This window comes from Scyliorhinus torazame, chromosome 26 (genome assembly GCF_047496885.1).
Source record: "Scyliorhinus torazame isolate Kashiwa2021f chromosome 26, sScyTor2.1, whole genome shotgun sequence".
NCBI classification, from domain to species: domain Eukaryota; kingdom Metazoa; phylum Chordata; class Chondrichthyes; order Carcharhiniformes; family Scyliorhinidae; genus Scyliorhinus; species Scyliorhinus torazame.
In genome coordinates, this window is record NC_092732.1 from 13,484,830 (window position 1) to 13,629,008 (window position 144,179).

Sequence of the window (144,179 nt, forward strand, 5' to 3'; positions counted from 1 at the left end):
ACAGACACACACACACACACACACCTATACAAATCTATCCCCTAGTGGAAAATCTCAGAATAACATACGCACACATAGAACATAGAACAATCCAGCGCAGTACAGGCCTTCGGCCCACGATGTTGCACCGAAACAAAAGCCATCTAACCTACACTATACCATTATCATCCATATGTTTATCCAATAAACTTTTAAATGCCCTCAATGTTGGCGGGTTCACTACTGCAGCAGGTAGGGCATTCCACGGCCTCACTACTCTTTGCGTAAAGAACCTACCCCTGACCTCTGTCCTATATCTATTACCCCTCAGTTTAAGGCTATGTCCCCTAGTGCTAGCCATTTCCATCCGCGGGAGAAGGCTCTCACTGTCCACCCTATCTAACCCTCTGATCATTTTGTATGCCTCTATTAAGTCTCCTCTTAACCTTCTTCTCTCTAACGAAAACAACCTCAAGTCCATCAGCCTTTCCTCATAAGATTTTCCCTCCATACCAGGCAACATCCTGGTAAATCTCCTCTGCACCCGTTCCAAAGCCTCCACGTCCTTCCTATCATGCCGTGACCAGAACTGTACGCAATACTCCAAATGCGGCCGTACCAGAGTTCTGTACAGCTGCAACATGACCTCCTGACTCCGGAACTCAATCCCTCTACCAATAAAGGCCAACACACCATTGGCCTTCTTCACCACCCTATCTACCTGGGTGGCAACTTTCAGGGATCTATGTACATGGACACCTAGATCCCTCTGCTCATCCACACTTCCAAGAACTTTTCCATTAGCCAAATATTCCACATTCCTGTTTTTCCTTCAAAAGTGAATCACCTCACACTTCTCTACATTAAACTCCATTTGCCACCTCTCAGCCCAGCACTGCAGCTTATCTATATCCCTCTGTAACCTGCTACTTCCTTCCACACTATCGACAACACCACCGACTTTAGTATCGTCTGCAAATTTACTCACCCACCCTTCTGCGCCTTCCTCTAGGTCATTGATAAAAATGACAAACAGCAACGGCCCAAGGACAGATCCTTGTGGTACTCCACTTGTGACAGAACTCCATTCTGAACATTTCCCATCAACCACCACCCTCTGTCTTCTTTCAGCTAGCCAATTTCTGATCCACATCTCTAAATCACCCTCAATCCCCAGCCTCCGTATTTTCTGCAATAGCCTATCGTGGGGAACCTTATCAAACGCATTGCTGAAATCCATATACACCACATCAACTGCTCTACCCTCGTCTACCTGTTCAGTCACCTTCTCAAAGAACTCGATAAGGTTTGTGAGGCATGACCTACCCTTCACAAAGCCATGCTGACTATCCCTGATCATATTATTCCTATCTAGATGATTATAAATCTTGTCTCTTATAATCCCCTCCAAGACTTTACCCACTACAGACGTGAGGCTCACCGGTCTATAGTTGCCGTGGTTGTCTCTGCTCCCCTTTTTGAACAAAGGGACCACATTTGCTATCCTCCAGTCCTCTGGCACTATTCCTGTATCCAATGCTGACATAAAAATCTAAGCTAATGGTCCAGCAATCTCTTCCCTGGCCTCCCAGAGAATCCTAGGATAAATCCCATCAGGTCCCGGCGACTTATCTATTTTCAGCCTGTCCAGAATTGCCAACACCTCTTCCCTACGTACCTCAATGCCATCTAATCTATTTACCTGGAGCTCAGCATTCTCCTCCACAACATTATCTTTTTCCTGAGTGAATACTGACGAAAAATATTCATTTAGTATCTCGCCTATCCCTTCAGACTCTACACACAACTTCCCATCCCTGTCCTTGACTGGTCCTACTCTTTCCCTAGTCATTCGCTTATTCCTGACATACCTATAGAAAGCTTTTGGGTTTTCCTTGATCCTTCCTGCCAAATACTTCGCATGTCCCCTCCTTGCTCGTCTTAGCTCTCTCTTTAGATCCTTCCTCGCTACCTTGTAACTATCCATTGCCCCAACTGAAACTTCACACCTCATCTTCACATAGGCCTCCTTCTTACTCTTAACAAGAGAATCCACTTCTTTGGTAAACCACGGTTCCCTCGCTCGGCACCTTCCTCCCTGCCTAACCGGTACATACTTATCAAGAACACGCAGTAGCTGATCCTTGAACAAGCTCCACTTATCCAGTGTGTCCAACACTTGCAGCCTACTTCTCCACCTTATCCCCCCCAAGTCACGTCTAATGGCATCATAATTTCCCTTCCCCCAGCTATAACTCTTGCCCTGCGGTGTATACTTATCCCTTTCCATCCTTAACGTAAACGTCACCGAATTGTGGTCACTGTCCCCAAAGTGCTCACCTACCTCCAAATCCAACACCTGGCCTGGGTCATTACCCAAAACCAAATCCAATGTGGCCTCGCCTCTTGTTGGCCTGTCAACAAATTGTGTCAGGAAACCCTCCTGCACACACTGTACAAAAAACGACCTATCTAATGTACTTGAACTATATCTTTTCCAGTCAATATTTGGAAAGTTAAAGTCTCCCATAATAACTACCCTGTAACTTTCGCTCTTATCCAGGATCATCCTCGCCATCCTTTCCTCTACATCCCTAGAACTATTTGGAGGCGTATAGAAGACTCCCAACAGTGTGACCTCTCCTTTCATGTTTCTAACCTCAGCCCATACTACCTCGGAAGATGAGTCCCCATCTAGCATCCTCTCCGCCACCGTAATACTGCTCTTGACTAGCAGCGCCACACCTCCCCCTCTTTTGCCTCCTTCTCTGAGCTTACTAAAACACCTAAACCCCGGAACCTGCAACATCCATTCCTGTCCCTGCTCTATCCATGTCTCCGAAATGGCCACAACATCGAAGTCCCAGGTACCAACCCATGCTGACAGTTCCCCTACCTTATTTCGTATACTCCTGGCATTGAAGTAGACACACTTCAAACCACCTACCTGAACACTGGCCCCCTCCTGCGACGTCAAATCTGAGCTCCTGACCTCTGTACTCTCATTCTCCCTTACCCTAAAACTACAATCCGTGTTCCCATGCCCCTGCTGCATTAGTTTAACCCCCCCCCCCCTCCAAAGAGCACTAACAAATCCCCCCCCCCCCAGGATATTTGTGCCCCGCAGGTTCAGATGTAGACCATCCTGTCTGTAGAGGTCCCACCTTCCCCAGAAAGAGCCCCAGTTATCCAGAAATCTGAATCCCTCCCGCCTGCACCATCCCTGTAGCCACGTGTTTAATTGCTCTCTCTCCCTATTCCTCATCTCACTATCACGTGGCACGGGCAACAACCCAGAGATAACAACTCTGTTTGTTCTAGTTCTGAGCTTCCAACCTAGCTCCCTGAAAGCCTGCCTGACATCCTTATCCCCTTTCCTACCTATGTCGTTAGTGCCAATGTGGACCACGACTTGGGGCTGCTCCCCCTCGCCCTTAAGGACCCGGAAAACACGATCCGAGACATCACGTACCCTTGCACCTGGGAGGCAACATACCAAACGTGAGTCTCTCACGCCCCCACAAAATCTCCTATCTGTGCCCCTGACTATAGAGTCTCCAATTACTAATGATCTGCTCCTCTCCCTTCTGAGCAACAGGGACAGACTCTGTGCCAGACGCCTGTACCCCATGGCTTACCCCTGGTAAGTCGTCCCCCCCACAAGTATCCAAAGCGGTGTACTTGTTTCTCAGGGGAACGACCGCAGGGGATCCCTGCACTGACAGTTTTTTCCCAGTCCCTCTTACAGTTACCCATCTATCTCCAATCTTTGGTGTAACTAATTCCCTGAAGCTGCTATCTATGACCCCCTCTGCCTCCCGAATGATCCGAAGTTCTTCCAACTCCAGCTCCAGTTCCCTAACTCGGTCTTGGAGGAGCTGGAGATGGCAGCACTTCCTGCAGGTAAAATCAGCAGGGACACTAACGGCATCCCTCACCTCAAACATCCTGCAGGAGGAACATTGCACTCCCATCCCTGCCATTCCTCTAACTTTCTACCAAGATCTGGCTAACAACTAAATTAAATTTTTTATATAAAAAAACAAAAAATTATTAATAACAATAATAAAATATGGTACTTACCTCACACCAAAGGGTTTTATTATTAGGTTAGAGGAGGAGCGCGGGTGGGAGACACTACACGTGTAGTGTCTCGGGTTTCCTCTCCACCAGAATTTATTGGTGAGGGTCTTCCCAGAAGTCCGCGGGTCGACTTCCTGTTCCCACCTTAAACACTAAAATTAAAAAAAAAAAAAAAATTTAAAGGAGAAACTTACCTCCCAGAAATCACTTCCGCACTGCCCCCGCTGAAATGGACTAGCCTGCTCCGCTCCTGCTGAAATCGACTTGGCCTGCAAGGTAAGTAAGTTGTTAATCTGTACTCACCTCACCACAGACAGCGACCTTTTAAATGGTCCCCTCTGCCTCGCAGCCCCCGCGCTTTTTCAAAATTCCCGCGCTGATTCCAAGGTCCCAGCTCTCACTCCCGAATTCAACAGCTGACCTGCAAGGTAAGCACGTTAATCTGTACTCACCTCACCACAGACAGCGACCTTTTAAATTTTATTATTCAAACTCCCAGTGGCGAATTAGTGGAAAATGTCAGAATCACACACACACACCTTTACGAATCTCCCCCAGAGAGGAGAATGTCAGAATCGCACACACCTTTACCAATCGAACCTCCAGTAGAGAATGTCAGAATAACACACAACCTCTCATACACACAGACATACATACACACAACTTTACAAATCTAACTCATAGTGAAGAATGGCAGAATCACACAGACAAAAACCTTTAACAATCTACACCAGAGTGGAGAATGTCATCGTCACACGCACACCTTTACCAATCTACCCCCTTGTGGAGAATGTCAGAATCACAAACACACATACACGCACAGCTTTGCCAATCTACCCCCTAGTGGAGATTGCCAGAGTCACTGAGACACCTTTACCAATCTATCGCAGTGTGGAGAATGTCAGAATCACACACAAAAACACACACAGACACATGCACACACACACACGGACACACACACATACCTATGCAAACCTACCCCCTAGTGGAACATGTCAGAATAACACACGCTCGCGTTTAACAATCAAACACCCAGACGAGAATTATTGGAGAATGTCAGAATCACAAACACACACACCTTTACCAATCTACCACAGAGTGGAGAATGTCAGAGTCACGCACACACCTTGTCCAATCTGCCCCCGAGTGGAGAGTTTCAGAGTCACACACACACACACACACACACATAGAACATAGAACATTACAGCACAGTACAGGCCCTTCGTCCCTCGATGTTGCGCCGACCTGTGAAACCACTCTAAAGCCCATCTACACTATTCCCTTATCGTCCATATGTCTATCCAATGACCATTGGAATTACCTTCGTGTCCACGACTGTTGCACCACGCCCTTACTACTCTCTGAGTAAAGAATCTACCTCTGACATCTGTCTTATATATATCTCCCTTCAGTTTAAAGCCATGTCCCCTCGCGCTAGACATTACCATCCGAGGGAAAAGGCTCGCACTGTCCACACTATCCAATCCTCTGATGATCTTGTATGCCTCAATTAAGTCACTTTTTTACCTTCTTCTCTCTAACGAAAACAGCCTCAAGTTCGTCAGACTTTCCTCATAAGATCTTCAGTCCACACCAGGCAACAATCTGGTAATTCTCCTCTGCACCCTTTTCATCTGCTTCCACATCCTTCGTATAATGCGGCGACCAGAATTGCACGCAATACTCCAAATGCGGCCGCACCAGAGTTTTGTACTGCTGCAACATGAGCTCATGGCTCCGAAACTCAATCCCTCTACCAATAAAAGCTAACACACCGTACGCCTTCTTACCAACCCTCTCAACCAGGGTGGCAACTTTCAGGGATCTATGTGCATGGACACCGAGATCTCTCTGCTCATCCACACTGCCAAGAATCTTACCATTAGCCCAGCACTCTGCCTTCCTGTTATTCCTTCCAAAATGCATCACGTCACACTTTTCTGCATTAAACTCCATTTGCCACCTCTTAGCCCAGCGCTGCAGCTTATCTATGTCCCTCTGTAACTTGTAACATCCTTCCGCACTGTCCACAACTCCACCGACTTTAGTGTCATCTGCAAATGTACTCACCAATCCTTCTACGCCCTCCACCAGGTCATTTATAAAAATTACAAACAGCAGTGGCCCCAAAACAGATCCTTGTGGTACACCACTAGTAATTGGACTCAAGTCTGAACATTCCCCATCAACCACCACTCTTTGTCTTCTTCCAGCTAGCCAATTTCTGATCCAAATTGCTAAATCGCCCTGGATCCCATGCCCCTCAGCATTTTCTGCAGTAGCCTACCGTGGGGAACCTTATCAAACGCTTTACTGAAATACATATACACCCCATCAACTGCTTTTCCCGCATCCACCTGTTTGGTCACCTTCTCAAAGAACTCAATAAGGTTTGTGAGGCCCTTCACAAAACCAGATAATTATACACCTATCTCTTATAAACCGTTCCAAGATTTTGCCCACAACAGATGTAAGGCTCACTGGTCTATAGTTACCGGGGTTGTCTCTACTCCCCTCCTTGAATAAGGGCACAACATTTGCTATCCTCCTGTATCTGGTACTATTCCTGTAGACAAAGAAGACTTAAAGATCAAAGCCAAAGGCTCAGCAATTTCCTCCCTAGCTTCTCAGAGAATCCTAGGATAAATCCCATCCAGCCCAGGGGACTTATCTATTTTCACACTTTCCAGAATGGCTAACACCTCCTCCTCGTGAACCTCAAGCCCTGCTAGTCTAGTAGCCCGAATCTCAGTATTCTACTCCACAACATTGTCTTTTTCCTGAGTGGACACTAATGAAAAATATTCATTTAGCACCTCCCTATCTCCTCGGATTCCAAGCACAACTTCCCACTACTATACTTGACTGGCCCTACCCTAGTCAATCGTTTATTCCTGAGTTATCTAGAGAACGCTTTAGGGTAATCCTTGATCATACCTGCCAAAGACTTCTCATGTCCCCTCCTGGCTCTTCCTAGCTCTCTCTTAAGTTCCTCCTCGCTAACCTGTAACTCCCGAGCGCCCTAACTGAACCTCCACGTCTCAGCTTTACAGAAGCCTCCTTCTTCCTCTTGACAAGTGGTTCGACTGCTTTAGTAAACCACGGTTCCCTTGCTCGACCACTTCCTCCCTGCCTGACAGGTACATACTATATCAAGGACACGCAGCAGCTGTTCCTTGAACAAGCTCCACATTTCCATTTTGCCCATCCCCTGCAGTTTTCCTCTCCATCCGATGCATCCTAGTTTATGCCTCGTCGCGTCACAATTGCCTTTTCCCCAGATATAACTCTTGCCTTGCCGTATATACCTACCCCTTTGCATCACTAAAGTAAACGCAATCGAATTGTGGTGACTATCACCAAAGTGCTCACCTACCTCCAAATCTAACACCTGTCTTGGTTCATTACCCAATTCCAAATCCAATATGGCCTCACCTCTCCTTGTCCTATCTACATAGTGTGTCAGGAAACCCTCCTGCACACATTGTACAAAAACGGACCCATCCAAAGTACTCGAACTACAGCGTTTGCAGTCAATATTTGGAAAGTTAAAGTCCCCCGTATCAACTACCCTGTTGCTTTCGCTCCTATTCAGAATCATCTTTGCAATCCTTTCCTCTACATCTCCGGAACTTTTCGGAGGCCTATAGAAAACCCCTAACAGGGTGACCTCTCCTTTCCTGTTTCAACCTCAGCCCATACTACATCAGTAGACGAGTACTCATCAACCGTCCTTTCTGCCACGTCCTTACTGTCCTTGACTAACAATGCCACCCCTCCCCCTCTTTTCCCACAATCCCTGAGCTGACTGAAATATCTAAATCCCGGCACCTGCAGCAACCATTCCTGTCCCTGCACTATCCATGTCTCCGAAATGGCCACAACATCAAAGTCCCAGGTACCAAACCATGCCGCAAGTTCACCCACCTTCTTCCGGATGCTCCTGGCATTGAAGAAGACACACTTTAAACCACCTTCCTGCCAGCCGGTACTCTCCTGCAACTTTGAAACCCTACTTTTGACCTCACTACTCTCAACCTCCTGTATACTGGAGCTACAATTCAGGTTCCAAGCCCCAGCTGAACTAGTTTCAACCCTCGCAAAGAGCATTAGCAAATTCCCCCCCCCCCCCCCCCCAGGATCTTGGTACCCCGCTGGTCCAGTTGTAGACCATCCGTTTGCAGGGGTGCCACCGACCCCAGAATGAGCCCCAATTATCCAGAAATCTGAAAGCCTCCGATCTGCACCATCCCTGTAGCCACGTGTTCAACTCCTCTCTCTCCCTCTTCCTCGCCTCGCTATCACATGGCACGGATAACAACCCAAAGATAATAACTCTGTTTGTCCTAGATCTAAGTTTCCACACTAGCTCCCTGAATTCCTGCCTTACATCCCTATCCCTTTTCCAACCAACGTCGTTGATACCTATGTGGACCACGACTTGAGGCTGCTCCCCCTCCCCCTTAAGCATCCCAAAAGTACGATCCGAGACATCACGCACCCTGGCACCTGGGAGGCAACACATCAACCGCGAGTCGCTCTCGTTCCCACAGAATCTCCTATCTATCCCCCTAAATATAGAGTCTCCAATCATGAATGCTCTACTCCTCACCCCACTTCCCTTCTGAGCAACAGGGACAGACTCAGTGCCAGAGACCTGTTTCTCATGGCTTACCCCTGGTAAGCCCCCCACCCCCACCCCCAACGGTATCCAAAGCGGTATACTTGTTACTAAGGGGAGCGACCACAGGGGATCCTGATGGATCAAAATGGAGAAAGTAGACTAGCGGTGTTCCACAAGGATCCGTGCTCGGACCACTGTTGTTTGTGATATACATAAATGATCTGGACGAAGGTATACGTGGTTTGATTTGCAAGTTTGCAGATGATACTAAGATTGATGGAGTTGCAGATAGCGAGGAGGACTGTCAGAGAATACAACAAAATAGAAATAGACTGGTGAGTTGGGCAGGGAAATGGCAGATGGAGTTCAATCCAGGCAAATGCGAGGTGTTGCATTTTGGAAGGTCCAATTCAAGAGCAGACTAAACGGTCAATGGAAAAGTCCTGGGGAAAATTGATGTACAGAGAGATCTGGGAGTTCAGGTCAATTGTACCCTGAAGGTGGCAACGCAGGTCGATAGAGTGGTCAAGAAGGCAGACAGCATGCTTGCCTTCATCGGACGGGGTATTGAGTACAAGAGTCGGCAGGTCATGTCACAGTTGTATAGGACTTTGGTTAGGCCACATTTGGAATACTGCGTGCAGTTGGTCGCCACATTACCAGAAGGATGTGGATGCTTTAGAGATGGTGCAGAGGAGGTTCACCAGGACGTTGCCTGGTATAGAGGGTGCCAGCTATGAAGAAAGGTTGAGTAGATTAGTATTGTTTTCGTTGGAAAGACGGAGGTTGAGGGGGGACCTGATTGAGGTCTACAAAATTATGAGAGGTATGGACAGGGTGGATAGCAACAAGCTTTTTCCAAGAGTGGGGGTGTCAATCCCAAGGGGTCACGATTTCAAGGTGAGAGGTGGGAGGTTTAAGGGAGATGTGCGTGGAATGTTTTTTACGCAGAGGGTGGTGGGTGCCTGGAATGCTTTGCCAGCAGAGGTGGTAGAGGCGGGCACAATAGCATCATTTAAGATGCATCTGGACAGATATATGAACGGGCGGGGAACAGAGGCAAGTAGATCCTTGGAAATAGGTGAGAGGTTTAGATAAAGGATCTGGATCGGTGCAGGCTGGGAGAGCCGAAGTCCTTTTCCTGTGCTGTAATTTTCTTCAAAAACTTTAAATCGTTGTTCTTTGTTCTACATTTGTGGGAGAGTGCGAGAATGTGTCTGAAAGCCTGAGTGTGAGATCATGAGTGAGAGCGTGCCTGAGAGGTGGTGCATGAGAGACACCTGTGAGAGCCAGTGTGTGAGATTGTGATGTGATAGCATGTGTGAGAGCGTGTGTGAGAGCTGGAGGGAGACAGCGTGTGTGAGACGTATGGGTGAGCATGGGTGAGATGGATGTGAGAGTGCATGCGAGAGCCGCAGTGCTGGAGCTTGAGTGTTTCTGGAGCCATTGTGTGAGAGAATGTGTTAGAGCGCGAGTGTCAATAACAGACGGTAAGGTCATGAATAAGAGGTTGTGCGAGAGCCTCCACGAATGCATGTGTGAGAGCCGGAGTGTGAGAACTGGATGTGGGAGATGGAGTGTGAGAGCTGGAGAATTAGAGCGGGTCAGTGAGCATGTGTGAAAGCAGGAATGTAAGAAACACAGTGCGAGAGCCGGAGTCTGAGAGCTAGTGTGTGGGAGAGTGTGTCAGAGCCTGAGGGAAAGCGTGTCTGAGAGCATGTGTGAGAGCCGTGTGTGAGAGTGTGCGCGAGAGCACGTGTGAGAGACTGATTGTGAGAGCGCTTGTGAGAGCATGAGTGTGCAACAGACTGTGAGGTAATGCGCAAGAGGTTGTCTGAGATCCTGTGCAAATGCAAGTGTGACAGCTAGTTTGTGAGAGCCGCAGTGTGAGAACAGTTGTGTAGAAGTGTGTGTTAGAACCGAGTGTAAATGCATGTGTGACAGCTGGAGTTTGATACCGAGTGTGAGAGCCGCAGTGTGAGAGCATTTGTGAGAGACTGTGTAAGAGCGTGAATAAGCGTGTGTGAGGGCATGTGTGAGAGACTGTCTATGAGAGCGTGTGTGAGAACATGTGTGAAAGCCGATTGTTCTGTTTCTCACAAACAGTCAGCACAGGCTGCTGGGATTGTACACAGCTATCAGGATGAGGATCAGTCATGGGGTGCTTGCTATTCGATTGGGTGAAGTGTGAACATTGCTTGATATTCGATTGGATAAGTTTAAGCATATTAGCTTCAGGGTTTGGATCGTGTCCAACTGGGAAAAGCTATTGATTTTTGAAAGTTGTATATAAAGTTGAGCCACAGGGGAAACGCCCACGTGGAAGCCGTCACAACACACCTGCCTTGACACCGCTCCTACACTACGAGCATTATCGCCCACAGGATTCTGAACAGAATGATATGCCTCCCAGGTGAGTACATTTTAATTTGCCACCTAATAGATTGAGGTTGCGTATCAGACGGTCGGGCCCATACGTTTTGCGAGTCGAACAAGGGGTGAAAGTTGCGAGTAGGTAGCGGCAGACACAAGCAACACTGAGAGCGCTCTAAAATTGGATGGACAAAGACGGACGTTTGTAGCACGCCAAGGAGCAGGACAGGATAAACTGCATCGCATTTTAGAAAAGAAGACTGGAATCGTGACGATTCGATGGAACCCAAAACAGGGAGTCGCCAGTGGGGACCTGATGGCAGTATAATACAAACCATTGTTTCTGAGCATAGGAAGTTGAAAAGGTCTATGATTAGGGGCAGCACGGTGGCGCAGTGGTTATCACTGCTGCCTCACGGCGTTGAGGTCCCAGGTTCGATCCGGGTCTTGGCCAATATCCGTGTGGAGTTTGCACATTCTCTCCGTGTTTGTGTGGGTATCATCCCCATAACCCAAAGATGTGCAGGGTAGGTCGATTGGCCATGCTAAATTGCCCCTTAATTCGAAAAATATAATTAGGTACTCTAAATTTATATTTACAAAATGAAAAAGTATATGATTCAGAAGCGCCCGAAGCTGAGCAAAAGGGTTCGTGGCTGGGGCAGACTAAAAATAAGTCAGAGATGGCAGCTGTAATACTTGCTGCTCTGATGAAAAATCGCCTGCAGACTGAGGCAGAGCAGAAACAAGCAGCCTCTATAAGAAAAGCGCAGGAGGAGGGACTTAACAACCCACAGGGAAGGATGCTGGCTGAGCTACTATATCCCTCCCTCCATTAGGAGGAAGGAGAACAGGGTATAATAGACGGGGGAAGATTAGCATGACGATGCAGCACAGTTTAATGACTATCCACCCCCGTACACTGCAAAATGTCCATCCGCTCCCATGGCACCAATTCGAACTACATTAAAATACGGCGCGGCTGGGAGAGGGGCCACAACGGCACTCAAGTAATGCCGCTGGCTGCAGCAGAGAAACACGTGTTCGTGGACAAATTCGGCCCGTTTCGCCGAAACAATACTAATTAGGCCTTTTGGGCCTTATGTATCATAGATTATCATAGAATTTACAGTGCAGAAGGAGGCTCATCGAGTCTGTACCGGCTCTTGGAAAGAGCACCCTTCCCAAGGTCAACACGTCCTCCCTATCCTCATAACGCAGTAACCCCACCCAACACTAAGGGCAATTTTGGACACTAAGGCCAATTTATCATGGCCAATCCACCTAACCTACGCATCTTTGGACTGTGGGAGGAAACCGGAGCACCCGGAAGAAACCCACGCACACACGGGTGCAGACTCCGCACAGACAGTGACCCAAGCCGGAATCGAACCTGAGACCCTGGAGCTGTGAAGCAATTGTGCTATCCACAATGCTACCGTGCTGCCCTAATGAATTCCCGTCGTTTGTCTGGGGAGGGACAAACGCCCCATCGGGGAATTGAACCACGGTCTCCCGCGTGACAGGCGGGGATACTAACCACAATACTAACGAGTAACTGCAAATCGCTTATTGTCATAAGTAGGCTTCAATGAAGTTACTGTGAAAAGCCCCTAGTCGCCACATTCCGGCGCCTGTTCGGGGAGGCTGTTACGGGAATTGACCGTGCTGCTGGCCTGCCTTGGTCTGCTTTCAAAGTCAACGATGTAGCCCTGTGCTAAACAGCCCCTGCTGTATGACGTCAGGGAAACCCACGATCTAACCCTGGATGACGTGAGACTGTTAACAAAGGTGAAATTATCTGGTCCTAAAGCTGAGGCGAGCCTCAGGACACGGTCGTGCTTATTGGGCAAAGGCCACACGTTAAACAACGTCCCAAAGAAACAGCAGACGAATATGGGGAACGGAAGTTCGGCAGTTACGTAGATGAGTTGGGTATAGTCAACCCCCAGAAAGATGATAATAGATTTTTAAATATGTTAAAGGATGGGCTCAGTCGAGCCCTAACTAAAATAGTGGAAATTGGTCTCCCTTTCGGAAATGTATATCAGAAAATTATGAATTTGGCCATGAAATCTCGGGCAAATTATCAGAAAAACTCCAAATTAGGAGCAATTCAAACTGTGGAATTCCAGCCGAAAGCTGAAGGGGAATTAAATGACAATTAGCAGCACTGGGAACCAGGGCAAGGACCCCCAAATATATGTGGATGCGGTGTTGGGGGGGTCAGCATTGTGCAATGCTGATTCACACTGGTGCAGCCAAGTCCGTTACAGATTTACCCTTGACAACAAATCATAGTATGCATAGACAGGGCGTGACTGGTCGAACACAAACGGCAATCTTAAGTGAACCGATAGATTGAGAAATGGGGGGGGGTCAAGCAGGTTCAAATTTGGACATTTTCGACTGGGGAAGGCAGCATTCTGGGGATAGATTCATTGGAACGGCTGGGAGCTGGAATTGACACAATGGCAGTCTCCATGACGAGGAACACACACTACAGACAGGACCAGTGGGGGCAACTTAAAGGATGCTCAATCACCCGGGTAGCGGCTATTCGGCCTAGTTGGTGGGAGGTAACGGTCTGGGGAAACCTCGCCTCCGAATAGTCTGTGCCACACACAAGCAGTATTGCGGTTACATGGCCGTCACCATCAAAGCAATCTCTGGAGGAGTACACCCTCCACACAAACATTATTGGGATCAAACCGGAAGCATTGGGAGCCAAAGGCATCATTGCTGATCTGGAACAGCAACGGATTGTAACCAAAACTTCTTCCTGTACTAATTCACCTAAACGGTCTGGTAAAGAAACCGGATGGCAGCTACCGAATGACCATCGACTATACTGCCCTGAATAGACATGCGACCAGTGAATACCCGATAGTAGCAAATCTGGCGAGCATTGTTAATACTATAGGGCGGAACTCTTGATATTTTCAAGTCTCGACATAGCTAATGGGTTTTGGCCAATCCCCGTGACTCAAGACCATCACTACACGTTTGTTTTTACAGTGTGGATCCAGCAGGACACCTGGACGCGCTTTCCACAAATGTACCATAATAGCCCCGCTATATTTCATTAGAATATGGCCCAGAAAATCGAACCCCTACATTGTATCTGGATCTCTATTTTACAATATGTGTATGATGTATTAAAAGCCTCAAACAGTTCAGCATCACACTGCCTGGCCCTCCACGAGGTGGTGCAGGCGATCTAAGACGCAGGACTTAAACTAACTCCGAACAAAGCACAGCTTGGAGAGAGTCCGGTGACATACTTAGGACATTTCATTGCTCAAGGAAAGAAAGAAATCCCGTAGATAGAAAGAAAGCCATGCTGGGTATGGAGATAGCCCTCACGGTGAAAGGGGTCAGACAAGTGCTGGGATTATTTAACTATTGCAGGAACATTGTGGAGGGATACGCAGCCATTGCGAAACCCCTACAGGATTTAACTAAGGGAGGACCAAGGGAGGGCTGGCAAAGACAAGATCGAGTGGGGGAGCAGGAGACACAGGCTTTTTCCAATCTAAAACAAGCGATGGTGAAGGCTCTGGCCCTGGGGTTGCCGGACCTCAGTAAGCCATTCCACTTCTTCTGCCAAGAGATCATAGAATCATAGAATCATAGAAGTTTACAGCATGGAAACAGGCCCTTCGGCCCAACCAGTCCATGCCGCCCAGTTTTTTACCATTAAGCTAGTCCCAGTTGCCCGCACTTGGCCCATAACCCTCTATACCCATCTTACCCATGTAACCATCTAAATGCTTTTTGAAAGACACAATTGTACCCGCTTCTACTACTACCTCTGGCAGCCCATTCCAGACACTCACTACCCTCTGAGTGAAGAAATTGCCCCTCTGGGCCCTTCTGAATCTCTCCCCTCTCACCTTAAACCTATGCCCTCTAGTTTTAGACTCCCCTACCTTTGGGAAAAGATGTTGACTATCTACCTGATCTATGCCCCTCATTATTTTATAGACCTCTATAAGATCACCCCTAAGCCTCCTATGCTCCAGGGAAAAAAGTCCCAGTCTATCCAGCCTCTCCTTATAACTCAAACCATCAAGTCCCGGCAACATCCTAGTAAATCTTTTCTGCACTCTTTCTAGTTTAATAATATCCTTTCTATAATAGGGTGACCAGAACTGCACACAGTATTCCAAGTGTGGCCGTACCAATGTCTTGTACAACTTCAACAAGACGTCCCAACTCCTATATTCAATGTTCTGACCAATGAAACCAAGCATGCCGAATGCCTTCTTCACCACCCTGTCCACCTGCGACTCCACCTTCAAGGAGCTATGAACCTGTACTCCTAGATCTCTTTGTTCTATAACTCTCCCCAACGCCATACCATTAACTGAGTAGGTCCTGGCCTGATTCGATCTGCCAAAATGCATCACCTCACATTTATCTAAATTAAACTCCATCTGCCATTCGTCGGCCCACTGGCCTAATTGATCAAGATCCCGTTGCAATCCTAGATAACCTTCTTCACTATCCACTATGCCACCAATCTTGGTGTCATCTGCAAACTTACTAACCATGCCTCCTAAATTCTCATCCAAATCATTAATATAAATCACAAATAACAGTGGACCCAGCACCGATCCCTGAGGCACACCACTGGTCACAGGCCTCCAGTTTGAAAAACAACCCTCTACAACCACCCTCTGCCTTCTGTCGTCCAGCCAATTTTGAATCCAATTGGCAACCTCACCCTGGATCCCGTGAGCTTTAACCTTCTGCAACAACCTACCATGCGGTACCTTGTCAAAGGCTTTGCTAAAGTCCATGTAGACAACGTCTACTGCACTACCCTCATCTACCTTCTTGGTCACTCCCTCAAAAAACTCAATCAAATTTGTGAGACATGATTTTCCACGCACAAAGCCATGCTGACTGCCCCGAATCAGTCCTTGCCTCTCTAAATGCTTGTAGATCCTGTCTCTCAGAATACCTTCTAGCAACTTACCTACTACAGACGTTAGGCTCACCGGTCTGTAGTTCCCAGGCTTTTCCCTGCTGCCCTTCTTAAACAAGGGCACAACATTCGCCACTCTCCAATCTTCAGGCACCTCACCTGTGGCTGCCGATGATTCAAATATCTCGGTTAGGGGGCCCGCAATTTCCTCCCTAGCCTCCCACAACATCCTGGGATACATTTCATCAGGTCCCGGGGATTTATCTACCTTGATGCGCTTTAAGACTTCCAGCACCTCCTCCTCTGTAATATGCACACTTCTCAAGACATCACTATTTATTTCCCTTAGTTTCCTAACATCCATGCCTTTCTCCACCGTGAATACCGATGAGAAATATTCATTCAGGATCTCACCCAACTCTTGTGGCTCTGCACATAGATGCCCTTGTTGATCCTTAAGAGGCCCTACTCTGTCCCTAGTTACTCTTTTCCCCTTTATGTATCTGTAGAATCTCTTTGGATTCTCCCTTGCATTATTTGCCAAAGCAATTTCATGTCCCCTTTTTGCCCTCCTGATTTCCCTCTTAACTCTATTTCGACAATCTCTATACTCTTCAAGGGATCTACTTGATCCCAGTTGCTTATGTACGTCATATGCCTCCTTCTTCTTTTTGACCAGAGTCTCAATATCTCGAGTCATCCAGGGTTCCCTACTTCTACCAGCCTTGCCCTTCACTCTAAAGGGAATGTGCTTACCCTGCACCCTGGTTAACACATTTTTAAAAGCCTCCCATTTACCAGCCGTCCCTTTGTCTGCCAATAGTCTCCCCCAATCTACCTCTGCAAGTTCCTGTCTGATACCATCAAAATTGGCCTTGCCCCAATTAAGAATTTTAACTCTTGGGCCAGACCTATCATTCTCCATAGCTATCTTAAAACTAATGGAATTATGGTCACTTGTCCCAAAGTGATCCCTCACTAGCACTTCTATCACTTGCCCTTCCTTATTTCCCAAGACGAGGTCAAGTTTTGCCCCCTCTCTAGTCGGTCCATCCACATAGTGTAATATAGGCTGCTGTCTTAGCCCATAGTCATGGGGAATAAATTAAGACTATCGGAGATAACTCCGCACAAATGGATGTGGTGGCCACACACATGTCCCAATGTGTGCGGACCTTGGCGTGTATTTCATCGTCAATACATGCATCAGAACTCATCATCCGGATGGGTAAGATAATCCTCAATAGCCCTCATACTAATTTCAACTCTTAGAGGCTGGACGACTGAAGGGTGTCTCGGAAAGTGAGAAGCTAATATTTTACCTGGGGACAGACATATGGAAATCTGTAAAGATATGAGGGAAAATTCCGCGATAGATTTAACGATACAAGGGGCATGAATGCGTTGTGGAAGTAGAGGAGGACACTAGTGGAGACTTGCAAGAAAGAATCACTGGTGGATGAGGGAGTGAGCGACTTATATGTGGATGGAGCAAGGAAGAATATCGGAGGAGAGCCCGTACAGCACGGGCTGTCGTGGATAGTGAAGGCGAGTTGATTGCAGGAGAACAGATCTCGTGGAACCATTCAGCACAATTAGCTAAATTAATAGCTTCAACAAGAGCCCCAGAATGGGGGAAGGGAAAGCGAATCAATGTGTACACGGACAGTAGGTACGCTTTTGGCGTAGTTCATGACTACATGACAGCTTGGAGTCGGCGAGAGTTTGTGACCTCCATCAGCATGAGAATATAATCAAGGACTTGATCCTGGCAGCCCGACAGCCCTGAGAAGCAGCCGTGATTAAGGTCCAAACCCATCGGATAATTGAGAATTCTGCACAGAAAGGTAACAGTTGGACCCATCAGGCTGCAAAATACCTATGACAGCACGAATGGATGGGGATGCAGACTCCAGGAATAGCAGCCGTGAAGGCCGCAGGAAATGCTGATATTGATGTAAGGCAGGTGCAAGAACGATAACTAGTGGAGTAAAAGGAGAGGTGGAGAAAGAACGGGAGGCGGGTCGGCCATCATGGAATATGCAGGAGAGAGGGAAAGATAATTCCCCTGAAGCCGTGCAGCAACCCCGTTAGACATATATCATGGACAAGCGCACACAGAGAGGGACAACATGACGATTCCCTTCCACCACCAAAGGAATGTTGGTGATGGAAGCGAATGGGCAGAGATGAGATCAACTTCTGCCAGCGACGCATACAGTGCTCGCTGAAGGAACCAGGACGTCCCTGCAAGATAAAAATGGGAAGTCAGCTCCGGCCCATGGGACCAGGGGAAAATTTGTAACTAGATTGCACTCGGCCTTTGCCTCGGGTATAGGGCAAAACATACTGTTTGGTAATTGTGGATCAATTCACCCAGTGGGTGGAAGCATTCCCGGGTGAGGACGCCACCGCCAGTACCGTGGCTTTGATATTGACGAATGAAATAATACCAAGGTGGGGGGTGCGACTTCATCTGGATTCTGACCAAGGGGCCCATTTCACGGTAAAATGCATGAAGGAGGCTTGTAAGGTTTGGGGTATCCGGCAAAGATTCCATATTCCATACCATGCTCGGGAATTGTAGAGTGGATATACCGGACATTAAAAAACGGCCTGGCCAAAGCTACATTGCAGGAAAGGAATAATTGGGTACGGGCCCTGCCTGCAATATTGCTGCGACAAAGAGCCACCCCCGCCTGGAGGACGGTCTAACCCCGTTTGAGTTAATGACAGGAAGAGCAATGCGCCTTCTGGAGGAGGTGATAACTGGAGGGGCGGAACTTGAGATCAGCAGAGAAACTGGACTCCAATGATTGGAAGGTCTGGTGGACAGCCTGCATGCCCTTAAGGCACAGCAACATCATAGAGATTGGACAGACTGAGTGCAAAGTATACCCCAAAACTGCCAACTCCAGGGGATAGGGTAATGAACAAACCCATGTAAGGTAAAAAGGGAACAGTGGTTCGATGGGAGGGACCCTATGCAGTCATTATTGCTGGACGAACATGTGCCTTAATAGACGAGAAACCCGGTCCGCGGTGGCGGCACTGCACGGAGTTGAAACCATATCCTCATGAGTAGTCCCACCGTCACAAGGGTTGAGTAAACCCTCCGGTGTGTCGGCGAAGTCAAGTAGCCATTACATTGCCAGCTGCGGCACTTGTAATCGGACTTACCTGGATTTGTAGATGAGCCACCAAAGTGACTCAGGATTTTGGACAAATACGGGGATAGACTGAAAATGATGCGAATGATATCATGCTAATCGAGCACCGGAAGGTGCTTGTTTATTCCACAGGATTCTATTGCTAGTCCACGTTGCTGTAAATGTTATGAGAGATGCAAAGGGGAGGAGTGGAACAGGTGTTAATTATGATGGGTCTCAGGATTAATTGGCAAACGGGACTCTTTACTTTCCTGAGGGGCAGCTCATACGAATTACTTGCATTCCGATATACCTCGGCACTTTATTAGTTGGGAACTCAGGATCAAGGGAATGGCAGGTGGTACGGAATGCTGGGACGTAGGATCTCTGCCCCCAAGCAAGATTACATTGTTTTTTACAATGACCGATCAGAGAACGTTAAATGCCATCGATGGCCCATATCGCCCCATTGTATAATATAAAGTAAAAGGGAACGGTCTGGAAATTCACTGCAGCCACCGAATCGCACTGAAAATCATGAGATGATATGTGACAGATTAACAGCTTTGTATCAGCGAAGTGCGGTAGTGCCCCAGTCCGCACAAGAGCCCGCGAATCGGGTGGGATATTGTAGGAAGCAAGGTCCCCACCTGATTCGAGCCTATCACCACCACTGTAACATCGTCGAGCTCCAGCTCGTCAACAACCACGAGTCCAAGGAGAGCCCCATAGCCAGAATGTGATGAGTACATCACTAGCCACTCTACTGGACATGGGTTCGCTCTGTCTCACCCTCTGACGCACTCGTGGCGATAGTACCTGGAAAAGAACGTGGGAACGTTGTGGCTAATCTCACCAGTCTACACTTCCCAACCTATTGCTATGGGCAAGGATTGTTTGTAGCCTTGGAGAGGGATATTTTAGATGGGGGTGGATTGGCAACACGTAAGCGACAACAGAGAGGCATAGTGGAATTGGCGGTTGGAGGTATGGGGCAGGTGTTTCGACTGTCAACACCCTTGACATTGCTGAGATAAGTGAAGAGATTGTGGTTATGAAAGGTCAAATAAGAGCTGTAGTCAAGGACATATACCAGGATTCCGAAACGTCAGTAGACCTATGCCAGCAAGTCAATCAGGGTGCGTGGAGAGAACTTAAACAGTTGCAAGAATATCGGACCACGATAAACGAGTTAATTGATAGACAGAGTGCTAGCTCGATGGAGGTGTACCTCGTGCAGGTATGCAATGCAACATACTTGTTACAAAACATTCAGGCCAATCTACTCCAGCTGGCTGGACATCGAGTAGCCCCTCATAATTTTGTAGACTTCTATCAGGTCGCCCCTTATCCTCCGTCGTTCCAGAGAGAACAAACCGAGTTTATTCAACCGCTCCTCATAGCTAATGCCTTCCATACCACGCAACATTCTGGTAAATCTCTTCTGAACCCTCTCTAAAGGCTCCGCATCCTTTTGGTAGTGTGGCGACCAGAATTGAACACGATACTCCAAGTGTGGCCTAACTAAGGGCCTATACAGCTGCAACATGACTTGCCATTTCTTATACTCAATGCCCCGGCCAATGAAGGCAAGCAAGCCGTATGCCTTCTTGACTACCTTCTCCACCTGTGTTGCCCCTTTCAGTGGCCTGTGGACCTGTACACCTAGATCTCACTGACTTTCAATACTCTTGAGGGTTCTACCATTCACTGTATATTCCCTACCTGCATTAGACCGTCCAAAATGCATTACCTCACATTTGTACAGATTAAACTCCATCTGCCATCTCTCCGCCCAAGTCTCCAAACAATCTAAATCGTGCTGTATCCTCTGACAGTCCTCATCGCTATCCGCAATTCCACCAACCTTTGTGTCGTCTGCAAACTTACTAACCAGACCAGTTACCTTTTCTTCCAAATCATTTATATATACTGCAAACAGCAAAGGTCCCATCACTGATCCCTGCGAAACGCCACAAGTCACAGGCCTCTAATTAGAAAAGCATCCTTCCATTGCTACTTTCTGCCTTCTATGACCTAGCCAGTTCTGTATCCACCTTGCCAGCTCACCCCTGATCCCGTGTGACTTCACCTTATGTACTAGTCTACCAGGAGGGACCTTGTCAAAGGCCTTACTCTCCATTTGATCGCAGATCAAGTGACAGTGAACACCATAAGTAGACATTTAAGTCTGCAAATCCCATCCCGATGTAAATATACTTCTTGTAGCTTGCGAGTATAACCATTGAAGCATCTTTCCATGAGCAAACTGCAATACTGGACCGTTAACTTACATTTCAGGTTCAGTAATTATACCAACACAATGTTGCAAGCACTTATTCCAGCAGGAACTCTGCTGCATTTGGTTCATATTTTTTGTAAAAAAGTGAATGGAACCTATTTGAACCAGAAAGGTTCTGCCTTGTGAAGACATTACTTATTGCTAGATTATCTTCTTTATTTGCTTTTGATGGATTTGCGAAGCCTTCTTTTCTTCACAGAAGTCGTAATCGCTACAATTATAGTGATGGTGAGTTGAATTGCAACAGTAGTTAATGCCATGAACAGTTACACACCAAACATTGTGAATTATGGAGGGAAAACCGTGCTCATTTATATGATATAAGTAGGAGGACTATTTGCCAATATTGTGATTGGTTGACATATGTAGGACAGTATGTGCGTCATTGGCTTAAATATTTAGCCATGAACTTTAACAACAGATAACGGTTATCTAGTTAATTGAATATTAACTATGCCACACTTGGAGTATAGTGTTCAATTCTGGTCGCCACACTACCAGAAGGATGTGGAGGCTTTAGAGAGGGTGCAGAAGAGATTTACCAGAATGTTGCCTGGGACGGAGGGCATTAGCTATGAGGAGCGGTTGAATAAACTCGGTTTGTTCTCACTGGAACCAAGGAGGTTGAGGCGAGACCTGATAGAGGTCTACAAAAGTATGAGGGGCATAGACAGAGTAGATAGTCAGAGGCTTTTCCCCAGGGTAGAGGGGTCAATTACTAGGGGGCATAGGTTTAAGGTGAGAGGTGGTGGAAGCAGGGACGATCGTGACATTTAAGGGGCATCTTGACAAATACATGAATAGGGTGGGAATAGAGGGACACGGACCCAGGAAGTGTAGAAGATTGTAGTTTAGTCGGGCAGCATGGTCGGCACGGGCTTGGAGGGCCGAAGGGCCTGTTCCTGTGCTGTACATTTCTTTGTTCTTTGTACTCAAACAATAAATTAGATAAGTGAGAGGTTTTATTTGACATGGCCCTGATTGGTCCACATATGTAGGTCATTGAAATTGTATGGTTGCCACCCCGCCATCTGATAAACATCTGCCAGCCCGCCATCTGATAAGCATCTGCCAGCCCACCATCAGATAAGGGGAAGACCAGGACCTATGTCTCACCACCACCCTGTCAATTATTGAAGAAGGCGTGACTCAGCTTCATATCCGGTGTTGCCTAGACATCGCCTCCAGTCCAATGTACAATTCCCACATTCCATCCCATCCGGTTCCCACTATCAGAAGAGGTAGGTGGGTCGTATGAGGAGGTGGAAAAATCCATCTTCGGTTCATATGAACTAGTGCCTGCAGACACAGGTTTGAAAATTTAAGGAAAGAACATGGACAAACATGCATGGAATTTGAACGGACCAAACAGAGTAATTTTGAGTAATTAAGGGCTTTAAAAATAGACCACACGTATAAAGTTCTCATTGTGATTATACTTTTTGAGGAGTTTGAAAATTCACTTCCTGATGTACTGAGAACTCATGTGCAAGAGCAAAATGTTAAAACTGCAAGATTAGTAGCAGAAATGGCAGATGATTATGAATTAGTTCATAAATCAAAGCTTGGTTTCCGATATCAGTTTCAGCCTGTGAGGGATAGAAACTGGTTAAAAGAGAAATACTCAAGTGATTAGATGTCAACATGATCTGATAAGAAGATGCCAGATTCTTTAAATAATTTACTTGTGTGGGTAAAGTTTACTCATGTGTACCAGAGGGAGCAGGTAAAGAAGTCACAATTTCAAGAGATACGGGAGATAGTCAATCTTTAATGGTAAGAGATGAGGTGTTCTGTAGTTTGGGAGGAATATTTCCAGAACAGGTGGTAATTTGTGGAATTCAGGGTGAGAAGAGTAGTGTTCCATTATAAAAGGTAAGGTTGGAAAGTCCAATGAAGAGCTGGGGACTGGTTGTAGGGGAAACAGAGAAACTATCTTGTCTAGGAATACAGTTTATCTTGGGTAATGATATAGCTGGATCGCAGATGGGCTGATGCCTACTGTGGTTGATAAGCCAGTGGAAAATCAGACAACTGAAGTGTTGCAGGACGAATATCCTGGGATTTTCCCGAATTTTGTAGTAACAAGTTCGCAAAGTCACAGGTGAAGACAAGAGGAGAAATGAAAGAGTGAAGGTGAAGTGGAAGTTCAATTATGAGAAAAGATTTTTGATCAGATAGTTGAAAAACAACAAGAACAGGTGGAGGATGAGGCGGATACTTTTAGTTCAGGTGAATTGGCGGAGTTACAACAGAAAGATGGAGAAAGAAACGGACGGATCAGAAAGCATACACGGAAGAGGAATCTGACTGTATACCGGAGTGTTATTACCGTAAAATGATGTCTTTATGAGAAAATGGAGACCTTAACATATGCAGGCGGATGAATAGTGGGCAGAAGTTCATCAAGTGGTATTGCCGGTCGGGTATAGAAAGGAGGTGATGCGAGTAGCACATGAGGTACCAGTGGCAGGTGATTTGGGAATAAGGAAAACTCAAGAAAAAAATCCCAAAACGTTTTTATTGGCGTGAACTACGTAAGGATGTCGTTAAATTTTGTCGATCATGTCACACATGTCAAGTGATAGGGAAACCTGAAGCCGTGATAAAACCAGCGCCCTTGGTACCCATTCCAGCATTTGAGGAAGGTTTTACAAGGGTCCTAATTGATTGCGTAGGAACGCTTCCTAAAACGAAAAGTGGGAATCAATATCTCCTGACTGTAATGGATGGGTCTACTGGGTTTCCAGAGGCCATTGCACAACGCAATATTACAGCTAGAAATGTTGTGGAGGAGTTTACTAGTTTACTGTGACTAACCACAGAACTACAATCGGATCAAGTATCACATTTTATCTGAAAGTTATTCAAAGAACTTATGGATAGCTTAGGAATAAAACAATTGAAATCAATCATCTAAAATCGCAGGGAGCGAGAGAAAGATGGCGCCAGACATTAGAGACAATGCTGAGGCCTTATTGGCATGATTATCCAGAGGATTGGGATAAAGAAATTGCATTTGTGCGTTTGCAATTTGGGATAAAGAAATTCCATTTGTGCGTTTGCAATTAGGGATGCACCTAATGTGTCAACTAAATTCAGTCCTTTTGAACTATGTTTTTGGTCATGAGGTAAGAGGACCATTTAAATTGATTGAGAAATAAATTGTGAATGTGTCGGAGCTTACATTATTGAATTACGTGTGAAATTTTAGGGAACAATTAAATAGAGCAGGTGAATTGGCTGGACAATATTTAAAAGATGCACAACATGTGTTGAAACGGACAAGAAATCAAAATTTCGTAGTTTTGCCAGTGGAGATAAAGTTTTAGTTGAGTTACCAGTGGTAGGTGATGCTTTAAAAGCAAGGTTTTGTAGTCCTTATCGGATTGAAGGCAAATTAAGTGAGGTAAATTATGTGGTAAGAACGCCAAATAGAAGGAAAACTCACCGAGTGTGTCATGTGAAAATGCTTAAAAGGTACTTTGAAAGGGAAGGAGAGTAAATGGAGGAGGTTTTAATGATTCTAATTCAAAGTGATGAACCCAATCCAGATGACTTTGTATTTGACATCCCTCAAATTATATTACAAAACGAGGATGTACTTAAGAATTGTGATACATTTTTTAGTTACCTTCCAGAGGGAAAATGAACTGACCTGAAAGAGTTATTGATAGCACATGGGGAAGTTTGTGGAGATAATTTGGGAAGTCCTAAAATGGCTATACATGTAGGTGTGGGAAATGCTGTTCCAATAAAACAACATTCACATAGACTTAACTCGTTAACATTGTCACAGGTTAACAAAGAAATTGAGAGTATGCATAAAACAAGCATAATTGTGGGTTGCAGCCAATGGAGCTCACCCATAATGATGGTACCAAAAACCAGAGGATACATAGAATTTACAGTGCAGAAGGAGGCCATTCGGCCCATCGAGTTTGAACCGGCTCTTGGAAAGAGCACCCCACCCAAGGTCAACAGCGCCACCCTATCCCCATAACCCAGTAACCCCACCCAACACCAAGGGCAATTTTGGACACAAAGGGAAATTTATCATGGCCAATCCACCGAACCTGCACATCTTTGGACTGTGGGAGGAAACCGGAGCACCCGGAGGAAACCCATGCACACACGGGGAGGATGTGCAGACTCCGCACAGACAGTGACCCAAGCTGGAATCGAACCTGGGATCCTGGAGCTATGAAGCAATTGTGCTATCCACAAGGCTACCATGCTGCCCCAAACGGTTGTGTGAGGAAAGGGTAATGTAGTCACAAGAATAGACTCTTATCCCACCCCACGCTTGTAGGATTGCATTGAGAAGGTGGGACAATCAGCTTTTATGTCCAAACTGGATTTACTTAAAGATTAGTGGCAGGCATAAATAGAGCCAAAGGAGATTTCTGCTTTTGTGACTCCAGATGGTATATACTAATTCAAAGTTATGCCATTTGGCATGAAAATTTTCCCAGCTACATTTCAACGGTTATCTAATAAAGCCGTTTCAGGATTACCCAATTGTGCGGTATACATCGACGATCTGGTAATTTTTAGTCAGATGTGGAAAGAACATTTAAAACACCTGATCCAGTTATTCGATCGCATCAGGAGACGTGTTTGCAGGTAAACCTAGCCAAAAGTGAATTTGTTGGCCATACAATCTGACAGGGTCGGATGGTCCCGCGGGATGTGAAATCAAAAGTCATTGGGGAGGTTCCAATACCCTCGACACGAAGGGAAATAATGCGTTTTGTTGTCATGAATGGATTTTACCGGAAGTTTGTGCTGAACTGTAGCAGTGCGGTTGCTCCACTAACGGGTTTGCGAAGGCAAGGTAGCAAATGTAAGTGGACAGCCCAGTGTCAATATGCATTTGACTGCCTAAAGGCTGTGTTAGCAAATGCTCCTGTGTTGGAGAATTACAACGGGCTCTGTGATCGGATTGAACGAAATTATCGGACTTTAAAGTGAAATGCCGAGGTGAAGAGAAATGGATGGATCTTCTTGTCCAAAGAGACTGTCAATCAAGAGGGATTACAGTTGGAGGAAGAACTAAAACGGACTCAGTTATTATACCTATTTGCGTGTTTTGTTTTGTGAAACGTAAAAACATTTTACTGTCAGTATTTCTCACAGGAAAGTGGAAAGGTAAAAAAGTAAACCGTCTTAAATGTGATGTGTGTTTTTTCTTGGGGGGTAGGTGTCAGGTGAGAGTACCTTTAAGAAATGGGTGTTTACCAAATCGCTGCAGTGATGTCAGAATGTGGGTGGCGCTTTGCTGTCTGTCTGCTTTTACTTTCCTTTCTGAGTGTGTTTAAGTTTCAGATTTGGAGCTGCATCCAGCCAGATAAGGTGTAATTTTTAGTTCACTCTGCATGTAATGAATGTCTTCAGATCACTTGCGAATTTAAAAGAAATAACTGGTCTCAGCAGAGAATTTAAACCGGCTGTCTTTGTTAAAGAGGTTATTTGTCTTATGGATGTTGTTAGGAAAGATTAAGGGTTACTTATAGAGTACCATATTCTATGGGGGGAGTAGTTGATAGTTGCTAAGATGTTTACTGTGTGTTTATAAAATGTTAACTGGATTCATAGAATACACATTGTTTTGGTTTAAAAGTACTTTAGATCCCTGCTGCATCACACCTGTAGAGTGGGCCCTTGTGCTCCCCATAACCAAAATCTATTAAAAGTTGTGTCAGCTGAACTCCACGATATACTTTGGTGTTCTGTAAACCCTGGCCCATAACAACACACACAGCTAATCAGCCTGGTGGGGAGGCACACACACACACACAGCTAATCAGCAATGGAGAGGCATACACACCCAGCTGATCGGCAATGAGGGAGACACACACACCTAGCTCATTGACCATGGGGGAGGCACACACCCAGCTGATCGGCCTTGGGAGAGGCACACACAGCCAGCTGATCGCCTGGCGGATAGGCATGCACACAAGCTGATCGGCTATGGCGGAGGCACACACCACCAGCCAATTATCCATGGGTGGAGGTTCACACACCCAAGATCGGCCATGGTAGGGATCACGCAAACCCAGATGATTGGCATGGAGGAATCATACCGACTCAGTTGATTGTCCATGGGGGGAGGCACACACACACCCGCACACACAGAGCTGACCGCCATGGGGGAAGCACACAGACCTCGCTGCTCGGCCATGGGGATAGGCAGAGATACCCAGCTGATCTGCCACGGAGGCACACACCCAGCTGATCAGCCATAGGGGAGGCACACACACTCAGTTGGTGAGCCATAGGGGAGGCACACCCACCCAGCTGATCAGGCAGTGGGGAGGGACACACACCCAACTGATCGAGCAAGGGGATGCACACACAGCCAGCTGATCTGCCACGGAGGCACACACACACAGCTGATCAGCCATAGGGGAGGCACACACCAAGCTGATCACCCAGAGGGGAGGCACACACAGCCAGCTGCTCGGCCGTGGGATAGGTACACATCTAGCTGATCGACCATGGGGAAGGCACACACAGCCAGATGATCGGCCATAGGGGAGTCACACTCACCCAGCTGATCGGAAGTGGGGGGGGCGGTTCTTGCACCAAGCTGATCACCATGGGGGAGCCACATACAACCAGCTTATCGGCCATGGGGGAGGCACATACACCTAACTGATCGACCATGGGGAGGCACACACTCCGAGATGATCGGCCATGGGGGGAGGGACATACAGCTGGCCGGCCATGGGAGAGACACACATACCTAGCTGATCGGCCATGGGGGAGGCACACACACCCAGCTGATCACAATGGGGAGTAATATAAAACCAGCTTATCGGCCATGGGGGAGGCACACACAACGAGTTGATCGGCCATGGGGGGTGGGGACGGGGGACGGGGGGGGCGCACACACAGCTGCCAGGCCATGGGAGAGACACACATACCTACTGATCGGCAATGGTGTGGCACACACACCCAGCTGATTGCCATCGGGGAGTCACAATACAACCAGCTTATCTGCCATGGGGGAGGCACACACACCTCGCTGATCGGCTATGCGTGAGGCCCAGACCAAAGAACAAAGAACAAATAAATGTACAGCACAGGAACAGGCCCTTCGGCCCTCCAAGCCCATGCCGACCATGCTGCCCGACTAACTACAATCTTCTACACAACTGCCCGACCATGGGCGAAGCACACTAGCCCAGCAGATCGGCCTTGTGGGTCGTCACACACACCGAGCTGATCAGCCATGGAGTATGCACACACAACCAACCAGCCGACACAGATAGAGACACAGGTTAAAACACCCACCCACCAACTGTGTGCCACTGTGCCCCCAACCACTTCTGCTGGGTCTGTCCTGCTAGTGAGACAGGACATACCCAGGAATGGTGACAGTGGTGTCTGGGGTATTGTCTGTGAGTATGGCTATGTCAGGTTTAACTAGACCGTTCTCTGAGCTGTGGCTCAAACCCCCAGATGTTAGTCAGGAGGATATTGGCTGTGTTTGCCGTTGCCATTTCCAGTGCTTGGTTCAATGCCGGGTGGTCTGTCTGGTTTCATTTTCTTTTGGGTTTTTTGCAGCGGTTAGTCCATTTCAGGCGGTATTTAATAATCAACCACATTTCTGTGACGCTGAAGTCACATGTAGGCCATACCAGGTAAGGGTGGCAGATTTCCTTCCCAAAAGGACATTTAAGACAATCGGCAAGAGTTTCATTTAATTCCAGATATTTTGTTGGGTTTTAAATTCCACCACCTGCCTTGGTGGGATTCGAACCCGGGTCCCGCGCTCATTGTTCTGGATTACGAGTCCAGTGACATCCCACTACGTCACTGCCTCGCCAATAGCCAATATCCATCTCTCCCTATCCAATACTCCATCTCTACTCCTCTCTCTCTTTCTTCCGCCTCACCCATGTCTGGCCATTATAAATAAGAGTGTTCTACAGTCCTTTTTGAGATTTTATCCAAAGGTTGACATTCAGGCATGAAAACATTTCGAAAGTCGATAACGTAGTGTTTACAGTGGGATTGCATAGCATGATCCCATAAACTGCGTCACGAGGGTCACGGCCTCACTGGAGAACACACCAGAACATTAGCCTCTCTACTACCAATAGTCCCCAACCATACTCCACTTCAATATTCCCCCAACCTCAAACAGTGAGATCCCCCCCCCCACACAGACACCCCCCACACACAGAAACACACACATATCCCCCCACCACACACAGATATAGACACAGACACACGCACATACCCCACCCACACACACATATAGTCACACAGACAAACACACAGACATATCCCCACCCACACACATATAGCCATACACAGACATATAACTCTAACCACATACACCGTATAGACACACACAGACGCGCACAGACACCCACACACCCACGCACACATATTGACACACATGGTACACATACAAACATAACCCCCCCCCCCCCCACTTATACACACAACACCAACACGCCCACAGATGTACACAAACAGACAGACTGACACACAGATGCACACACACAGACTCAAAGACGCACACACCGGGGGGACACAGGCGTGTACACACACACACATAGACACACAGACACACATACCCTCCCCCCCACACACTTCGACACAAATACACACCCACACCCACACAGAGGCAGACACAAACGCACGCCCAGACCCTCACAGGGCACACACACAGACACACAGACACACAGACGCACATACAGGCACACAGTCACACACACAGACATTTAAACACATACATATCCGCCACCCACCCACACACACGTATAGACACACACAGGCACACAAACATAAACACACACAAAGCCATACATACACACGATCACACAGACAGGCAGACACAAACACACACACACACACACAGAAACATATGCATGCACACACACTCACAAATACAGGCACGCACACAAACTCACCCACACACAGGCACGCGCACAACAGACATACATACACGCGCGCACACTCACACACACACAGGCACACGTACACACAGACACACATACAGAGACACAATGACACAGACACACACATGCGCACAAAGACACACTCACATACGACACAGATAGACACACAGGTGCGAACACCCACCCACAGACACACACACACACTCACGCAGCCCCCCCCATTCACAAACATATGGACACACACAGGGACAAGCACATACACAAACAGACCCACACAGTGGTACCCACACAGAGAAACATAGGTACACACAGATGCACACACACATGTACACACACACAGACACACACAGGACCACAGACACACAAACATACCCACTCAGAGACACACAGAAACGCACGCACACAGACCCACACAGGCACACACTGAGTTTTGCACTGAGTGCTGTATTTGGGTGTATTTGAGTGCTTTTGTGAGAGTTTGGTGACTGAAGGATATTGAGGGTTCATTTTTATCTAACGTCTAGTCTTTCTTTTATTTTGTTAATTAATTTAAATGTTGCTGCTTGGTTTAGAAGAAGGTGAATTTTCAATCAGCTTTAAATAGAGGTTCTACTTGTAGCGACCTGCAACTGGAGTTTGTTAATTCGTGAATTGGATTAGGCCAGTTTTCAGAGGTTAGAGTCACAGTATAAAGGTGAATCAGATTCAGTGCAGACTTTGTTTGCCCTGAGTGCTGAATTTGAGTGCATTTGAGTGCTATAGCGAGAGTTTGGTGACTCAGGGAGTTAGGTGAGGAGGGAGTAAGGTGCTCCTTTCATTTCATTTCCTACATTTCCTCAAAGAGTGTGAAGGCAGCCGGGAGTTTACAGAGAGTGTAGCTGACTGGCAGCAGTGTCTGAGGGTGGAGTTCCAATTGGTCCACAGGGCAGCTATATTATGTAAGGTAAGAGGGGATGGAGGCTAGGCCAGTTGCATGCTCCTCCTCTAGGATATCGGTGGTGAGGGATACCAGCGGTGTCCCGTTCACTATACCTGCGGGAAGTGCACCCAACTCTAGCTCCTCAGAGACCGTGTTAGGGAACTGGAGCTGGAGCTGGATGAACTTCGGATAAACCGGGAGGCAGAGGGGGTAATAGAGAAGTGTTACAGGGAGGTAGCCACACCTACGGTACAGGACAAGAGTAGCTGGGTTTCAGTCAGGGGAAAGAAAACTAACGGGCAGACAGTGCAGGGATCCCTCGTGGCCGTTCCCCTTCAAAACAAGCATACCCTTTTGGATGCTGTAGCGGGGGTAGATGACGTACCGGGGGAAGGCCCCAGCGGCCAGGTCTCTGGCACTGAGTCTGGCTCTGTGGCTCCGAAGGGGAGGGAAATAGAGAAGCAACAGTGATAGGAGACTCATTGGTGAGGGGAATAGGAGTGAGATTATGTGGTCGCGAGCCAGTCTCCCGGAAGATATGTGGCCTCCCGGGTTCCAGGGCCAGGGATGTCTCGGATCGAGTCTACAGTATTCTTAGGGGGAGGGGGAGCAACGAAAAGTCGTTGTGCACATAGGAACCAACGACATAGCTAACACAAGGGATGAGGATCTAAAAAGTGATTTTCGGGAGTTAGGTTGAAAGCAAAAGAGCAGGACAAGCAGAGTAGTGATCTCAGGATTGCGAACGGTGCCACGTGAAAGTGAGGCAAGGAACAGAGAGCGAGTGCAGCTGAACACGTGCTTATAGGGCTGGTGCAGGAGGGAAGGCATCAGATATGAGGATCATTGGGATATATTCTGGGGAAAGTCTCACCTATGCATGAAGGACGGATTGCACCTAAACTGGGGGTGCACCAATATCCTGGGTTTGAGGTTTGCTCGAGCTCTTCGGGACGGTTTAAACCAGTTTGGCAGGGGGATAGGAACCAGATCTATGGATCAGAGGATAGGGTAGCTGTTGAACAGGCAGAAATAGTATGCAGCAACTCTGTGAGGAAGGATAGACAGTTGATAGGACAAAGCTGCACTCAGTGGAATGGGTTAAAGTGTGTCTGTTAGAATACAAGGAGGGTCAGGAATAAGGGAGATTAACTTAGAGCATGGATCAGTACTTGGAACTGGCAGGCCGAAAGAAGGTAGTGATTGGCAGTGGATGGAAAGTATTCCGCTTGGAGGTCGGTGACCTGTCGTGTCCCACGGGGATCTGTTCTGGGACATTCATCTACCCCCAGTGCAGAATGTCAGAGTCACACGGACACCTTTACCAATCTAGCCCAGAAGGGAGATTGTCAGAATTACACACACATCTTTACCAATCTACCTCCTAGTCGAGAATGTAAGAATCACACACACACAGACATTCACACATACACAAAGACACAGACACACACACACACACACACCTATACAAATCTATCCCCTAGTGGAAAATCTCAGAATAACATACGCACACATAGAACATAGAACAATCCAGCGCAGTACAGGCCTTCGGCCCACGATGTTGCACCGAAACAAAAGCCATCTAACCTACACTATACCATTATCATCCATATGTTTATCCAATAAACTTTTAAATGCCCTCAATGTTGGCGGGTTCACTACTGCAGCAGGTAGGGCATTCCACGGCCTCACTACTCTTTGCGTAAAGAACCTACCCTGACCTCTGTCCTATATCTATTACCCCTCAGTTTAAGGCTATGTCCCCTAGTGCTAGCCATTTCCATCCGCGGGAGAAGGCTCTCACTGTCCACCCTATCTAACCCTCTGATCATTTTGTATGCCTCTATTAAGTCTCCTCTTAACCTTCTTCTCTCTAACGAAAACAACCTCAAGTCCATCAGCCTTTCCTCATAAGATTTTCCCTCCATACCAGGCAACATCCTGGTAAATCTCCTCTGCACCCGTTCCAAAGCCTCCACGTCCTTCCTATCATGCCGTGACCAGAACTGTACGCAATACTCCAAATGCGGCCGTACCAGAGTTCTGTACAGCTGCAACATGACCTCCTGACTCCGGAACTCAATCCCTCTACCAATAAAGGCCAACACACCATTGGCCTTCTTCACCACCCTATCTACCTGGGTGGCAACTTTCAGGGATCTATGTACATGGACACCTAGATCCCTCTGCTCATCCACACTTCCAAGAACTTTTCCATTAGCCAAATATTCCACATTCCTGTTTTTCCTTCAAAAGTGAATCACCTCACACTTCTCTACATTAAACTCCATTTGCCACCTCTCAGCCCAGCACTGCAGCTTATCTATATCCCTCTGTAACCTGCTACTTCCTTCCACACTATCGACAACACCACCGACTTTAGTATCGTCTGCAAATTTACTCACCCACCCTTCTGCGCCTTCCTCTAGGTCATTGATAAAAATGACAAACAGCAACGGCCCAAGGACAGATCCTTGTGGTACTCCACTTGTGACAGAACTCCATTCTGAACATTTCCCATCAACCACCACCCTCTGTCTTCTTTCAGCTAGCCAATTTCTGATCCACATCTCTAAATCACCCTCAATCCCCAGCCTCCGTATTTTCTGCAATAGCCTATCGTGGGGAACCTTATCAAACGCATTGCTGAAATCCATATACACCACATCAACTGCTCTACCCTCGTCTACCTGTTCAGTCACCTTCTCAAAGAACTCGATAAGGTTTGTGAGGCATGACCTACCCTTCACAAAGCCATGCTGACTATCCCTGATCATATTATTCCTATCTAGATGATTATAAATCTTGTCTCTTATAATCCCCTCCAAGACTTTACCCACTACAGACGTGAGGCTCACCGGTCTATAGTTGCCGTGGTTGTCTCTGCTCCCCTTTTTGAACAAAGGGACCACATTTGCTATCCTCCAGTCCTCTGGCACTATTCCTGTATCCAATGCTGACATAAAAATCTAAGCTAATGGTCCAGCAATCTCTTCCCTGGCCTCCCAGAGAATCCTAGGATAAATCCCATCAGGTCCCGGCGACTTATCTATTTTCAGCCTGTCCAGAATTGCCAACACCTCTTCCCTACGTACCTCAATGCCATCTAATCTATTTACCTGGAACTCAGCATTCTCCTCCACAACATTATCTTTTTCCTGAGTGAATACTGACGAAAAATATTCATTTAGTATCTCGCCTATCCCTTCAGACTCTACACACAACTTCCCATCCCTGTCCTTGACTGGTCCTACTCTTTCCCTAGTCATTCGCTTATTCCTGACATACCTATAGAAAGCTTTTGGGTTTTCCTTGATCCTTCCTGCCAAATACTTCGCATGTCCCCTCCTTGCTCGTCTTAGCTCTCTCTTTAGATCCTTCCTCGCTACCTTGTAACTATCCATTGCCCGAACTGAAACTTCACACCTCATCTTCACATAGGCCTCCTTCTTACTCTTAACAAGAGAATCCACTTCTTTGGTAAACCACGGTTCCCTCGCTCGGCACCTTCCTCCCTGCCTAACCGGTACATACTTATCAAGAACACGCAGTAGCTGATCCTTGAACAAGCTCCACTTATCCAGTGTGTCCAACACTTGCAGCCTACTTCTCCACCTTATCCCCCCCCAAGTCACGTCTAATGGCATCATAATTTCCCTTCCCCCAGCTATAACTCTTGCCCTGCGGTGTATACTTATCCCTTTCCATCCTTAACGTAAACGTCACCGAATTGTGGTCACTGTCCCCAAAGTGCTCACCTACCTCCAAATCCAACACCTGGCCTGGGTCATTACCCAAAACCAAATCCAATGTGGCCTCGCCTCTTGTTGGCCTGTCAACAAATTGTGTCAGGAAACCCTCCTGCACACACTGTACAAAAAACGACCTATCTAATGTACTTGAACTATATCTTTTCCAGTCAATATTTGGAAAGTTAAAGTCTCCCATAATAACTACCCTGTAACTTTCGCTCTTATCCAGGATCATCCTCGCCATCCTTTCCTCTACATCCCTAGAACTATTTGGAGGCGTATAGAAGACTCCCAACAGTGTGACCTCTCCTTTCATGTTTCTAACCTCAGCCCATACTACCTCGGAAGATGAGTCCCCATCTAGCATCCTCTCCGCCACCGTAATACTGCTCTTGACTAGCAGCGCCACACCTCCCCCTCTTTTGCCTCCTTCTCTGAGCTTACTAAAACACCTAAACCCCGGAACCTGCAACATCCATTCCTGTCCCTGCTCTATCCATGTCTCCGAAATGGCCACAACATCGAAGTCCCAGGTACCAACCCATGCTGACAGTTCCCCTACCTTATTTCGTATACTCCTGGCATTGAAGTAGACACACTTCAAACCACCTACCTGAACACTGGCCCCCTCCTGCGACGTCAAATCTGAGCTCCTGACCTCTGTACTCTCATTCTCCCTTACCCTAAAACTACAATCCGTGTTCCCATGCCCCTGCTGCATTAGTTTAACCCCCCCCCCCCTCCAAAGAGCACTAACAAATCCCCCCCCCCCCCCACCCCAGGATATTTGTGCCCCGCAGGTTCAGATGTAGACCATCCTGTCTGTAGAGGTCCCACCTTCCCCAGAAAGAGCCCCAGTTATCCAGAAATCTGAATCCCTCCCGCCTGCACCATCCCTGTAGCCACGTGTTTAATTGCTCTCTCTCCCTATTCCTCATCTCACTATCACGTGGCACGGGCAACAACCCAGAGATAACAACTCTGTTTGTTCTAGTTCTGAGCTTCCAACCTAGCTCCCTGAAAGCCTGCCTGACATCCTTATCCCCTTTCCTACCTATGTCGTTAGTGCCAATGTGGACCACGACTTGGGGCTGCTCCCCCTCGCCCTTAAGGACCCGGAAAACACGATCCGAGACATCACGTACCCTTGCACCTGGGAGGCAACATACCAAACGTGAGTCTCTCACGCCCCCACAAAATCTCCTATCTGTGCCCCTGACTATAGAGTCTCCAATTACTAATGATCTGCTCCTCTCCCTTCTGAGCAACAGGGACAGACTCTGTGCCAGACGCCTGTACCCCATGGCTTACCCCTGGTAAGTCGTCCCCCCCACAAGTATCCAAAGCGGTATACTTGTTTCTCAGGGGAACGACCGCAGGGGATCCCTGCACTGACAGTTTTTTCCCAGTCCCTCTTACAGTTACCCATCTATCTCCAATCTTTGGTGTAACTAATTCCCTGAAGCTGCTATCTATGACCCCCTCTGCCTCCCGAATGATCCGAAGTTCTTCCAACTCCAGCTCCAGTTCCCTAACTCGGTCTTGGAGGAGCTGGAGATGGCAGCACTTCCTGCAGGTAAAATCAGCAGGGACACTAACGGCATCCCTCACCTCAAACATCCTGCAGGAGGAACATTGCACTCCCATCCCTGCCATTCCTCTAACTTTCTACCAAGATCTGGCTAACAACTAAATTAAATTTTTTATATAAAAAAACAAAAAATTATTAATAACAATAATAAAATATGGTACTTACCTCACACCAAAGGGTTTTATTATTAGGTTAGAGGAGGAGCGCGGGTGGGAGACACTACACGTGTAGTGTCTCGGGTTTCCTCTCCACCAGAATTTATTGGTGAGGGTCTTCCCAGAAGTCCGCGGGTCGACTTCCTGTTCCCACCTTAAACACTAAAATTAAAAAAAAAAAAAAAATTTAAAGGAGAAACTTACCTCCCAGAAATCACTTCCGCACTGCCCCCGCTGAAATGGACTAGCCTGCTCCGCTCCTGCTGAAATCGACTTGGCCTGCAAGGTAAGTAAGTTGTTAATCTGTACTCACCTCACCACAGACAGCGACCTTTTAAATGGTCCCCTCTGCCTCGCAGCCCCCGCGCTTTTTCAAAATTCCCGCGCTGATTCCAAGGTCCCAGCTCTCACTCCCGAATTCAACAGCTGACCTGCAAGGTAAGCACGTTAATCTGTACTCACCTCACCACAGACAGCGACCTTTTAAATTTTATTATTCAAACTCCCAGTGGCGAATTAGTGGAAAATGTCAGAATCACACACACACACCTTTACGAATCTCCCCCAGAGAGGAGAATGTCAGAATCGCACACACCTTTACCAATCGAACCTCCAGTAGAGAATGTCAGAATAACACACAACCTCTCATACACACAGACATACATACACACAACTTTACAAATCTAACTCATAGTGAAGAATGGCAGAATCACACAGACAAAAACCTTTAACAATCTACACCAGAATGGAGAATGTCATAGTCACACGCACACCTTTACCAATCTACCCCCTTGTGGAGAATGTCAGAATCACAAACACACATACACGCACAGCTTTGCCAATCTACCCCCTAGTGGAGATTGCCAGAGTCACTGAGACACCTTTACCAATCTATCGCAGTGTGGAGAATGTCAGAATCACACACAAAAACACACACAGACACATGCACACACACACACGGACACACACACATACCTATGCAAACCTACCCCCTAGTGGAACATGTCAGAATAACACACGCTCGCGTTTAACAATCAAACACCCAGACGAGAATTATTGGAGAATGTCAGAATCACAAACACACACACCTTTACCAATCTACCACAGAGTGGAGAATGTCAGAGTCACGCACACACCTTGTCCAATCTGCCCCCGAGTGGAGAGTTTCAGAGTCACACACACACACACACACACATAGAACATAGAACATTACAGCACAGTACAGGCCCTTCGTCCCTCGATGTTGCGCCGACCTGTGAAACCACTCTAAAGCCCATCTACACTATTCCCTTATCGTCCATATGTCTATCCAATGACCATTGGAATTACCTTCGTGTCCACGACTGTTGCACCACGCCCTTACTACTCTCTGAGTAAAGAATCTACCTCTGACATCTGTCTTATATATATCTCCCTTCAGTTTAAAGCCATGTCCCCTCGCGCTAGACATTACCATCCGAGGGAAAAGGCTCGCACTGTCCACACTATCCAATCCTCTGATGATCTTGTATGCCTCAATTAAGTCACTTTTTTACCTTCTTCTCTCTAACGAAAACAGCCTCAAGTTCGTCAGACTTTCCTCATAAGATCTTCAGTCCACACCAGGCAACAATCTGGTAATTCTCCTCTGCACCCTTTTCATCTGCTTCCACATCCTTCGTATAATGCGGCGACCAGAATTGCACGCAATACTCCAAATGCGGCCGCACCAGAGTTTTGTACTGCTGCAACATGAGCTCATGGCTCCGAAACTCAATCCCTCTACCAATAAAAGCTAACACACCGTACGCCTTCTTACCAACCCTCTCAACCAGGGTGGCAACTTTCAGGGATCTATGTGCATGGACACCGAGATCTCTCTGCTCATCCACACTGCCAAGAATCTTACCATTAGCCCAGCACTCTGCCTTCCTGTTATTCCTTCCAAAATGCATCACGTCACACTTTTCTGCATTAAACTCCATTTGCCACCTCTTAGCCCAGCGCTGCAGCTTATCTATGTCCCTCTGTAACTTGTAACATCCTTCCGCACTGTCCACAACTCCACCGACTTTAGTGTCATCTGCAAATGTACTCACCAATCCTTCTACGCCCTCCACCAGGTCATTTATAAAAATTACAAACAGCAGTGGCCCCAAAACAGATCCTTGTGGTACACCACTAGTAATTGGACTCAAGTCTGAACATTCCCCATCAACCACCACTCTTTGTCTTCTTCCAGCTAGCCAATTTCTGATCCAAATTGCTAAATCGCCCTGGATCCCATGCCCCTCAGCATTTTCTGCAGTAGCCTACCGTGGGGAACCTTATCAAACGCTTTACTGAAATACATATACACCCCATCAACTGCTTTTCCCGCATCCACCTGTTTGGTCACCTTCTCAAAGAACTCAATAAGGTTTGTGAGGCCCTTCACAAAACCAGATAATTATACACCTATCTCTTATAAACCGTTCCAAGATTTTGCCCACAACAGATGTAAGGCTCACTGGTCTATAGTTACCGGGGTTGTCTCTACTCCCCTCCTTGAATAAGGGCACAACATTTGCTATCCTCCTGTATCTGGTACTATTCCTGTAGACAAAGAAGACTTAAAGATCAAAGCCAAAGGCTCAGCAATTTCCTCCCTAGCTTCTCAGAGAATCCTAGGATAAATCCCATCCAGCCCAGGGGACTTATCTATTTTCACACTTTCCAGAATGGCTAACACCTCCTCCTCGTGAACCTCAAGCCCTGCTAGTCTAGTAGCCCGAATCTCAGTATTCTACTCCACAACATTGTCTTTTTCCTGAGTGGACACTAATGAAAAATATTCATTTAGCACCTCCCTATCTCCTCGGATTCCAAGCACAACTTCCCACTACTATACTTGACTGGCCCTACCCTAGTCAATCGTTTATTCCTGAGTTATCTAGAGAACGCTTTAGGGTAATCCTTGATCATACCTGCCAAAGACTTCTCATGTCCCCTCCTGGCTCTTCCTAGCTCTCTCTTAAGTTCCTCCTCGCTAACCTGTAACTCCCGAGCGCCCTAACTGAACCTCCACGTCTCAGCTTTACAGAAGCCTCCTTCTTCCTCTTGACAAGTGGTTCGACTGCTTTAGTAAACCACGGTTCCCTTGCTCGACCACTTCCTCCCTGCCTGACAGGTACATACTATATCAAGGACACGCAGCAGCTGTTCCTTGAACAAGCTCCACATTTCCATTTTGCCCATCCCCTGCAGTTTTCCTCTCCATCCGATGCATCCTAGTTTATGCCTCGTCGCGTCACAATTGCCTTTTCCCCAGATATAACTCTTGCCTTGCCGTATATACCTACCCCTTTGCATCACTAAAGTAAACGCAATCGAATTGTGGTGACTATCACCAAAGTGCTCACCTACCTCCAAATCTAACACCTGTCTTGGTTCATTACCCAATTCCAAATCCAATATGGCCTCACCTCTCCTTGTCCTATCTACATAGTGTGTCAGGAAACCCTCCTGCACACATTGTACAAAAACGGACCCATCCAAAGTACTCGAACTACAGCGTTTGCAGTCAATATTTGGAAAGTTAAAGTCCCCCGTATCAACTACCCTGTTGCTTTCGCTCCTATTCAGAATCATCTTTGCAATCCTTTCCTCTACATCTCCGGAACTTTTCGGAGGCCTATAGAAAACCCCTAACAGGGTGACCTCTCCTTTCCTGTTTCAACCTCAGCCCATACTACATCAGTAGACGAGTACTCATCAACCGTCCTTTCTGCCACGTCCTTACTGTCCTTGACTAACAATGCCACCCCTCCCCCTCTTTTCCCACAATCCCTGAGCTGACTGAAATATCTAAATCCCGGCACCTGCAGCAACCATTCCTGTCCCTGCACTATCCATGTCTCCGAAATGGCCACAACATCAAAGTCCCAGGTACCAAACCATGCCGCAAGTTCACCCACCTTCTTCCGGATGCTCCTGGCATTGAAGAAGACACACTTTAAACCACCTTCCTGCCAGCCGGTACTCTCCTGCAACTTTGAAACCCTACTTTTGACCTCACTACTCTCAACCTCCTGTATACTGGAGCTACAATTCAGGTTCCAAGCCCCAGCTGAACTAGTTTCAACCCTCGCAAAGAGCATTAGCAAATTCCCCCCCCCCCCCCCCCCCCCAGGATCTTGGTACCCCGCTGGTCCAGTTGTAGACCATCCGTTTGCAGGGGTGCCACCGACCCCAGAATGAGCCCCAATTATCCAGAAATCTGAAAGCCTCCGATCTGCACCATCCCTGTAGCCACGTGTTCAACTCCTCTCTCTCCCTCTTCCTCGCCTCGCTATCACATGGCACGGATAACAACCCAAAGATAATAACTCTGTTTGTCCTAGATCTAAGTTTCCACACTAGCTCCCTGAATTCCTGCCTTACATCCCTATCCCTTTTCCAACCAACGTCGTTGATACCTATGTGGACCACGACTTGAGGCTGCTCCCCCTCCCCCTTAAGCATCCCAAAAGTACGATCCGAGACATCACGCACCCTGGCACCTGGGAGGCAACACATCAACCGCGAGTCGCTCTCGTTCCCACAGAATCTCCTATCTATCCCCCTAAATATAGAGTCTCCAATCATGAATGCTCTACTCCTCACCCCACTTCCCTTCTGAGCAACAGGGACAGACTCAGTGCCAGAGACCTGTTTCTCATGGCTTACCCCTGGTAAGCCCCCCACCCCCACCCCCAACGGTATCCAAAGCGGTATACTTGTTACTAAGGGGAGCGACCACAGGGGATCCTGATGGATCAAAATGGAGAAAGTAGACTAGCGGTGTTCCACAAGGATCCGTGCTCGGACCACTGTTGTTTGTGATATACATAAATGATCTGGACGAAGGTATACGTGGTTTGATTTGCAAGTTTGCAGATGATACTAAGATTGATGGAGTTGCAGATAGCGAGGAGGACTGTCAGAGAATACAACAAAATAGAAATAGACTGGTGAGTTGGGCAGGGAAATGGCAGATGGAGTTCAATCCAGGCAAATGCGAGGTGTTGCATTTTGGAAGGTCCAATTCAAGAGCAGACTAAACGGTCAATGGAAAAGTCCTGGGGAAAATTGATGGACAGAGAGATCTGGGAGTTCAGGTCAATTGTACCCTGAAGGTGGCAACGCAGGTCGATAGAGTGGTCAAGAAGGCAGACAGCATGCTTGCCTTCATCGGACGGGGTATTGAGTACAAGAGTCGGCAGGTCATGTCACAGTTGTATAGGACTTTGGTTAGGCCACATTTGGAATACTGCGTGCAGTTGGTCGCCACATTACCAGAAGGATGTGGATGCTTTAGAGATGGTGCAGAGGAGGTTCACCAGGACGTTGCCTGGTATAGAGGGTGCCAGCTATGAAGAAAGGTTGAGTAGATTAGTATTGTTTTCGTTGGAAAGACGGAGGTTGAGGGGGGACCTGATTGAGGTCTACAAAATTATGAGAGGTATGGACAGGGTGGATAGCAACAAGCTTTTTCCAAGAGTGGGGGTGTCAATCCCAAGGGGTCACGATTTCAAGGTGAGAGGTGGGAGGTTTAAGGGAGATGTGCGTGGAATGTTTTTTACGCAGAGGGTGGTGGGTGCCTGGAATGCTTTGCCAGCAGAGGTGGTAGAGGCGGGCACAATAGCATCATTTAAGATGCATCTGGACAGATATATGAACGGGCGGGGAACAGAGGCAAGTAGATCCTTGGAAATAGGTGAGAGGTTTAGATAAAGGATCTGGATCGGTGCAGGCTGGGAGAGCCGAAGTCCTTTTCCTGTGCTGTAATTTTCTTCAAAAACTTTAAATCGTTGTTCTTTGTTCTACATTTGTGGGAGAGTGCGAGAATGTGTCTGAAAGCCTGAGTGTGAGATCATGAGTGAGAGCGTGCCTGAGAGGTGGTGCATGAGAGACACCTGTGAGAGCCAGTGTGTGAGATTGTGATGTGATAGCATGTGTGAGAGCGTGTGTGAGAGCTGGAGGGAGACAGCGTGTGTGAGACGTATGGGTGAGCATGGGTGAGATGGATGTGAGAGTGCATGCGAGAGCCGCAGTGCTGGAGCTTGAGTGTTTCTGGAGCCATTGTGTGAGAGAATGTGTTAGAGCGCGAGTGTCAATAACAGACGGTAAGGTCATGAATAAGAGGTTGTGCGAGAGCCTCCACGAATGCATGTGTGAGAGCCGGAGTGTGAGAACTGGATGTGGGAGATGGAGTGTGAGAGCTGGAGAATTAGAGCGGGTCAGTGAGCATGTGTGAAAGCAGGAATGTAAGAAACACAGTGCGAGAGCCGGAGTCTGAGAGCTAGTGTGTGGGAGAGTGTGTCAGAGCCTGAGGGAAAGCGTGTCTGAGAGCATGTGTGAGAGCCGTGTGTGAGAGTGTGCGCGAGAGCACGTGTGAGAGACTGATTGTGAGAGCGCTTGTGAGAGCATGAGTGTGCAACAGACTGTGAGGTAATGCGCAAGAGGTTGTCTGAGATCCTGTGCAAATGCAAGTGTGACAGCTAGTTTGTGAGAGCCGCAGTGTGAGAACAGTTGTGTAGAAGTGTGTGTTAGAACCGAGTGTAAATGCATGTGTGACAGCTGGAGTTTGATACCGAGTGTGAGAGCCGCAGTGTGAGAGCATTTGTGAGAGACTGTGTAAGAGCGTGAATAAGCGTGTGTGAGGGCATGTGTGAGAGACTGTCTATGAGAGCGTGTGTGAGAACATGTGTGAAAGCCGATTGTTCTGTTTCTCACAAACAGTCAGCACAGGCTGCTGGGATTGTACACAGCTATCAGGATGAGGATCAGTCATGGGGTGCTTGCTATTCGATTGGGTGAAGTGTGAACATTGCTTGATATTCTATTGGATAAGTTTAAGCATATTAGCTTCAGGGTTTGGATCGTGTCCAACTGGGAAAAGCTATTGATTTTTGAAAGTTGTATATAAAGTTGAGCCACAGGGGAAACGCCCACGTGGAAGCCGTCACAACACACCTGCCTTGACACCGCTCCTACACTACGAGCATTATCGCCCACAGGATTCTGAACAGAATGATATGCCTCCCAGGTGAGTACATTTTAATTTGCCACCTAATAGATTGAGGTTGCGTATCAGACGGTCGGGCCCATACGTTTTGCGAGTCGAACAAGGGGTGAAAGTTGCGAGTAGGTAGCGGCAGACACAAGCAACACTGAGAGCGCTCTAAAATTGGATGGACAAAGACGGACGTTTGTAGCACGCCAAGGAGCAGGACAGGATAAACTGCATCGCATTTTAGAAAAGAAGACTGGAATCGTGACGATTCGATGGAACCCAAAACAGGGAGTCGCCAGTGGGGACCTGATGGCAGTATAATACAAACCATTGTTTCTGAGCATAGGAAGTTGAAAAGGTCTATGATTAGGGGCAGCACGGTGGCGCAGTGGTTATCACTGCTGCCTCACGGCGTTGAGGTCCCAGGTTCGATCCGGGTCTTGGCCAATATCCGTGTGGAGTTTGCACATTCTCTCCGTGTTTGTGTGGGTATCATCCCCATAACCCAAAGATGTGCAGGGTAGGTCGATTGGCCATGCTAAATTGCCCCTTAATTCGAAAAATATAATTAGGTACTCTAAATTTATATTTACAAAATGAAAAAGTATATGATTCAGAAGCGCCCGAAGCTGAGCAAAAGGGTTCGTGGCTGGGGCAGACTAAAAATAAGTCAGAGATGGCAGCTGTAATACTTGCTGCTCTGATGAAAAATCGCCTGCAGACTGAGGCAGAGCAGAAACAAGCAGCCTCTATAAGAAAAGCGCAGGAGGAGGGACTTAACAAACCACAGGGAAGGATGCTGGCTGAGCTACTATATCCCTCCCTCCATTAGGAGGAAGGAGAACAGGGTATAATAGACGGGGGAAGATTAGCATGACGATGCAGCACAGTTTAATGACTATCCACCCCCGTACACTGCAAAATGTCCATCCGCTCCCATGGCACCAATTCGAACTACATTAAAATACGGCGCGGCTGGGAGAGGGGCCACAACGGCACTCAAGTAATGCCGCTGGCTGCAGCAGAGAAACACGTGTTCGTGGACAAATTCGGCCCGTTTCGCCGAAACAATACTAATTAGGCCTTTTGGGCCTTATGTATCATAGATTATCATAGAATTTACAGTGCAGAAGGAGGCTCATCGAGTCTGTACCGGCTCTTGGAAAGAGCACCCTTCCCAAGGTCAACACGTCCTCCCTATCCTCATAACGCAGTAACCCCACCCAACACTAAGGGCAATTTTGGACACTAAGGCCAATTTATCATGGCCAATCCACCTAACCTACGCATCTTTGGACTGTGGGAGGAAACCGGAGCACCCGGAAGAAACCCACGCACACACGGGTGCAGACTCCGCACAGACAGTGACCCAAGCCGGAATCGAACCTGAGACCCTGGAGCTGTGAAGCAATTGTGCTATCCACAATGCTACCGTGCTGCCCTAATGAATTCCCGTCGTTTGTCTGGGGAGGGACAAACGCCCCATCGGGGAATTGAACCACGGTCTCCCGCGTGACAGGCGGGGATACTAACCACAATACTAACGAGTAACTGCAAATCGCTTATTGTCATAAGTAGGCTTCAATGAAGTTACTGTGAAAAGCCCCTAGTCGCCACATTCCGGCGCCTGTTCGGGGAGGCTGTTACGGGAATTGACCGTGCTGCTGGCCTGCCTTGGTCTGCTTTCAAAGTCAACGATGTAGCCCTGTGCTAAACAGCCCCTGCTGTATGACGTCAGGGAAACCCACGATCTAACCCTGGATGACGTGAGACTGTTAACAAAGGGGAAATTATCTGGTCCTAAAGCTGAGGCGAGCCTCAGGACACGGTCGTGCTTATTGGGCAAAGGCCACACGTTAAACAACGTCCCAAAGAAACAGCAGACGAATATGGGGAACGGAAGTTCGGCAGTTACGTAGATGAGTTGGGTATAGTCAACCCCCAGAAAGATGATGATAGATTTTTAAATATGTTAAAGGATGGGCTCAGTCGAGCCCTAACTAAAATAGTGGAAATTGGTCTCCCTTTCGGAAATGTATATCAGAAAATTATGAATTTGGCCATGAAATCTCGGGCAAATTATCAGAAAAACTCCAAATTAGGAGCAATTCAAACTGTGGAATTCCAGCCGAAAGCTGAAGGGGAATTAAATGACAATTAGCAGCACTGGGAACCAGGGCAAGGACCCCCAAATATATGTGGATGCGGTGTTGGGGGGGTCAGCATTGTGCAATGCTGATTCACACTGGTGCAGCCAAGTCCGTTACAGATTTACCCTTGACAACAAATCATAGTATGCATAGACAGGGCGTGACTGGTCGAACACAAACGGCAATCTTAAGTGAACCGATAGATTGAGAAATGGGGGGGGGGGTCAAGCAGGTTCAAATTTGGACATTTTCGACTGGGGAAGGCAGCATTCTGGGGATAGATTCATTGGAACGGCTGGGAGCTGGAATTGACACAATGGCAGTCTCCATGACGAGGAACACACACTACAGACAGGACCAGTGGGGGCAACTTAAAGGATGCTCAATCACCCGGGTAGCGGCTATTCGGCCTAGTTGGTGGGAGGTAACGGTCTGGGGAAACCTCGCCTCCGAATAGTCTGTGCCACACACAAGCAGTATTGCGGTTACATGGCCGTCACCATCAAAGCAATCTCTGGAGGAGTACACCCTCCACACAAACATTATTGGGATCAAACCGGAAGCATTGGGAGCCAAAGGCATCATTGCTGATCTGGAACAGCAACGGATTGTAACCAAAACTTCTTCCTGTACTAATTCACCTAAACGGTCTGGTAAAGAAACCGGATGGCAGCTACCGAATGACCATCGACTATACTGCCCTGAATAGACATGCGACCAGTGAATACCCGATAGTAGCAAATCTGGCGAGCATTGTTAATACTATAGGGCGGAACTCTTGATATTTTCAAGTCTCGACATAGCTAATGGGTTTTGGCCAATCCCCGTGACTCAAGACCATCACTACACGTTTGTTTTTACAGTGTGGATCCAGCAGGACACCTGGACGCGCTTTCCACAAATGTACCATAATAGCCCCGCTATATTTCATTAGAATATGGCCCAGAAAATCGAACCCCTACATTGTATCTGGATCTCTATTTTACAATATGTGTATGATGTATTAAAAGCCTCAAACAGTTCAGCATCACACTGCCTGGCCCTCCACGAGGTGGTGCAGGCGATCTAAGACGCAGGACTTAAACTAACTCCGAACAAAGCACAGCTTGGAGAGAGTCCGGTGACATACTTAGGACATTTCATTGCTCAAGGAAAGAAAGAAATCCCGTAGATAGAAAGAAAGCCATGCTGGGTATGGAGATAGCCCTCACGGTGAAAGGGGTCAGACAAGTGCTGGGATTATTTAACTATTGCAGGAACATTGTGGAGGGATACGCAGCCATTGCGAAACCCCTACAGGATTTAACTAAGGGAGGACCAAGGGAGGGCTGGCAAAGACAAGATCGAGTGGGGGAGCAGGAGACACAGGCTTTTTCCAATCTAAAACAAGCGATGGTGAAGGCTCTGGCCCTGGGGTTGCCGGACCTCAGTAAGCCATTCCACTTCTTCTGCCAAGAGATCATAGAATCATAGAATCATAGAAGTTTACAGCATGGAAACAGGCCCTTCGGCCCAACCAGTCCATGCCGCCCAGTTTTTTACCATTAAGCTAGTCCCAGTTGCCCGCACTTGGCCCATAACCCTCTATACCCATCTTACCCATGTAACCATCTAAATGCTTTTTGAAAGACACAATTGTACCCGCTTCTACTACTACCTCTGGCAGCCCATTCCAGACACTCACTACCCTCTGAGTGAAGAAATTGCCCCTCTGGGCCCTTCTGAATCTCTCCCCTCTCACCTTAAACCTATGCCCTCTAGTTTTAGACTCCCCTACCTTTGGGAAAAGATGTTGACTATCTACCTGATCTATGCCCCTCATTATTTTATAGACCTCTATAAGATCACCCCTAAGCCTCCTATGCTCCAGGGAAAAAAGTCCCAGTCTATCCAGCCTCTCCTTATAACTCAAACCATCAAGTCCCGGCAACATCCTAGTAAATCTTTTCTGCACTCTTTCTAGTTTAATAATATCCTTTCTATAATAGTGTGACCAGAACTGCACACAGTAATCCAAGTGTGGCCGTACCAATGTCTTGTACAACTTCAACAAGACGTCCCAACTCCTATATTCAATGTTCTGACCAATGAAACCAAGCATGCCGAATGCCTTCTTCACCACCCTGTCCACCTGCGACTCCACCTTCAAGGAGCTATGAACCTGTACTCCTAGATCTCTTTGTTCTATAACTCTCCCCAACGCCATACCATTAACTGAGTAGGTCCTGGCCTGATTCGATCTGCCAAAATGCATCACCTCACATTTATCTAAATTAAACTCCATCTGCCATTCGTCGGCCCACTGGCCTAATTGATCAAGATCCCGTTGCAATCCTAGATAACCTTCTTCACTATCCACTATGCCACCAATCTTGGTGTCATCTGCAAACTTACTAACCATGCCTCCTAAATTCTCATCCAAATCATTAATATAAATCACAAATAACAGTGGACCCAGCACCGATCCCTGAGGCACACCACTGGTCACAGGCCTCCAGTTTGAAAAACAACCCTCTACAACCACCCTCTGCCTTCTGTCGTCCAGCCAATTTTGAATCCAATTGGCAACCTCACCCTGGATCCCGTGAGCTTTAACCTTCTGCAACAACCTACCATGCGGTACCTTGTCAAAGGCTTTGCTAAAGTCCATGTAGACAACGTCTACTGCACTACCCTCATCTACCTTCTTGGTCACTCCCTCAAAAAACTCAATCAAATTTGTGAGACATGATTTTCCACGCACAAAGCCATGCTGACTGCCCCGAATCAGTCCTTGCCTCTCTAAATGCTTGTAGATCCTGTCTCTCAGAATACCTTCTAGCAACTTACCTACTACAGACGTTAGGCTCACCGGTCTGTAGTTCCCAGGCTTTTCCCTGCTGCCCTTCTTAAACAAGGGCACAACATTCGCCACTCTCCAATCTTCAGGCACCTCACCTGTGGCTGCCGATGATTCAAATATCTCGGTTAGGGGGCCCGCAATTTCCTCCCTAGCCTCCCACAACATCCTGGGATACATTTCATCAGGTCCCGGGGATTTATCTACCTTGATGCGCTTTAAGACTTCCAGCACCTCCTCCTCTGTAATATGCACACTTCTCAAGACATCACTATTTATTTCCCTTAGTTTCCTAACATCCATGCCTTTCTCCACCGTGAATACCGATGAGAAATATTCATTCAGGATCTCACCCAACTCTTGTGGCTCTGCAGATAGATGCCCTTGTTGATCCTTAAGAGGCCCTACTCTGTCCCTAGTTACTCTTTTCCCCTTTATGTATCTGTAGAATCTCTTTGGATTCTCCCTTGCATTATTTGCCAAAGCAATTTCATGTCCCCTTTTTGCCCTCCTGATTTCCCTCTTAACTCTATTTCGACAATCTCTATACTCTTCAAGGGATCTACTTGATCCCAGTTGCTTATGTACGTCATATGCCTCCTTCTTCTTTTTGACCAGAGTCTCAATATCTCGAGTCATCCAGGGTTCCCTACTTCTACCAGCCTTGCCCTTCACTCTAAAGGGAATGTGCTTACCCTGCACCCTGGTTAACACATTTTTAAAAGCCTCCCATTTACCAGCCGTCCCTTTGTCTGCCAATAGTCTCCCCCAATCTACCTCTGCAAGTTCCTGTCTGATACCATCAAAATTGGCCTTGCCCCAATTAAGAATTTTAACTCTTGGGCCAGACCTATCATTCTCCATAGCTATCTTAAAACTAATGGAATTATGGTCACTTGTCCCAAAGTGATCCCTCACTAGCACTTCTATCACTTGCCCTTCCTTATTTCCCAAGACGAGGTCAAGTTTTGCCCCCTCTCTAGTCGGTCCATCCACATAGTGTAATATAGGCTGCTGTCTTAGCCCATAGTCATGGGGAATAAATTAAGACTATCGGAGATAACTCCGCACAAATGGATGTGGTGGCCACACACATGTACCAATGTGTGCGGACCTTGGCGTGTATTTCATCGTCAATACATGCATCAGAACTCATCATCCGGATGGGTAAGATAATCCTCAATAGCCCTCATACTAATTTCAACTCTTAGAGGCTGGACGACTGAAGGGTGTCTCGGAAAGTGAGAAGCTAATATTTTACCTGGGGACAGACATATGGAAATCTGTAAAGATATGAGGGAAAATTCCGCGATAGATTTAACGATACAAGGGGCATGAATGCGTTGTGGAAGTAGAGGAGGACACTAGTGGAGACTTGCAAGAAAGAATCACTGGTGGATGAGGGAGTGAGCGACTTATATGTGGATGGAGCAAGGAAGAATATCGGAGGAGAGCCCGTACAGCACGGGCTGTCGTGGATAGTGAAGGCGAGTTGATTGCAGGAGAACAGATCTCGTGGAACCATTCAGCACAATTAGCTAAATTAATAGCTTCAACAAGAGCCCCAGAATGGGGGAAGGGAAAGCGAATCAATGTGTACACGGACAGTAGGTACGCTTTTGGCGTAGTTCATGACTACATGACAGCTTGGAGTCGGCGAGAGTTTGTGACCTCCATCAGCATGAGAATATAATCAAGGACTTGATCCTGGCAGCCCGACAGCCCTGAGAAGCAGCCGTGATTAAGGTCCAAACCCATCGGATAATTGAGAATTCTGCACAGAAAGGTAACAGTTGGACCCATCAGGCTGCAAAATACCTATGACAGCACGAATGGATGGGGATGCAGACTCCAGGAATAGCAGCCGTGAAGGCCGCAGGAAATGCTGATATTGATGTAAGGCAGGTGCAAGAACGATAACTAGTGGAGTAAAAGGAGAGGTGGAGAAAGAACGGGAGGCGGGTCGGCCATCATGGAATATGCAGGAGAGAGGGAAAGATAATTCCCCTGAAGCCGTGCAGCAACCCCGTTAGACATATATCATGGACAAGCGCACACAGAGAGGGACAACATGACGATTCCCTTCCACCACCAAAGGAATGTTGGTGATGGAAGCGAATGGGCAGAGATGAGATCAACTTCTGCCAGCGACGCATACAGTGCTCGCTGAAGGAACCAGGACGTCCCTGCAAGATAAAAATGGGAAGTCAGCTCCGGCCCATGGGACCAGGGGAAAATTTGTAACTAGATTGCACTCGGCCTTTGCCTCGGGTATAGGGCAAAACATACTGTTTGGTAATTGTGGATCAATTCACCCAGTGGGTGGAAGCATTCCCGGGTGAGGACGCCACCGCCAGTACCGTGGCTTTGATATTGACGAATGAAATAATACCAAGGTGGGGGGTGCGACTTCATCTGGATTCTGACCAAGGGGCCCATTTCACGGTAAAATGCATGAAGGAGGCTTGTAAGGTTTGGGGTATCCGGCAAAGATTCCATATTCCATACCATGCTCGGGAATTGTAGAGTGGATATACCGGACATTAAAAAACGGCCTGGCCAAAGCTACATTGCAGGAAAGGAATAATTGGGTACGGGCCCTGCCTGCAATATTGCTGCGACAAAGAGCCACCCCCGCCTGGAGGACGGTCTAACCCCGTTTGAGTTAATGACAGGAAGAGCAATGCGCCTTCTGGAGGAGGTGATAACTGGAGGGGCGGAACTTGAGATCAGCAGAGAAACTGGACTCCAATGATTGGAAGGTCTGGTGGACAGCCTGCATGCCCTTAAGGCACAGCAACATCATAGAGATTGGACAGACTGAGTGCAAAGTATACCCCAAAACTGCCAACTCCAGGGGATAGGGTAATGAACAAACCCATGTAAGGTAAAAAGGGAACAGTGGTTCGATGGGAGGGACCCTATGCAGTCATTATTGCTGGACGAACATGTGCCTTAATAGACGAGAAACCCGGTCCGCGGTGGCGGCACTGCACGGAGTTGAAACCATATCCTCATGAGTAGTCCCACCGTCACAAGGGTTGAGTAAACCCTCCGGTGTGTCGGCGAAGTCAAGTAGCCATTACATTGCCAGCTGCGGCACTTGTAATCGGACTTACCTGGATTTGTAGATGAGCCACCAAAGTGACTCAGGATTTTGGACAAATACGGGGATAGACTGAAAATGATGCGAATGATATCATGCTAATCGAGCACCGGAAGGTGCTTGTTTATTCCACAGGATTCTATTGCTAGTCCACGTTGCTGTAAATGTTATGAGAGATGCAAAGGGGAGGAGTGGAACAGGTGTTAATTATGATGGGTCTCAGGATTAATTGGCAAACGGGACTCTTTACTTTCCTGAGGGGCAGCTCATACGAATTACTTGCATTCCGATATACCTCGGCACTTTATTAGTTGGGAACTCAGGATCAAGGGAATGGCAGGTGGTACGGAATGCTGGGACGTAGGATCTCTGCCCCCAAGCAAGATTACATTGTTTTTTACAATGACCGATCAGAGAACGTTAAATGCCATCGATGGCCCATATCGCCCCATTGTATAATATAAAGTAAAAGGGAACGGTCTGGAAATTCACTGCAGCCACCGAATCGCACTGAAAATCATGAGATGATATGTGACAGATTAACAGCTTTGTATCAGCGAAGTGCGGTAGTGCCCCAGTCCGCACAAGAGCCCGCGAATCGGGTGGGATATTGTAGGAAGCAAGGTCCCCACCTGATTCGAGCCTATCACCACCACTGTAACATCGTCGAGCTCCAGCTCGTCAACAACCACGAGTCCAAGGAGAGCCCCATAGCCAGAATGTGATGAGTACATCACTAGCCACTCTACTGGACATGGGTTCGCTCTGTCTCACCCTCTGACGCACTCGTGGCGATAGTACCTGGAAAAGAACGTGGGAACGTTGTGGCTAATCTCACCAGTCTACACTTCCCAACCTATTGCTATGGGCAAGGATTGTTTGTAGCCTTGGAGAGGGATATTTTAGATGGGGGTGGATTGGCAACACGTAAGCGACAACAGAGAGGCATAGTGGAATTGGCGGTTGGAGGTATGGGGCAGGTGTTTCGACTGTCAACACCCTTGACATTGCTGAGATAAGTGAAGAGATTGTGGTTATGAAAGGTCAAATAAGAGCTGTAGTCAAGGACATATACCAGGATTCCGAAACGTCAGTAGACCTATGCCAGCAAGTCAATCAGGGTGCGTGGAGAGAACTTAAACAGTTGCAAGAATATCGGACCACGATAAACGAGTTAATTGATAGACAGAGTGCTAGCTCGATGGAGGTGTACCTCGTGCAGGTATGCAATGCAACATACTTGTTACAAAACATTCAGGCCAATCTACTCCAGCTGGCTGGACATCGAGTAGCCCCTCATAATTTTGTAGACTTCTATCAGGTCGCCCCTTATCCTCCGTCGTTCCAGAGAGAACAAACCGAGTTTATTCAACCGCTCCTCATAGCTAATGCCTTCCATACCACGCAACATTCTGGTAAATCTCTTCTGAACCCTCTCTAAAGGCTCCGCATCCTTTTGGTAGTGTGGCGACCAGAATTGAACACGATACTCCAAGTGTGGCCTAACTAAGGGCCTATACAGCTGCAACATGACTTGCCATTTCTTATACTCAATGCCCCGGCCAATGAAGGCAAGCAAGCCGTATGCCTTCTTGACTACCTTCTCCACCTGTGTTGCCCCTTTCAGTGGCCTGTGGACCTGTACACCTAGATCTCACTGACTTTCAATACTCTTGAGGGTTCTACCATTCACTGTATATTCCCTACCTGCATTAGACCGTCCAAAATGCATTACCTCACATTTGTACAGATTAAACTCCATCTGCCATCTCTCCGCCCAAGTCTCCAAACAATCTAAATCGTGCTGTATCCTCTGACAGTCCTCATCGCTATCCGCAATTCCACCAACCTTTGTGTCGTCTGCAAACTTACTAACCAGACCAGTTACCTTTTCTTCCAAATCATTTATATATACTGCAAACAGCAAAGGTCCCATCACTGATCCCTGCGAAACGCCACAAGTCACAGGCCTCTAATTAGAAAAGCATCCTTCCATTGCTACTTTCTGCCTTCTATGACCTAGCCAGTTCTGTATCCACCTTGCCAGCTCACCCCTGATCCCGTGTGACTTCACCTTATGTACTAGTCTACCAGGAGGGACCTTGTCAAAGGCCTTACTCTCCATTTGATCGCAGATCAAGTGACAGTGAACACCATAAGTAGACATTTAAGTCTGCAAATCCCATCCCGATGTAAATATACTTCTTGTAGCTTGCGAGTATAACCATTGAAGCATCTTTCCATGAGCAAACTGCAATACTGGACCGTTAACTTACATTTCAGGTTCAGTAATTATACCAACACAATGTTGCAAGCACTTATTCCAGCAGGAACTCTGCTGCATTTGGTTCATATTTTTTGTAAAAAAGTGAATGGAACCTATTTGAACCAGAAAGGTTCTGCCTTGTGAAGACATTACTTATTGCTAGATTATCTTCTTTATTTGCTTTTGATGGATTTGCGAAGCCTTCTTTTCTTCACAGAAGTCGTAATCGCTACAATTATAGTGATGGTGAGTTGAATTGCAACAGTAGTTAATGCCATGAACAGTTACACACCAAACATTGTGAATTATGGAGGGAAAACCGTGCTCATTTATATGATATAAGTAGGAGGACTATTTGCCAATATTGTGATTGGTTGACATATGTAGGACAGTATGTGCGTCATTGGCTTAAATATTTAGCCATGAACTTTAACAACAGATAACGGTTATCTAGTTAATTGAATATTAACTATGCCACACTTGGAGTATAGTGTTCAATTCTGGTCGCCACACTACCAGAAGGATGTGGAGGCTTTAGAGAGGGTGCAGAAGAGATTTACCAGAATGTTGCCTGGGACGGAGGGCATTAGCTATGAGGAGCGGTTGAATAAACTCGGTTTGTTCTCACTGGAACCAAGGAGGTTGAGGCGAGACCTGATAGAGGTCTACAAAAGTATGAGGGGCATAGACAGAGTAGATAGTCAGAGGCTTTTCCCCAGGGTAGAGGGGTCAATTACTAGGGGGCATAGGTTTAAGGTGAGAGGTGGTGGAAGCAGGGACGATCGTGACATTTAAGGGGCATCTTGACAAATACATGAATAGGGTGGGAATAGAGGGACACGGACCCAGGAAGTGTAGAAGATTGTAGTTTAGTCGGGCAGCATGGTCGGCACGGGCTTGGAGGGCCGAAGGGCCTGTTCCTGTGCTGTACATTTCTTTGTTCTTTGTACTCAAACAATAAATTAGATAAGTGAGAGGTTTTATTTGACATGGCCCTGATTGGTCCACATATGTAGGTCATTGAAATTGTATGGTTGCCACCCCGCCATCTGATAAACATCTGCCAGCCCGCCATCTGATAAGCATCTGCCAGCCCACCATCAGATAAGGGGAAGACCAGGACCTATGTCTCACCACCACCCTGTCAATTATTGAAGAAGGCGTGACTCAGCTTCATATCCGGTGTTGCCTAGACATCGCCTCCAGTCCAATGTACAATTCCCACATTCCATCCCATCCGGTTCCCACTATCAGAAGAGGTAGGTGGGTCGTATGAGGAGGTGGAAAAATCCATCTTCGGTTCATATGAACTAGTGCCTGCAGACACAGGTTTGAAAATTTAAGGAAAGAACATGGACAAACATGCATGGAATTTGAACGGACCAAACAGAGTAATTTTGAGTAATTAAGGGCTTTAAAAATAGACCACACGTATAAAGTTCTCATTGTGATTATACTTTTTGAGGAGTTTGAAAATTCACTTCCTGATGTACTGAGAACTCATGTGCAAGAGCAAAATGTTAAAACTGCAAGATTAGTAGCAGAAATGGCAGATGATTATGAATTAGTTCATAAATCAAAGCTTGGTTTCCGATATCAGTTTCAGCCTGTGAGGGATAGAAACTGGTTAAAAGAGAAATACTCAAGTGATTAGATGTCAACATGATCTGATAAGAAGATGCCAGATTCTTTAAATAATTTACTTGTGTGGGTAAAGTTTACTCATGTGTACCAGAGGGAGCAGGTAAAGAAGTCACAATTTCAAGAGATACGGGAGATAGTCAATCTTTAATGGTAAGAGATGAGGTGTTCTGTAGTTTGGGAGGAATATTTCCAGAACAGGTGGTAATTTGTGGAATTCAGGGTGAGAAGAGTAGTGTTCCATTATAAAAGGTAAGGTTGGAAAGTCCAATGAAGAGCTGGGGACTGGTTGTAGGGGAAACAGAGAAACTATCTTGTCTAGGAATACAGTTTATCTTGGGTAATGATATAGCTGGATCGCAGATGGGCTGATGCCTACTGTGGTTGATAAGCCAGTGGAAAATCAGACAACTGAAGTGTTGCAGGACGAATATCCTGGGATTTTCCCGAATTTTGTAGTAACAAGTTCGCAAAGTCACAGGTGAAGACAAGAGGAGAAATGAAAGAGTGAAGGTGAAGTGGAAGTTCAATTATGAGAAAAGATTTTTGATCAGATAGTTGAAAAACAACAAGAACAGGTGGAGGATGAGGCGGATACTTTTAGTTCAGGTGAATTGGCGGAGTTACAACAGAAAGATGGAGAAAGAAACGGACGGATCAGAAAGCATACACGGAAGAGGAATCTGACTGTATACCGGAGTGTTATTACCGTAAAATGATGTCTTTATGAGAAAATGGAGACCTTAACATATGCAGGCGGATGAATAGTGGGCAGAAGTTCATCAAGTGGTATTGCCGGTCGGGTATAGAAAGGAGGTGATGCGAGTAGCACATGAGGTACCAGTGGCAGGTGATTTGGGAATAAGGAAAACTCAAGAAAAAAATCCCAAAACGTTTTTATTGGCGTGAACTACGTAAGGATGTCGTTAAATTTTGTCGATCATGTCACACATGTCAAGTGATAGGGAAACCTGAAGCCGTGATAAAACCAGCGCCCTTGGTACCCATTCCAGCATTTGAGGAAGGTTTTACAAGGGTCCTAATTGATTGCGTAGGAACGCTTCCTAAAACGAAAAGTGGGAATCAATATCTCCTGACTGTAATGGATGGGTCTACTGGGTTTCCAGAGGCCATTGCACAACGCAATATTACAGCTAGAAATGTTGTGGAGGAGTTTACTAGTTTACTGTGACTAACCACAGAACTACAATCGGATCAAGTATCACATTTTATCTGAAAGTTATTCAAAGAACTTATGGATAGCTTAGGAATAAAACAATTGAAATCAATCATCTAAAATCGCAGGGAGCGAGAGAAAGATGGCGCCAGACATTAGAGACAATGCTGAGGCCTTATTGGCATGATTATCCAGAGGATTGGGATAAAGAAATTGCATTTGTGCGTTTGCAATTTGGGATAAAGAAATTCCATTTGTGCGTTTGCAATTAGGGATGCACCTAATGTGTCAACTAAATTCAGTCCTTTTGAACTATGTTTTTGGTCATGAGGTAAGAGGACCATTTAAATTGATTGAGAAATAAATTGTGAATGTGTCGGAGCTTACATTATTGAATTACGTGTGAAATTTTAGGGAACAATTAAATAGAGCAGGTGAATTGGCTGGACAATATTTAAAAGATGCACAACATGTGTTGAAACGGACAAGAAATCAAAATTTCGTAGTTTTGCCAGTGGAGATAAAGTTTTAGTTGAGTTACCAGTGGTAGGTGATGCTTTAAAAGCAAGGTTTTGTAGTCCTTATCGGATTGAAGGCAAATTAAGTGAGGTAAATTATGTGGTAAGAACGCCAAATAGAAGGAAAACTCACCGAGTGTGTCATGTGAAAATGCTTAAAAGGTACTTTGAAAGGGAAGGAGAGTAAATGGAGGAGGTTTTAATGATTCTAATTCAAAGTGATGAACCCAATCCAGATGACTTTGTATTTGACATCCCTCAAATTATATTACAAAACGAGGATGTACTTAAGAATTGTGATACATTTTTTAGTTACCTTCCAGAGGGAAAATGAACTGACCTGAAAGAGTTATTGATAGCACATGGGGAAGTTTGTGGAGATAATTTGGGAAGTCCTAAAATGGCTATACATGTAGGTGTGGGAAATGCTGTTCCAATAAAACAACATTCACATAGACTTAACTCGTTAACATTGTCACAGGTTAACAAAGAAATTGAGAGTATGCATAAAACAAGCATAATTGTGGGTTGCAGCCAATGGAGCTCACCCATAATGATGGTACCAAAAACCAGAGGATACATAGAATTTACAGTGCAGAAGGAGGCCATTCGGCCCATCGAGTTTGAACCGGCTCTTGGAAAGAGCACCCCACCCAAGGTCAACAGCGCCACCCTATCCCCATAACCCAGTAACCCCACCCAACACCAAGGGCAATTTTGGACACAAAGGGAAATTTATCATGGCCAATCCACCGAACCTGCACATCTTTGGACTGTGGGAGGAAACCGGAGCACCCGGAGGAAACCCATGCACACACGGGGAGGATGTGCAGACTCCGCACAGACAGTGACCCAAGCTGGAATCGAACCTGGGATCCTGGAGCTATGAAGCAATTGTGCTATCCACAAGGCTACCATGCTGCCCCAAACGGTTGTGTGAGGAAAGGGTAATGTAGTCACAAGAATAGACTCTTATCCCACCCCACGCTTGTAGGATTGCATTGAGAAGGTGGGACAATCAGCTTTTATGTCCAAACTGGATTTACTTAAAGATTAGTGGCAGGCATAAATAGAGCCAAAGGAGATTTCTGCTTTTGTGACTCCAGATGGTATATACTAATTCAAAGTTATGCCATTTGGCATGAAAATTTTCCCAGCTACATTTCAACGGTTATCTAATAAAGCCGTTTCAGGATTACCCAATTGTGCGGTATACATCGACGATCTGGTAATTTTTAGTCAGATGTGGAAAGAACATTTAAAACACCTGATCCAGTTATTCGATCGCATCAGGAGACGTGTTTGCAGGTAAACCTAGCCAAAAGTGAATTTGTTGGCCATACAATCTGACAGGGTCGGATGGTCCCGCGGGATGTGAAATCAAAAGTCATTGGGGAGGTTCCAATACCCTCGACACGAAGGGAAATAATGCGTTTTGTTGTCATGAATGGATTTTACCGGAAGTTTGTGCTGAACTGTAGCAGTGCGGTTGCTCCACTAACGGGTTTGCGAAGGCAAGGTAGCAAATGTAAGTGGACAGCCCAGTGTCAATATGCATTTGACTGCCTAAAGGCTGTGTTAGCAAATGCTCCTGTGTTGGAGAATTACAACGGGCTCTGTGATCGGATTGAACGAAATTATCGGACTTTAAAGTGAAATGCCGAGGTGAAGAGAAATGGATGGATCTTCTTGTCCAAAGAGACTGTCAATCAAGAGGGATTACAGTTGGAGGAAGAACTAAAACGGACTCAGTTATTATACCTATTTGCGTGTTTTGTTTTGTGAAACGTAAAAACATTTTACTGTCAGTATTTCTCACAGGAAAGTGGAAAGGTAAAAAAGTAAACCGTCTTAAATGTGATGTGTGTTTTTTCTTGGGGGGTAGGTGTCAGGTGAGAGTACCTTTAAGAAATGGGTGTTTACCAAATCGCTGCAGTGATGTCAGAATGTGGGTGGCGCTTTGCTGTCTGTCTGCTTTTACTTTCCTTTCTGAGTGTGTTTAAGTTTCAGATTTGGAGCTGCATCCAGCCAGATAAGGTGTAATTTTTAGTTCACTCTGCATGTAATGAATGTCTTCAGATCACTTGCGAATTTAAAAGAAATAACTGGTCTCAGCAGAGAATTTAAACCGGCTGTCTTTGTTAAAGAGGTTATTTGTCTTATGGATGTTGTTAGGAAAGATTAAGGGTTACTTATAGAGTACCATATTCTATGGGGGGAGTAGTTGATAGTTGCTAAGATGTTTACTGTGTGTTTATAAAATGTTAACTGGATTCATAGAATACACATTGTTTTGGTTTAAAAGTACTTTAGATCCCTGCTGCATCACACCTGTAGAGTGGGCCCTTGTGCTCCCCATAACCAAAATCTATTAAAAGTTGTGTCAGCTGAACTCCACGATATACTTTGGTGTTCTGTAAACCCTGGCCCATAACAACACACACAGCTAATCAGCCTGGTGGGGAGGCACACACACACACACAGCTAATCAGCAATGGAGAGGCATACACACCCAGCTGATCGGCCATGAGGGAGACACACACACCTAGCTCATTGACCATGGGGGAGGCACACACCCAGCTGATCGGCCTTGGGAGAGGCACACACAGCCAGCTGATCGCCTGGCGGATAGGCATGCACACAAGCTGATCGGCTATGGCGGAGGCACACACCACCAGCCAATTATCCATGGGTGGAGGTTCACACACCCAAGATCGGCCATGGTAGGGATCACGCAAACCCAGATGATTGGCATGGAGGAATCATACCGACTCAGTTGATTGTCCATGGGGGGAGGCACACACACACCCGCACACACAGAGCTGACCGCCATGGGGGAAGCACACAGACCTCGCTGCTCGGCCATGGGGATAGGCAGAGATACCCAGCTGATCTGCCACGGAGGCACACACCCAGCTGATCAGCCATAGGGGAGGCACACACACTCAGTTGGTGAGCCATAGGGGAGGCACACCCACCCAGCTGATCAGGCAGTGGGGAGGGACACACACCCAACTGATCGAGCAAGGGGATGCACACACAGCCAGCTGATCTGCCACGGAGGCACACACACACAGCTGATCAGCCATAGGGGAGGCACACACCAAGCTGATCACCCAGAGGGGAGGCACACACAGCCAGCTGCTCGGCCGTGGGATAGGTACACATCTAGCTGATCGACCATGGGGAAGGCACACACAGCCAGATGATCGGCCATAGGGGAGTCACACTCACCCAGCTGATCGGAAGTGGGGGGGGCGGTTCTTGCACCAAGCTGATCACCATGGGGGAGCCACATACAACCAGCTTATCGGCCATGGGGGAGGCACATACACCTAACTGATCGACCATGGGGAGGCACACACTCCGAGATGATCGGCCATGGGGGGAGGGACATACAGCTGGCCGGCCATGGGAGAGACACACATACCTAGCTGATCGGCCATGGGGGAGGCACACACACCCAGCTGATCACAATGGGGAGTAATATAAAACCAGCTTATCGGCCATGGGGGAGGCACACACAACGAGTTGATCGGCCATGGGGGGTGGGGACGGGGGACGGGGGGGGCGCACACACAGCTGCCAGGCCATGGGAGAGACACACATACCTACTGATCGGCAATGGTGTGGCACACACACCCAGCTGATTGCCATCGGGGAGTCACAATACAACCAGCTTATCTGCCATGGGGGAGGCACACACACCTCGCTGATCGGCTATGCGTGAGGCCCAGACCAAAGAACAAAGAACAAATAAATGTACAGCACAGGAACAGGCCCTTCGGCCCTCCAAGCCCATGCCGACCATGCTGCCCGACTAACTACAATCTTCTACACAACTGCCCGACCATGGGCGAAGCACACTAGCCCAGCAGATCGGCCTTGTGGGTCGTCACACACACCGAGCTGATCAGCCATGGAGTATGCACACACAACCAACCAGCCGACACAGATAGAGACACAGGTTAAAACACCCACCCACCAACTGTGTGCCACTGTGCCCCCAACCACTTCTGCTGGGTCTGTCCTGCTAGTGAGACAGGACATACCCAGGAATGGTGACAGTGGTGTCTGGGGTATTGTCTGTGAGTATGGCTATGTCAGGTTTAACTAGACCGTTCTCTGAGCTGTGGCTCAAACCCCCAGATGTTAGTCAGGAGGATATTGGCTGTGTTTGCCGTTGCCATTTCCAGTGCTTGGTTCAATGCCGGGTGGTCTGTCTGGTTTCATTTTCTTTTGGGTTTTTTGCAGCGGTTAGTCCATTTCAGGCGGTATTTAATAATCAACCACATTTCTGTGACGCTGAAGTCACATGTAGGCCATACCAGGTAAGGGTGGCAGATTTCCTTCCCAAAAGGACATTTAAGACAATCGGCAAGAGTTTCATTTAATTCCAGATATTTTGTTGGGTTTTAAATTCCACCACCTGCCTTGGTGGGATTCGAACCCGGGTCCCGCGCTCATTGTTCTGGATTACGAGTCCAGTGACATCCCACTACGTCACTGCCTCGCCAATAGCCAATATCCATCTCTCCCTATCCAATACTCCATCTCTACTCCTCTCTCTCTTTCTTCCGCCTCACCCATGTCTGGCCATTATAAATAAGAGTGTTCTACAGTCCTTTTTGATATTTTATCCAAAGGTTGACATTCAGGCATGAAAACATTTCGAAAGTCGATAACGTAGTGTTTACAGTGGGATTGCATAGCATGATCCCATAAACTGCGTCACGAGGGTCACGGCCTCACTGGAGAACACACCAGAACATTAGCCTCTCTACTACCAATAGTCCCCAACCATACTCCACTTCAATATTCCCCCAACCTCAAACAGTGAGATCCCCCCCCCCCACACAGACACCCCCCACACACAGAAACACACACATATCCCCCCACCACACACAGATATAGACACAGACACACGCACATACCCCACCCACACACACATATAGTCACACAGACAAACACACAGACATATCCCCACCCACACACATATAGCCATACACAGACATATAACTCTAACCACATACACCGTATAGACACACACAGACGCGCACAGACACCCACACACCCACGCACACATATTGACACACATGGTACACATACAAACATAACCCCCCCCCCCCCCCACTTATACACACAACACCAACACGCCCACAGATGTACACAAACAGACAGACTGACACACAGATGCACACACACAGACTCAAAGACGCACACACCGGGGGGACACAGGCGTGTACACACACACACATAGACACACAGACACACATACCCTCCCCCCCACACACTTCGACACAAATACACACCCACACCCACACAGAGGCAGACACAAACGCACGCCCAGACCCTCACAGGGCACACACACAGACACACACACACACAGACGCACATACAGGCACACAGTCACACACACAGACATTTAAACACATACATATCCGCCACCCACCCACACACACGTATAGACACACACAGGCACACAAACATAAACACACACAAAGCCATACATACACACGATCACACAGACAGGCAGACACAAACACACACACACACACACAGAAACATATGCATGCACACACACTCACAAATACAGGCACGCACACAAACTCACCCACACACAGGCACGCGCACAACAGACATACATACACGCGCGCACACTCACACACACACAGGCACACGTACACACAGACACACATACAGAGACACAATGACACAGACACACACATGCGCACAAAGACACACTCACATACGACACAGATAGACACACAGGTGCGAACACCCACCCACAGACACACACACACACTCACGCAGCCCCCCCCATTCACAAACATATGGACACACACAGGGACAAGCACATACACAAACAGACCCACACAGTGGTACCCACACAGAGAAACATAGGTACACACAGATGCACACACACATGTACACACACACAGACACACACAGGACCACAGACACACAAACATACCCACTCAGAGACACACAGAAACGCACGCACACAGACCCACACAGGCACACACTGAGTTTTGCACTGAGTGCTGTATTTGGGTGTATTTGAGTGCTTTTGTGAGAGTTTGGTGACTGAAGGATATTGAGGGTTCATTTTTATCTAACGTCTAGTCTTTCTTTTATTTTGTTAATTAATTTAAATGTTGCTGCTTGGTTTAGAAGAAGGTGAATTTTCAATCAGCTTTAAATAGAGGTTCTACTTGTAGCGACCTGCAACTGGAGTTTGTTAATTCGTGAATTGGATTAGGCCAGTTTTCAGAGGTTAGAGTCACAGTATAAAGGTGAATCAGATTCAGTGCAGACTTTGTTTGCCCTGAGTGCTGAATTTGAGTGCATTTGAGTGCTATAGCGAGAGTTTGGTGACTCAGGGAGTTAGGTGAGGAGGGAGTAAGGTGCTCCTTTCATTTCATTTCCTACATTTCCTCAAAGAGTGTGAAGGCAGCCGGGAGTTTACAGAGAGTGTAGCTGACTGGCAGCAGTGTCTGAGGGTGGAGTTCCAATTGGTCCACAGGGCAGCTATATTATGTAAGGTAAGAGGGGATGGAGGCTAGGCCAGTTGCATGCTCCTCCTCTAGGATATCGGTGGTGAGGGGTACCAGCGGTGTCCCGTTCACTATACCTGCGGGAAGTGCACCCAACTCTAGCTCCTCAGAGACCGTGTTAGGGAACTGGAGCTGGAGCTGGATGAACTTCGGATAAACCGGGAGGCAGAGGGGGTAATAGAGAAGTGTTACAGGGAGGTAGCCACACCTACGGTACAGGACAAGAGTAGCTGGGTTTCAGTCAGGGGAAAGAAAACTAACGGGCAGACAGTGCAGGGATCCCTCGTGGCCGTTCCCCTTCAAAACAAGCATACCCTTTTGGATGCTGTAGCGGGGGTAGATGACGTACCGGGGGAAGGCCCCAGCGGCCAGGTCTCTGGCACTGAGTCTGGCTCTGTGGCTCCGAAGGGGAGGGAAATAGAGAAGCAACAGTGATAGGAGACTCATTGGTGAGGGGAATAGGAGTGAGATTATGTGGTCGCGAGCCAGTCTCCCGGAAGATATGTGGCCTCCCGGGTTCCAGGGCCAGGGATGTCTCGGATCGAGTCTACAGTATTCTTAGGGGGAGGGGGAGCAACGAAAAGTCGTTGTGCACATAGGAACCAACGACATAGCTAACACAAGGGATGAGGATCTAAAAAGTGATTTTCGGGAGTTAGGTTGAAAGCAAAAGAGCAGGACAAGCAGAGTAGTGATCTCAGGATTGCGAACGGTGCCACGTGAAAGTGAGGCAAGGAACAGAGAGCGAGTGCAGCTGAACACGTGCTTATAGGGCTGGTGCAGGAGGGAAGGCATCAGATATGAGGATCATTGGGATATATTCTGGGGAAAGTCTCACCTATGCATGAAGGACGGATTGCACCTAAACTGGGGGTGCACCAATATCCTGGGTTTGAGGTTTGCTCGAGCTCTTCGGGACGGTTTAAACCAGTTTGGCAGGGGGATAGGAACCAGATCTATGGATCAGAGGATAGGGTAGCTGTTGAACAGGCAGAAATAGTATGCAGCAACTCTGTGAGGAAGGATAGACAGTTGATAGGACAAAGCTGCACTCAGTGGAATGGGTTAAAGTGTGTCTGTTAGAATACAAGGAGGGTCAGGAATAAGGGAGATTAACTTAGAGCATGGATCAGTACTTGGAACTGGCAGGCCGAAAGAAGGTAGTGATTGGCAGTGGATGGAAAGTATTCCGCTTGGAGGTCGGTGACCTGTCGTGTCCCACGGGGATCTGTTCTGGGACCTCTACTCTTTTTCGTTTTTATAAATGACTTGGATGAGGAAGTGGAAGGGTGGGTTAGTAAGTTTGCCAATAACACGAAGGTTAGTGGGGTTGTGGATAGTGTTGAGCGTTGTTGCAGGTTACAACAGGACATTGACAGGATGCAGAGCTGGGTTGAGAAGTGGCAGATGGAGTTTAACCTTGATAAATAACAAGTGATTCATTTTGGAAGGTCGAAATTTAATGCTGAATACAGGGTGAAAGGCAGGATTCTTGGAAGTGAGGAGGAACAGAGGGACCTTGGGGCCCACGTACATAGATCCCTCAAAGTTGCAACCCAGGCTGATAGGATTGTTAAGAAGGCGTAAGATACGTTGGCTTCAATTTACAGTGGGATTGCGTTTAAGAGACGCGAGGTTTTGCTGCAGGTTTATAAAACTCAATTTAGACCACACTTGGAATATTGTGTCCAGTTCTGGTCGCCTCATTATAGGAAGAATGTGGATGCTTTGGAGAGGGTACAAAGGAGATTTAACAGGATGCTGCCTAGACTGGAGGGCATGTCTTATAAAGAAATGTTGAGGGAGCTAGGGCTTTTCTCACTGGAGCGAAGAAGGCAAAGAGGTGACTTGATAGAGGTGTATAAGATGATGAGAGGCATGGATAGAGTTGATTGAAAATAGAACATAGAACTGTACACCATAGTACAGGCCCTTCGGCCCAGGATGTTGTGCAGAACTAGTCTGAAACTAACATCAAATCAACCTACTCCCAATCATTCTAGTGCACTCCATATGCCTATCCAATAACCGCTTCAAAGTTCCTAAAGTGTCCGACTCCACTGCCATAGCTGGAAGTGCCTTCCACGCCCCAACCACTCTCTGAGTAAAGAACGTACCTCTGACATCCCTGCTATATCTTCCACTACGAGCCTTATAGTTATGCCCCTTTGTAACAGCTACATCCACCCGAGAAAAAGGACGCTGAACGTGCACTCTATCTATCCCTCTCATCATTTTATACACCTCAATTCAGTCACCTCTGATCCCCCTTCGTTCCAATGAGAAAAGCACTTGCTCCCTCAACCTTTCCTCATAAGACCTACCCTGCAATCCAAGCAGCATCCAGGTAAATCTCCCTTGCACCATTTCCAATGCTTCCACATCCTTCCGATAATGAGGTGACCAGAACTACACACGATACTCCAAATGTGGCCTAACCAAGGTCGAGTGCAATTGCAGCATAACCTCCCGGCTCTTAAATTCAATCCGCCTGTTAATAAATGCTAACACACTATTTCTTTCTTCATGGCTCTATCCACTTGGGTGGCAACTTTCAGAGATCTATGGACATGAACTCCGAGATCTCTCTGCTCCTAATTCTTCAGAACCCTGCCGTTAGTTATGTAATCCGCATTCAAATTCGTCCTACCTAAATGAATCACCTCTCACTTATCAGGGTTAAACTCCATCTGCCACTTTTCAGCCCAGCTCTGCGTCATATCAATGTCTATTTGCAGCCTACAACATCCCTCCACATTATCCACTACTCCACCAATCTTGGTGTCATCAGCAAATTTACTAACCCAACCTTCCACTCCATCATCCAAGTAATTGGTAAAAATCACAAATAGCAGAGGACCCAGCACTGATCCCTTTGGTACAGCGCTGGTGACTGGGCTCCAGGATGAAAATTTACCATCTACCACCACCCTCTGTCTTCTTTGTGGTAGCAAATTACCGATCCAATCGGCTAAATTTCCCTCTATGCCATGTCTCCTTACTTTCTGCATGAGCCGACCAAGGGGCACCTTTACAAACCCCTAACTAAAATCCATGTCTGCGACACCAACTGCTCTACCTTCATCTATGTACTTCGTGACCGCCTCAAAAAATGCAATCAAGCCTGTGTGGCAAGATTTACCCCTCACAAATCCGTGCTGACTATCCTGGATAAAGCTGTATCTTTCCAAATGATCATAAATCCTATCCCTCAGAACCCTGTCCAATAATTTACCTATGACTGAAGTGAGACAAACCTGCCTATAATTCCCAGGGTTTTATCTATTCCCTTTCTTGAACAAGGGGATAACATTCGCCTCTCTTCATTCTTCTGGCACTATTCCTGCAGACAGTGAGGACATAAAGATCAAAGTCAAAGGCACTGCAAACTCATCCCTTGCCTCCCAAAGAATCCTAGGATAGATCCCATCAGGACCAGGGGACTTACCTATCCTCAGGCTTCTCAAAATTCCTAACACATCTTCCTTCCGCATATCTCGCTCCTCCAGCCAACCAGCCCATATCGCAACATCCTCCTCAAAAACATCGCCCCTCTCCTTTGCGAACACCGAAGACAAGTATTCATTTAGGGCCTCTCCTATATCTTCAGACACCATTCACACATTCCCACTACTGTCCTTGACCGACCCTAACTTCACCTTGGTCATTCTTTTATTCCTCACATAAGTGTAAAAAGCCTTGGGGTTTTCCTTAATCCTACCCGCCAAGGACTTCTAATGCCCCCTCGTAGCTCTCCTACGCCCTTTCTTGATCTCCGTCCTAGCTATCTTGCATCCCTCAAGTGCCCTAACTGAACCTTGTTTTCTCATCCTTGCATAAGCCCCCTTCTTCCTCTTGACAAGACATTCAACCTCTTTTGTCAACCACGGTTCCCACACTCGACCATTTCCTCCCTGCCTGACAGGGACATACATATCGAAGACACAGTATTTGCTCCTGGAGTAAGCACCACATCTCAATTGTGCCTATCCCTGACAGTTCCTGATTCCATTTTATGCTCCCCAAATCTTGCCTAATCGCATTGTAATTACCCTGTCACCGGTTACAAACCTTGTCCTGCTGTATGTTCCGACCCATCTCTATTGCTATAGTGAAAGTCACCGAATTATGGTCACTATCTCCAAAGTGTTCTCCTTGTCATAGGTAGAGGCTTCAGGGATGCAGTTCCTCCGAAGAATAAAAATAGATGGGTGACGGTGAGAGGGGCTAGGAGGAAGCAGTCAGTACAGGAATCCCCTGTGGTAGTTCCCCTTAGTAACACGTATACCTTTTTGGAAACTGTTTGGGCGGGTGGGCATACCAGGGGTAAGACAGGTCTCTAGCACAGAGTCTGTCCCTGTTGCTCAGAATGAAGGGGGGAGAGGAGTAGAGACTCCATAGTTAGGGGGATAGATAGAAAATTATGTTGGAACGAGAGAGACTCGCGGTTGGTGTGTTGCCTACCAGGTGCCAGGGTGCGTGATGTCTCGGATCGTGTTTTCGGGATCCTTAAGGGGGAGGGGGAGCAACACCAAGTCGTGGTCCACATAGGTACCAACGACATAGTTCGGAAAAGGGATGGGGATGTAAGGCAGGAATTCAGGGAGCTCGGGTGGAAACTTAGATCTAGGACAAAGAGAGTTATTATCTATGGGTTGTTACCCGTGCCACGTGCTATTAAGACGGGAAATAGGAAAGAGAGGAATTGAACACCTGGCAACAGGGTTTGTGCAGGATGGAGGGTTTCAGACTTCTGGATAACTGGGGATTATTCAGGAGTCGGTGGGACCTCTACAAACGGGATGGTCTACATGATGACCAGAGGTGTACCAATATCCTGGGGAGGAAATTTGCTCATGCTATTCGGGAGGGTTTAAACTAGTTCAGCAGGGGCTTGGGAACCTGAATTGTAGCTATAGTATACAGGAGGTTGAGAGTAGTGAGGTCATGAGTAAGGTTTCAAAGTTGCAGGAGTGTACCGGCAGGAAGTAAGGTGGTTTAAAGTGTGTCTTCTTCAATGCCAGGAGCATCCGGAATAAGGTGGATGAACTTGCGGCATGGGTTGGTACCTGGGACTTCGATGTTGTGGCCAGTTCGGAGACATGGATAGAGCATGGTCTGGAATGGTTGTTGCTGGTGCCGGGGTTTAGATTTTTCAGTAAGCTCAGGGAAGGTGGTAAAAGAGGGGGGCGGGGTGGCACTGTTAGTCAAGGACAGTATTCCGGTGGCAGAAAGGACGTTTGATTGGACTCGTCTACTGAGGTAGTATGGGCTGAGGTTAGAAACAGGAAAGTTGAGGTCACCCTGTTAGGGATTTTCTATAGGCCTCCAAAATTTTCAGAGATGTAGAGGAAAGGATTGCAAAGTTGATTCTGGACAGGAGCGAAAGCAACACGGTAGTTGTTATGGGGGACTTTAACATTCCAAATATTGACTGGAATCGCTATAGTTCGAGTACTTTAGATGGGTCCGTTTTTGTCCAATGTGTGCATTGGACACAGTATGCAGATAGGCCAACGAGAGGCGATACCATATTGGATTTGGTACTGGGTAATGAACCAGGACAGGTGTTAGATTTGGAGGTAGGAGAGCACTTTGGTGATAGTGACCACAAATCGATTACGTTTACTTTAGTGATGGAAACGGACAGGTATATAGTGCAGGGCATGAGTTATATCTGGGGGAAAGGCAATTGTGATGCGGTGAGGCAAGACTTAGGATGTATCGGATGGAGAGGAAAACTGCAGGGGATAGGCACAATGGAAATGTGGAGCTACTGCGTGTCCTTGATTCATATGTACCTGTCAGGCAGGGAGGAATTGGTCGAGCAAGGGAACTGTGGTTTACCAAAGCAGTCGAGACACTTGTCAAGAGGAAGGAGGAGGCTGATGTAAAGATGAGACATGAAGGTTCAGTTAGGGCTTTCGAGAGTTACAAGTTAGCTAGGAAGGACCTAACGAGAGAGCTAAGAAGAGCCAGGAGGGGACATGAGACATTTTTGGCAGGTAGGATCAAGGATAACCCTGAAGCTTTCTTTAGATATGTGAGGAATAAACGAATGACTAGGGTAAGAGAAGGGCCAGTCAAAGACAGTAGTGGGAAGTTGTGCGTGAAGTCCGAGGAACATAGAACACAGAACATTACAGCGAAGGACAGGCCCTTCGGCCCTCGATGTTGCGCCGACCTGTGAAACCACTCTAAAGCCCATCTACGCTATTCCCTTATTATCCATACGTCTATCCAATGACCATTTGAATGTCCTAAGTGTTGGCGAGTCCACTACTGTTGCAGGCAGGGCATTCTACGCCCTTACTACTCAATGAGTAAAGAAGCTACCTCTGACATCTGTCTTATATCTATCTCCCCTCAATGTAAAGGTATGTCCCCTCGTGCTCGACATCACCATCCGGAGAAAAAGGCTCTCACTGTCCACCCTATCCAAACCTCTGACCATCTTTTATGCCTCAATTAAGTCACCTCTTAACCTTCATCTCTCGAACGAAAACAGCCTCAAGTCCCTCAGCCTTTCTTCATAAGATCTTCCCTCCATACCAGGCAACATTCTGGTAAATACCCTCTGCACCCTTTCCAATGCTTCCACATCCTTCCTATTTTGCGGCGACCAGAATTGCACGCAATACTCCAAATGGGGCCGCACCAGAGTGTTGTCTAGCTGCAACATGACCTCATGTCTCCTAAACTCAATCCCTCTACCAATAAAAGCTAACACACGTTGCGCCTTCTTAACAACCCTCTCAACCTGGGTGGCAACTTTCAGGGATCTATGTACATGGACACCGAGATGTCTCTGCCCATCCACACTGCCAAGAATCTTACCATTAGTCCAGTACTCCGTCTTCCTGTCATTCCTTCCAAAATGAATCACCTCCCACTTTTCTGCATTAAACTCCATTTGCCAGCTCTCAGCCCAGCACTGCAGCTTATCTATGTCCCTCTCTCACTTGTAACACCCTTCCGCACTGTCCACAGCTCCAACGCCTTTAGTGTCAGCTGCAAATTTACAACACATTCTTCTACGCCCTCCTCCAGGTCATTTATAAAAATGACAACAGAAGTAAGGCTCACTGGTCCATAGTTAGAGATAGGAGAGGTGCTAAATGAATATTTTTCGTCAGTATTCACACAGGAAAAAGGTAATGTTGCCGAGGAGAATACTGAGATTCAGGCAACTAGACTAGAAGGGCTTGAAGTTCATAAGGAGGAGGTGTTAGCAATTCTGGAATATGGGAAAATAGATAAGTCCCCTGGGCCGGATGGGATTGATCCGACGATTCTCTGGGAAGCTAGGGAGGAGATTGCTGAGCCTTTTGCTTTGATCTTTAAGTCATCTTTGACTCCAGGAATAGTGCCAGAAGACTGGAGGATAGCAAATGTTGTCCCCTTATTCAAGAAGGGGAGTAGAGGCAACCCCGGTAACTATAGACCAGTGAGCCTTACTTCTGTTGTGGGCAAAATCTTGGAAAAGTTTATGAGAGATAGGATGTACATTCGTCTAGAAAGGAATAATTTGATTAGAGGTAGTCAAAACGGTTTTGTGAAGGGTAGGTCGTGCCTCACAAACCTTATTCAGTTCTTTGAGAAGGTGCCCAAGCAGGTGGATGAGGGTAAATCAGTTGATGTGGTGTATATGGATTTCAGTAACGCGTTTGATAAGGTTCCCCACGGTAGGTTAATGCAGGAAATACGGAGGCATGGGATTCAGGGTGATTTAGCAGTTTGAATCTGAAATTGGTTCACTGGAAGGAGACAAAGCGAGGTGGTTGTTGGGAAATGTTCAGACTGGAGTCCGGTTACTAGTGGTGTACCACAAGGATCTGTTTTGGGGCCACTGCTGTTTGTCATTTTATAAATGACCTGGAGGAGGGCGTAGAAGGATGGGTGAGTAAATTTGTAGGTGACACTAAAGTCGTTGGAGTTGTGGACAGTGCGGAAGGATGTTACAAGTTAAAGAGGGACATAGATAAGCTGCAGCGCTGGGGTGAGTGGTGGCAAATGGAGATTAATGCAGAAAAGTGTGAGGTAATTCATTTTGGAAGGAATAACAGGAAGACAGAGTACTGGGCTAATGGTAAGATTCTTGGCAGTGTGGATGAGGAGAGAGATCTCGGTGTCCATGTACATAGATCCCTGAAAGTTTCCACCCAGGTTCAGCGGGTTCATAAGAAGGCGTTTTTAGCTTTAATTGACAGAGGGATTGAGTTTAGGAGCCATGAGGTCATGTTGCAGCTGTACAAAACTCTGGTGCGGCCGCACTTGGCGTATTGTGTGAAATTCTGGCCGCCGCATTATAGGAAGGATGTGGAAGCATTGGAAAGGGTGCAGAGGAGATTTACGAAGATGTTGCCTGGTATGGAAGGAAGATCTTATGAGAATAGGCTGAGTGACTGGATGCTGTTTTCGTTAGAGAGAAGAAGGTTAAGAGGTGACTTAATTGAGGCATATAAGATGATCAGAGGATTGTAGAGGGTGGACGGTGAGAGGCTTTTTCTTCGGATGGTGATGTCGAGCACGAGGGGACATAGCTTTAAATTAAGGGTAGATAGATATCGGACAGATGTCAGAGGTAGGTGATTTACTCAGAGAGTAGTAAGAGCGTGGAATGCCCTGCCTACAACTGTAGTGGACTCGCCAACATTAAGGGAATTCAAATGGTCATTGGATAGACATATGGATGATAAGGGAATAGTGGAGATGGGCTTTAGAGTGGTTTCACAGGTCGGGGCAACATTGAGGGCCAAAGGGCCTGTACTGCGCTGTAATGTTCTATGTTCTATGTTCAGGAAACAAATCTAACACTTGGCACGGCTCATTACCCAGTACCAAATCCAATGTGGTCGATCCACCAATAGCCAGAGACTATTCCCCAGGTTGGAAATGGCTGTCATGAGTTGACATAATAATAAGGTGATTGGAGGAAGGTACAGGGGAGATGTCAGAGGTAGGTTCTTTACACAGAGAGTGGTGGGTGTGTGGAATGCACTGCAGGCAGAGGTGGTGGAGTCAGAGTGATTTGGGACATTTAATCGACTCTTTGACAGACACATGGAGAACAGTCAATTGAAGCGGTGTAGGTTAGGTTGTTCTTAGATTAGGATAAATGGTCGGCACAACATCGTGACCGAAGGGCCTGTACTGTGCTGTATTGTTCTATGTTATATTTTCTATAAACACATGGATACACACACATAAACAAACACACAGAGACCCACACAGAAGCACACACAGACAAACCCACACACACACGAACACAAACAGACCAACACAGACACACAAACACAAACGCACACACATACACATAGACAAACACACACAGAGCCATAATTCACGCACATACGCTCACAGACGCACACACATACACACAGACACACACGCACACACAGAGCTACACAGATACGGACACACAGAATGAAACACATACACACATAGACACACACGCACCGGCTCAGAAACACACAGACATATACATATAGACACCCAGACAAAAACGCAGACACGCATAAACACGCACTCAGACAGACAGACAGACAGACACACACACACACACACACACACACACATACACACACATAGACATAGACATATACAGACTCAGACCTTTCTTCCGTTGTGTGGAACCTGGTTTACCCGGACCTGGAGTCCTCTGTTCAGTTCCAATCTCCGTTCAGAATCACATTTTTAAATTTTCACAGAGGAAATGAAGCGAAGTTTCATCAGAATCCTTCCTCGGGTGTTGGGAGTGTCTTATCAAGAGAGATTGGCGACGCCAATCCAGTATTCTTCACGGTGTCGATGGGATCAGATTGAGAAATATAAAATGCTGACATGGATACACAGCCTACCTGCAGGTTAAATGTCTCCCTCGTTGGTGAGATTTGAGCCGGGAGTGGTGGGGCGGGGGGGGGGGGGGGGAACACATCAAATAGAGAGAAACCATTTATGACAGTGAGGAGGATATTTGAAATTCTCTGCCCCAAAGGCCTGTGGGAAGGCAGTAATTGCGAGTGATTGTGATTCAATTCAATTGTGTACCGGAAGTTATGTGTGTCTATCGCAGGTGTATTAACGTCACCCTCTAACTTCTCCCTCAAGGTCACTCAATTGGTATTTATAGAAATGAAGCAAGTTGTTCTGGACAAAAATGAGGCCACACGTTTATTTGAAACAGAAGAGTTGAGATGAGTGAGTGGAGCAAAGGGTTTAAGAAGCACGGCACAATGCACTGTGCACCACAAAGAGCAATATAATTCGATCAAGCCGAAACAAAGCAAAACATTATAAATATTATTCTGGGGGATAGCAATGACAAGGATGAAGAGAAACGTTTATAGGCACCTTCAAGCGACATGCTTGAAAGGATGGATATAATTGTGGCTTTACTTTAAATGCCCCTCCTCCTGTTACTCCTACACTAAGAACACCACTAATTATGCTTTAAAAATAGCAATAGCAATAGTGTAAAGGCATTGGTGGAGGTGCTAACGAAATCCAAAGACATTATTTCAGAAGTGAGGTTGCAAATTTCAGAAGTGTAAAAAATGAAGAGGGATAGCCTGTGGTAATCTGATGGCAGTGTCACATTTACGGCATGTGGGTATCGCTGCTTCGGGCAACATTTATTGTCCACCCCTCGTTACCCTTCAGAATGTCAGTGTCCACATGTAGCACAATAATTTATAGTGAAGTGCTGGAGATGGTCCAATTGTGGTCAGACTAAATCTAGATGACAAAGCAAGGGGAGAGTAACTAATGAATTCCTCTGGAAACACAGCAGAATGTTTTATCCCCTGATTGGGCAGAATGTGGAACATGCTCCTGGGTTGCTGAATTCATGAGAATACCTCACAAACATTGATCATTGAGATGGGAATTCAGACCAGAGAAAAAGATACAACAGCATCATCAGGACGTGCAGTTTATCCAATGGGGGGGGGGGGGGGGGGGACTGAGAAAGCTGGTTAAATGCGGACATCCGCATATCCCAGCAGGCTCTCTTATTGGCTGGGGATTCTGTTACTCAGTCTGCAGAGCTCACTGATTGGCAGCGGGGCTGGCGGTCTTTAAGCGGTGGTCTGTGTTTGGCAGACCTCTCAGTGTTCCGAGCTCAATGATTGTCTTTGGCAGCTGTCAGTCTGAAAGCGGAGTGTCTGATTGGCTGAGGGGCTGTAAGTCAGCAGCTGGAGCTCCGGATTGGATGAAGGGGCTGTCAGTCAGTGGACGGACTCCTGATTGGCTCAGCGTGGTTGTCATTCAGTGCCCGGAGCTCCTTATTTGCTGATGCCTGTCAGCCAGTTGCTGGAACACCTGATTGGTTAAGGGGCTCTCAGACATTTTTAATTATCGATTAAGGTCCTAATTGATGTAACCGGGTATTTCACCGCGATCTTGATCTGCTCCCTGAACTTGGACTGAGATAAATAAATGTGTTTGTGCAGCAGTTTAAATCTAGCAACATATATCCAACTTCCTGTAAATTATATTGAGCATCTGTGACGTCAATTATTCCTCCCAAATTAATATAGAAAGTTTTAATAATAAACACTGTCCAAAAGGCAATGAACTTTCTGGAGATGCTGAAAAGTAAAATCATTGACTTCCTTCTGCTCTCCATCTCTGCGTCTCTGCTGTTCTCTCCCTTTTTCTGAGCCCTCAGTGCCTTCCAGACTCGACTGGTGATTATAATGTGTCTGACTGTCAGAGCGTTGATCAACAGGACTGAATCGAATGGGATCAATGGGCTTGAAAACAGCTTAAACGGGATAAAGAAAATCCACATGGGGTCAGTGAAAGCCCCACTGGACATTGTCGATTATCTCAATAGGGTTCATATATAAAGTACCAGGGGAGGTTTCTGACACAGAGTACGAGGCCGCATGTTGACAGAACCACAGCTGCAGTTTTACCAGTGCAATATTTAGTTTTCAGTTTTGGGCAGCAAATGGCCACAGGTCGATCAAAAGAGATAGTGAGGGTGAACAAGACAGAACAGTGCGCCGCTGAAGATACCAGGACATGTGCAACACTACACACAGGGGTGAGGTCCAGGAAATTCCGGGGAAATAATAATAATAAATTTTGGTCAGTATGGGGCAAGTGATAATAAACAGCAGATCTGCTACGGCCATGGCTATCATGTAGCGGGTGGTGCAGGTAGAGAGGCCACACAACCCCAAAACAGAATCACAATTGCCAGTAAATTAACTGTCAGAGAGAGAAGGGAGAAAAATCTGGAAATTACTCATTAAACATTCTCCGTGCCGAAACCTGGTTAGGTTTTCAGTATCAATACAATTGGCAGTGCTTGAGTACCAATGTTGGAAGAAGAGTGGACACGGAGATTAACATTGCGATGAGGAAAGTAGCAAACGCGACCCAAGTGTTTTAGACGTGGGAAAGTGAAAAGTGTGAATGGCAGCCCTGTCAGTTTGATGGGAGTGATGGGAAAGTGTTCATAATTCAGTTACATTTGGGAGAAGTTACATTTCTCATTTAGTCAGATTTGCAGTAATAACTCAGACTGGCCAGGTTTCCCAAGCAGCTACAAAGGTACCATAGATTGTCAACCCTCCTCCATCCCTCCTCCCAATGATTGGAGCACAACCCGGGTTTGACCATTCACTGGACTGGATTCTAATGGAGTGGGACACCACGCTAGATTATTGGATTCCACCATGAACAATGAAAAAAAAAACAAGCACAGGACCTTCCCAGTTTATATCTATGAGAGGAAAATAGTCTTCCCAGCCTCCAGAACATTTCCGGGGCACACCATTCACACGTTAAGGCATTTAAAAGGCACCCTCTCCCAGGAACACGCTGTCACGTTCCGAACAAGCACATATGACATTATTCACAGGAATAAACGTTCTCCAGATTTGGAACCAATCCCTGACAAGCGTTTCTCACGAATAGTCCCTCCCCCGGAATTTGGCATTCCCCATGTTTCATTTGTCAGGTATTGACTCTCTCCAGATTCCGACCCATTGCATCCGATTAAAAAGATGAGATATTCCAAAAACAGGGGGCGTTACGATGGAGGAGAAGGTTCCCAGTCGAAAGTTGTTGAACTTAAAGTTGATCCCTGATGGCTGTAACATCCTAATTGGAAGGTGAGGTGCTGTTCCTCCAGCTTGCGTTGGGCTTCAATGGATCCTTGCAGCAGGTGAGGTTATGCATTCGCAAAACGTTTAATTCATACCCAGAGGAACCGCCTCAGGGAAATAGAGGTTGCAAGACCGTTCGACACATTTTTCAAAGATTTGAACGAACAGATTGCGACATTGAGTTCAAAAAATAATAATATTTTTTCAGTGAGTAAACACTTTCCAACACTGCACTGTGTTGATCACATTGATCACCTGACAATAACAGGAAGGATGTTGTCCACTCAAAGACCACGAGACCCATGTTTCGATCTCACAATTGTTATGGGCCAGGGTTTGGAGAACCCCAAATTGTATCATGGAGTTCACCAGACTCACAACTTTTAATAGAATGTGGTATGGGGAGCACACGGCACACTCTACAGGTGTGGTACAGCAGGAATGGAAAAGTATTTTTTAAAGCAAAACTCTTTATTCTATTAGCTCAAGTTAACCTTTATGAAACATGCAATGAACATCTCAGCAACCATCAATTCAAATTCAACCCCCAAAGAATACAACACTAACTAATCCTTAATAACTTCCCAAACAACATCCAGAAGACAGAAGAAACGCCTTTCAACAGAAGCACATTAGGTTTGCATTCACTACTGAGAACATTTATAATTCCGAATTCACCAAATGATCAAGACAGAGTCTTTTGATGGCAGAGAAGCAACAGCACACCTGCTCTGCCTGGCTTCAGCTCCAACACTGAACTCGAAACTAAAACACACCCTGCAACAAACAGCCTAAAACGAAAGTAACAAGCTGACATACCGCCCAGCTCCACCCACTCTCTGACATCACAGCAGTAGTAAACACCCAATTGTTAAAGGTACTCTCACTACAGATATTTACATACACACCCATTGATAAACACCCATTTCCAAAAGTTCTCTCGCATGGCACAATGTTTCTGCGGCATCTGTCACTCGACTGTGCCTTTCAGCGATTCGGTTCCAATTGTCAATGTGTTTCTCTGGGTGGTTCCACTGCACTCTGGGACGTAGCTGTCTCTTTAACTGTGAGAATTCAGTGTTTCAGTACCAATTGTCATTGTGTTTCACTACGCAGTTTCATTGCACTCTAGGATGCAGCTGCCTCTTTAACTGCGACCATTCAGTGATTCAGTTCCAATTGACAGTGTGTATCTCTGGGCGGTTTCACTGCACTCCGGGGTGTAGTTGTCTCCTTAACTGTGAGCATTCAGTGATTCAGTTCCAGTTATTGTGTTTCTCTGGGTGGTTCCACTGCACCCTGGGATGTAGCTGCCTCTTTAACTGTGACCATCCAGATATGCGTGGATTACGCGTGACCATAAATAACACATTTTAATGAATGGGATATCTGGAACTATTTAAAGTCAAAGGTAAATGATTCCTACGCTTAATCTGATGCAGCTCCTCAAACTGAGAAAACATTTTGAAACATTGGGACACCTCAGAAAACTCAGAACCTGCAGCAGATACAAACAAAACACCCCTTCGAGCAGCAAAAAACATATTTAGCTTCGAAAATGAATACACCATATCTAACTGATACTGGCCCTTCATCAGATACACACACTTAAACTGGGAGAGAAACGGATTAAGATGCGGAGGAGAGAGAGAGAGAGATGGTCTGTGAGTTGCGCTGATTGAAGATAGGATGAGAGAGAGAAAAGGTGACTGAGATGGAGGGTGAGAGAGAAGGAGGGTGAGAGCGACAGAGGGTGGAAGAGAAATGTGATGGGAGAAATAAAGAACAAAATGAGAGAAGGAGCTTGATTGAGAGAATAGGAAAAGGGGGAGAATGCAGGCAAAGCGGGCAAGTGGATGAGTGAAGCAGATGGTGCAAGCCGGAATGTGTGTAAAATACTAAAGTAATGCAAGAACAGGGGAGCTGTCTCCGTGAGCATTCGATGCCAATGACAGAACAGTGCAGTTTTCTCGGTGAACATTAGATTGCACTTGTTTGAACATTGCACAGGTCCATATGGGGAACAGATTTCAATGCAGAACATGGGAGCTATCTCTGTGGGCAATAGTTTGTAATGTTGTAACGGTGATGCTGTCTCTGTCAACAATAGATTGAAATGTGAGAACGTTAGAGCTGTCTCTTTGACCAATCGATTATAATTTTAGAATATTGCAGTTGTCTCATTGAAAAATAGATCCAATGTCAGAACAGTGGAGTTGGCTCTGAGAATAATATATTACAATATTTAAACAGTGTTGCTGTCTCTCTGAATATTATATTGCAATGTCAGTACAGTGCCTCTGTAACAAAACGTTTCAATGTTAGCACAGTGGAGCTGCCATTGTCTTCAACAGGTCGCAGTTTAGAACTGTGGATCTGTCTTTGTGAACAATAGATTGCAATGCAGATCGGCGGCACTGTCTCTGTGAACAATGGATTATAATGTTAGAACAGGGAGAGCGCAGCACAAAAGAGAAGCAACGAGAAGGGTGACATAGTGAAGCAGTACAGATAGGCCTCGGCGGGCATGGAGCAGTGCGAGGAACCCATAGGATGCTGCAAACAGCCACTCCTGAGGGCATCAGGGCGGAGGGAGACCACGGAGCGGAGGGGCGCACCTGCATGGCGTACAGACAGCTGGTGGCTACATTGGGTGCCCACAGGGCAAAGGTAAAACCCGGTGCGCTGGGGCCCGACCCTATGCTGAGAGCGGTGACCCTGCCCATTTTGGACGCCCCCCCCCCCCCAAGCAAAGGGAAACCCCGAAGTGCAGGGGCATGCCCACCTGTTATGTAAGGGTGACCTCACAGAACTGGGGGTCAGAAACACCCCACCAGAATTGTTACCTGGAATGAAAGGGGACTCAACGGCCCAGTGAAAAGATCCAGAGCCTTCACCCGCCGAAGAAACCTCAGGTATAATCTTTCTACAAGAGACGCACCTGAGGGAGAAGGACCGATTGCTGGTAAGGAAGGGCTGGTTGGGACATACGTATCATTCATGCTACGGTACGAGGGCTCGGGGATAGGAATATGAATTAGCAAATGGACGAGATTTACGGAAACCAAGACAGTTTCAGACCCAGGGGAAGGTACGTCATGGTCAGCCGTGTCTAGTAAATGTCTACGCTCCAGGGACGACACAGAATTCATAAAGAAGGCCATGACGGTAATCTCCAACCTTGACACACACCGACTGATTATGGGGGGCGACTTTGACTGCGTGATGGACCCACGGTATGACTAATCAAACCCCAGAACAGGGAGAACGACTGGCATGGCTAGGTAGCGAGGGGCCTTTATGGAACATAGATTACATAGATTACATAGAACATACAGTGCAGAAGGAGGCCATTCGGCCCATCGAGTCTGCACCGACCCACATTAATCCCTCACTTCCACCTTATCCCCGCAACCCAATAACCCATCCCAACCCTTATGGACACTAAGGGCAATTTATCATGGCCAATCCACCTAACCTGCACGTCTTTGGACTGTGGGAGGAAACCGGAGCACCCGGAGGAAACCCACGCGGACACGGGGAGAACGTGCAAACTCCGCACAGACAGTGACCCAGCGGGGAATCGAACCTGGGACCCTGGCGCTGTGAAGCCACAGTGCTAATCACTTGTGCTACCGTGCTGCCCACATATGGAGACGATGGCTCCATGGAGATTCCTGCACCCAGGAGAAAAGGAGTTTTCGTTCTCTTCGCTGGTGCACAAGGTATACACCCGTATTGACTTCTTTGCAGAGGCGAAATCGGTGCTTCCAGGGAACACGGCAACGGACAACTCCGCGATCGTTATCTGCGACCACGCTCCACATTCTACAGATGTGAGGTTAGAAACAGGCCGATACCAGCGCCCCAGGTGGAGGCTGGACATGGACCTCCTGGCCGACAAGGCCTTCTGCCAAAAATATCGCTGGCCATAGGTGATTACGTTGGTAAAAACCAAAACGGGGAGTTTTCACCGTCCACGTTTTGGGAGGCACTGAAGGCCGTGATCAGAGGAGAGATCGTAGCCTACATGGCAAGTGGAGATAGGGAAGAGAGGGTGGCCAGGCAACAGCTAGTGGACTCCATTCTGGAAGTCGATAGAAAAATCTCTGAGGCCCCAACCGTAGGGCTGCTGGCAGAGAGGAGAAAACTGCAAATTAACTTTAACCTGCTATCCACTAGGAAAGCAATGTACCAACTCCACCAGACACGGGGGACCATCTACGAACACGGAACAAGGATGGCCGCCTATTGGCTCACCAGCTGAGAAAGAAGGCAGCCACGAGGGAAATAGCGCAGCTTAAGGATAGCAGAGGCAGACCTGTAACAGAGGCAAAGGAGGTCAATTGGGCACTCAAGACCTTCAACCGAAGACTGTACACCTCTGAGCCCCCCCGACGGGGATGCGGGAATTAAACCGTTCCGAGACAGAATGGAACTACCAGTGGTGGGGGAAGACAGATGGGGGTTGCTGGAAGCACCAGTAGACCTGGGAGACATCATGGAGAGCATCAGCTCCATGCAGACAGGGAAGGCACCGGGATCTGACGGGTTCCCAGTGCGGACTTCTACAAAGAATACGCGCCCGTCCTGGCCCCACAACTAAGGGACATGTTCACGGACTCACTGGCAGAAGGCACCCTGCCCCACACGCTAGCGCAGGCCGCAATCTCACTTAAACCACAAAAAGATAAAGACCTGACGGAATGTGGATCATACAGACCCATTACACTGCTGAATGTGCAAGCGAAAATATTCACAAAGGTCCTGACCAAAAGGATGGAGGGCTGTGGATCAGGGGTGGTCGCATAGGACCAAACCGGATTTGTCAAGGGTAGACAGCTCACAGCGAACATCAGGCGGCTACCGAATGTGATAATGACCACCACCACCCTCCCGCGGGGGAGGGATCACCAGTGATGATCGTCTCTCTGGACGCAGAAAAGTCCTTTGACAGAGTCGAATGGAACTTCGTGTTCGAGGTACTGGAACGGTTTGGGTTAGGAGCGGGATTCACCACCTGGGTGAGGTTGCTGTGCAACCTGATAGAGGTCTACAAAATTATAAAGGGCATAGACAGAGTGGATAGTCAGAGGCTTTTCCACAGGGTAGAGGGGTCAATTACTAGGGCGCATAGGTTTAAGGTGAGAGGGACAAGGTTTAGAGTAGATGTACGAGGCAAGTTTTTTACACAAAGGGTAGTGGGTGCCTGGAAGTCGCTACCGGAGGGGGTGGTGGAAGCAGGGACGATAGTGACATTTAAGAGGCATCTTGACAAATACATGAATAGGATGGGAATAGAGGGATACGGACCCAGGAAGTGTAGAAGATTGCAGTTTAGTCGGGCAGCATGGTCGGCACGGGCTTGGAGGGCCGAAGGGCCTGTTCCTGTGCTGTACATTTCTTTGTTCTTTGTTCTTTATGAACTCTCCCAAATGCGAGTGTCCGAACTAACATCACCAGCTCTGAACACTTCCAGCTACAGAGAGGAACAAGACAGGACTGCCCCCTGCCCCCACTCTTATTTGCGCGAGTGATCGAACCCCTGGCGATAGCCCTGCGGTTCGCAAAAAGAAGGAAGGGAATCCGCAGAGGAGACAGAGAGCACAGAGTCTCATTCTATGCAGATGGCCTGCTCCTCTATGTCTCAAAGCCACAGGAGTGGCCGAAGGCAATACTGCAAAAATTGAAAGAGTTTGGAACTTTCTCGGGTGACAAGCATAACCTGGGCAAAAGCGAGGCATTCCCGGTGAACCCAAAAGGGGGAGGGACAGAGCTGAAGGGGCTCCTGTTTAAAACGGCCCAGAGCAGATTCCGTTACCTGGGGATCCAAATAGGCAGAGACATGACACAGATCCACAAAGGAACCTGGCTCTACTGAACCTACAATACTACCACTAATGCAGAAAAATGTGAGGTGATTCATTTTGGAAGGAATAACAGGAAGACAGAGTACTGGGCGAATGGTAAGATTCTAGGTAATGTGGATGAGCAGAGAGATCTTGGTGTCCAAGTACATATATCCCTGAAAGTTAACACCCAGGTTGAGAGGGTTGTTGAGAAGGCATACGGTGTGTTAGCTTTTACTGGTAGAGGGATTGAGTTTCGGAGCCATGAGGTCATGTTGTAGCTGTACAAACTCTGGTGCGGCGGCATTTGGAGCATTGCGTGCAGGGGCTGTTTAGCACAGGGCTAAATTGCTGGCTTTGAAAGCAGATCAAGGCAGACTAGCAGACACGGTTCAATTCATGTAACAGCCTCCCCGAACAGGCGCCGGAAATGTGGCGACTAGGGGCTTTTCACAGTAACTTCATTTGAAGCCTACTTGTGACAATAAGCGATTTCCATTTCATTTCTGGTCGCTGCATTATAGGAATGATGTGGAAGCATTGGAAAGGGTGCAGAGGAGATTTATCAGGATGTTGCCTGGCCTGGAGGGAAGATCTTATGAGGGAAGGCCAAGGGACTTGAGGTTATTTTCTTCAGAAAGAACAAGGTTAAGAGGTGACTTAATTGAGGCATACAAGATCATCATAGGATTAGATAGGGTGGACAGTGAGAGCCTTTTTCCTCGGATCGTGAAGTCGAGCACGAGGGAACATAGCTTTAAATTGAGGGGTGATAGATATAGGGCAGATGTCAGAGGTAAGTTCTTTACTCAGAGAATAGTAAGGGCGTGGAATGCCATGCCTGTTACAATCGCGGACTCGCCAACATTAAGAGCATTTGAATGGTCATTGGATAAACATATGGATGATAAGGGAATAGTGTAGATGGGCTTTAGAGTGGTTTCAAAGGTCGGCGCAACATCGAGGGCCGAAGGTCTTGTACTGCGCTGTAATGTTCTATGTTCCATGTTCACTGGGCAGCAAAGGCAGAAAAAGCGAGGGGATGGGTACAAGAACCCGACACAGATTGGGCACAAATGGAAGAGGGATGTAAAGGAACAGCCCTCCGGGCCTTGGATACAGTTGCACTCCCATACTCCGCAACAAGGGACACAACGAGCCCAGTGGCAGCAGGCACGCTGTGAACGTGGACCCAGTTGAGACAGCAGTTCGGGATAACCAAAGTGTGCCCCATTGCCGCCGTATGCGGCAATCACAGATTCCCTCCAGCCATGCTAGATACCAATTTCAAATAATGGAGGCGGGGCGCGGGAACACTGACAGCCGGGGAATTCTACCTAGGGCGGAGACTGGTGACACTGGACGAACTGACGAGAAAGTGGAAACTGGCAAAGGACAGGAATTGAGACACCTCCAAATAAAGCACTTCCTCCGAAAAGAGACAGCAAGGTACCCATGGGCCCCAAAAACACACGACTCGACGACCTGATAGGCACAGGCGGCGAAAAGGGCGGGGGAGGGGGGGGCGGCTACGTGGGAAAATATAGAACATAGCACATACAGTGCGGAAGGAGGATATTTGGCCCATCGGGTCTGCAATTATCCAATTATCCCTCCTCACCTTTTTGGACACTATTGGCAATTTATCATGGCCAATCCACCTAACCAGCACGTCTTTTGATTGTGGGAGGAAACCGGAACACCCGGAGGAAACCCACGCAGTCACGAGGAGAACGTGCAGACTCCGAACAAGCAAATGACCCAGCGGGGAATCGAACTGGGACCCTCGTGCTGTGAAGCAACAGTGCTAGCCACTTGTGCTACCTTGCTATACGGACAGCTACTGGACAGAACTCGAAAACCACTGGACGAGACCACACAAAAATGGGAGGATCAGCTGGGGCAGAGGTAGGATGGGGAATTTGGTGCGAAGCACTGAGCAGGGCGAACTCCACCTTCTCCTGCGCAAGCCGAAGCCTAATGCAGCTCAAAATGGTGCACTCAGCACACCTGACCAGAACCAGAATGAGCAGGTTCTTCCGGAGCTGCAGGATGAATGTGAGTGATGACAGAGCGGCCTGGCCAACCACACCCACATGTTTTGGGCTTGCCCAAACTTGCTGGGGTCGGGACAGCCTTCTCCAAGAGAATGTCCAAGGTTGTGAGGGTGAGGATGAAGCCATGCCCAACAGTGGAAATCTTCGGGGTAACGGAGCAGCCAGAGTGTAATAGGGAAGGGAGCCGATACCCTTGCTTTCGCTTCCCTAATCGCACGCCGGAGATTCCTGCACGGCTGGCAATTAACAGCACAAGCCATTGCTGCAGACTGGTTCTCTGACCTCTCAGAATGTCTCCATCTGGAGAAGATTAAATATTCACAGTAGAAAATTCCAGAGACTACCACAAGCAGGAGGAAAAATGTTTCGAAATAGATCCGGAGCTTGCTGATGGGGTAGAACTTTTATTTTGCTCGTACCCTCAATATATAAAGGTTGATAATCTTCCAGCTGAAATCTGGATTACAAGATCTCCTCAGCTGCCGCCTGGTACGAGAAAGGTCTCTTGATGACTGAATATCCATTGCTGCCGAAGAGGGTCTAATCTTTTATTATTAACTCGACCTTTTAAAATAGTTTCATATCCAGTAATAACCTATTACAAAGTTAGCATATTGTTCATTGTACAAAATTCTCGGAGGAAGGCTTCCTGGAATCTTGGGGGGAAGTTCGTTGGCCTGTTCCAAAACCTGTTCGAGGCCAGCAACGAGGAGTAAGCCAGGAAAAAAAATGGATGAGGAACTAAAGCACTGCGCAAACTGCGGGGGGGGGGGGGGGGGGGGGGGAGGAAGGTGAGGAAACCACAAGAGAAGAGAAAAGGTGCGGCCCCAATGGGGGGGGGGGGGGAGAGAGGAAGGGGGGGGGGGGGGTGAGAATCATAGACCGAACCAGAGGGTCACAAAATGTACATAGAATTAGTTAAAAGAAAGAAAAATCAAATCTCTGAAAAATAAAGTAAATTAGTGCGGGCAAGAGAAATGTAATGTATGCGCACAACAACTGTTTAGAAATATGGTAAAAGCCAATAAAAATATTTTCAAAAAATAAAAAAATGGAACTGTCTCTGTGTACAATACATTGCAAAGTCAGAACAACGGAACTGTCTCTGTGTACAATACATCGCAATGTCAGCACAGTGAATCGGAAGAGCACTGGAGCTATTTCTGTGAAAAGTATATTACAATGTGATAGCATTGGAGCTGCCTCTTTGTACAGTTGATGCCAAGGCTAGAACAGTGGAGCTGTCTCTCTGAACATTTGATGCCAATGCTGGAACAGTGGAGCTGTCTCTGAACAGTTGATGCCAATGCTAGAACAGTGGGGCTGTGTCTCTGAACAGTTGATGACAATGCTGGAACAGTGGAGCTGTGTCTCTGAACATTTGATGCCAATGCTAGAACAGTGGAGCTGTTTCTGTGAACAGTTGATGCCAATGCTAGAACAGTGGAACTGTCTCTGTACATTTGATGCCAATGCTAGAACAGTGGAGCTGTCTCTGTGAACAGTTTATGCCAAGGCTAGAACAGTGGAGCTGTCACTCTGAACAGTTGATGCCAATACTAGAACAGTGGAGCTGATCTGTGAACAGTTGATGCAAATGATAGAACAGTGGAACTGTCTCTCTGAACAGTTCATGCCAAGGCTAGAACAGTGGAGTTGTCTCTCTGAACAGTTGACGCCAATGCCCGAACTGTGGATCTGTCTCTCTGAACAGTTGATGCCAATGCTAGAACAGTGGAACTGTCTCTGAACAGTTGATGCCAATGCTAGAACAGTGGAGTTGTCTCTCTGAACAGTTGACGCCAATGCTGTAACAGTGGAGCTGTCTCTCTGAACAGTTGATGCCAATGCGGGAACAGTGGAGCTGTCTCTGTGAACAGTTGATGCCAATGCTAGAAGAGTGGAGCTGTCTCTGAACAGTTGATGCCAATGCTAGAACAGTGGAGTTGTCTCTCTGAACAGTTGATGCCAATGCTAGAAGAGTGGAGCAGTCTCTGAACAGTAGATGCCAATGCTGGCACAGTGGAGCTGTCTCTGTGAACAGTTGATGCCAATGTTCGAACAGTGGAGCTGTCTCTGTGAACAGTAGATGCCAATGCTAGAAGAGTGGAGCTGTCTCTGAACAGTAGATGCCAATGCTAGAAGAGTGGAGCTGTCTCTGAACAGTAGATGCCAATGCTAGAACATGGAGCTGTCTCTCTGAACAAGATATTGCAATGTCCAAATATTCGAGGTCTCGTTGTGAAAAATAGTTTGCAACATTCGAACTCTGTAATTGTCTCTGTGAATAATAGATTGCAACGTTAAAATAACGTTGTTTGTGACTTACAGCTCCGCCTTCAACACCATTATCCAAAAGACAAATTACCAAACTCTGCAATCTTGGATTTGAGCCCACCCTGTGCAGCTGAATCCTCGACATTCTCACCAACAGACCACGATTTGTCATTATAGGCAGCAGCACCTCCTCCACAATAGCCCTCAACACCACGTTCCCGCAATGATGTGTGCTCAGTCCTCTACTGTATTACCTATACACACATGACTTTGTGGCAAGATTTAACTCCAACCCAATCTATACGTTTGAGGATGATAGGACTGTGGTAAACCGCATCTCAAACAATGACGAATCAGACTAGAAGAGGGAGATAAATCACTTGGTTGCATGGTGTACGAAAACAATCTCTCTCTAAATGTTCGGAAGACCAAGGGACTGATCATCGATTTCAGGAAGCGTAGAAAGACACACACACCCGTCTGCGTCTATGGCACAGAAGTGGAGATGGTTAATAGCTTTAAGTTCCTGGGGGTCACCATCACCAACATTTTTTCCTGGTCCACTCACGTTGATGCAATCGTCAAGAAAGCCCAGCAGCTTCTCTACTTCCTACGGAAGCTGAGGAAATTTGTCATGTCTGTATCGACTATCACAAACTTCTACAGATGTGCGATAGAGGGCATCCTATCCGGCTGCATCACAGCTTGGTATGGCAACTGCTCGGTCCAAGATCGCAAGAAGATGCAGACTGTGGTGAACTCACCCAAACGCATCACACAAACTTGCCACCCCCACATTGATTCTGTATACATCTCGCTGCCTCAGGAAGGCAGACAGCATTATCATAGACCCCTCCCACCCAGGCATTGCCTTCTTGCAGACCCTTCCATCAGGGAGAAGATACAGAAGTCTGAAGACCCGCACATCCAGACATAGGAACAGCTTCTTCCCCACAGCTACAAGACTCCTCAACGACTCACCCTCCGACTGATGTGTTCCCTGCAAGAATACTATTCACGACGTCCGATGCTGCTCTTGCCCATGTATTTATTTTGTTTGCTTTGTTTGGCCCCTTGTTCCGTACTGTAACCAATCACTGTTTTGTCGATGTACATTTGTCTATATTCTCTGTTGATTATTCTTGTGTCTACTATGTACGAAATGTGTACGTTCCTCGGCTGCAGAAAAATACTTGTCACTGAGCTTCCACACAAGTGACAATAAATCAAATCAGATAGTGGAGCTTTTTCTGTGAACAATCTATTCAAATGTCAGAACAGTCGAGCTGTCTCTGTTAAAAATAGGTACCGGTGTTAGAACTGTGGTGCTATCGTTGTGAACAATAGACTGCTTCATTAGAACATTTGGGCAGCACGGTAGCCTTGTGGATAGCACAATTGCTTCACAGCTCCAGGGTCCCAGGTTCTATTCCGGCTTGGGTCACTGTCTGTGCGGAGTCTGCACATCCTCCCCGTGTGTGCGTGGGTTTCCTCCGGGTTCTCCGGTTTCCTCCCACAGTCCAAAGATGTGCAGGTTAGGTGGATTGGCCATGATAAATTGCCCTTAGTGTCCAAAATTGCCATTAGTGTTGGGTGGGGTTACTGGGTTATGGGGATAGGGTAGAGGTGTGGACCTCGGATAGGGTGCTCTTTCCAAGAGCCGGTGCAGACTCGATGGGCCGAATGGCCTCCTTCTGCACTGTAAATTCTATGAATTCTATGAAACAGTGGAACTCTCTGTGTACAATATGTTGCAATTTCAGGACAGTCGAACTGCCTCTGTGAACAATAGTTAGTATCGTTAGAACAGTTGCGCTGTCTGTATGAACAACTGATTGCAGTGTTAAAAGTGTGGGGCTTCTCTCTGAATAACATATTGCAATGTTAGAACTCTGGAGATGCCTCTGTGAAGATTAGATTGCAATGTCAGAACAGTGTATATATCTCTCTGAACAGCGGATTTCAATATTAGCCCAGTGGAGCAGTCTTTGTCGCCAACAGGTAACTGCCTTTGTGAACAATAGATTGTACTGCAGAAGAGTGGAACTGTTTCTGCGCAAAATAGATTTCAATGTTCGAACAGTGGAGGTGTCATTTCGACAATTGATTGCAATGTTAGAATATTGGAGCTGTCTGTGTGAACAGCAGATTACAACGCCAAAACAATTAAGTTATATCTATGAACACATTATTGCAATGTCAGAACATTGGAGCGGTCCCTTTGAACTGTAGATTGCAATGTCAGAATAGTTGAGCTGTTTCTGTGAACAATAAATTACAATCAGAGACCATTGGATCTGTCTCTGTCAACAATAGGTTGCACAGTGAAGATAGTCGAGCTGTCATTGTGAACAATGTATTGCAATGTCAGAAAAATGGAGCTGCCTCTGTCAACAATAAATTGCAAAGCCAGAACAGCGGAGCGGTCTCTGTGTACAATAAATTGCAATGTACCGGACGGTGAATGTGCCTCTGTCAACAATAGATCGGAACATGAGAACATTGGAGTTGTTTCTGTGAAAATAGATCACAATGTCAGAACATTGGAGCCGCCTCTTTGAACAGTTGATGCCAATGCTAAACCAGTGGAGTTGTCTCTGTGAATAATATATTGTAATGTTAGATAAGTGGAACCGTCTCGTTGAACAATATAATCCAATATTAGAACAGTGGAGCTGTCTCTCTGAATAATATGTTGCAATGTCAGAACAGTGGAGCTGTCTCTGTGAATAATATATTACAATGTTAGAACACTGGAGCTATCTCTGTCAACAATGCATCGATATGTTAGAAACACTTTTCAGTCTCTTCGAATAATGAGTTGCAATTTCATAACAGTGGACTGCATTTTGAACAACAGAATGTTAGATCAGTGGAGCCGTTCCTGTCAGCAATGTATTTTAATTTCAAAACGGTGGAGCAGTCTGCGAGAAACAGAACGTAATGTTAGAACAGAGGAACTGTCTCTGTGAACAATAGATTGCAATGACAAATCAGTAGTGCTCCCACACAGAGTGAACGGTCCGTAGAGTGACAAAACATATAGAACATAGAACATTATAGCACAGTACATGCCCTTCGCCACCCCCCCCCCCCCCCCACCCGCTGTTGAGCCGACCACTCATTCAAATCTACTGTCACCTAACCTGTGAAAAAGAGCGATAGAAATGGTAAGATTAGGGAACCATGGGTGACGGGTGGAATTTTGAGACGAGCTAAGATAAAAAAGGAAGCATACATAAGATCAAGGCAACTTAAACTGATGAAGCTTTGGAGGAATATCGGGAAAGTAGGACAAATCTCATACGCGCAATATAGAGGGCTTAAAGGGGTCATGAAGTATCGTTGGCTAACAGGGTGAAGAAAAATCCCAAAGCCTTTTATTTGTATATAAGGAGCAAGAGTGTAACAAGAGAAAGGATTGGCCCACTCAAAGACAAAAGAGGGAATTTATGCGTGGAGTCAGAGGAAATGGGTGAGATTCTTCATGAATACTTTGCATCGGTATTAACCAAGGAGAGGGACATGACGGATGTTGAGGGTATAGATGGATGTTTAAATACTCTCGGTCAAGTCGGCATAAGGAAGGGGGACGTTTTCTGTATTCTAAAAGGTATTAAGGTGGGCATGTCCCCAGGTCCGCATGGGATCTATCCCAGGTTTCTGAGGGAAGGGGGGAAGAAATAGCTGGGGCTTAACGTATATATTTGCAGCATCCTTGAGCACGGGTGAGCTTCCGGAGGACTGGAGAATTGCTAATGTTGTCCCTTTGTTTAAGAAAGGTAGCAGGGATAATCCAGGAAATTATAGACCTGTGAGCTTGACGTCAGTGGTAGGCAAACTGTTGGAGAAGATACTGAGTGATAGGATCTATTCACATTTGGAAGAAAATAGACTTATCAGTGATAGGCAGCATGGGTTTGTGCAGGTAAGGTCATGTCTTGCAAACCTAATAGAATTCTTTGAGGAAGTGACAACGTTAATTGATGAGGGAAGGGCTGTAGATGTCATTTACATGGACTTCAGTAAGCCGTTTGATAAAGTTTCCCATGGCAGGTTGATGGAAAAAGTGAAGTCGTATGGGGTTCAGGGTGTACTAGCAAGTTGGATAATGAACTGGCTGGGCAACAGGAGACGGAGAGTAGCGGTGGAAGGGAGTGTCTCAAAATGGAGCAAGATGACTAGTGGTGTTCCACAGGGATCCGTGCTCGGACCACTGTTGTTTGTGACATACATAAATGATCTGGACGAAGGTATAGGTGGCCTGATTAGCAACTTTGCAGATTATATTAAGATTGGTGGAGTTGCAGAGAGCGAGGAGGGCTGTCAGAGAATACAGCAAATATAAATAGATTGGAGAGTTGGGCAGAGAAATGGCAGATGGAGTTCAATCCAGGCAAATGCGAGGTGATGCATTTTGGAAGATATAATCAAAGAGCGGACTATACCGTCAATGGAAGAGTCCTGGGGATAATTGATGTGCAGAGAGATCTGGGAGTTCAGGTCCGTTGTACCCTGAAGGCTGCAACTGAGGTCGATAGAGTGGTCAAGAAGGCATACAGCATGCTTGCCTTCATCGGACGGGGCATTGAGTACAAGAGTCGGCAGGTCACGTTACAAATGTATAGGACTTTGGTTCGGCCACGATTGGAATATTGCGTGCAGTTCTGGTCGCCACATTACCAGAAGGATGTGGATGCTTTAGAGAGGGTGCAGAGGAGGTCACCAGGAAGTTTGCCTGGTATGGGGGGTGCTAGCTATGAAGAAAGGTTGAATAGATTAGGATTGTTTTCGTTGGAAAGACGGAGGTTGAGAGGGGGGGGGGGCTGCTGACTGAGGTCTACAACATTTTGAGAGGTATCGGCTAGGTAGATAGCAACAAGTGTTTTCCAAGAGTGGGTGTGTCAATTGCAAGGTGTCACGATTTCAAGGTGAGAGGGGGAAAGTTGAAGGGAGATGTGCGTGGAAAGTTTTTTACGCAGTGAGAGGTGGGTGCATGGAACGCTTTGCCAGCGGAGGTGGTAGAGGCGGGCACAGTAGCATCATTTAAGATGCATCTAGACAGATATAAGAACGGGCGGGGAACAGAGGGAAGTAGATCCTTGGAAAATAGGTGACAGGTTTAGATAAAGGATCTGGATCGGCGCAGGCTGGGAGGGCCGAAGGGCTTGTTCCTGTGCTGTATTGTTCTTTGTTCTAACCTATACCTCTGAGATTTACTGCTGTCCATGTGCCTGTCCAAGAGTCGCCTAAATGTCCCGAATGACTGATTCCACCACCTCCGCTGCCAGTGAATTCCACACACCCACCACTCTCTTGTGTAAAGAACCGAACTCTGATGTCTCCCCTATACCTTTCTGTAATCACCTTAAAATTATGTACCCTTGTGACAGCCATTTCCGCCCTGGCTATCCACTCTATCCATGCCTCTCATCCCCTTGTACACCTCCATCAAGTCACCTCTCTATTGCGTATTCGCTTGATTGATAAAATCCCAAGCTTACTCAACCTTTCTTCATAGGGCATGCCGTCCAGTCCAGGCAGCAGCCTGGTAAATCTCCTCTGCACCCTCTCCAAAGCGTCCAATCCTTCCGATGATGAGGCGACAAGAACTGGTCGCAATATTCCAAGTGTGGTCTAACCAGGGAGAAAATGCTGTAAAATCTCAGCATGTCTGGCAGCATCAGTAAGGTGTCATGTGAGAGTTCCTTTAAGAAATTGGTGTTTAGAAAAATACCTGTAGTGGATGTACCTTTAAAAAATGGATGTTTATCAGTGATGTCAGAGTGTCGGTGGAGCGGGGCTGTCTGTCTTCTTTTACTTTCACTTTTGACTGTTTGCTTCAGGATGTGTTTAGTTTCGTTTTAGATTTGGAAAAGCTGAAATCACAGCAAAATGTGTATGAATCTCTGCAAGCTTATGAATGTTCATTTGGTGATTTCAAAATGGTAAGTTCTCAGTCGTTAAGGTAACCCTGATGCCTTTCTGTAAAGAGGTTCTTTTGTCTTGTGGATGTTGCAAGGAAAGATTAAGAGTGACTTAGAGAATACTGTATTCTTTGGGGATTTATTGGTGTTGACAGTTGTTAAGATGTTTACTGTGGATTTATAAAGTGTCAATTGGTTTCGTAAATAAACAGTGTTTTAATTTAAATGTACTGTAGATTTCTGTTGCATCACAGCCGCAGAGAAGGGCCGTGTCCTCCCCATAACAACAATATATTGAAATTTGTGGGTCAGTTGAACTCCATGACAAACGTTGGGGCTCTCTAAACCCTGGACAAAGGGTCACCTGTACTCGAAACGTTAGTTATTTCTCTCCCTACAGATGCTGTCAGACCTATGGAGATTTCCAGCATCTTTTCTTTGGTTTGAGGTTCCAGCATTCGCAGTGATTTTCTTGTATCCAGTGGTCTAACCAGTGTTTTATAAAGCTGCAGCAAAACTTCGCGACTCTTAAACTCAATCCCCCTGTTAATGAAAGCCAACAGATCATACGCCGCCCGAACTAACCTATCAACCTGGGTGGCAACTATGAGGGATTTATGCACATGGAGCCCGAAATCTCTCTGTTCCTCCACGCTTCCAAATATCCTGCCGTAAACCCTGTATTCAGATTCAAATTCGACCTTCCAAACGAATTACTTCACATTTATCTCGGCTGAACTCCATCTGCCACTTCTCAGCCCAGCTCTGCATCCGAGAAGTGTTCTGCTGTAACTGAGAACAGACGTCTACTCTATCGACAACTCCACCAACCTTCATGTCTTCGGCAAACTTACTAACATACCCTTCCACTTCCAAGTAATTTATAAAAACCAAAAAGAGTACACGTCCCAGTCCAGATCCCTGTGGGACACCATTGGTCACTGACGTCCAGGCGGAATACTTTCCATCTACTACCAATCACTGTCTTCTTTCGGCCTGTCACTTCTGTATCCAGACAGCCAAATAACCCTGTATCCCATGCCCTCTGACTTACTGCATGAGCCTACCGTGGGGAAACCTATCAAATGCCTTACTGAAATCCATATCCACCACATCCAGTATCCGACCTTCATCAATGTGTCTCGTCAAAAGCTCAAAGAATTCAACGAGGTTTGTCAGGTGTGACGTGCCCCTCACAAAGCCATGCTGACTATCTTGAATCAAAGACAGACTCTGACTTACTGCAACGGTGGAGCAGTTGAACAGTCGCTGTGACAGACAGATTGAAATGTTGGAACAGTGAAGGAGTCTCTCTGAACAATAGGCTGCAACATTAGAACAGTGCAGTTGTGTTTGGTCGCAATGGTGGCTCTCTTAGAAGTGTGTCGCTGTCAAGGTAAATAATAGATCACAATAGAAAAACAGATTGAAATGTTCCAACAGTGGTGGACAATAGATTGTAAAGTTAGAACAGTGGAGCTGCATTGGGGAATAACATATTGCAATGTCAGATCAGTAATGCTCTCCTGTGAAGAACAGATTGCAGTTTCAGAACAGTGGGACTGTCTCTGTGAACAATAGATTGCAATGACAGTACAGTGGAGCTGTTTCTGTGAACAACAGATTGTGTTATGGGCCAGGGTTTAGAAACTCCAAAGTTTATCATGAAGCTCACTTGACCTACAACTTTTGTGTTCAATTTGGTTAGGACGAGGACAAAAGGCTTCTCTTCTGATGTGATTCATCAGATCAAGCGACGGCCCGATGGTCGAGGCGTTCCGCCAGCGACCGCCAGCCCAGAGACGGGCCGAGGATGGAGGCCTGGCGCCAGCGACCGCCCGCCTAGCGAAAGCACGAGGAATGACGCCTACCCGCCCAGCGACCGCACGAGGACTTACCAAAAACTCTGTGACTTACCTGCTCCAAGTAAACTGCTGCATCCTTTCCCTGGTTTAGACCTGACTAGGCCCACTCCGGAGTCCCACCACTTAACTGCTCGCTCCAGTCTCCTACCACATGACCTGACCCTCCTACGTGGTTTTCAGCCTGTCCATTATCCTGAAGTATCACTACCACCAAGGCTAATCTCAGCGTGACTAGACCGTAGGGGCGCGAGGCCTCGCCAGCGAAGCGTGAATACCCCAGCCAACCCCGGATGACAGGTGCCCGCCCGCCTGAACACACCGGAAGTTGAAACGAACCTTGCCACCACCCGAGGCCATACAGACCCACGTACAACCTCCCCCAGTGTACCTGACAACACCATCATCATCCGCGAACCCTCCAAATGTAACCACGGACCTTATGGATATCCAACCCTCCCATCTAAGAGCACCCGCCGAGCCAGGAAGTGGGGAGTACGCGTCGGTCTGAAGCTGAGACTTAAATTACACGTCCTCAAGACCCTTCTCCCCAGCATAGACTTGGCGGTGAACGACCACACGATTGAGAACAAGCTGGATGACCGCAATGGAACACTTACCTATCGGCGAGGAACTGCTGTGTACTCTGCTTCACCGAGACATGGATTAGCCCGATCACACCAGACTGTGCCATCCAACCCGGAGGCTTCTCGATCCACCGGTGGACCGCACGATGGCCTCAGGCAAGTCAAAGGGCGCGGATGTTTGCCTCATCATCAACACCTCCTGGTGGTCGGATGTGGTGTCCACTGCTCCCAGACCTAAAATGCCTAACCGTGAACTGTTGCTCTTTCTACCTCTGACGTCATTTCACCTGTGTACATATCACAGCAGTCAACATCCCACCTCAGGTGGAAGTGAAGAACAAAACCTGAAGAACACTCCATAATCAACAGCCAAGAAACAAATCACCCTGAAGCCCTGATAATCGTGGCTGGACACTTCAAACAGTCCTACCTCAGGAAGGTTCCACCAAAACTCCACCAATATATTGCCTGCCCCACCAGAGGTGCTAACATCCTGGACCACTGCGCTATGAGCATCAAAGGTGCCTACGGCAACATTCCGGACCAGCCCTTTGCAAATCCGACCACGTCGGTACTCTTACTTCCGGCTTACAAACAGCAACTCAAGCGTGCTGAACCAGTCAAGATAACCGTGCAGTGTTGGGAGGTATCAGAGGACATTCTCCGCGATTGCTTGGTGTCTGTGGACCAGTCCATATACAGCGCTCTGGCAACTAACCTGGACGAGTTTGCAACCACCGTCATAGTCTTCATCAGAGAGTATGTCGAGGACTGTGTACCAGAGAGGACAATACGGCTATGACCCAATCATTAACTCTGGCTCAACCGAAAGGTTCACTCCCTGTTGAAGTTCAGCCCGAAGGCGTTCAATTCTGACTACCCTGACCTATATTCGACATCCAGGTTCGACGTATGGAAAGCCATCAGGGACGAAGAAGACAATACCCGATCAAACTAGATTCCCAGGGCAATGGCACACAGCCACAATATCTATGGCAGGGCTTACCCGAGATCACAGGCTACAAAGCAGGGCCAAGTGGAATCTGTGGGGTGGAGCATCCCTCCCCGATGAACTGAACAAGTTATATGACCGCTTTTAACAGTCAGCCAATACATCAGTGCAGCCGCCACAACAGCCCTGGACACACCCATACCCACTATTACAGCCTCGGAGTTAAGAGCTGCCTTCTTGAATGTAAACGCCAGGAATGCAAGGGGCCACGACGGAGTGCCTGGGTGAGCACTCAGAGTCTGCGCTGACCATCTGGCGAGTGTATTCACAGATATCTTCAACACCTCCCTCTTCCGCTCCGAGGTCCCACCTCCTTCAAGAAGACCACCATAACACCAAAGAAGACAAGTAGCTTGCCTCAACGACTCCCGACCGGAGTTCCTGACGCCTGACGTCTGTTATCATGAAATGCTCCGAGCAGCTAGTCATGAGATGAATCAACTCCAGCCTCCCAGACGGTCTCAATCCATTGCAGGTCGCCTACCGTTCCAACCGATCCACAGGAGATGCTATCTCTCTGGCCCTAAACTGAACTCCCCAGCATCTCGACAACAAGGACACTTACGTCAGACTATAGTTCATTGACTACCATTATCCCGACAAGGCTTACAACCAATCTCTGCAACCTTGGACTTGACCCCTGTGCATCTGGATCCTTGACTTCCTCTCCAACAGGATCTCACACATATTCTCAAACACTCTCACACACGTCCTCGCAAACAGTCTAACACACGTTATCACACCCTGGCTCTCTCAAACGCTCTCACGCACGCTCTCACCCTCCGACTCTCATATACGGCTCTCACACACCAACTGTCAGCCACGTTCTCACTCACACTCTCACACTGCAGCTTTTATGCACGATTTCATACATACTCTCACACAGTGGCTCTCTCACACACTCTCACACAGTGGCTCTCACACACGGCTCTCACGCACCAGCTCTCAGAAACGCTCTCACTCATGCTAGCACACACGCTCCGACACTCACGCTTTCACACACGCTCTCACACACGCTGTCACACACAATGTCACTCACACGATCACACACGGTCTCACACACGCTCTCAAACACGCTCTCACACACACTCTCACTCACGCGATCACACATACTCTCACTCCCGCGATAACATACACTCTCACACACGGTTCTCAAACACCACGTCTAAAACCCGCTCTCACTCATGCTGTCACACGCACTCTCACTCACGCTATCGCGGACGGCTCTCACACACCACCTCGAAGACACTCTCTCACTCATGTTATCACACACACTCTAACAATCCGGCTTTCAGACACGCTCTCAGACACGCAATCACACACGCTCTAACCCTCCAGCTCTCACACAATCTATCAGACACGCAATCATACATGCTCTCACACACCGGCTCTTACACACACTCTCAAACACGTTCTCACACATGCTCTCACACCACCTCTCACAAACATGCTCTCACATTCCGACAACACACTCAGACTCTCACACTCTGGCTTTCACAGATGCTGTGACACTCCCCCTCTTACACACTCCAGCTCACCCACTCACACACGCTGTCATGCTCCGGCTGTCACACCCAGGTTCTCACACAAGCTCTGACACTCCGCCTCCCACACATCTGGCTCACACACACTCTCTCACACGTTCTCACACTCCTGCTCCCAAAGTCAGGCTCTGACACACTCCAGCTTACACATGGTGTTTGCACACGTTCGCAGACTCCATCTCTCACACACACTCTCACACACTGGCTCTCGCACCTTTCGCACACTCCCTCACATATTTCTCCGTATTTCTACTCAAACACACAATCTCTCCCTCTCTCGCACACTCGCCCTCTATCACACTCCCTCCCTCTCTCACTCTTCCTCCCTTTCTCACACTAACTCTCTCTCGCATCCTTTGTCACCCTCGCTCCCTCTCTCACACTCCACCCCTCTCCCACATTTTCTGACTCTATCACTCTCTCCCTCCTTTACATTCTGTGACTCTCTCATACGCCCTCCCTCCCCCACCCTCCCTCTCTCAGACATCATCTTTCGCTATCACACTGTCTCCCTCTCTCACCATTTCTCTCTCTGTTCCTATCGCACACTCCCTGCCACCCCGAATGTCGCCCAACTCTCTAAGACCCTCTCCCATCCCAACAAGCTGAATCTCTCAGTCCATCCATCTCCGACACTCCCTCCGTTTCTAACACTATCTCCTCTCACATTCTCCCTGTCTCTGTGACTGTTCCACACTCTCTCCAACTCACTCCCTCCCTAATACGCTGCCACCTCTCGCTTCCTCTCTCTCACACTCCCTCCCTCGCTCAGACACTCTATCGTACTCCGTTTCTCAGTCACCTTCTCGCACCCTCTCTCGTACTCGCTTCCTCTGTCACACTCTCTCATTCCCTCTCTCACTCACACTTCCTCCGTATCTCACACTCACTCCCTTTCGCTCAGTCTCTTCATCTCTCCCCTTCACACTCCTAGACTGTGTCACGCTTTCTCTGTCACACTATCCCTCTCTCACACTCTCTGCCTGTCTCACTCTCCACGTCTCACAATGCCTTCCTCTCTTCGATGCACTCCCTCTCTCAACCTCCATCTCTCACACTCTCTCCCTCAATCACATTCTCTCAGTCTCTCTCCCTCCTTCTCACTCTCTCCCGGCGTCTGTCACACATCCTCCGTCCCTGACGCTTTCGCTGGAACTATGTCCCTCTGTCCTACTTTCACACTCCCTCCTTCTCTCACCCGACCCTCCTTACCTCGCCCGCTCTCACAATCCGTCCCTCTCTCACACTCTCTTATACTCTTTCCCTCCATCTCTCTCTCTACCGCCCTCTCTGACACACCCTCCATCACTGACAATTTCTCTCAAACACTTTTGCTCTCTCCCACACACTTTTCCTCTCTGATTATCACTCTCACTCACTCACTCGCTGTCTCGGTCACTCACTCACACTCGAGATAGTTATGACAGAGATGACTTAATTCTCAGAATACTTTAGAGTTTTGCACAGAATGCTGCACACACCAAATGCCTCCCAGCATTCACCAGCCCGCTCTGTCTCCATTCGCTCCCCTGCCCATTAACTCCATCAACCACCTTCTCTCTTTTTACGATTTATTGCTCACACTCACACCATTTTTCTCAATCACGCTGTTTTCTGCAACATTATTTCTCCTACCCCTTCTTTCTTTCAATTTCTCTCTCACCCTCATTCGCTCTCACCCACCTTCTCTGGAAACCGATTTTAATGTCACGCTTTTCCTCACTAACCTTCCTTCTCTCACATCGTTTGTGTCCATGACCCTCTTTCTCACTCATCCTCTTTCTCTCTAATCTATCTTTTGTCTGAACATCTCACAGACCAGCTCCCTCTCTATCTTCCTCCACATCTCAATCCGTCTCTCTCTCAGTGTCAGTGTGTGTATCAGATGGAGAGCCAGTATCAGTTAGAGACGGTGTATTAAGTTACGCAGCAAAATCTGTTTTTTGCTGCTCGATGAGGTGATGTGTTTGTATCTGCTGAAGGCTCTCAGTGTTCTGAGGAGTCCCAATATTTCGAATACTTTTTCCAGGTTGAGGAGCTACATTACATTAAGGGTTGGAATAACTTTCTTTGGACTTTAAACACTTCCAGATATTTGATTGATTGAAGTTTGCTATGTATAGTCGCTCTGATCCCACTTAAAGCAGATCACTGAATGGTCACAGATAAAGAGGCAGCTACATCCCAGAGTGCAGTGCAACCACCCAGAGAAGCACACTGACAATTAGAAATGAATCACTGAATGGCCACAGTTAAAGAGGCAGCTACACCCCAGAGCACAGTGGAACGACCCAGAGAAACACACTGACAATTGGAACTGAAACACTAAATGGTCACAGTCGAGTGACGGATGTCACTGAAATAATCTGAGATCTAGGCATATAACAAAGAACAAAGAAAATTACAGCACACGAACGGGCCCTTTGGCCCTCCCAGCCTGCGCCGATCCAGATCCTTTATCTAAACCTGTCAGCTATTTTCCAATGATCTACTTCCCTCTGTTCCGCGCTCGTTCATGTATCAGTTTAGATGCACCTTAAATTATGCTATTGTGCCCGCCTCTACCACCTCCGCTGGCAAAGCGTTCCAGGCACCCACCACCCTCTGCGTAAAAAATCTTCCACGCACATGACCCTTAAACTTTCCACCTCTCACTTTGAAATCGTGACCCCCTGTAATTGACACATCCACTCTTGAAAAAAGCTAGTTGCTATCCACCCTGTCCATGCCTCTCATAATTTTGCAGACCTCAATCAGGTTCCCCCTCAACCTCCGTCTTTCCAACGAAAACACACCTAATCTACTCAACCTTTCTTCATAGCTAGTACCCTTCATACCAGGCAACATCCTGGTGAACCTCCTCTGCACCCTCTCTGAAGCATCCACATCCTTCTGGTAATGTGCCGACCAGAACTGCACGCAGTCTTCCAAATGTGGCCGACCCAAGTCCTATATAACTGTCACATGACCTGCCGACTCTTGCGCTCAATACCCAGTCCGATGAAGGCAAGCATGCTGTATGCCTTCTTGACCACTCTATCGACCTGCGTTGCCACCTTCAGGGTACAATGGACATGAACTACCAGATCTCTTAGTACATCAATTTTCCCAGGACTCTTCCATTGACCGTATAGTCCGCTCTTGAATTAGATCATCCAAAATACATCACCTCGCATTTGCATGGATTGAACTCCATCTGCCATTTCTCTGACCAACTCTCCAATCTATTTGTATTTTGCTCTATTCTCTGACTATCCTCCTCGCTATCTGCAACTCCACCAATCTTATTATCATCTGCAAACTTGCTAATCAGGCCACCTATACCATCGTCCAGATCATTTATGTACATCACAAAAAACAGTGGTCCAAGCACGGACCCCTGTGGAACACCACTAGTCATCTTGCTCCATTTTGAAACACTACCTTCCATCACTACTCTCTTTCTCCTGTTGCCCAGCCAGTTCTTTATCCATCTAGCTAGTACACCCTGAATCCTATACGGCTTCACTTTTTCCATCAACTTGTCATGGGAAATTTTATTAAACGCCTTACTGAAGTCCATGTATATGACATCGACAGGCATGGGACGCATGGTCTTTGAGTTGGCTGCATCCTTCCTGTTATTGTCAGGTTAACAATGTAATCAACACAGACCAGTGTTGGAAAGTGTTCACTCGCTTCAAAAGGATAATATTTTTCGGAACCCAATGTCGTAATCTGTTTGTTCAAATCTTTGACAACTAATTTTAACCATGTTGCAATCCAATATCTCTGAGGTGGTTCCTATGGGTATAAATTAATGGCTTTGTGAATGTTTTAGTTCAGCGTTGAAGACAGAGAGACTGTTGGCAGCAGAAAGGGTCACATCACGACACACTCAACATGCTTCTTCCAATTGACATGGTTGCGAAAATATACTACCCAATCCTTGCTATTGTTGGAGTTCCTGGTAAGTGACTATCATCGAACTTGTGTAAATCCGCGTGGGAACATAAAACATAGAACATAGAAAATACAGCACAGAACAGGCCCTTCGGCCCACGATGTTGGGCCGAACCTTTGTCCTAGATTAATCATAGATTAGCATTGAATTTACAGTGCAGAAGGAGGCCATTCAGCCCCCTGAGTCTGCACCGGCTCTTGGAGCGCGGCTCTCTGATTTCAAACTGTGACTAAAAATATTTAATGTTGATCTCGTACTCACTATTATACAGACAACTGATCAACAACGTCATTCATATCAGCCCAATTTCTTTAAACATGTATGTGGTTTGAAACCCTCTCACCAACTGGCAATAAACATCTTTTTGGAACTCACGTGACCTCTGATCAATTAATGTATTATATTTAATTGAATCTTCTATGTTGTTAGATTGGTTCTCAACGAAGGGAATCTCTCTGAATGGTTCAGTGGGTGTCAGAAATAAAATCACACAGAATGTGGTCCAGTCAACAGATTGCAATATCTGACAGCAGTGAATAGGGATTATCATAATAAAGTTTAATGTCAGAAGTAGGCACTGCAATGAAGTTACTATGTAAAGCCCCGAGTCCCCTCATTCCGGAATTGTACTTAGTGTGGATCACTAACCAGAGTGGAATATCTGACAGCAGTGAACAAGTATTACTGGAAGTATCTGTCAGGGTTGAATTGGACTGAATGTGGGTATCTCAGAAGAATGGAATATCTGATGCAATTACCCATCTATTACGGGGACTATCTGTCCGCGTTGTGTTGTATTGAGTGTGGATCAGGAACTGGATGAAAATAAGTTGCACTATTTTGAAATAATCTATTTTATTGGTGAGTAGTCGCTCCATCCTATGGAGCACTTTCTCTGTTTTACCTTTGGGCTAGATTGAAAACAGAAACAGTTTGGTTGTATTTTGATGTTTGATATTTATTGATTGAAGTGAAATGTCTCGATATCCATGCTTTCTATTGAATTGATCCAACAGAAACAGACATCACACACAGAAACTGATATTTAATAAAAACCACAGCAGTGCAGTGTTCCAACAGGTTTTCCAATAGGTTTTGTCATATTATTCACATATACATTCATCCTGAAATTAACTCCAATGTTTGTTTAATTTTTATAGATTTTTATAAAATGTGTTGCTTCTTCAAACCATTTGTGAATCTATTCACCTGAACCCTGAAACCCCTCCAGTCCATTCAGACTCTTTTTTTCAAAGTGCGATTGGCACACTTATCATTCTGATCAAAATGCAGCAGCGGACACTGAACTGTGGGGAAATTAATTTCCCATTGAAATTCCCACTTTGCAAGTTTATAATCGATGAGGAAAGTGTTACTGTATCTAGCTGTACTCTTCGTCTGCATTCACAGTCACTCTCCGTTTGGGTGTGTCTGTAAATTCTGTAATTTTAATTCTGCTTCCCAATTCCATATTGTTGATTTAAATGATGAAGGAGAGTGATCCCAGCGCTGTTCCTTTTGGAACACCACTTCTCACCTTCCACCAATCAGATTAAAGCCCTGCAACTCCTCTCCCTGTTTTCTGTGTGTGTCTCCAGCTTGCTGTCCAATCTGCTGCTGTGTCCCCAATCTCCACCTGATCTGACATTACTCATGAGGTAGTTATGACAGACCGTACTGACTGCCTTCAGAAATCAAATTGTTTAACATTGATCATACCAGCCGAATTTTAAATTTCCGATAATCATTGAAATAATTCAATCAAATCTGTCTGGAATTATGTTAACTTTGGAATATGTGCTGACTATTTATTATAATCTATGTTGCTAGAATTTTTCTCGCTCAAAATTTTAATTTCTTTTTTCTTACTATTAATGATGTGACTGGGAGATCATTTTCTGGAATTGTTTTATTTTCTGTTTTAAATTCAAGAATAACAGAAACTGACTGCTTAATTTAAATTCTTTGGTATGTTCTGATGATTTTAGTGACTAGATAATAGTGTCTATACTTTTCTCACTGTCAATTTGGTGAATATTTGTGGTTCAAATCCATCCGCCTCCAGTGATCTCCATCTACCTGGACCCCACCCTCTGGCTTATCTGCTCTTGATCTTTTCATTGATAACTGTCAGTGAGACATTGGCCATCTCAATTTCTCTGCCTCTTTCACCCACTGTATCCCATTTCCCTCTGAATCTGTTCCAATCCTCTCTCCAATATCCAGCCCTGACATGGCGATTTAAGTTACTCACAAGGGTGGGGGCATTATTGTCTAGTGCACTGACCTCTTCCTCACAGAGGCAGCGCACCAACTCTCTGGCACATTCTGCTCCCTCCTCCTGGATCAGGATCACACCAGCGAACATCATGGTATTGTTTCCAGGAAATTCACTGATTTCATCGACTCGGGAGATATTCGATCCACAGCTTCAGGCGTCATAGTCCCACGATCCCATACATTCTGCATCGTCCTCCCGCTTCTACCTCCTTCCCGAATTCCATTACCAGGACATTGCCAGTAGACTCATTATTTCAGGCTCACCTAGCCCCACCAAATTTATTTATTTCTATCTTGATGCCACCGTTTCTATCCGTGTTGAATCCCTTCCCACCGGCTTTTCTGATTCCCCTGATGCCATGTGTCACAATAAAAGGTCAATGTCCCTCACGCTGACCGCTTAATGTTTCATAGGAATGTCCAATAGCTTCACACATCGCCTCCCTGAGAGTCCTCAGCTTCTTTCGCAATCGGAGGCCCGGACAATCCGTGACCACCACCACCGTCCTCCGCCTCTCTGAACTTGTTCTGTCACTCAACCATTTCTCGTTCAACTTGTCTCTTTTCCTGCAAATAAAACGTGTGCCCTGTCTGTGTTTTTTGTTTGTTTTCTGAACACTTGTTGTTCCTGTTCAACTCAAGCCCACTTCCACTGCTCCAATTCTGTTGCAATGATGACTGTATTCGGGAAATGTCATGCTTCAGGACCTGGAAACATGAATCGATTTTTCTTCCAATTTCCACCCCGTCACCATTACAGAGCCATCCCCGACACTTCCCTTCCCTGACCTGTCTATCTCCATTTACAGCGATAGACTGACTACCTATATTCTTTACAAGCTCCCCAAATACCCAGTAACCTCGTGTACAGATCCTCACACCCTGCTTCCTGTAACGACTGAATCCCCTTCTCCCGGTTCCTTGGTCTCAAGAACAAAAGAACGAAGAATATTACAGCACAGGAACAGGCTCTTCGGGCCTCCCAGCCTGCGCCGATCCAGATCCTTTATCTCAACCTGTCGCCTATTTTACAAGCATCTACTTCCCTCTTTTCCCAGCCCGTTCATATATCTATTTAAATGCATCTTGAATGATGCTATCGTGCCCGCCTCTACCACCTCCTCTAGCAAAGCGTTCCAGGCAGCCACCACCCTCTGCGTAAAAACCTTTCCCGCACATCTCCCTTAAACGTTCCCCCTCTCACCTTGAAAATAAAAAATAAGGGAGCGTATCAAATTGAAGAAAAAACATACAAAGTAGCAAAGATCAGTGGGAGACTAGAGGACTAGGAAACCTTTAGGGGGCAACAGAAAGCTAGCAAAAAAGCTATAAAGAAGAATAAGATAGATTATGAGAGTATCCTTGCTCAGAATATAAAAACAGATAGTAAAAGTTTCTACAAATACATAAAACAAAAAAGAGAGGCTAAGGTAAATATTGGTCCTTTAGAGGATGAGAAGGGAGATTTAATAATGGGAGATGAGGAAATGGCTGAGGATCTGAACAGGTTTTTTGGGTTGGTCTTCACAGTGGAAGACACAAATAACATGACAGTGACTGATGGAAATGAGGCCATGACAGGTAAGGACCTTGAGAGGATTGTTATTACGAAGGAGGTAGTGATGGGCAAGCTAATGGGCCTAAAGGTAGACACGTCTCCTGGACCTGATGGAATGCATCCCAGAGTGCTAAAAGAGATGGCTAGGGAAATTGCAAATGCACTAGTGATAATTTACCAAAATCCACTAGACTCTGGGGTGGTCCCGGCGGATTGGAAATTAGCAAACGTGACACCACTGTTTAAAAAAGGAGGTAGACAGAAAGCCAGTAAGTCTAGGCCAGTGAGCTTAACTTCGGTAATAGGGAAGATGCTGGAATCTATCATCAAGGAAGAAATAGCGAGGCATCTGGATGGAAATTGTCCCATTGGGCAGACGCAGCATGGGTTCATAAAGGGCAGGTCGTGCCTAACTAATTTAGTGGAATTTTTTGAGGACATTAACAGTGCGGTAGATAACGGGGAGCCAATGGATGTGGTATATCTGGATTTCCAGAAAGCCTTTGACAAGGTGCAACACAAAAGGTTGTTGCATAAGATAAAGATGCATGGCATTAAGGGGAAAGTAGTACCATGGATAGAGGATCGGTTAATTAATAGAAAGTAAAGAGTGGGGTTTAATGGGTGTTTCTCTGGTTGGCAATCAGTAGCTAGTGGTGTCTCTCAGGGATCAGTGTTGGGCCCACAACTGTTCACAATTTACATCGATGATTTGGAGCTGGGGACCAAGGGCATTGTGTCCAAGTTTGCAGACGACACTAAGATAAGTGGTAAAGCAAAAAGTGCAGAGGATACTGAAAGTATGCAGAGGGAGTTGGATAGGCTAAGTGAATGGGCTAGGGTCTGGCAGACGGAATACAATGTTGACAAATGTGAGGTTATCCATTTTGGTAGGAATAACAGCAAAAGGGATTATTATTTAAATGATAAAATATTAAAACATGCTGCTGTGCAGAGAGACCTGGGTGTGCGAGTGCATGAGTCGCAAAAAGTTGGTTTACAGGTGCAACAGGTGATTAAGAAGGCAAATGGAATTTTGTCCTTCATTGCTAGAGGGATGGAGTTTAAGACTAGGGAGGTTCTGCTGCAATTGTATAAGGTGTTAATGAGGCCACACCTGGAGTATTGTGTTCAGTTTTGATCTCCTGACTTGAGAAATGACGTACTGGCACTGGAGGGTGTGCAGAGGAGATTCACTAGGTTAATCTCAGACCTGAAGGGGTTGGATTACGAGGAGAAGTTGAGTAGACTGGGACTGTACTCGTTGGAATTTAGAAGGATGAGGGTGGATCGTATATAAACATATAAGATTATGAAGGGAATAGATAGGATATATGCGGGCAGGTTGTTTCCACTGGCGGGTGAAAGCAGAACTCGGGGGCATAGCCTCAAAATAAGGGGAAGTAGAATTAGGACTGAGTTTAGGAGGAACTTCTTCACCCAAAGGGTTGTGAATCTACGGAATTCCTTGCCCAGTGAAGCAGTAGAGGCTCCTTCATTAAATGTTTATAAGATAAAGATAGATAGTTTTTTGAAGAATAAATGGATTCAGGGTTATGGTGTTCGGCTCGGAAAGTGGAACTGAGTCCACAAAAGATCAGCCATGATCTCATTGAATGGCGGAGCAGGCTCGAGGGGCCAGATGGCCGACTCCTGCTCCTAGTTCTTATGTTCTTATGTTCTAAATCGTGACCCCTTGTAATTGACACCCCCACCTTGGAAATAGCCTGTTGCTATCCACTCTGTCCATACCTTTCATAATTTTTGCAGACCTCAATCAGGTCCCCCCTACACCTCCGTCTTTCCAACTAAAACAATTCTAATCTATTCAACTTTTTTTCATAGCTAGCACCCTCCATACCAGGCAGCATCCTCTGCACCCTCTCTAAAGCACCCACATCCTTCTGGGAATGTGGCGACCACAACTGCACGCAGTATTCCAAATGTGGCCTAACTCATGTCCGAAACAACTGTAACATGACCTGCCGACTCTTGTACTCAATACCCCGTCCGATGCAGGCAAGCATGCGTTATGCCTTCTTGACCACTCTATCGACCTGCATTGCCACCTTCAAGGTACAATGAACCTGAACTCCCATATCTCTCTGTACATCAGTTTTCTTCTGTACATCTCCGTCACCTTGTTCTGATGATGTCAACTTGGAAAATGGCCATTCTGGCATGTCTGCCTTTTCCTTATCTGAGGTTGCCACCACCACCTTCATTCGGTGAACATGGCTCTCAAATGTGTTCAATTCATTTCCCACACCTCTGCCCTCACCCATCCCCCTCCCTCCCGGAAACAAAATAGTGTCCCCCTGTCCTCACTTTACACACACCTGGCATTCACTTGTTTTAATGCAAGAACTATTACGGGTAAGGCAGATGAACTTAAGAGATTGGATTAGTACTTGGAACTATGATGTTGTTGCCATTACAGTGACCTGGTTGAGGCAAGTGCAGGACTGGCAGCTAAACGTTCCAGGATTTAGATGTTTCAGGCGGGATAGAGGGGGATGTAAAAGGGGCGGCGGAGTTGCTCTACTTGTTAGGGAGGATAACACAGCTGTACTCCGGGAGGACACCTCAGAGGGCAGTGAGGCTATATGGGTAGAGATCAGGAACAAGAAGGGTGCAGTCACAATGTTGGGGGTTTACTACAGGCCTCCCAACAGCCAGCGGGAGATAGAGGAGCAGATAGGTCGACAGATTTTGGAAAAGAGTAAAAACAACAGGGTTGTGGTGATGGGAGACTTCAACTTCCCCAATATTGACTGGGACTCACTTAGTGCCAGGGGCTTAGACGAGGCAGACTTTGTAAGGAGCATCCAGGGGGGCTTCTGAAAACAATATGTAGACAGTCCAACTAGGGAAGGGGCGGTACTGGACCTGGTATTGTGGAATGAGCCCGGCCAGGTGGTAGAAGTTTCTGTAGGGGAGCATTTCGGGAAAAGTGGCCACAATTCAGTAAGTTTTAAAGTGCTGGTGGATAAGGATAAGAGTGGTCCTAGGGTGAATGTGCTATATTGGGGGAAGGCTAATTATAACAATATTAGGCGGGAACTGAAGAACCTCGATTGGGGGCGGATGTTTTAGGGTAAATCAACATCTGACATGTGGGGGGGGGGGGGTCTTTCAAGTGTCAGTTGAAAGGAATTCAAGACCGGCATGTTCCTGTGAGGAAGAAGGATACATACGGCAATTTTCGGTAACCTTGGATAATGAGAGATATTGTAGGCCTCGTCAAAAAGAAAAAGGAGGCATTTGTACGGGCTAACAGGCTGGGAACAGACGAAGCCTGCGTGGAATATAAGGATAGTACGAAGGAACTTAAGCAAGGAGTCAGGAGGGCTAGAAGGGGTCACGAAAAGTCATTGGCAAATAGGGTTCAGGAAAATCACAAGGCTTTTTACACGTACATAAAAAGCAAGAGGGTAGCCAGGGTAAGGGTTGGCCCGTTGAAGGATAGGCAAGGGACTCTATGTGTGGAGCCAGAGGAAATGGACGAGGTAATAAATGAGTACTTTGCATCAGTATTCACCAAAGAGAAGGAATTGGTAGATGTTGAGACTGGAGAAGGGTTGCGTTTGATAAGGTTCCCCATGGTAGGCTACTGCAGAAAATACGGAGGCTGGGGATTGAAGGTGATTTAGAGATGTGGATCAGAAATTAGCGTGCTGAAAGAAGAGAGAGGGTGGTGGTTGATGGGAAATGTTCAGAATGGATTTCAGTTACAAGTGGCGTACCACAAGGATCTGTTTTGGGGCCGTAGCTGTTTGTCATTTTTATCAATGACCTAGAGGAAGGCGCAGAAGGGTGGGTGAGTAAATTTGCAGACGACACTAAAGTCGGTGGCGTTGTCGACAGTGTGGAAGGATGTAGCAGGTAACAGAGGGACATAGATAAGCTGCAGAGCTGGGCTGAGAGGTGGCAAATGGAGTTTAATGTAGAGAAGTGTGAGGTGATTCACTTTGGAAGGAATAACAGGAATGCGGAATATTTGGCTAATGGTAAAGATCCTGGAAGTGTGGATGAGCAGAGGGTTCTAGGTGTCCATGTACATAGATCCCTGAAAGTTGCCACCCAGGTTGATAGGGTTGTGAAGAAGGCCTATGGAGTGTTGGCCTTTATTGGTAGAGGGATTGAGTTCCGGAGTCAGGAGGTCATGTTGCAGCTATACAAAACTCTGTACGGCCGCATTTGGAGTATTGCGTACAGTTCTGGTCACCGTATTATAGGAAGGACGTGGAGGCTTTGGAGCGGGTGCAGAGGAGATTTACCAGGATGTTGCCTGGTATGGAGGGAAAATCTTATGAGGAAAGGCTGATGGACTTGAGGTTGTTTTCGTTGGATAGAAGAAGGTTAAGACGAGACGTAATAGAGGCATACAAAATGGTCAGAGGGTGAGATAGGGTGGACAGTGAGAGCCTTCTCCCGCGGATGGAAATGGCTGGCACGAGGGGACATAGCTTTAAACTGAGGGGTAATAGATATAGGACAGAGGTCAGAGGTATGTTCTTTATGCAAAGGGTGGTGAGGCCGTGGAATGCCCTACCTGCAACAGTAGTGAACTCGCCAACATTGACGGCATTTAAAAGTTTATTGGATAAGCATATGGATGATAATGGCATAGTGTAGGTTAGATGGCTTTTATTTCGGTGCAACACCGGGGGCCTAAGGGCCTGTACTGCGCTGTATCGTTCTATGTTCTACGGGTGTGGAGATAGCCTGGGTCACATTGAGATCCAAAAAGACGGGGTGTTATGCGTGTTAAAAAATATTAAGGTAGATAAGTCCCCAGTGCCTGATGGGATCTACCCAGAATACTGAAGGAGGCTGGAGAGGAAATTGCTGAGGCCTTGACTGAAATCTTTGGATCCTCACGGGCTTCAGGTGATGTTTCGAAGGACTGGAGAATAGCCAATGTTGTTCCACTGTTTAAGAAAGGTAGCAAGGATAATCCAGGGAACTACAGGGCGGTGAGCCTTACTTCAGTGGTAGGGAAATTACTGGAGTGAATTCATCGAGACAGGATATACTCCCATTTGAAGCAAATTGACGTATTAGTGAGAGGCAGCATGGTTTTGTGAAGGTGAGGTCGTGTCTCACTAACTTGATAGAGTTTTTCGAGAAGGTCACACAGATGATTGATGCAGGTAGGGCAGTGGATGTTGTCAATATGGACTTCGGTAAGGCCTTTGACAAGGTCCCTCATGGTAGACTAGTACAAAAGGTGAAGTCACACGGGATCAGGTGTGAGCTTGTAAAGTGGATACAGAACTGGCGAGGTCATAAAAGGCAGAGAGTAGCAATGGAAGGATGCTTTTCTAATTGGAGGGCGGTGACCAGTGGTGTTCCGCAGGGATCAGTGCTGGGACCTTTGCTGTTTGTAGTATACATATAAATGACTTGGAGTAAAATGTAACAGGTTTGATTAGTAAGGTTGCAGACGACACAAAGGTTGGTGGAATTGCGGATAGCCCTGAGGACTGTCAGAGGATACAGCAGGATTTAGATTGCTTCGAGAGTTGGGCGGAGAGATGGCAGATTGAGTTTAATTCGGACAAATGTGAGGTAATGCATTTTGGAAGGTCTAATGCAGGTAGGGAATATACAGCGAATGGTTAGAACCCTCAAGATTATTGAAAGTCAAAGAGATCCAGGAGTACAGGTCCACAGGTAATTGAAAGGGGGAACACAGGTGGAGAAGGTAGTCAAGAAGGCATACGGCATGCTTGCCTTCATTGGCCGGGGCATTGAGTATAAGAATTGGCAAGTCATGTTGCAGCTGTACAGAACCTTAGTTAGGCCACACTTGGAGTATAGTGTTCAATCCTGGTCGCCACACTACCAGAAGGATGTGGAGGCTTTAGAGATGGTGCAGAAGAGATTTGCCAGAATGTTGCCTGGTATGGAGGGCATTAGCTATGAGGAGCGGTTGAATAAACTCGGTTTGTTCTCACTGGAACGAAGGAGGTTGAGGGGAGACCTGATAGAGGTCTACAAAATTATGAGGGGCATAGACAGAGTGGATAGTCAGAAGGCTTTTCCCCAGGGTAGAGGAGTCAATTATAAGGGGCATAGGTTTAAGGTGAGAGGGGCAAGGTTTAGAGTAGATGTACGAGGCAAGACTTTTACACAGAGGGTAGTGGGTGCCTGGAACTCCCTACCGGAGAAGGTAGTGGAAGCAGGGACGATAGTGACATTTAAGGGGCATCTTGACAAATACATGAATAGGATGGGAATAGAGGGATACGGACCCAGGAAGTGTAGAAGATTGTAGTTTAGTCGGGAAGCATGGTCGGCACGGGCTTGCAGGGCCGAAGGGCCTGTTCCTGTGCTGTACATTTCTTTGTTCTTTGTTCTTTGTACGGTGGCAGAAAGGACGTTTGATGAGGACTCGTCTTTTGAGGTAGTATGGGCTGAGGTTAACAAACAGGAAAGGAGAGGTCACCCTGTTCGGGGTTTTCTATAGGCCTCCGGAAAGTTGCAGAGATGTAGAGGAAAGGATTGCAAAGATGATTCTGGATAGCAGCGAAAGCAACAGGGTAGTTGTTATGGGGGACTTTAACTTTCCAAATATTGACTGGAAACGCTATAGTTCGAGTACTTTAGATCGGTCCGTTTTTGACCAATGTGTGCAGGAGTGTTTCCTGACACTGTATGTAGATAGGGCAACGAGAGGCGAGGCCGTATTGGATTTGGTACTGGGTAATCAACCTGGACAGGTGTTAGATTTGGAGGTAGGTGAGCACTTTGGTGATAGTGACCACAAATCGATTACGTTTACCGTAGTGATGGAAAGGGATAGGTATATATCGCAGGGCAAGAGTTATATCTGGGGGAAAGGCAATTATGATGCGATGAGGCAAGACTTAGGATGCATCGGCTGTAGAGGAGAACTGCAGAGGATGGGTACAATGAGAATGTGGAGCTTGTTCAAGGAACAACTACTGTGTGTCCTTGATAAGTATGTATTTGTGAGGCAGGGAGGAAGTGGTCGAGCAAGGGAACCGTGGTTTACTAAGGCAGTCGAAACCACTGTCAAGAGGAAGAAGGAGGCTTATGTAACAGCCTCCCCGAACAGGCGCCGGAATGTGGCGACTAGGGGCTTTTCACAGTAATTTCATTGAAGCCTACTTGTGACAATAAGCGATTTTCATTTATCATTTTCATGTAAAGATGAGACATGAAGGTTCAGTTAGGGCGCTCGAGAGTTACAAGTTAGCTAGGAAGGACGTAAAGAGAGAGCTAAGAAGAGTCAGGAGGGGACATGAGAAGTATTTGGCAGGTAGGATCAAGGACAACCCTAAAGCTTTCTATAGATATGGCAGGAATAAAATAATGTCTCGGGTAAGAGTAGGGCCAGTCACGGACAGTAGTGGGAAATTGTGCTTGGAGTCCGAGGAGATAGGATAGTTGCTAAATGAGTATTTTTCGTCAGTATTCACACAGGAAAAGTCAAGAAGGCATACGGCATGCTTGCCTTCATTCGCCGGGGCATTGAGTATAAGAATTGGCAAGTCATGTTGCAGCTGTATAGAACCTTAGTTTGGCCACACTTGGAGTATAGTGTTCAATTCTGGTCGCCACACTACCAGACGGATGTGGAGGCTTTAGCGAGGGTGCAGAAGATAATTACCAGAATGTTGCCTGGTTATGGAGGACATTAGCTATGAGGAACGGTTGAATAAACTCGGTTTGTTTTCCAGTGGAACGACGGATGTTGAGGGGCGACCTGATAGAGGTCTACAAAATTATGTGGGGCATAGACAGAGAGGATAATCAGAGGCTTTTCCCCAGGGTAGAGGAGTCAATTATAAGGGGCATAGGTTTAAGGTGAGAGGGGCAAGGTTTAGAGTAGATGTACGAGGCAAGACTTTTACACAGAGGGTAGTGGGTGCCTGGAACTCCCTACCGGAGAAGGTAGTGGAAGCAGGGACGATAGTGACATTTAAGGGGCATCTTGACAAATACATGAATAGGATGGGAATAGAGGGATACGGACCCAGGAAGTGTAGAAGATTGTAGTTTAGTCGGGAAGCATGGTCGGCACGGGCTTGCAGGGCCGAAGGGCCTGTTCCTGTGCTGTACATTTCTTTGTTCTTTGTTCTTTGTACGGTGGCAGAAAGGACGTTTGATGAGGACTCGTCTTTTGAGGTAGTATGGGCTGAGGTTAGAAAGAGGAAAGGAGAGGTCACCCTGTTCGGGGTTTTCTATAGGCCTCCGGAAAGTTGCAGAGATGTAGAGGAAAGGATTGCAAAGATGATTCTGGATAGCAGCGAAAGCAACAGGGTAGTTGTTATGGGGGACTTTAACTTTCCAAATATTGACTGGAAACGCTATAGTTCGAGTACTTTAGATCGGTCCGTTTTTGACCAATGTGTGCAGGAGTGTTTCCTGACACTGTATGTAGATAGGGCAACGAGAGGCGAGGCCGTATTGGATTTGGTACTGGGTAATCAACCTGGACAGGTGTTAGATTTGGAGGTAGGTGAGCACTTTGGTGATAGTGACCACAAATCGATTACGTTTACCTTAGTGATGGAAACGGATAGGTAAATATCGCAGGGCAAGAGTTATATCTGGGGGAAAGGCAATTATGATGCGATGAGGCAAGATTTAGGATGCATCGGCTGTAGAGGAGAACTGCAGAGGATGGGTACAATGAGAATGTGGAGCTTGTTCAAGGAACAACTACTGTGTGTCCTTGATAAGTATGTATTTGTGAGGCAGGGAGGAAGTGGTCGAGCAAGGGAACCGTGGTTTACTAAGGCAGTCGAAACCACTGTCAAGAGGAAGAAGGAGGCTTATGTAACAGCCTCCCCGAACAGGCGCCGGAATGTGGCGACTAGGGGCTTTTCACAGTAATTTCATTGAAGCCTACTTGTGACAATAAGCGATTTTCATTTATCATTTTCATGTAAAGATGAGACATGAAGGTTCAGTTAGGGCGCTCGAGAGTTACAAGTTAGCTAGGAAGGACGTAAAGAGAGAGCTAAGAAGAGTCAGGAGGGGACATGAGAAGTATTTGGCAGGTAGGATCAAGGACAACCCTAAAGCTTTCTATAGATATGGCAGGAATAAAATAATGTCTCGGGTAAGAGTAGGGCCAGTCACGGACAGTAGTGGGAAATTGTGCTTGGAGTCCGAGGAGATAGGATAGTTGCTAAATGAGTATTTTTCGTCAGTATTCACACAGGAAAAGTCAAGAAGGCATACGGCATGCTTGCCTTCATTCGCCGGGGCATTGAGTATAAGAATTGGCAAGTCATGTTGCAGCTGTATAGAACCTTAGTTTGGCCACACTTGGAGTATAGTGTTCAATTCTGGTCGCCACACTACCAAACGGATGTGGAGGCTTTAGCGAGGGTGCAGAAGAGAATTACCAGAATGTTGCCTGGTTATGGAGGACATTAGCTATGAGGAACGGTTGAATAAACTCGGTTTGTTTTCCAGTGGAACGACGGATGTTGAGGGGCGACCTGATAGAGGTCTACACAATTATGTGGGGCATAGACAGAGAGGATAATCAGAGGCTTTTCCCCAGGGTAGAGGGGTCAATTTCTAGGGGGCATAGGTTTAAGGTGAGAGGGGCAAGGTTTAGAATAGATGTACGAGGCAAGTTTTTTACACAGAGGGTAGTAGGTGCCTGGATCCCGCTCCCGGAGGAGGTGGTGGAAGCAGGGACGATAGTGACATTTAATGGGCATCTTGAAAAATACATGAATAGGATGGGAATAGAGGGATTCAGACGCAGGAAGTGTAGAAGATTGTCGTTTAGTCGGGCAGCATGGTCGTGCCGACTTGGAGGGCCGAAGGGCCCGGTCCTGTGCTGTACATTTCATTTTTCTTTGTTCTTTGTTCACTATTAAATAAACATCCTCCACCTATTCCGCCAAGTCCAACATGATGTCACCAGTAAACACACCTTCATCTCTCTCCCACCACCCTCACATTTTTACATTATTCACATGCCGCTCCTTCCTTGACAGTCTTGTACACGTCTTCGTTACACCCAACGCCCCTTCCCTTTCCCATCATTCTCTTGCAATCGCAGATGGTGCAACAACTGCTCCTTTACCTCCTACCGTCCATGATTCTCGGCAGCAATCTCTCCTTTCTGAAGAAAAAGCGTTTAACTTCTGCTTCCTTCAATTTGCTCTACTGTAATCGCTGTTCTCAACACCGTCTCTTCTATATTGGGAGATTAAACGCAGACTGGGTGACCGCTTTGCGGAACACCCTGACGCAGCTCACAAAATCATGACCCCAGCCTTCCTGTTGCGGCCATGTTAACTCAGCACCTTGCTCTCATTCCCACGTGTCTGTCCTTGACCTGCTTCAAAGGATCCAGTGGAACCCAACGCAAGCTGGAGGAGCAGAACCTCATCTCCCAATTAGGATGTGACAACCCCCAGGACTCAACTTTAAGTTCAACAGCTTAGACTGGGAACGCTTTCCTCCATCGTCACGCCCTGTTTATTGGAATGTGCATTTTTGTTTATCGAATGGTATGGTTCGAGATTGGGGACAGTATATTTCTGGCAAGTTAGCCCTGGAGAATGCCTAGTGCAGGAGAGGTAATATTCTCGAGAAGAGCTTCTCAGGGATTGTCTCCAAATCGGGGGATGATGTATTCCTGGCAATAGTGTGATGTGGGGATGTTCAGAACATGACGATGGAGCATTCCTGTGAGAGGGTGCCTCACAAATTAATGAACATGGGAAGGATATGCCCTGAGAAATTTCTAGAGCCTGGACAGACTCTATTCGTCTCATAATTATGAACTGGGAGGTTCTCCGCCTTTTTCATTGTTTTCCATTGATCGTGGAGATTTCCATTAATTCAGGGGTGGTATCCAACTTCATCAACACTCCTGGGAACCGTCGCATCCGAGGTGTGGTCCAATAATTGGGAGTGATGAGTGATAAAAGTGTTTATATTCAGTTTGGGAAACCTGGCCGGGCTTAGTTAATCCTGTAAATCAGACTAAATGAGAAATGTAACTTCTCCCAAAGGTATCTGAGTTATGAACATTTTCCTACCACTACCTTAAAGATCAAGCCCTGGAGAAGAGAGGCCTGAAATTCACTTTCCTCCTCCTCCCCAACTTAAACACGTTACTTCCCACTCTGCAATGATAATCTCTATGCCCACTGATCAACCAACCTCCCCCACCCTCCTACTAGCCATTTTATTTTTGCTGAAATCCTATCCTGGTTCGGGAACAGAGAATGTTTAATCAGTACTTTCCATGTGCTTCTTCCTTCTCTCTGCAGTTAATTTACTGGGAATTGCGATTCTGTGTCGGGGGAAGTGTGGCCTCACTACCTGCACAACTCTCTACCTGGTGGCCATGGCGCTGGCGGATCTGCTGTATATTATCACTCACCCCATACTAAACAAGATCAATAATTGTTATTTCCCCCGGAATTTCCTGGACCTCACATCTGTGTGTCGCGTTAGATATCTCCTGCTGTTTGCAGCCGCGGACTGTTCTGTCTGGTTCACGATCACTTTCTGCTTTGATCGATTTGTGGCCATTCGCTGTCAGAAACTGAAAACTAAATATTGCACCAGGAAAACTGCGGCTGTGGTTCTGTCAACAACCGGCCTCCTGGTCTGTGTAAAAAACATCCCATGGTGCTTTGTATATGAACCTACACAGATAATTAACAATGTCCAGTGGGGTTGTATGCCAAGGAGCAGCGTTTTCACTGACCCCATGTGGGTTTCATTTATCACGTTTGCTCAGGTTTCAATGCCATTGATTCCATTCGGTTTAATCCTGTTGATCAACGCTCTGACAGTCAGGCACATTATACTCACGAGTCGAGTGCGGAAGACATTGAGGGCTCAGAGTCATGGAGACAATCGCAAAGACCCAGAGATGGAGAGCAGAAGGAAGTCAATGATTTTACTCTTCAGTATCTCTGGAACTTTCATTGTTCTCTGGGTAGTATTTGTTATTGAAGTTTTCTACATTGATTTGGGAGGAATAATTGAACTCACGAATGCTCAATATAATTTGCAGGAAGTTGCCAATTTACTGTTGGATTTAAATTGCTGCACAAACACATTTATTTATGTGGTTACTCAGTCCAGGTTCAGGGAGCAGATCAAGATCGCTGTGAAGTATCCGGTTACATCAATTATTAAATTAATCAAAAAATAAAACTGACTGACAGACCCTCAGCGAATCGGGAGCTCCTTCCGTTTACTGACAACGCTTCGGCCAATCACGATCGCCAGACGCTGATTGGCAGCCCCTCGACCAATAAGGAGCTCTAGCCGCAAATTGACTGCCCCTCAGCCAATCAGGAGCTCCAGTCGCTGACTGACAGCCACCCAGCCAATCTCCAGCTACATCAGCAGTGTAAGAATCGCCGCACCCAATCAGAGGTCATTCGTACTGACTTACAGCAGCGGAAAACCAATCAGGAGCACGAACCTATGACTCACAGCGGCTGACTGACGGATCAGTCAGAGACTCCGCATTCAGATTGACAGCTGCCTCAGCAAATCAGAAGCTTCACTTTTAGATAGCCAGTTTCCCCAACCAATCAGGAACTCTGCGTGAAGACCGACAACTGCGTCCACCAATCAGAGAGCACGTAATTCTCGCTCACGCTCTTTAAATTATCTTTAACTCTCTTTAAATTCTACCTCAAGATCTTCAAAATTCTCTCTCACGCTTTTGAAATTATGTCTAACTGTCTTCAAATCCTCCATGACTCTTTAAATTCTCTCTCACTCTCATTAAATTCTCACTCTCTTTAAATTCTCTCTAACTCTCTTTGAATTGTCTCTAACTCTCTTTGAATTCATTCTCTCTAACTGTCTTGAAATCCTCCCTGACGCTCTTTACATTCTCTCGAACTCTCTTTAAATTCTCGCTCTCTTTAAATTCTCTCTAACTCTCTTTTAATTCTCTCTAATTGTCTTTAAATTCTCTCTAACTCTCATTAAATTCTCACTCTCTTTTAATTCTGTCCAACTCTCTTTAAATTATATAAATCTCTTTAAATTCTCTCTTCATCTCTTTAAATTCGTTCTGTCTTTCAATTCTCTCTAACTGTCTTTTCATCCTCTCTGACTCTCTTTAAATTCTCTCGAACTCTCTTTAAATTCTAACTCTCTTGAACTCTCTTTTAATTGTCTTTAACTGTCTTTAAATTCTCTCTAACTCTCATTTAATTCTCACTCTCTTAAATTCTGTCCAACTCTCTTTAAATTACTTAGCTCTCTTTAAATTCTCTTTAACACTTTAAATACTTTAACAGTAAGTTCTATTTAACTCTCTTTAAATTTTCTTTAAATCCTCCTTAACTCTCTTTACATTCTCTTTCAGTCTCTTCAAATCTCACTCACTCTCTTTAAATTTTCGCTCACTCTATTTAAATACTTTCACACACTTTAAATTCTCTCCAATTCTCCATTTCTTTCAAATCTCCCTCTCTCATCTCTCTCTCTTTCTAACCCTCTCTCTCTCTCTGACCCTGCCTTTCTTTGTAACACTATCCTTAGATAGAGTACTACTATTACATTATTTGTAACCCCTCTCTCTCTTTTAAACCTCGCTCTCTCTTCCCAATCTATCTCTCTCAGGGGCTGTTTAGCACACTAGGCTAAATCGCTGGCTTTGAAAGCAGACCAAAGCAGGCAAGCAGCACGATTCAATTCCCGGAACAGTCTCCCCGAACAGGCGCCGGAATGTGGCGACTGGGGTTTTTTCACAGTAACTTCATTGACGCCTACTTGTGACAATAAGCGATTTTCGTTTCTTTTCTCTAACCTCTCCCTTTCAAATTATCTTTCTCTCTCTCTCTCTGTCTGTCGTTCTAATCCTAACCTCTCTCTGTCTGTCTTTGTTACCTCCCTCTCTTCATTTTGGGTATTCTAAAAGGCATTAAGGTGGACAAGTCCTCAGGTCCGAATGGGATCTATCCCAGGTTACTGAGGGAAGCGGGGGACGAAATAGCTGGGGCCTTAACAGATTTCTTTGCAGCATCCTTGAGCACGGGTGACGTCCCGGAGGAGTGGAGAATTGCTCGTGTTGTCCCTTTGTATAAGAAGGGTAGCAGGGTTAATCGAGGGAATTATATACCTGTGAGCTTGACATCAATCGTAGGCAAACTGTTGGAGAAGATACTGAGGGATAGGATCTATTCCCATTTGGGAGAAAATAGACTTATCAGTGATAGGCAGCATGGTTTTGTGCAGGGAAGGTCATGTCTTACGAACCTAATAGAAATCAGTGAGGAAGTGACAAAGTTAATTGATGAATCAAGGGCTGTAGATGTCATATACGTGAACTTCAGTAAGGCGTTTGATAATGTTTCCCATGGTAGGTTGATGGAAAAAGTGAAGTCGTATGGGGTTCAGGGTGTACTAGCTACATGGATAAAGAACTGGCTGGACAACATGAGACTGAGAGTAGTGGTTGAAGGGAGTGTCTCAAAACGGAGAAAGGTGACTCGTGGTGTTCCACAGGGATCCGTTCACGGACCGGTGTTGTTTGTGATATACATAAATGATCTGGACGAAGGTATAGGTGGTCTGATTAGAAAGTTTGCAGATGATACTAAGATTGGTGGAGTTGCAGATAGCGAGGAGGACTGTCAGAATATACAGCAACAGATATATAGATTATGGGGTTGGGCAGCGAAATTATAGATGGAGTTCAATCCAGGCAAATACGAGGTGATGCATTTTGGAAGTTCTAATTCAAGAGCGGACAATACGGTCAATGGAAGTGTCCTGGTGAATGTTGATGTCCAGAGAGATCTGGCAGTTCAGGTCCATTGTACACTGAAGGCGGCAACGCAGGTCGATAGAGTGGTCAAGAAGGCATACAGCATGCCTGCCTTCATCGGACGGGTTGTTGAGTACAATAGTCGGCAGGTCATGTTACAGTTTTATTGAACTTTGGTTAGGCCACATTTGGAATACTGCGTGCAGTTGTGGTCGCCACATTACCAGAAGGATGTGGATGCTTTAGAGAGGGTGCAGAGGAGGTTCACTAGGATGTTGCCTGGTATGGAGGGTGCTAGCTTTGAAGAAAGGTTGAGTAGATTAGGATTGTCTTCGATGGAAAATCGGAGTTTATGGGGGGGGGGGGGGGGGGGCGGGGGGCGGGGGGGGGGATCGGAATGAGGTGTACAAAATTATGAGAGGTATGGACAGGGTGGATAGCAACAAGCATTTTCCAAGAGTGTGGGTGTCAATTACAAGGGGTCACGATTTCAAGATGAGAGGGAGAAAGTTTAAGGGAAATGTGCGTGGAAAGCTTTTTACGCAGAGGGTGGTGGGTGTCTGGAACGTTTTGCCAGTGGAGGTGGTAGAGGAGGTCATGATATCATCATGAAACATGCATCTAGACAGATATATGAACGAGCGGGGAACAGAGAGAAGTATGTCCTTTGGAAATAGGTGACAGGTTTTGATAAAAGATCTGGATCGGAGCAGGCTGGGAGGGCCGAAGGGCCTGTTCCTGTGCTGTAATCTTCCAAAAAATAATTGTTAAAAAGGAGGTCTCACTGAGTTATCCAGGTGAGCCAGAGAAGACACAGCCAAGAGTAAGACACAACCAAAAGTGAGTTTGAGAATTTGAATCTAGGTGGTAGTTCAAAGCTGGGTGGGGAGGAGGTGCTTTCTATCCCTGGTAAGTTACTGGTAAGTAGCTTTTCTTTTCTTTGTCTAGTTTACTTATTTATTTTTTCTTTCGTTTTTTGGAATTGTAGTTGTATAAGTTTACCTAAGGTTTAAGATATGGTAGGAGATCTCAGATACGTGTCGTGCTCCTCGTGTGCGATGTGGGAGCTCACGGACACGCACACAGTCCTTGGATCCTTCACGTGCAAGTAGTGTGTCCAGCTGCAGCTTCTTTTAGACCATTTGAAGGCTTTGGAGCTGCGGATGGACTCACTTTGGAGCATCCGAGATGCTGAAGACGTCGTGGAGGCCACGTTTAGCGAGTTGGTCACACCGCAGGTGAAAGGTACTGAGGGAGATACTGCAAAACAGATTATACCGCTTTGTATACTGTTGAGGGAGATGGCTCACCAGGGGAAGGCAGCAGCAGCCAGGTTCATGGAACCGTGGCTGGCTCTGTGCGCAGCTGGGCAGGAAGACGAATGGCAGGGCTATATGAAAGGGGACTCAATCGGAAGGCGAATAGACAGGCTTTTCTGCGGACGCAATCGAGACTCCAGTATGGTATGTTGCCTCCCTGGTGCAAGGGTGAAGGATGTATCGGAGCGGCTGCAGGACATGCTGGGGGGAGGGGAGGGGTTGGGTGAGCAGCCAGTTGTCGTGGTGCACATAAGCACCAACGACATAGGTAAAAAACGGGACGTGATCCTGACGAATGTGATATAAAATAGTTACTTTAGAGATGTTAGTTAATGTAATGTAGAAATAAGCCACTTTGATTCTGGCAAGTAGAGACAAAGGATTTTAGACCGCATGGAAAAAGCAGGAAGAGGTGTGTCTATGAGAGTGATGATGCATTGATAGAGGCCGGAGAAAGGGATTGGAAGTGAGCCAATCAGAATAGATCAAACAAGTCAGGAGGGACATAGGATGACCTATGGGTGTCGAGTATGTGAAACTTAATGCCATTTGAATGTATGAGTACTGATCTCTTTGTCTGGGACCTTCACTTAGTTCCCGGGGCTGCAGAAATCAACATGTTATCTGTATCACTGTGGACTAGGTAGCTTGCAAGCTGAATAAAATAACTTCTTTTTACTTGCAAATCCATCTCGACTTTTGTTGAGGCCAGACTGACGGAGAAAGAAATTTGGGATTCAACATTTGGTGCCGAAAACCGGGATTTCTCAGGGCCATCCTGGTCCAACTGCGAAATCAGAATTAGACTGATTATGAGCAGGAGGATGGGGAACGAGGGCCCTCAATGTAGAACAGGAAAATGACCGCGCATTGATTGTTCCCCTCTTCTTATCGTCTGATTAGTCTGGTCACTCGCGGTTGGCACAGAAAGACCGCCTCGACGAAATCACAGGTCAGTCTAGGGATTAGCAATTTAATTGATGGGATTTCATATTGTTGTTTCGGCTTGGGTTACGGTTTTGGGTTGATGTGACATCTCGAATGATGATTCAATTCCAAGTATAAGGGTTCAGAGGCTGATGGGACTTCAGTAATTAAGGTTCAGTCTATTATATGGGTTCAGGGGCTGATGGGACTTCAGTACTGAAGGTTCAGTCAAGTATAACTGTTTTGAAATCTGAAGATGGTTCAACTCTATGTGTGAGTGTTTTAAATATATAGTTGATTAAGCTAAAATTGTCTCCTTGGACTGTATTGGCGAAAAACGCAGTTCCGAGGACTAGTTGAGATTGTGGGGAATGCTGCATATTGGTTGAAGCAGAAGTCTCTCAAAGGGTTAACAGCAGCAGGCAAAGTTAAAGACAGACAGTGCTTCTCACTCAGGCCTTGAGATAACAGCACCAGTCTGTAGTGTAATCGGATACCTTTCCTTTGAGTCAGTGAACACCAGCAAAGTTACGTTTTGAATTAATTAAAGAAAACCAGTGGGTTTCTCCACCTCTTTGATAAAAGTTATTATTTCCGAAAGCAATTGATTGAAATTGCCAGAAACTTAAGTTTTACTTACTTGAAATAAGGTTTATCTCATTTTATCTGGAGATTTACAGAAACTTAAAGAAGATCATGGACACCATTTTAAAAAGTGTAAATCTGGAGATGATAGTTGATTTTGCTAATACGTATGTGTATGTAAAAGAAAAAAACTTGTTAAAAGAAAAATTGTTAAGATAAAGAAATAATTAAGTTGTAAATGTTATACAAGTTTGTGTTAAGCAAATTGTAAATTTAGTTCTGAGTTGAGATCAGAGCTAAGCTTGCAAGTTGCAGTAATTCAATTTGAATTTTCAAACATTTTTAAGTTTAAAAAAAAGCGCAAGTAGAGAAAAGACGCGGGTCAAACAAGAGATGAGCTACGTAGTTCAATGGCTGGCCTTGAATTGACAGAAAAAGAAAAATTCAATAATTTGGAAAAGTAAGCATATCACCTAAGTCTCTCCAAACTAAGCAGAAACCACAAGGTTCGGGAACAAAGGAAGCTGAAACAGATTATTTTGAAGAGAAAGAACTCCCCCAAGCGACAGGGAGAGATGTTGAAGTCCTGGAACAACCAGGGGAAATAGCTAGAGTGCCCCCTGGTGACATTCGGAGACAGTTACCGATTAGGAAGATGCGAAACCCCGACGCAGTGACTGTGGGAGCGAACCCCACGATAGACGTTTACTTCCCATGGACACCCAGTGAGATGATGGCTATTATGTCTACAATCCCAGATAGAAAAAATCTCCTGCTGCCTTCATGGATTCCTTGAGAACTACCATCTCCATTTATCAAGCTGATTTAAGGGACCTCTGGGCCCTAGTCCAGCAGATTTTAACCCCAGCAGAGTACCGCAATTATCTTAACCACCTGAATTATGCTAGTCATGCCGCACTTAAGCAGGCCTATGCGATAGACGACGATAGAAAGACACAGATCTTGAATGCGTTGAATAGCACATTTCAAAGGCCCATACATCTTTCTGTTATCTTAGACCTAAAACCTAAGAAGACTGAAGAGCCAGAGGAATTTCTGGAGCGTTTTAATGAAATCTACCGGGGGCAGTCAGGCGATTTGCTGTATCAAAATGGTCAGAATTCCCCTCAATATTGTGCTATGTTAATGCATTGCCTACCACCTTCTGTGGTTACTGCTGTGAAATGTAATAACATGAATTGGACAGAGAACGACCCTTCCCAGATGGCAAGGGCAGTCAGATTTTATTGGAAGGAGGGTGTAGACCAAGGAGGAGGCTCAGTTACAAAGGTTAAGAGTGAGTATGTAATGAAAAAGGATGATTGGCGATCCCAACAAGCGGCAGAAATGGTAGTTTACCAGCAGGAGCCCCAATATAGTCACTTTGGGTGGGTGGATCAGCGAAGAGGAGGATACCAAATCCACCCAAAGGGACCCTCACCCCCTTTTTATGGCCCACCGAACGCATCAACAGCTCTACAACCGCAGCCCCCTCTGAGGGGCCATTGGTCTACTGGAAGAAGAGGACGGGGCAGCCATGTCTTCTGTGCAATCAGCACTTAAATTACCATTATCCGACCACACGCAGCAATTGTCAGGGTTCCAAGGACAGGTGTGTGAGTATCCTATTTCTGAACCTGTGACAGTCACTTACGAGAATAAGTCTGCAGATCATCAGTTTGTAGTGACTACTGGATTGGACTGTAACTTGTTGGCCCGAGATTTACTGTGTATCTTCCAGCTACAGCTAGAATGCGGAGATGAGGGGGTAACGGTTACATCATGGAGGATGAGACAACAGTGCTATATTTCTATCAACCCCCAGTGGTGGACGTTAGACGTTGAACAGTCACTGCATCACGTTACCCTGGCCTATGGCAGAACTGGACGAAATAGGGAGTTGGAGGACAAATACCGGTCATTACATGAGACCGAATGGCCAGTCAAGGTTACAGCCACAGTCACGGGAAAAGAAGGTACAGCCGATTTTGTTACAGTATCACCAAATTTATGGCCACAGTCAGCTTCGGTAAGCCCTCATATTACACGTCAGGTCCATGACCAGTACCATGCCAGGGATATGGGGCGAATGGTCAGGAGGGCAGTGGATCATTCGGATCCAACAGACTACGCACTTCAAGTCATGCCGGACGGCACTACCATAAAATATTTTGAGGTCCCTGAAACGATTAACACTCGACTGCAGCATCACAGGGGACATGATGTGTTGGAATATGTCAATCCACAGGTCTGGGCGGAATACCCATCACAAGTGGGAAAGACAAATGTTACACCTATTAAGGTGATGATTAAGGATCATGTAAAGCTACCTTCCATTCGACAATACCCCCTGAAATCTCAAGCTGCTCCATCAATAGATAAATTAATTCAAGAGCTGTTGAAACAGGGTATTTTGGTCCCTTGCCAATCAGAATGTAACACCCCCATACTTGCTGTGCCTAAACCAGCCAAACCAGACCAGTACTGATTAGTACAGGATTTACGCTCAATCAATGCCATCGCATAGCCTTTACATGCTCTCACCCTCCAACAGGATATTACGGAGTATAGCTCCCACTCGGTTATCGCACTACTGAGGCAACTGCAGACTCAGCATCATACCGCAGCTCGTCAGAATAGGTATGAGATATACCTTTTGAACAATCCACGTCTGACATTTAAATACTGTACCACTATCAATACAGCCTGTTTTCTTAGTGGTCCCGCTGTCCATGAAGACGCACCTGGCCACGACTGTTTAGCCTTGATTCAGGAAACTACCACAATAAGGGGCGATTTGAGTGACATTTCGTCAGAACAACCTGACATGATTATGTGTGGTCAAATATCCCACCGGGGTTTAGTTAATGTCCTACTGCAGACCCTCCTTATGCCCGCGCAGATTTCCGTTATTAAATGCGCTGCCCACACAAATGGTACAACCCCAGTTGACGTTGGTAATGAACGAGCAGATTGTGCAGCGCGAACAGCCGCGCAAATTCAGCAAGTGATGGTGCGTAAGATGTTAAGTCAGACTAAACGATCTACTATAAATATGTCTGCTTCTGACAAGTCAATGCCAACCATCCAAGACGTCATAAGGTTACAGGAGGACGCTCCTGAGAGTGATAAACAAATGTGGAAACGGTTAGGTTGTACATATGATTCTGTTTCCTCTTTATGGACCACGCCTGCACATCAGACTTGTATGTCTGATGTGCTGGCTTTATGGGTCATTGAATGTGTACACTTTGCAACTCATTGTGGGGCTCGAGGGACTAGTGATTTGTTTCTGGGCACTTGGTGGCACCCTAAAATGCAGGGGTTGGCCCAAAGTATCAGTAATCGGTGTTTGATTTGTCAGCAATATAACACCAGAAAAGGTATCCCTTGTGGGAAGGGGCAAACCCCGTTGCCCAGTGGTCCCTTTGAGACGCTCCAAATGGATTACATTGAGTTGGAAAGGTGTCAATGTTATAAATATGTTTTGATCATTGTGGATGTGTTCAGCAGATGGGTCGAGGCGTATCCGACTATCGATAATAAAGCTGCTACTGTGGTTAAAGTCTTGATGAGGGAAATCATTCCCCGGTACGGTATACCAGTTCAGTTAAGTTCTGATAATGGGCCTCATTTTATTGGACAAATTAACAAGGAGTTTTGCTCCCAGTTGGGCATACGCCAGCAGTTACACTGTGCTTATAGACCGCAGGCGGCCGGGTTGGTTGAGAGACACAATCAGACCCTCAAAACTAAATTGGCTAAATTAAGAGCAGACACGGGACTGACATGGCTTAAGTTGCTCCCCGTTGCCCTCTTCCAGCTGCGGGTTACACCTGCGGGACCGGCCCGGCTCTCTCCCGCCGAGATTCTTTATGGCAGGCCTCCTAGAACTCCCTGGAGCCTGCAGGTTCCCAGACTGGTTCAGTTTCATCAGATGACTGAAGAGATGACCACCTATGTTCTAGCCCTCACGCTAGTGCTCAAGGAACTCCATGGCCAGGTCCGCGCGGCTCACCAGCCATCGCCCCCAGTACCTAGCTCACTTTCAGTCCAGCCCGGTAGTTATGTCATGGTCAAAACTTGGACTAGGAAGGGGTCGGAGCCGCGATGGGACGGGCCCTTCCAAGTTCTCCTTACCGCCCCCACAGCAGTTAAAGTGGAGGGGCGAAGTGCTTGGTCCACCTACATCACTGTAAATTGAGTCCATCTCCACTACTGTAAAAGGTCGGATACTAACCTGCCTCCCTTCTCCAGTGCTATTTTACAGGTGTGGAGCATGATGGAGTGGCTACGCATCGTCTGTATGATATTTGGCCTCACTTCGCTTGGCGTGTTATTGGCGATGGACATGGAAAAGGGGAATATTATGTATCTGTGTAGCCCCAACCAATCTACAAGGTTACATCACCTCTGCAACGGTGATGTTCTTCGCTGCCCCCATATACGAGGACATGGTATCGACTCATGGAAGGTCATCAAAGTTAAGGAGAATGCAGGAGTCATGAAGCAGTTGCACCGGCCCCGGCGATGGGAAGGGAACATTATATGGACATTGCCTTGTTTTTGGAAGACATGTAAATTCGATTTTGGATGTGTTAAGAGTGGTGCAATAAAGGTAATATCAGGCTGTCAGAAGAGCGTAGGAAGAGGCTATTAGGAAGTGAAAGGGACTAGAGAGAGGATGGGGCGTATGAGAAGGGAAGTACAGCTAGAACTTAGGTTACCGGGAGATACACTTAAGTTAGTTAAAGGCCAAACTGAGGAAAACCCGGGTAGTAAACCTTGGGAGCCCTCGGGGCAATAACCAAAGAATTGTCTCAGCTACGGTTGTTTGCAATGCAGAACCGGTATGCTCTTGACTATCTTCTGGCCCGTGAGGGTGGGGTGTGCGCCATAGTGCAGGGCAAGTGTATCATGGGATTTCAGGATGACATCACTAAATTTATGGATCACATACGGGATCACCTGGACAGAATGCAGGATCCTGGCTCTTGGGGTAACCGGGGATTTGGAGGTTGGAAGGACTGGTTGATAAATATGGCCATGTATCTAGTGGTAGCTATCGGCTGCATCTTTGTAGGCCTGACCATCCTTAAATGTGTGATGGGAAAAATTTAACCCCCCCAAAAAAATGTAACTGTTAAAATCCATGAGGGTGAAGCAGATGAAGGGGGGCTAAGACAGGAATTGGAAATGCAGCGACGGATCTTTTTAGATGAGGAACCGTAGCTATGGATTGGATAGTTCGGTTATCATGGAATGATAAAAGGAGGGAATGACGAATGTGATATAAAATATTTACTTTAGAGATATTAGTTAATGTAATGTAGAAATAAGCCACTTTGATTCTGGCAAGTAGAGACAAAGGATTTTAGACCGCATGGAAAAAGCAGGAAGAGGTGTGTCTATGAGAGTGATGCTGCATTGATAGGGGCCGGAGAAAGGGATTGGAAGTGAGCCAATCAGCATAGATCAAACAAGTCAGGAGGAACATAGGATGACCTATGGGTGTCGAGTATGTGAAACTTGATGCCATTTGAATGTATGAGTACTGATCTCTTTGTCTGGGACCTTTACTTAGTTCCCGGGGCTGCAGAAAGCAACATGTTATCTGTATCACTGTGGACTAGGTAGCTTGCAAGCTGAATAAAATAACTTCTTTTTACTTGCAAATCCATCTCGACTTTTATTGAGGCCAGACTGACGGAGAAAGACATTTGGGATTCAACAATCCTACAAGCTGAATTCCGGGTGTTAGGAGTTAAACTAAAAAGTAGGACCTCAAATGTAGCAATATCAGGATTGCTACCAGTGCCACGAGCTAGTCAGAGTAGGAATATCAGGATAGACGGGGTGGATGCATGGCTCGAGAGATGGTGCAAGTGGGAGCGATTCAAATTCCTGGGCCATTTTTAAACGGTTCTGGCGGAGCTGGGACCAGTACAAACCGGAGGGTCTGCACCTAGGCATGACTGGAACCGATGTCCTCGGGGGGAGGGGGGGGGTTGCTAGAGCTGTTGGGGAGGGTTTAAACAAATGTGGCAGGGGGATGGAAACCGATGCAGGAAGTTGGAAGGTAGTAAAACAGTGACAGAAACAAAAGGCAGTCAGGGGGAAAGTGCAAGGCTGAGAAACCACAGTCAAAAATCTAAAGGGCGACAGTCTGTTACATGAAGGTATGGGTTCAACGACAAGGAAAATTAGTAGAAACGTTAAGAGGAAATATAACTTAGGAGACGTTACTTATCGGGGTGTTAAGATTCAAAACAGAGATAAGAAAAGCCAACATAAGTGTACTTTACCTGAATGCTCGTAGTATTCTGAATAAGGTAAATGAGTTGATGGCGCAAATCATCGTAAATGACTATGATTTAGTGGCCATTACTGAAACATGGTTAAAGGATGGTCACGACTGGGAGTTAAATATACAAGTGTATTAAACTATTCGCAAGGACAGAGTGGATGGTAAGCGAGGTGGTGTAGCTCTGTTATTTAAGGATGACATCCGGGCAATAGTAAGGGCTGACATCGGTGCTATAGAGGGTAAGGTTGAATCCATTTGGGTAGAAATCAGGAATAGATAGGCGAAAAAGCCACTGAATGGAGTAGTCTATAGGCCACCAAATAGTAACATTATGGTTGGGCAGGCAATAAACAAAGAAATAACGGATGCATGTAGAAATTCTACAGTAGTTATTATGGGGGATTTTAATCTACATGTCGATTGGTTTAACCAGGTCGGTCAAGTCAGCCTTGAATGTATCCGCAATAGTTTCGTGGAACAGTATGTAATGGAACCTAAAAGGGAACAAGCGGTCCTAGATCTGGTCCTGTGTAATGAGGCAGGATTGATTCATGACCTCATGGTTAGCGATCCTCTCGGAAGGAGCGATCACAATATGGTGGAATTTAAACTACTAATGGACGGTGATAAGGTAAATTCAAACACGAGTGTCTTGTGCTTAAACAAAGGAACGTACAATGGGATGAGAGAAGAATTAGCTAAGGTAGACTGGGAGCAAAGACTTTATGGTCAAACAGTTGAGGAACAGTGGAGAACCTTTCAAGCGATTTTTCACAGTGCTCAGCAAAGGTTTCTACCAACAAAAAGTAAGGACGGTAGAAAGAGGGAAAATCGACCGTGAATATCTCAGGAAATAAGGGAGAGTACCAAATTCAAGGGAAAAGCATTAAAAGTGGCAAAGATTAGTGGGAGCCTAGAGGGCTGGGAAATATTTAGGGGGCAACAGAAAGCTACTAAAAAAGCTATAAAGAAGAGTAAGAGAGATTATGTGAGTAAACTTGCTCACAATATAAAAACTGACAGTAAAAGTTTCTACAAATACATAAAACAAAAAAGAGTGGCTAAGGTAAATATTGGTCCGTTAGAGGATGAGAAGGGAGATTTAATAATGGGAGATGAGAAAATGGCTGAGGAACTGAACAGGTTTTTTGGGTCGGTCTTCACAGTGGATGACACAAACATGCCATTGACTGATAGAAATGAGGCTATGACAGGTGAGGAACTTGAGAGGATTGTTATCACAAAGGAGGTAGTGTTGGGCAAGCTAATGGGGCTATAAGGTAGACAAGTCTCCTGCCCTGATGGAATGCATCCCAGAGTGATAAAAGCGATGGCTGGGGAAATTGCAAATGCACTAGTGATAATTTACCAACGTTCACTAGACTCTGGGGTGGTCCCGGCGGACTGGGCAGAAGCAAACGTGACACCACTGTTTAAAATAGGAGGTCCGCAGTAAGCGGGTAAGTATAGGCCAGTGAGCTTTACGTCGGTGGTAGGGAAGATGCTGGAATCTATCATCAACGAAGAAATAGCAAGGCACCTGGATGGAAATTGTCCCATTGGGCAGACGCAGCATGGGTTCATAAAGTGCAGGTCATGCCTAACTAATTTATTGGAGTTTTTTGAGGACATTACCAGTGCGGTAGATAACGGGAAGCCAATGGATGTCGTATTTCTGGATTTCCAGAAAACCTTTGACAAGGTGCCACACAAAAGGTTGCTGCATAAGATAAAGATCCATGACATTAAGGGTAAAGTAGTAGCATGGATAGAGGATTGGTTAATTAATAGAAAGCAAATAGTGGGGATTAATGGGTGTTTCTCTGGTTGGCAATCAGTAGCTAGTGTTGTCTCTCAGGGATCAGTGTTGGGCCCACAATTGTTCACAATTTACAAAAATGATTTGGAGTTAGGGACGAAGGGCAATGTGTCCAAGTTTGCAGACGGCACTGAGATCAGTGGTAAAGCAAAAAGTGCAGAGGATCCTGGAAGTCTGCAGAGGGATTTGGATAGGCTAAGTGAATGGGCTAGTGTCTGGCAGATGGAATACAATGTTGAAAATGTGAGGTTATCCATTATGGTAGGAATAAAAGCAAAAGGGATAATTATTTAAATGATAATATATTAAAACATGCTGCTGTGCAGAAAGGCCAGGGTGTGCTAGTGCATGAGTTGCAAAACGTTGGTTTACAGGTGCAACAGGTGATTAAGAAGGCGAATGGAATGTTGTCCTTCATTGCTAGAGGGATGGATTTTAAGACTAGGGAGGTTATGCTGTAATTGTGTAAGGTGTGAGTGAGGCCACACCTGGAGTATTGTGTTCAGTTTTGGTCGCCTTACTTGAGAAAGGACGTACTGGCATTGGAGGGTTGTGCAGAGGAGATTCACTAGGTTAATCCCGGATCTAAAGGAGTTGGATTACGAGGAGAGGTTGAGTAGTATGGGACTGTATTCGTTGGCACTTAGAAGGATGAAGTGGGATCTTATAGAAATATAAAATTATGAAGGTAATAGATAGGATAGATGCGGTCAGATTGTTTCCACTGGCCGGTGAAAGCAGAACTAGGGGGCATAGTCTTAAAATAAGGGGAAGTAGATTCAGGACTGAGTTTAGGAGGACCTTCTTCACCCAAAGGCTTGTGAATCTATGGAATTCCTTGGCCTGTGAAGCAGTAGAGGCTCCTTCATTAAATGCTTCTAAGAAAAATATAGTTCGTTTTTTGAAGAATAAAGGGATTAAGGATTATGCTGTTCGGCCGGAAAGTGGAGCTGAGTCCACAAAAGATCAGCCATGATCTCAGTGAATGGCGGAGCAGGCTCGAGGGGCCAGATGGACTACTCCTGCACCTAGTTCTTATGTTCTTATAACTTTCTAAGCTCTCTCGCTCTCTGTCTTTCGAACTCGCACCCCTCTCTCTCATATATTTGTTTTTCGTTCTCTTTCTTTCTCTTTCTGCATAACCCACCCCCGCAGGTTCTGCACAACGCACTGCCGCCTATTTAAGTCCTCCCTTAATTATAATCCCCCATTATCTGACGCCAGCATTGTCACCCCCCTCCCCCCCTCCCATTCTCTACCCCCACCACCCGCTCAGGCATTTTGCTAACCCTTACTGCTCCCACACTCCACCTCCCTCGATATGAAAATCCCACTGGTCTATAATTCGAATCTCTAACTCCCCCCAGGAACACTCAGATTCCTGCACCCCCCCCCTCAAAGAAATGCGCCCACACCTTGCTTGACGATCCTGCAATTCTCTTCTGGATGTGTAATAATGAAGGACAAAGCCGCATCGACAGTCATCATTTGTTTCTATGTTATGGCTTTTGTCTGACGATTCCCCGCCGAGAAAATATTCTCTTTGCGTCGTCAACGCTTTAAAATCAACTCTCCATCGGCAGAGGAAGGGACACATTCAAATTAATTAAAGCAACGCATTATTGAAAGAAAAATACATCGCGGGGCGGTCAGGGGGAGAGAGGAACACCCATTTTATAAACACATCCTCCCTATTATGAAACCCTGACCAACATAGGAAGAGATTTGAAAATGAAGTGAAGGTGAATATGCGTCGTGTCTGTGCCCCCCTCCCCCCCCCCCCAGCGTTCCCAGAGTCTGCCTCTGTCAGAGTGCCCCATTCTCTCCCCCTCTGACTTCCCCATCCTCTCCACCTCCGACTCCTCCGTTCTCCCCCCCCCCGAATCTCCCTTTCTCTCCCACTCTGACTGCCCCATTATCTCCCCCTCTGATTTCCCGCATTCTCTCCCCCTCTGGCTGCCCCATTCGCTCCCCCGCTGACTGTCCCAATTCTCCCCCTCTGACTTCCCAACGCATTCCGGCTCTGAGTGCCCCATTCTCTCCCCCTCTGACTGCCCCCACTGTCTTCCCTCTGACTCCCCCACGCATTCCGAATCTGAGTGGCCCCACCATCTGCCCCTCTGACTGCACCCAGTCTCTCCCCCTGGGACTGCCCCCACTCTCTCCTCCCTGACTCCCCCACCCCCCTCTTTCTCCCTCTGACTCCTCCATCCCTCTCTCCTACTCTGAACTCCACGCCCACCTTCTGCTCCCTCACTGGGGAGTTCAGTCTCGATATTGGGAGTTGGGCACAGACTGTACATTGGACACGAACGTGAGACCTTAAAATATGGGAGCAGAATTATGCCATAAATATCAAATATATAAAGAATTTGCTGGAGAAAGAGAGAACGATGGAGTGACAGAGGCAGGGACATTGAACACCGTCCCCTCCCCACCATCCCACCCACAGATATTCTCCGAATGCTACGACCCTGTCCAAAACACATACCCCACTCTGGGTTTCAGGACAAGCCTTTAGCCCGGCTCCGCACTTTTAAATTAACCCAATTCCCCCAGCCTCACTCCTCGTGTCATCCGCCCCCCCTGCTCCTCCCACACACACAGACTCACACTCACAAACACTTCCTGAACGCCATGGGTACTCCGAGTCTGAAGACCCATCTCCTTCGTCCCACAAAGAGCTAAACTTCCATCTTTAAAATGGTAAAAAGTTTTGCCCATTCCTTTGGGAGACTTTTTTTTACAAATCCTCACCAGCGTTTATTTATTTCACCATGATCAATTAAGGTTAATTTATATTTAGCAATGATTTACATTCGGACCTCAGAAACCTTTGGAAGTCAATATTACTGTTTACAATGTCAGTGCATAGCCAGCTCACACAAACTGCCCCTCGAGAGACACGGTCACACGAGAGAACACCCCAGAATATTTGCCTCTCTCCTAACAAACCACCTCCTTGCTCCACTTCAATATTTCCCTCATCCTGACAGAGCAGGATCCCACACGCATCTGATTGCAACAGGTGCAAGTGAAACGCTACTTAACATGGAATGAGTGACTTCGGCCTGGGATGTTAATCATCTGCACATTTACCTCTTCCATGTTCAACATCACAGGCCCAATATACTCAATCCAGGTAAAGCAGCGTTTCACTTCCACCTCTTGCAATCTGGTCTATTGCATTTGCTGCTCCCAATGTGGTTTCCCCGACATCGGAGGGACCAACCGCAGGCTGGGAGATCGCTTTGCTGAGCACCTTCGGTCTGTGCCAATTCCGGACCCTGACCTTCTCCTTGCTTGCCATTTTAACAAAATGTCCTTCTCCGATGGCCATATGTCTGCCCTTGGCCTGCTGCAATCTTCCAGTGAAGCTCAACGCAAACTTCCGTTTAAGCAGGCTACAGCCTTCCGGTATCAACATCAAAATCAACAACTTCAGATGATTACCTCTACCCGAACTCGACCCATTTGTTTTCATCCCATTTAATTTTAACAGTCTTTAACTCTTTATTTATTCCTTGTCTTTCATTTTGTAGATTACCCCCACCCCGCATCTTATCCGCCTTTCCATTCCCCCTTCCCACCTCTGCTGCCCTCTTACCCTCCCCCCACATCTACACCTGTCACAATTTACCATCTGATGTTAGTTCCTCTGCTGTTTGGCTGTTCACACTGTTACAGGTGGAAATATTCATACGAAGGCCTGAGTATAAGTAAAAAAAGCAGTTTATTATATCAGAATTCTGGGAGGAAAGGCTCTAGACTCCGCAGCCTATTGACAACACCTTTTCTCACTTGAGCTAAGGCTGGTACCGGTAAATATACAGATTCAAGGGGCGGAAGTAGTTGCATTCTCATTTACATACAATCAATCAACTATATTCGCGTCACACTTCGTTACATGTAGTCAATCAATTTTACTAGCATCCCAGTTATCACATATATGGTTAAAGTGGATGTTGTCTTACCCGCCCCTTCATACAGAAGTCATTCAAAACTAACATAATGATGTCCTGTCTGCAACTGATGTCCTTGATCTTGTCATGGACACATAGAATTTCTTCGTCTGGGAAGCTGTAATCAGCGGCTGTTGAAATACTTCCTAGGTTCTCATGAGGTAGTTTACATAGTTTGTAACTTTTTTGAAAGGAAAGTGGCAAGTTCAGCCATTGTGTGTCTTTAGTATTGCCAAAATAGTAAACAGCCATTTTGAGTCCTTTCTGATATTAACAAGCATTGTGTACACACTATTTCTACAAATTGCCTCGTCTCAACATGCATCTAAGCCAATGAGTACTTTTTGTCTAATCAGAACTATTCAAAACTCATATAGGAACACAAATGTAGTTACAGGGCCATCTATCATTTATAGCATAGTCCAGTGTCACAAAGTGCCCTCCAACACTCCCTCCTTCTGGTCATGGAAGATGTTTGCAGAACTGACCACGATGAAATGATATGAGGGTTGCAGGGTGTGTAGCAAAGATATACGGCCTTTGGGATATGTAACCTCCCAGATGTTCCGTATGTACACCGTGCATGTGATTCAAAGATCACCCCTCAAACGAACCCATGTATGTCACATTTAAGATCTTGTATCAATCATTCCTGCCTCCCTGTCTATCTCTGCTGTCTGTCATTAAATTATTTATTCCTAGAACTTTTCAAGTAAGCTCATCTATGAGGCCCGCACTCTCTGTCACTAACTTTCATTCTGAAGTAGTTCCTCTGTGTGTGTCTGTGTGTTTTTTTGTCAGGCGTGGAATTTTCGTTAGCTGGTGGTAAAGCTTAACTGATTGACCGATCTTGATTCTTCGTTGCCTCAGAGTTTCAACAAGATGTGGGTCCATTTCTGGCTCTTTACAATCCCAACTCAAATGATCCTTGCTTGGCCTATAGTGGTGGCCCTAAGGGGTGCAAACGTTACAGCGACAGGAAGTTACGGTGGCGGAGACGTAGTATTTATGTTTCCTCCATAAACTTAAAATGCATGAGGGCAGGTGTAATCTCCAAGACACAACCATGAGTTCTGATTAACCCACATTCGTCCAACTCTCCCTGTCCCACCGGGTCTCGGTGAGATCGACCGGAGGGAGGTGTTAGCCTGTACCATTCCAATGTCCTCTAGTTGGTTGTGAGAGTATGATGCTGAGTCGCGTGTGATGATAGCGATCATCGGGACCATCTCTTCCCCCGTTATCTCGTCCATTTTGCAGTCGGGGATCGCTGAGTATACTCTGGTTACTCCCTTCAGAGCACGGTTGTCCAGCGTCCCTTGTCATTTGGCTAGCTTAGCCAGTTGCGGGCTATCTATTCAACCAGGCATCTCCCCCTTTAGGCCAGATCAAGGTTGTGGCTTAGGTGCCCCGAGCAGTGCCTTCCGTCTGCCTCCCTTTCTGGGTCGATGAGTTTGTTAATTAATGTTGATTATTGTTGATTGGCTTAGTGTGTGTACCTAGCACTGTTGTCCTATTCAATTGTATATCCAGGCACTCTTCCCCAAGCTGGCTAGACTTTTCTCTGCTTTCCCTAATATTCTCTTCCTTATTTCTGTAAGTTGTTCCACCTTCGCATTTAACCGTTGTATCTCTAGTGATTTTATCATAGAAGTTTCTGTGTTAAGGCTTGCCACTGCATCATTGATTCTGCGTCTTCTAACCCGGTGTACGTTGGCTTGCCGTCAAAATCTATTGGCCCCCGTGTCATTGGCAGCCTGCGTCATAACAACCTTACCTAAAACACTATACATATTTATTTCATGTTATAAAGAATACCTGAACGCGCGAGAAGTACAGATACAATTTGTATACGCACCTGCTGTCTTTTCCCGAATGTGGCTGCAGCCATGCCTTAAAATAAGTTAAATCAGTGTTCCACTCTCTGGCTGCTGGGATACACATCCCGTCAATAAAATTATATAAAGCAGCATAATTCTTATAGCTACGTTCATCCTGTGTACGCTGTGAAGCCAGTGATGTTCCTGCGCTCTTGTGTGCTGGTCGTTGTTCTGCGATCTCAAGAGCCATCACGAGTCCCCACAGCTGCTGCTGTCGTTCCAGCTTTTCTTGAATTTTTAACCTAAAAATTTAAAGGAAAAATGGAAAAATGTCCTGGTCGTCACCAGGTGTTAGATGTTGTCCGTAGAAAGCTTTTCCTGCATGGGCCGAAAACGTGTGTTATTCAGGGGTTCGTCATTCTCATATTTTGCAACCTTCTCAAATCTATTTTCCTCCTGGTTACGCGCCTGAGTCTACTGCTCTTGAACCCGACCTTGACGTGCTTTTGCCTGGTTAATTAGCCAGTTTACAATACTCAACTATCTCAAATTCCTGAGGCTACTGCAAATATTGTGCCACTTGTAGTTACTTGTAAAGTAAAACACAAAAGATCCATTTTGCATGGGGCAGAGAGGGTAAACTAATCTGAATATATCTGTCAATTCAAAACTTAAGATTTGTCGTTTCCTATTAAAAATACATTTTGAGCTGTTTTTTTAAATTATGTCATCAAAATTACAAAGCCAGAGCTCAGAGTGTGGATAGGGGCAAACCCCTAATCCAGGTCCTCTCCTGTTCCAAAACCAATTCAACTGAATCCAAATTCATGGTTCCCACAAGAGAGACATACCAAATCCAGACATTAACAAGCACGGGTCAATTCCCTGCTGGTTTGAAAGGGGTGGAGTAAAAGTTGGATTGCTGCCACATTCCCGTTATCAAGTGTCTTAAAACGATGTGTTCCCTTGGAATATAGATTTGCTTTTAATCAGAGTTGTGCGTTGAAAAAAACCCAGCTCCCACATTGTCTGAAATTTTAATTGCCAAGCTAATTTTAAACATTTATTTTAAAATATCAAACATAATAACTTATTGAATATATGACTGAATCAATTTCGTTCTATATCTTGGTTCTCTACCAGAGTTCTCTAGCAGACGTCATTTTGTCACCACCCTTCTTTTGTTTCAACAAGAAACATGATCATGGACACATTTTATTTACCCATCTATCCTTTACACTTAATTCTGCCATTGCAGAATTGATACATCTGCGTTTTGTCAGGGAACTTTTAACCCTGAACTAATGAAACACAGATATGTCATATGTATTTCAACTACCCGAACTTCCACTGAACACCATCAAACTAATATTTTCTGATTCTTACATACGTGAATTTGTACCCTGATTAAAATTCCTCGTGTATCACAATTACCCTGGAAATGTCAATGATTATATTTGAAAAGAAAAATGTGTTAATTACACTCAAACTATGATCTTTAAATCACAATGTCAGACGACACATAAATATCACCACACCCACAAAGGAAACCTAGCACTTCAGTGCTTTAACCAAAATAAGTGAGGTAAAAATCCTTATAGTTCTTATTCTAAAGTTGCAAATTATAAACGGAAGGTTATTTCTCAGAAGATAAATCTTAGCAGAGATATATGAACACTCACAGACCAAATACACACATTCTACGAGCTCGCAAATATCACAGTCAACTGTTAGCTCTGTCTCATGGCTACAGATTATCAAAGAGACAGCAATTTCACAATCGCTTAATTAATATACTGAACAAAATCTTCCATTCTCCTTCGTCAGAAAACGTTATCTGTGTTATTCCATTGAAGTCAATTTCCACTGATTGATTTTATAGGCATTAGCTATTCTGAGAGACGTATATTTTTTGTGCAGATGACCGGCTTGCTGAAATGGTTACATTTTGTACAGAACTGAAGGAGGCGGAGAACTTGGAATGATGCCATTTGCGTCTGTTACGTGATCTCAAACGTTATTTATTATTTCCTTTAATGTGGCCCAATTTTTTTTCTTGTTCTTTAAACTGAATCTAATTTTCAATGTTCGCTATATAACCAGTGTTTGAATGAGATGTTACTGGCTTTGTTTCTTGATCCATGTGAATTGAATTACTGCTGAGTTTATCTGGACGTCTAGAAAAGCTTAATCTCAAACTGAAAACTGATCTCGCAAATTTGAAACGATCTGAAGTTATTCGAGACAAGAATCCATTGTTAGGTTTCAAACCTTAATCTTGTATTTACCTTACTCCGTTTTTTTTTTGTTTTGGGAGGGGGATTAGTCATCCTCAGATATTTCTGAACAAAAAGCTGATTGAGCGTTTCAGTCCCTTTTTTCTCTGTGCCGCAGTGTGTCTTATTAAAATCCACCGGCTGCCACTGTTATTAATTGGGTTACAACGTTTCTAGGACATTGTATGTTCCCCTCCTCATTCCTCAATGAACACGAGGTCTGATCTTTTGGATTTTTACTTTATTTGATTTTTATTTTCCTTTGGACATGTCTAAACTTTTAGTTAATTTAAAATGTCCATTCCCCGGAAGCCTGTTTCTTTTCCCTCTCCTTGAGTCATTCCAGGAATGCTGCATGATCTTTTGGGATAATTGAGTTAGATTTCCTGCAATGTTTACAGTTCGCTTTCTTTACCCTACAGTCCTTAGCCGTCACAGCAACAGTTTCCGGTGATTCTTTTGCCAGTTTGTACAATCTATAATGCGGCTATGTTTTCTCACTTTATTCGTATGCTTAAAATGATTTGTTGTGAATTTGGGAGAGTGAGAGCTCAATTACTTTAAACTAGCCTGTTTTTCAAACGGTGTGAAGGCTTTATATCTGCCATTTACATTATTAGCGTAACGCTGCCCGGGGGTGCACTTAATTTCTGTCATTTGTTCTTCTAACTGGTGAACTAAGATGACTTCTGCCTTATTTCTTTATTTTGCCGGATCTCGTTTTTGTTTATCCCATCAGTTTCTTTGTTCCACGTGATCCCACCCATCTCAGATCATTGTTTTTTTTGTACCAGGAGTATTTTGCTCTTATCCGTATGCCAGACTCGTGGATACCCGGGGACCGCAGAAAAGCGGCCTTGTACATCGCCTTTCTTTTCCATGATGTGTTAACCGTGTCGTCTCTGTCACCCGCGTATCCGGTGTGACTAGGCGACTGTGCTCAGCGGCTTTTACTTTTCGTCCACTCCTGTAGGGTCGTGGTCCTGGCTTGGCAAGGTTACGGCAAATTCCGCGACCGTGAACACTCAACAGTCTCTGCGTCTCGGATTCCCAACGAACTCTAGCCGTCACGTTAAGGCTGCATTGTCCCCTTAATTCAGGCTCAGCATGGGTGCTGCAGCAGCCGATAAGTACTAACGTATATGGTATACCGGACCAACAGAACAAAACACCAAAAAAAGAAATTTAACCGAGCCTTTTATTCACGTGGTCTTGATACAAGTTGGATGTTGCTTCGTCATCCGTCCGTCTCGCCGTGTGACTCTAATTTCTGGCGGACAAAGGGTTGACTCCTCGCCTTGTGCAGCGGCTCCAGCGGCGTTCGGATCAGCAACCTTCCGCCGGACGACGGCAAATGTTACAGGTAGAAACATTCACACGAAGGGCTGAGTATAAATTTAAAAAGCAGTTTATTATATTAGAATTCTGGGGGGAAAGGCCTGATACTCCGCAGCCTACTGACAGCACCTTTTCACACTTGAGATAAGGCTCACGCGGGTTAATATACAGATTCAAGGGACGGAATTAGTTGTATTCTCATTTACATACAATCAATCAACTATATTCGTGTCACACTTCATTACTAACACACTTCATTCAAAACTAACATAATGACATCCTGTCTGCAACTGGGGTCCTTGATCTTAACAAGGACACAGAGCATTTCTTGTTCTGGGAAGCTGGTCTTGATACAAGTGTCATTGGATGTTGCTTCGCCATCCGTCCGTATCGCAGTGTGACTCTAATTTCTGGCGGACAAAGGGTTGACTCCTCGCCTTGTGCAGCGGCTCCAGCGGCGTTCGGATCAGCAACCTTCCGCCGGACGACGGCAAATGTTAGAGGTGGAAATATTCACACGAAGGCCTGAGTATCAATTTAAAAAGGCCTGATACTCCGCAGCCTATTGACAGCACCTTTTCTCACTTGAGCTAAGGCTCACGCGGGTTAATGTACAGATTCAAGGGACGGAATTAGTTGGATTCTCATTTACATACAATCAATCAACTATATTCGTGTCACACTTTATTACTAACACACTTCATTCAAAACTAACATAATGACATCCTGTCTGCAACTGGGGTCCTTGATGTTAACAAGGACACAGCACAGAGCATTTCTTGTTCTGGGAAGCTGTTATCAGCGGCTGTTGAAATACTCCCTAGGTTCTCATGAGGTAGTTTACACAGTTTGTGACCTATTTTGAAAGTAAAGTGGCTAGTTAAGCCATTTTGTGTCTTTAGTATTGCTAAAATTGTTAACAGCCATTTTGCGTCCCTTCACATATTAACAAGCATTGTGTATACACTATCTATTTCCAAAAACTGCCTCTTCTAAATAGGCATCTGAGGCAATTAGTTCCTTTTGTCTCATCAGGACTATTCAAAAGTAACATAGGATCACAAATGTAGTTACAGGGCCACCTGTAATTTATATCATAGTCCAGTACCCCAAACTGCCCTCCAACAACACCTTTTGTTCCCTCTGGGGACTGCCATTAGCAGTCTTTCCCTTTGGTGCCAGTGGGTATTAGCACCCCGTTTCCTTGGTTTTCTGTTACTATGACTCATTTTTCATTCTCATGCACAGTATAAATATTTCCCGCTTTGACAAAGGGTCATCTCCACTCGCACCGTTCGCTCTTTTATCTCCATACAGATGCTGCCAGACCTGCTGAGATTTTCAGCGTTTTCTCTTTTGTTTCAGATTCCATCACCCGCAGTAATTTGCTTTCCTGTAGGAGAATCCGAAGTGCAGTCTGAGACTGTAAGTGGTTCTCTGTAAATCAGGTGACTCGTGTGCTTAACCATTTCATTCCTTGGCTCACCGGAGTAGATTCCGAGTTACTCACCGGAGTAGATTCTGAACTTCATTTTGTACGGTAAGAGTTTAGTTTTGTGATTTTCTTCTTCTCCTCACACTTACCAGAGGGTAGCAAGCTAGGCTCAGTCTCCTCGAAAAGCAGGAAAGTGATTGGCTGGTGACTGGTGAGTAGTATTTCCTTTCAAGTTTCTTTTTTTCTCTTGGCATTGTATTTGTTGCTGTAAGTTAGATTAATGGTTAAGACATGGCAGGAGATCCCAGAGCCCTTTGATGCTCCTCTTGTGCGATGTGGTAGTTCAGGGACGTCTCCACTGCCCCTGGCTCCTCCACGTGCAAGACGTGTGTCCAGCTGAGGCTCCAGTTCGACCGCTTGACGGCTCTGGAGCTGCGGCTGCACTCACTTTGGAGCATCCGCGATGCTGAGGAACTCGTAGATGGCACGTTTAGTGAGTTGTTCACATCACAGAAAAAGAGTATTAAGTAAGATAGGAAATGGGTGACCATCAGACAGAGGAAGAGGAGGAAGTTTAAGCGGGAGCAGAGTGCGGGGGCTGCTGCTGGGTGAGTATTGAAGTTTAAAATAACTTACCTTGCAGGGGCAATCACTTGGAGTTTCAGCGGGAGCGGAGTGCAGAGGCTGCTGCTGGGTGAGTATTGAAGTTTAAATTAACTTACCTTACAGGAGCATCTCTTGGAGTTTCAGTGGGAGCGGAGTGCGGGGGCTGCTGCTGGGTGAGTATTTAAGTAAACACTTACCTGGTTCCCGTTTCTGTTCCTCTTTGCTGCTGTTGTTTTTTTTCTTAATTTTATATTTTTTAAGGCGGGAACAGGAAGTTCGACCCGCGGACTTCTGGGAAGCGGCGAGCAGGGGCTGCCGGTAGGTGAGTATTTTGGTATAAAATAACTTACCTTGCAGGGGCAATCACTTGGAGCTTCAGCGGGAGCGGAGTGCAGAGGCTGCTGCTGAGTGAGTATTGAAGTTCAAATTAACTTACCTTACAGGAGCATCTCTTGGAGTTTCAGCGGGAGCGGAGTGCGGATGCTGCTGCTGGGTGAGCATTTAAGTAAACACTTACCTGGTCCCGTTTCTGTTCCTCTTTGCTGCTGTTGTTTTTTTTAAATTATATTTTTTAAGGCGGGAACAGGAAGTTCGACCCGCGGACTTCTGGGAAGTCTCTCACCAATAGATTCTGGTGGAGAGGATTCTGTTCCTCCTGCAGGATCTTTGAGGTGAGGGGTGCCGTTAGTATCCCTGCTGATTTTACCTGCAGGAACTGCTGCCATCTCCAGCTCCTCCAAGACCGAGTTAGGGAACTGGAGCTGGAGTTGGAAGAACTTCGGATCATTCGGGAGGCAGAGGGGGTCATATATAGCAGCTTCAGGGAATTAGTTACACCAAAGATTGGAGACAGATGGGAAACTTAAGAGGGACTGGGAAGAAGCAGTCAGTGCAGGGATCCCCTGCGGTCATTCCCCCGAGAAACAAGTATACCGCTTTGGATACTTGTGTGGGGGGGGGCAT